This window comes from Schistocerca piceifrons, chromosome 8 (genome assembly GCF_021461385.2).
Source record: "Schistocerca piceifrons isolate TAMUIC-IGC-003096 chromosome 8, iqSchPice1.1, whole genome shotgun sequence".
NCBI lineage: Eukaryota > Metazoa > Arthropoda > Insecta > Orthoptera > Acrididae > Schistocerca > Schistocerca piceifrons.
In genome coordinates, this window is record NC_060145.1 from 70,336,228 (window position 1) to 70,480,406 (window position 144,179).

A 144,179-nucleotide genomic window follows, 5' to 3' on the forward strand; every position below is an offset into this window, starting at 1 on the left:
CCATTCCAATCATGTGTGTCAGTTTGTACCTCTCTATCTACATTATTCCGTGATTTCCTCAGTTTTCAAATTTGTACTGACTTTTTGATCACCCGGTATATGACAGCATTCGATCGATGTACAGGCTACATTTTAGACGTGAAGAACACGAAACAGTGGAAGTGGAGGAAACAAGTACAAGGTCTGCTCTGCCGAGAGCGAGAGGAAGATAGTGAGAGACAGAGAGAGAGAGAGACAGAGAGAGAGAAACACACACACAGAGAGAGAGAGAGAGAGAGAGAGAGTGGAAACAGAGACTAAGGGCTGCCGGTGAATAAAGAGATCAGTGCGTCACGGCGCGGTCGAGATGGACGTGGGAATACGGTGTTGTCCAGCTCTGCAAGCAGTGACAGTCGTTTCCCCCTTCCCCTCGCGACGGCGAGGGAGTATTTTCCCGCCCCTCCTTGATGGCGGCCGCGAAATCTGAAGGCAGCGACAGCCGCCGACCTGCCTGGGAAGAGGATGCGGCCCTCCATATACATTTCCCCAGATTGTAACGAAACGCGCCCGCATCTCAGGAGACGTAATCCTATAATCTGGCGCGGCCCGCCGTCGTACGTATGTACACGGGTACGCAAGCCGGGCGAGGCTGTCCGTCGGTGCTTCCCTCCGCACGGTGATGGAATAGGGTGATACGCACTCGTTATAAAAGTCTACTTCTGCATTACCAGTCCGCGCGCGGCGCATCCATCTCGCCGGCATCAGCATCAGCGGGCGAACAACACAAAAGGTTTTTTTTCTCCTTTTCTTTTGCTCTTTTCTGTATGGGAATACACACCGCTGGCGGACGCAGACTTATGCCCTCAATTCCGCGGCGGCTGCTCTCCGCCCCCGGCTTCGCCGTGTCCCGCGGCACAGGCTGGAGAAATGCTCGGGGCGTGATCGCGACCACCAAGTGCAGCCGGCGGCGGCCGCCTTTGTGTTATCATGTGTGACGTCGCGCCGCGCTCTGTTTTATCACCTCCGCCGTCGCACCTTCTGACGCCATTTTCACAGAATGTCTCGTTGCCATCGTAGGACATGCAAAGTGACGCGACAAGCGGCGAACAGCTTGTGCAGCAAGCCCTCCAGCATTACGACACTGAAAATGGGAAGTTAGTATCGTAACAACTCAGATCTATGACTGTGATTCGATGATGTTGTGAAGAAACTGCCTGTCAGATTAATTTTATGAAATATATTTACGGAAAAAAAGCACAACACCAAAATATAATTAAGGTAGAGTAATGAAATAATAAATATCAAGAACATCAATATCAAAATAATGAACATCAAGACCTTTGATGGAAACCCAGTTCTAAACAAAGAAGGGAAAGCAGAAAGGTGGAAGGAGTATATACAGTGTCTATACAAGGGCGATACACTTGAGGACAATATTATGGAAATGGAAGAGCATGTAGATGAAGATGAAATGGGAGATATGATATTGCGTGAAGAGTTTGACAGAGCACTGAAAGACCTGAGTCGAAACAAGGCCCCCGGAGTAGACAACATTCCATTGGAACTACTGACAGGCTTGGGAGAGCCAGTCCTGACATCGTCAGCCTGGGGAAAATCTATTGTGTTATGAGCAGTCACAAAACTCTACCATCTGGTGAGCAAGATGTATCAGACAGGCGAAATACCCTCAGATTTCAAGAAGAATATAATAATTCCAATCCCAAAGAAAGCAGGTGTTGAGAAATGTGAAAATTACCGAACTATCAGTTCAATAAGTCACAGCTGCAAAATACTAACGCGAATTCTTTACAGACGAATGGAAAAACTGATAGAAGCTGACCTCGGGGAAGATCAGTTTGGATTCCGTAGAAAGATTGGAACACGAAAGGCAATACTGACCCTACGACTTATCTTAGAAGAAAGATTAAGGAAAGGCAAACCTACGTTTCTAGCATTTGTAGAGTTAGAGAAAGCTTTTGACAATGTTGATTGGAATACTCTCTTTAAAATTCTGAAGGTGTTAGGGGTAAAATACAGGGAGCGAAAGGCTATTTACAATTCGTACAGAAAGCAGATGGCAGTTATAAGAGTCGAGGACATGAAAGGGAACCAGTGGTTGGGAAGGGAGTGAGACAGGCTTGTAGCCTCTCCCTGATGCTATTCAATGTGCATATTGAGCAAGCAGTAAAGGAAACAAAAGAAAAGTTCGGAGTAGTTATGAAAATCCATGGAGAAGAAACAAAAACTTTGACGTTCGCCGATGACACTGTAATTCTGTCAGAGACAGTAAAGGACTTGGAAGAGCAGTTGAACGGAATGGACGGTGTCTTGAAAGGAGGGTATAAGATGAACATCAACAAAAGCAAAACAAGGATAATGGAATGTAGCCGAATTAAGTCCGATGATGCTGAGGAATTAGATTAGGAAGTTAGACACTTAAAGTAGTAAAGGAGTTTTGCTATTTGAGGAGCAAAATAACTGATGATGGTCGAAGTACAGAAGATATAAAATGTAGACTGGCAATGGCAAGGAAAGCGTTTCTGAAGAAGAAAAATTTGTTAACATCCAGTATAGATTTAAATGTCAGGAAGTCGTTTCTGAAAATATTTGTATGGAGTGTAGCCATGTATGGAAGTGAAACATGGACGATAAATAGTTCGGACAAGAAGAGAATAGAAGCTTTCAAAATGTGGTTCTACAGAAGAATGCTGAGGATTAGACAGGTAGATCACATAACTAATGAGGAGGTATTGAATAGAATTGGAGAGAAGAGGAGTTTGTGACACGACTGGAAGAAGGGGTCGGTTGGTAGGACATGTTCTGAGGCAGCGTGGAGGGTAAAAAATCGTACAGGGACACCAAGAGATGAATACACTAAGCAGATACAGAAGAATGTAGGCTGCAGTAGGTACTGGGAGATGAAGAAGCTTGCACAGGGTAGAGTAGCATGGAGAGCTGCTTCAAACCAGTTTCAGGACGGAAGACTACAACAACAACTACAACAACAACAACAACAACAACAACAACAACAGCAACAACTTACGGAAAAAATCACAACATCAAAACAAAATGAAGGTAGAGTAATGAAATTTCTAAAATGCATTTTTTCTAGGTAAAATATCTGAATGATTAACACTGCTAGACCACAAATTAATGTAAGGGCGAGATAAGCCATTGCAAATGTGAAATGCTGGTACACAAATAATCGTGATAACCGCCAAGATGTTGGATGCAAGCATACAAACGTGCATTTATTGTGTTGTCCACGTGCCGGAAGTCATTTTGTGGGGCGGAGTTCCTTGCCTGTTGTACCTGGTGGGTCAATACAGCGACGATTACCGCTGTTCGTGGATGATGCTGGAGTTGCCGATCGATTATGTCCGCTATGTGCTCGGTGGGAGACGCATCTGGCGATTGAGCAGTAAAGGCAGTATCTCGATATTATGTAGAGCATGTTCGATTACAACAGCAGCGGTAAGTGGACGAGTGTTATCCTGTTGGAAAACACCCGTGGAATGCTGTTTATGATTGGCAGCACAACAGTCTGAATCACCAAATTGACGTACAGTCAGGGCGCGTGGGTTAACCACGAGACTGCTCCTGCTGCCATACGAAATCACATACCAGGGCATAGCTACAGGTGTAGCTCCAGAGTGTCTAACAAATAGGCAGGTTGGTAGTAGGCCGTCAACTGACGTAACCCACACGGCCATCTCTTGCACCGAGGCAGAACGAGCTTCCAACACACGGCCATCACTGGCACAGAGGTAGAACGAGTTTATCAGAAAAAACAACAGACCTCGACCGTGCCCAACATTGAGGTCTCGCTTGAGCTAATGAAGTCGCAGATGATGGTGGTATGGGAACATGGCGTGCACGCTCACAGGTGTATGGCTCGGGCTCGTCCTTGAAGTAACTGATCTGTAACCGCTCACCATGCCACTGTGGTACCAACTGCTGCTGAAATTGTTGCTGCAGATGCAGTACGATGCGCCAGAGTCACACGCTGAACACGATATTCTTCGCTGGCGGTAGTGCCTCATGGCCGTCCGGAGCCCGGTCTTTTTGCGACAATACATTCTTGAGACCACCGCTGCCAGCAATCATGTACAGTGGCTACATTCCTAACACGTTGTTCTGCAACATCGCAGATAGATCATCCAGCTTCTCGTAGCCCTATTATACGACTTCGTTAAAACTCAGTGAAGAGACACAAGCTGCGACATCGTCGCGAAAAAAACAGTGACCCGTATGTGTAATAAGTTTCCTTTAATTTACGTCTATGGTCACAAACTTTTTGTTAACAGATTACCGGTTACGGTCTTCAATGACCATCATCAGATCTGTTTCATAAAAACAAAGTCCTAATGTACTGCAGCCATAAATGGCATCAGCAAATGTTAAATGCGGAATCAGCACCAACGTTTATATGTACAGGGCTATTATAAATGATTGAAGTGATTTCCTAAATTCACTGTAGCTCCATTCATTGACATATGGTCACGACACGCTACAGATATGTAGAAAAACTCATAAAGTTTTGTTCGGCTGAAGCCGCACTTCAGGTTTCTGCCGCCAGAGCGCTCGAGAGCGCAGTGAGACAAAATGGCGACAGGAGCCGAGAAAGCGTATGTCGTGCTTGAAACGCACTCACATCAGTCAGTCATAACAGTGCAACGACCTTCAGGACGAAGTTCAACAAAGATCCACCAACTGCTAACTCCATTCGGCGATGGTATGCGCAGTTTAAAGCTTCTGGATGCCTCTGTAAGGGGAAATCGACGGGTCGGCCTGCAGTGAGCGAAGAAACGGTTGAACGCTTATGGGCAAGTTTCACGCGTAGCCCGCGGAAGTCGACGAATAAAGCAAGCAGGGAGCTAAACGTACCACAGCCGACGGTTTGGAAAATCTTACGGAAATGGCTAAAGCAGAAGCCTTACCGTTTACAATTGCTACAAGCCCTGACACCCGATGACAAAGTCAAACGCTTTGAATTTTCGGCGCGGTTACAACAGCTCATGGAAGAGGATGCGTTCAGTGCGAAACTTGTTTTCAGTGATGAAGCAACATTTTTTTCTTAATGGTGAAGTTAACAGACACAATGTGCGAATCTGGGCGGTAGAGAATCCTCACGCATTCGTGCAGCAAATTCGCAATTCATCAAAAGTTAACGTGTTTTGTGCAATCTCACGGTTTAAAGTTTACGGCCCCTTTTTCTTCTGCGAAAAAAACGTTACAGGACACGTGTATCTGGACATGCTGGAAAATTGGCTCATGCCACAACTGGAGACCGACAGCGCCGACTTCATCTTTCAACACGATGGTGCTTCACCGCACTTCCATCATGATGTTCGGCATTTCTTAAACAGAAGATTGGAAAACCGATGGATCGGTCGTGGTGGAGATCATGATCAGCAATTCATGTCATGGCCTCCACGCTCTCCCGAGATAGCCCCATGCGATTTCTTTTTGTGGGGTTATGTGAAAGATTTAGTGTCTAAACCTCCTCTACCAAGAAACGTGCCAGAACTGCGAGCTCGCATCAACGATGCTTTCGAACTCATTGATGGGGACATGCTGCGCCGAGAGTGGGAGGAACTTGATTATCGGCTTGATGTCTGCCGAATCACTAAAGGGGCACGTATCGAATATTTGTGAATGCCTAAAAAAACTTTTTGAGTTTTTGTATGTGTGTGCAAAGCATTGTGAAAATATCTCAAATAATAATGTAATTGTAGAGCTGTGAAATCGCTTCAATCATTTGTAATAACCCTGTATTTGACGATGCTATTGCTGATTCCGCATTTAACATTTGACGATGCCACTATGGGTACAGTATATTAGGACTTTCTTTTTATGAAACAGATCTGATGATGGTCATGAAAGACCGAAACCGGTGATCTGTTAACAAAAACTTTGTGACCATAGACGAAGGAAACTTATTAGTGACGTGAGTTTGTCTTCTTAAAGCCATTTTTGAGTAACGTCAGCTCACCAAGTCCTGTCTCACAGGTAACTAACGATCACGACCTTTACAGCGTGTATTTAAAGCAAACGTGATTTGCCTCCTCATAGCGGCTCCACCAGCGTCACTCCTATGCGACTGGCGCGAAATTTGACTAGACATAATTTTGCAGATGTAGAAACACATCTACCAACTTTCGTTTATGTCGCATAACTCCTTCTTGGTGTTGCGACTTCTTTTCCCTCTGTTGTATGACACTAGAGTCGGTGTTATACAAGGGCGCAGCATTACAGCCAATCTTTTTAACGTTTATTTTCGTGGTTTAATCTGGAAATGGAAGGAGATGCTTAATGGGGTAATGAAGATTAACACAAATTTCCGCACGAATCGCTTTTTATACGCTAGCGGATAATGAAGATGGCCTAGAATACACATGATCTACAAAGCAGTATACGTCTATTAGTTAACATTTGTGAAAACTAGAGGAGAACTTCGTTTCCTATTCACGCCTCTAGCCAGCCCTGCAGTTTTAATATTTTTTCTCATTCCGTTTTAGATTACACCATCCATTCAATTTTTGCGTGCTGTGGTCTATAGCGAAATTATCAAATTACTCCGGAAAACGAAAGATTTACGAAATATGAAACTATGTTTCAAGGTAAAGCATGGTCATATATATATATATATATATATATATATATATATATATATATATATATAAGAACAAATATTCTATTGGAATTTGACAGTGCTAAATAAGTAAAAAAAACATGATTTTATAATAGAGAGAGCATCCCAGAGTGACCCAGAGAGCATCCCAGAGTGCCCCAGAGAGCTAAAACACGAAGAAGAATCGCTTCTCGGCTTTTGACAAGATCAATGTGTAGTAGTATGTATTAAATAATAAAATATAAAATATTGCCATTACTGTATTTAACTCTCACCACTACATAACAATAATCAGTAAGTGGAATCAAACCGAAATATAATCAAAAACCATTTACAAGCTAAAAAGGTTCTAAAATAGAAGCTATTGTAGACTATTACAAATTTCCATGTTTAAGACTGGTAAAATTGTTAAGACATCAAAGAAACTCATACCATTAGCAAATACAACAAGCAGCATTGCAGAAGATCTTTTCTTTTCATTGTACAAGATGGAGTGGATGACTGACGAAGCATGGCTTAACCGTCCACAAGATACATAATAGGTTTTAAAATTGAATCGAACTTTACTCTGTATAAAATTCTGTACCTGGAGAGCTAACAGTATTTCCAGATAGCTTTAATAAGTTATACCGTACTTAAAAGTGTGTACCCAAGAATGTTTACAAATACTTCACAAAACACAACCTCATGTTTCACAAAAAGGAAAAAAATGAAAGAAACACCTTATTGTGGCCTCTAGTGTGCATCTTTCGTCATCTAATTCTGAAATCATTCACTGGATTGAAATACTGAACAGTAAACACCATGAACCTCCATGTACGTTATCCTAGGTACAGCCCTCTCCCTTACTACACAGCAATCAGCAGTAAGTGAAATGAAATTTGAGTCTTATCAAAATCCATTTACAAGTTAAGTAAATGTCGAAACACGAGATACCGTAAACTAACACAACTTTCCGTTTTTAGGATGTAAAATTGTTAAGATATTAAAGAAACTCAGTTAATTTGCAAATATCACATTTTGCATGGTAGAAGACCTTCTTCCGTGTCATGGTACAAACAGGATGCATGATCGACGAAGTATGGCTTAACCGTCCACAAGTTACATAATAAGTTTCAAAACTACATCGAATTTTACTCACGATTAAATTCTGTACTTGAAGAGTTAACAACATCTTCCACATAGCTTTAATAAGTTATAACACATAACTAATGAGGAGGTATTGAATAGCATTGGGGAGAAGAGAAGTTTGTGGCACAGCTTGACTAGAAGAAGGGATCGGTTGGTGGGACATGTTTTGAGGCATCAAGGGATCACAAATTTAGCATTGGAGGGCAGCGTGGAGGGTAAAAATCGTAGAGGGAGACCAAGAGATGAGTACACTAAGCAGATTCAGAAGGATGTAGGTTGCAGTAGGTACTGGGAGATGAAGAAGCTTGCACAGGATAAAGTAGCATGGAGCCCTGCATCAAACCAGTCTCAGGACTGAAGACGACAATAACAACAACAACACATTTAAAAGTGTAGACTTGAAAATATTTACAAATACTCCACAAAATACAGCCTCACGTTTCACAAAAAAGAAAAAAAAACACCTTATTGCGGCCTCTAGTGTCACCTTTTTTATCTGGTTCTAAAATCATACAGTGAACTGAAACACTGAGCAAGAAAAATCATGTGTTTCCCTGCACACAGTCCTAGGTACCTAGGTACAACCCCCTCCCCTACCACTTGAGGATATCAAAAAAGAAGACAAAATCTGGGTCTTTTAAAGGCAAACTACCTGTTCGGACAAAAATTACAACTGACAACGGAAAAGATTAAATAATTTACCTGTTTAGGTTGCGACGTCACATATAAGTACGACGAAGACACTCAGAAGAATTTAGCAAAGTTTGGGCGTATATAAGGAACAATAAAAAGATCTGTCAAAAATAAGACGAGGAAAGAAAAAAGATTGAAACTCTGTAAGGCAATGGAAGTGTAAATGCTTCTTCACGGAAGTGAATCATGAGCCATGAAAGTTGCATACGACGAACAGAGATAATATTTCCAGGAGCAGTGAGAGGATGCACAAAGATTAAGGTATTTAGAAATTCATAAGTTAGGGATGAACTGAATCTACTTAGTATCCTCAATAAAACACATGGAAACGGAAAAACTGGAACGAACGTCTCTAAAGAATGAATGCAGAGAGATTACTTCTCTATTTAAGAAGACATAAGCCAGTTGGCTGAAGAAGACAAGGAAGGCTGTGGTACCCCAAACAGGCAAAACATAAGATCAACGACCTGAAAAGAAGAAGAAGATGATGATGATAATATACAGTCGTGTTGAGTTCTACACTTGTTTCAAATTTTATTCATTTTCTGATCTAACGCACACGCACATATTTTTATGAGCTGTTTCAATAACGCCAAACGCCTTTCTTCAAGTCAGTATGCAGCAAGACAAAGATGCACACAGGCTTGAACATGGTCGATACGGTTGAAATTATTGTCCTCCAGGCAGACAGAGCACGAGGAAAATAATGTGACACCGTTGTAGAAACGCATTCTCGTTGTGAGCACTGGGCGTTTGCAACCCATTGTTCCAAAGTGGCGACCGCCTTTGTATTCGTATACTGCCACGTGTCAACCTGAACACTTTTGGGAGTCTTCATTGTTGTTATCTGATTAGTATGAGGTGGCAGCGAGAGGTGGGGTGAAAGACACCTAGGCTCCCCTGCATGACTGGCGTGATGTGAGGGCAGTGCTGGAGTGGTACGCGTGTGTATAGGCAGGCTGAGCAGAGAGAGGAGAGAGGAGAGAGAGGAGATGGATATCGCTTTCTTGTCCGGCAGTCTGTTTGGAACACATATGGCAATTACTTTGCGATAACTTTTAATCTATCTTCCCAATGAGCTAGAGAACTGATATTTTAAAAATTGCTCAGAACCGGATGACAAAACAATATTAACTCACTTTCTTGGCTGGTGTGTGGCGGTGGGTGGTTTGTTAACCACTGTCATTTGTCGATGAGCTAGAGACATGAAACTATGACTATAGCTCAGAACAGGATGACAATGCAATGTTAACTAGTTTTCTTGTCTGGCAGTATGTGTACCACTACCATATCCCCCTTTGCCTCTTTCAGTCGTAAATCGTACACTGGAAGAACGATTTCTGGTAAGCCTCTATGTCAGCTAGAATATTTAATTTTTGTTCAAATGTTCTAATGTGTGTGAATTCCTAAGCGACCAAACTACTGAGGTCATCGGTACCTAGACTTATCCACTACTTAAACTAACTTACGCTAAGGCCAACACGCACACACCCATGCCCGGGGGAGGACACAAACCTCCGGCGGGAGGGGCAGCGCAGTCGGTGACATGGAACCTCAAACCGTGCGGCCACACCGCACCGCTTAATTTTTGTCTTTGCGACCTTCCGGCGACATATATGTAAAAAGAAGCAATATATCGATTTAGTCATGCGAAGACAAACAGAAGTAAATGTGAAATTTACCACGTGTCTCTTTTCTAATCTCATAAAAACGTTTGAAATAGCATGAAAAATTTAAAACATACCATCACTGCGCGATAGCGATGGAAATGTTACCGGTGATGGTGCCACTAAAGCGGTGATACTAAATACAGTTTTCCGTAATTCCTTCACGAAAGAAGACGAAGTAAATATTCCAGAAATCGAAACCAGAAAAGCTGTTAGTATGAGTGACATAAAAGTAGATATCTTAGGTGTTGAGAAACAACTCACACCTCTTAAGAAAGACAAGTCTTCTAGTCCAGATGGTATACCAATCAGGTTCCTTTCAGAGTATGCAGACACAATAACGCCTTTTTGACTGCTACGGTCGCAGGTTCGAATCCTGCCTCGGGCATGGATGTGTGTGATGTCCTTAGGTTAGTTAGGTTTAAGTAGTTCTAAGTTCTCGGGGACTGATGACCACAGATATTAAGTCCCATAGTGCTCAGAGCCATTTGAAACATTTTTGAATAACGCCTTTCGTAGCAATCATATACAACCGCTCACTTGACGAAAGGTCTATTCATAAAGGCTGGAAAGTAACACAGGTCACACCAATATTCAAGAAAGGAAATAGGAGTAACCCGCTGAATTACAGACCCATATCACTGACCTCAAGTTGCAGTAGGATTTTCGAGTATATACTGTACGCGAACATTATGAATCACCTTGAAGAAAATGACTTACTGATACATAACCAACACGGATTCAGAAAATATCGTTATTGTGCAACACAGCTAGCTCCTTATTCCCACGAAGTAATGAGTGCTGCCGACAAGGGATCTCACAAGGGGAGGCCGCCAATTGTGAAATTCAGATTCGATTCATACTGCGCACAATAACAGCTCATGCCCAGAGGTGTAATGTGGCAAAGCACCAAGATGCACTTCTCAGCCGTTGTCGAGAAAATAGACAGTTAAAAGAAACCGTTGCGGTGAAATACTCTCTACGATTAATAATTTCCTACAACGTCGTGGCGCAGCCTTAAGCGGTCGGGTTCGTAATCCGAAGGTCGCCGGATCGAATCTCGCGCCATCCAACTTTTTTTATTATTTGTTTTTTGTAATACAAATGTACACACACCCACACACACACACACACACACACACACACACACACACACAAAAAGGCTGTCCTGGTAACCCGACACGACATGAACAAGGTGACGCATTCGTATACGGCACAATATTCAATCACGATGTCTGGACGAGTCTTGCCACTTGTTTTCGTATGCCTCCAAGAGTCCACAGGTACGTTTGGACCCAGAGCACAGAAGACAGTCGACGAGTACGCCAAGAAGTATACCAACGTTGTTATTACATCCTCCAAATCCGGTAAACTAACAACGGGTTTGTTCATGGACTTCTTGCGTAATGCTTTGCAACCATACGTACAAAAGAAAGTATTTCTCCTTCTGATCGACTCTTGGGGTGGGCAAACGAACCCAGCATTATACGATGAGATGTTCCAGGACGATAAGAAGTTACCAACGTGCACTATAAAAGTCATTCCTCCAAAGTGCACTCCTCTCGTCCAACCGTGTGACGTGTATTTTTACCGGCAGGTAAAAAATTTGATCAAGCGCCTTCAAAATTGTGCTTTTTTAATCGAGTGAAACCGTGACATCAACTCCAGAGACGATTGTATAAAAATCCAATCCATCGTCCACCACCAATTGTCTTCTCCGATTTTTGCCGATATGATACGATACGAGTGGTATGCATCAAACCCGACGAACGATGGAACAATTTTTCGGAATGTCAATCAGGTGTGTTTCCCAACAGATAATTTAAAAAACAATTGTTCTTGTAAAAACCCATTGTTTATCAGATGTGCTCGATGACGTGCTGTTTTCTGCTTTCCATGTTTCTACGATAACTATCACTCTGGTTGGTGCGATACTCCAGCTACTTCTGGTCACTAATTGTTAATTATGTGCGAGTGTATACCGAAATTTTCAATAAATTGTATCCACTTGAATATTATTTGTGGTATTGTGTTTTATTTCAAGTATTATTTTTCCACGACAAACGACTTTCAAAAACTTATTATATGCATAATTGTTGCAACTGATGGCCGGGAATGTGTGTGTGTACACATATTTGAATTACAAAAAAATAATAAAAAAATTTGCATGCTGTGAGATTCGATCCGGCCACCTTCGGATTACAAACCCGAGCGCTTACCGCTGCGCCACGATGCTGTTGGAAATTATTAATCGTAGAGAGTATTTCACCGCAACGGTTTCTTTTATCTTTTAACTGTCTATTTTCTCGACAACGGCTGAGAAGTGCATCTTGGTGCTTTGCCACATTACACCTCTGGCCATGAGCTGTTATTATGCGCAGTATGAATCGAATCTGAATTTCACAATTGGCGGCTTCCCCTTGTCAGATCGATTCCATATTCGTAGATTTCCAGAAGGTTTTTGATACCGTTCCTCACAAACGACTGTTAATCAAATTGCGTGCACTTGTAGTATCGTCTCAGTTGTGTGACTGGATTCGTGATTTCCTCTCAGAGAGGTCACAGTTCGTAGTTATAGATGGTAAATCATCGAGTAGAACAGAAGTGATACCTGGTGTTACGCGAGGTAGTGTCATAGGCCTCCTGCTGTTACTGATTCATGTAAATGATCTGGGTGATAATCTGAGCAGCCCCCTTCGATTGTTTGCAGATGACGCTGTGATTTACCGTCTAGTAAAATCACCTGACTATCAATTCCAATTACAAGATGATCTAGAGAGAATTTCTGTATAGTGCTAAAAGTGGCAATTGGCACTAAACAAAGAAAAGTGAGAGGACATCCACATGGGTACCAAAAGAAACCCAATAAATTTTGGGTATACGATAAATCGCACAAATCTAACGGCTGTCAATTCGACTAAATACCTAGGAATTACGATTACGAGCAACTTCAATTGGACAGACCACATAGATAATATTATGGGAAAGGAGAAACAAAAACAGCGCTTTGTTGGCGGAACACTTAGAAGATGCGACAAACCCACTAAGGAGACAGCCTACATTACACTTGTCAGTCCTCTGCTGGAATATTGCTGCGCGGTGTGGGATCCTTATCATGTAGGATTGACGGAGGTTCAAAATGGTTCAAATGGCTCTGAGCACTATGGGACTTAACATCTGAGGTCATCAGTGCCCTAGAACTTAGAACTACTTAAACCTAACTAACCTAAGGACAAAACACACACATCCATGACCGAGGCAGGATTAGAACCTGCGACCGTAGCAGTCGATTGACGGAGGGCATCGAAAAAGTGCAAAGAAGGGCAGCTCGTTTCGTGTTATCACGCAATAGGGGTGAGAGTGTCACTGATATGATACACGAGTTAGGGTGGTAGTCTCTGAAACAAAGGAGGTTTTCTTTGCGGCGAGATCTGCTTAAAAAATTTCAATTACCAACTTTCTCTTCCGAATGCGAAAATATTTTGTTGACACCCACCTACGTAGGGAGAAATGATCATGATCATAAAATAAGAGAAATCAGAGCACGAACGGAAGGATTTAGGTGTTCGGAAGGAATTAGGTGTTCCTTGTTCCCACGCGCCATTCCAGAGTGGAGGTAGAGAAGTAGTATGAAAATGGTTCGATGATCCCTCTGTCAGGCACTTAAGTGTGAATTGCAGAGTAGCCATGTAGATGTAGATGTGAAGTAAAAAGCAGAAAATAACCATTTAAATAAAAATTTATTTTTTAATACGCCACTTTTTAAATCGGATAAAAAAGTACAAAATTAAATCTCCGAGCCACCTACAGATTCGTAACCCATACAGACAGTCATCAAAATTTGTAATTGAGAACTTTTAATATAAAAATACTTAAAAAATATTGATTCAAAACCAAAAACGTGGGGTACGCGCAATATGTAACTGATGCATGAATAGTTCATCGCCATACCAATATCAGATGCCTGTTCCCCATGTTTCTCATTTTAAATCTCACAAGTGTACTTAAGCTATGTTCAGGAATTTCTATATAGGGCTGGGAAGCCATATGGGCTATGAGAAGTTATTTCACACATTTTCGTTCGATTTGAAATGCGGTGTATCAACAGTTCAGTTTTATTTAAATCATTATTTGATTATTACATATCTTTCTGGCAGCCCGTTTTACTTTGGTTGATCCATTACGTATGCGACTATTTATTTTCCAGTATTCTGGTCAGAAATTACTGACTTTGAACGCCTACATACGTCGAAAAATGGTCATACTGTCAATACGACAGTTCTATATTGTTGGATATATGTTTGTTCATTGACTTCAGCTGTCGAGCTGCACCTCCCCTACCCTGTGGTGGTCGTTCACAACGGGGCTGCCAACCGTCATCGACTATCACAATTATTTCCATGATTTTTTTTTTTAGTCCTTGGTGATAGCAGGGGACGGTGGCATGGAGCAGGCGATTCTGGAGGCACGTGGAAGACAGCAAAAATTATTGTTTATTTCCCACTTGTGTCAGTTTCGGCGGTTCGCAATTGTCAAGCGCTAGCTGAAGTGTATGACCATTTTACATAAGTCTTATGGTTGCCCGCCATATGCTAGCGGCTGGACAGCTTTGGTCACCTGTTCCCAAGCATATCAACTGCAACTTCACAGTGACATAGTATCCAAAAGTGGACAGTAGCGGAAAATAAACAGTAATTACAACCGACAGTGGAACTGTTGTCATTTCAGTCATTTAAGAGACCTGAAACTGGTAGTGTAAAATTATAAATGTGGTCGTATCAAGAAGTAAATGATTTTTCTTCTTTTCTGTGGTGATCGACAACAAACTGATTGGCAGCAGTTAAGTTGGCAGCAGATTTCCACCCTTTATCCTTTTCTGGCCTACTTTTCGATTCTCCGCAGGTCTTTCATCCCAAATGTTACACAATTTGGTCATGCTGCTTTAGAGCTCTTTCTGTTAACATGCCCCTTTGATAGAGCGAGTGTCTCATTAAATTAGATGGCCAATTAGTTGCATTAAGTTTTTATTGCAGTAAACTATTCATTTCAACTGATCAGGTGACCGGCTATAAAAAGTTATTGTAATTTATAAGCCGTGTGGTGCTGAAGTACCGTAAAATAAACAAAGAAACCAAAGTATTACAGTGAGGTCAGCCAGTGACGAGTGCAGCGGCTTGCTTGTAGACTTACAATAAACCTATTATGAATATTGCTAAATAATTGACTCTGCTCCATACGTTTTGTCCAAACGATCAGAAACTATTTTGAAACGAAAAGCTCATGTTGCCAGTATGTAAAATATAAGTAAGCGTGGTGGAACCTGATGACAACTGTTTTCATAGCTCGGCTTTATTGGCGCGTGAAAATTTAATTGCAAATGTTTCAGTTTCAGCACTCATTCCCAGTGATAACTGAATCAACCGTTGCAAATAACACGTTAATAAACTCGATGAAATGCCTTTTTCTAAGTTTAATATACTCTCAAGTAAGAGAAACGAATCGAATCATAATATGGGAAAAAATGGTTTAAAATGTATTATACTTTTTTTGTTCGTTATCATCACTATGTCGAACAATTTATAATAAAGTATGATATTTTTCTTGTAACAACTTATTCCATTTTACGACTGCATAACACTGCATACTTTCCAAAACATCTACAGAATTCAAATAAAAATAATTGTAACATTAGACCTAGTATTTTCTTTACTTCCCCAACTTATTATTTTTTTTCTGGAAATGTTCTCGTGTGGTTTTGTACAGTAGTCTAAAATTGTTCCCAGAGAGAAAGGAGTCCAAAATATGGATAAGCTCTGTGACTGAAAATATATCATAAGTATAACAAAGACATAAAGAAAAAGTAGCGAAGTAACTTTTCAGTAAAGCTCCAGAAAGATGAAATAATAGAAAAATAAACGTGGGAACAATAAATTTAGTGACAAAAATTTAGTTTACCGAGTATCGGACCAGGTTTGCGACTGGATTCAAGATTTCGTTGCACAGAGAATTCAGCACGTCGCTCTTAACGGAACAAAATCGACAGATGTAAAGCGCGGTATCTCAAGGAATTGTGATATGAGCGTTACTGTTCACAATGTATATAAATGACCTAGCAGAATACGTCGGAAGTCTTTAAGATTGTTGGCAGATGATAGGGTTGCATATAACGAAGTGTTATGCCAAAAAACAGTATAGACTTGCCTCCCGCGGACTGGTGAAAGTGCAGGCTCTGGCAGTTGACCGGAAAAGTAAATAAATGTAACAACTGCGAATACATTAGAAAATAAATCGACAGCCGTACAATAGCAATCTTCGTCCTCAATTATTTGCTGGATGCATTCCCATCTCTGTGCTCCTGTACAGCTTTTACCGCCTACACTTCCCTCTAGTACTGTGGGAGTTATTCTGTAATTTCTTAACAGATGTCCTGTCATCCTGTCCCTTTTTTTGTCCTGTACATTTCCTGTGAGTATGGACGTCCTAGCCGGCCGAAGTGGCCGTGCGGTTAAAGGCGCTGCAGTCTGAAACCGCAAGACCGCTACGGTCGCAGGTTCGAATCCTGCCTCGGGCATGGATGTTTGTGATGTCCTTAGGTTAGTTAGGTTTAACTAGTTCTAAGTTCTAGGGGACTAATGACCTTAGCAGTTGAGTCCCATAGTGCTCAAAGCCATTTTTGGACGTCCTATCATTAGTCATTCAAGGTATCCTGTTTTTTTTCTGAATATGCGTATACTTCAGCTGATCGACGGCAGAGAGAAGTACAAAAATGTTCAGGACAATTCAGGAATACAGGAATAGAAGTCCCTTAGAAATGAAATGGAGAGGAAGTGCAGAAAAGCTATGGCGAAATGGCGGTACGAAAAATGTGAAGAAATCGAGAAAGAACTGACTTAGTATATAGAAAATTGAAAACAACCGTACGTGAAATCATGAGCAAAGGCGGTAACATTAGGAGTGGAATGGTAATTCCGCTGTTAAATGCAGAGGAAAGTGCGAACAGGTAAAAAGAGAGCATTGAGGGTCTCAATGAGCGGGACGACTTGTCTGATGACGTGGTAGAAGAGGAAACAGGAGTTGACAGAGAAGAGCTAAGGGACCTAATATCAGAATCAGAATTTAAAAAAAGCTTTCTAAGATTAAGATCGAATGAACCAGAATGTACAGATAAAATTACATAAGTAATTCTATAACCGTTGGAGCAACTAGCAACAAAACTAATGTCCATTTTGTGTACAGAAAGAATGAGACTGGCGATATACCATCAGACTTTCGTACAAACATTATCCACACAGTTCCAATCGCACAATCAGCTTAACAGCTCATGCATCAAAGTTGCTGACAAGAATAATACACAGAAAAAAGCAAGAGAAAGATGAGGAACTGTTAGATGAGTATCAGTTTGGCTTTACGAAAGGTAAAGGCACCTGAGACGCAATTTTACGTCGCGTTCGTTAACAGAAGTAAGGCTGAAGAAAAATCAAGATACATTCATCGGTTTTGTCGCATCGATAAAGCGTTCGACAATGTAAATTGGTGCAAGATGTTCGAAATTCTGAGAATGTAGTGGTCAGCTATAGGGAGAGACGTGTAATATACAATACGTACAAGAACCAAGAGGGAACATAAAAGGGGGAGACGAAGAACAAAGTGTTGAGATTAAAAAGTTTGTAAGACAGGAATGCGGTATGTCGTCCCCATATATACATGAAAGAAGCAATGACAGAAATAGAAGACGTGTCAAGAGTGGGATTACAATTCAAGGTGAATGGATGTGAGATAAGCATCGCTTATCCTATTGCTATCCCCAGTAAAAGTGAAGAAGGGTTACCGGATCTGTTGAATGGAATGGAGAGAATGAACAGTCTAATGAGTACAGATTGCGGACTGAGACATTATCAATTGTCCCCGCTGATATTTATCAACCCCTGTAAGCAGCTAATGGTCTGCATTTCACTTTAATTTCATAAATCGATGAAAGATGAAAGTAATGGAACAACTTTAAACTTAGCTGTGTGCAGCAACTGTGAAGATATTTTTTATAGTAAAGACAGCCCACTGGTTGTAATGGATTTTATAGTCTAAACCATGGTCAATTCGACTATAAAATCCATTGCAACCAGTGGGCTGTCTTTACTAAAAAAAAAGTAATGGAAAGTAGAATAGAGAACAGCGAGAAACTTAACGTCAGAATCAGCTATCACAAGTTTGGCGAAGTTAAGGAATTCTGCAATTTAAGATGCAAAATAACCCATGGCGGACGGTGCAAGGAGGACATAAGAAGCGGACTAGCACAGGCAAATATATTATTTCTGGCGAAGAGAAGTCTGCTAGTATCAAATATAGGCGTTAATTTCTGAGAACGCACGTTTGGAGCACAACATAGCGTGGTAGTGAAACTTGTTCTGTAGGGAAACCGGAAGTGAGGACAATCGAAGCATTTGAGATGTCGTGCTACATAAAAATGCTGAAAATTAGGTGGGGAACCAGGAGATTCTCAGCAGAATCGGCATGATTAGCATTTGAACCATGTCGGCCAGCAGGTTCAAGGTCAACATCGGTATCAGAAAATGGTTAAAATAGTTGTAAGCACTATGGGACTTATTATCTGAGGTCATCAGTCCCCTAGACTTAGAACTACTTAAACCTAACTAACCTAAGGAGATCACATATCCATGCCCGAGGCAGGATTCGAACCTGCGACCGTAGAAACAGCGCGCTTCCGGACTGAAGATCCTAGAACCGCTCGGTCACAGCGGCCGGCAACATCGACATCGCCGCACATCACCTCCTGGTAAAATGTGCCTGCGGATCTGGTTGTCTCTGTAAACCGAAGTTAATGGATCAATGTGACTTGGGCAGATATTAGGTTGCCTCGCAGACGTATGAGCGAACCGTACCGTCAAATCAGTGAGTTTGAAAGAGGGCGCATATTGGCATGGGAGAGTGTGATGCATCCACCCGGGAAATTGGTGCTCTTCTGGGACGAAGTATTTCGACAGTGCAACGGGTGTGTGCAGAATGATTCACGGAATTCCGTAGAACACAGCGAGATGGGTCAGGTCACACCACCCAGACCATCCCCTAGAAGATCAACATGACATCCAAACAGCAGTGCAGGACAAATCTGCGACCTCCTCGCCTCTGGCGCAAAAGCAGAACATTGTAACACATAGTACGCTAACAGGGATGGCAATCCGTAGCCGTTTATTACGTGTAGGGTTACGAGCGTGTTATCCACTTCTCCGCCTACCTTTGATGAATGTGAAGAAAAATGCTAGACAGGAGTGACGTATGGAACGACATAACTGGGGACAGGAATGGCAACAGATGAATCCAGCATCTTTTTGTTTGAAAACGATGACCGCATTTTGGTCCGCCGCATACAGGGGGAGCGACATCACATTGACTGCATTTGCACAAGACGTACAGCACCATCCCGAGGCCTTATGGTGTTGGGTGCTGTTGGATACAACCACAAATCACAGTTGATGGACCAGGCCACTGTGACCAGTGGGACCTATGTGAAAGACATCCTGCAACCCGTAGCCATACGTTCTCTGCACAACACCCCAGACGCTATTTTCAGCAAGAAAATGCATGACCAAAAGTTGCTACACGAACACATGCCTTCTTCGTGTCACAGGATGTCTGCGTTTTGCTCTGGTCGTACAGATTAGCAGACTTATCGCCAATCGAAAATTTATGGAATATGATGAAACGACGGATGCTGCATTGTGACCCAATGCCAACCGCCACATATGAACCATGCAATCAGATGAATGCAGCATTGATGGCTACAGAACAGGACGTCATTCGCGCTTTATACGCATCGATACCATCACGCATGGAACAGGTTATCAGGGTCCATGGTGGACCCTGTGCCTGCTAGCCAACAGAACACATGGTGAACCGAGGTGACTGAAATGCTAATCATTTCTACAAGAGGTACTAATGGATACTAATGTAGATACTATTGTATATGAACATGAGTGTATTTCTTCTGTTACCTATGGTTTTCTCGCAGTTGCCTTCTTTGGGTCTATGTTTTTCTTTCTAACTTCTGTGATTGCCCTTTTTACAGATTTTAATAGGCAGAACGCCTTATCTTAAAACATTTCTCTAAATTAGGCTGAAGGCCCAAACACTCTCACGCCCTAAGGGTAAAACAACTTTAACTTAAAGCCAACAGGGGTGGCCGAGCGGTTCTAGGTACTACATTCTGGAACCGCGCGACCCCTATGGTCGCAGGTTCGAATCCTCCCTCGGGCATGGATATGTGTGATGTCCTTAGGCTAGTTAGGTTTAAGTAGTTCTAAGTTCTAGGGGACTGATGACCACAGAAGTTAAGTCCCATAGTGCTCAGAGCCATTTGAACCATTTTTTTGAACTTTAACTTAAAATCGGCTAAAGGCCATTAACTTAAGGCTCTAATCAGGAATTTTAATTTTAAAAAGCACAAGGCATCATCCTAAAATTTCTTTAAATCAGGCTGAGGGCCCAACCAGTCTCACGCTTTAAGGGCAACATAACTTTAATTTAAACTCGGGTAGAAGCCATACATAAAGAAACAACAAGGACAAATGAGAAGAGGCAGCACATCAAACGGCGCTCAGAAGGGTCGGCCTTGAATCCAAACACTAACGCTCGCTTAGGTGAGACAGGCAGTCGGCCGAACAATTCTCAATCCGACGGCAACCAAACCCACAGACTGTCAACGGACCAAGCGACAGAATAACTTCAACTCGACCCGACCGGAGCACAACAGCGAGTTCAACGGATCAACGCAGAAGGTACGGGCGCCCACAACCAATTACACATTCAGCTGTCAAACTACACGCCGTGCTGGACAACCACAACACGACGAGGAAAATACACTGCCTGAATTTAAGTCAACGGCCAAGGCAGGTAACCGGAACGTTAACAGCCACAAGGCAGAATATTCCGCTGGTGCACTTCAATTCAAAAATAAACAAGTTAAGTTAAACTCCACAGGAGGGCAGCTGGATTTTCACCAGCTTGAAAGCACACGTTGTTTGCTCGTGGGAATGTCCCAACAGCCCACAACGAAATTCAAACGACACAATTTGAACAGTTGGGGCTGGCTGGTAGATTAAGTAAAGGCTCAATTTTCGTGTCCAGAATCAGTGTGCCACGGACCTCTCACACTCCGACTGTGCGTGGACGCCGCCAGCGGCCCTGGCCAGACACGCGCCACAGACTTCCTCGCTGCTCCACGCCAACCGACCAACTGCCCGCACATGGCACAGCCGTAAAACTATAAGCGCGAGGCCAAAGATAGTACAAGGGTGCGAATGTCGATACACGCTGCTGCTGCGACTCGCGGCGAGAGAGGATAGCACAATCGTGATAGCTGCGGGAGACTAACACAGAATAGACCAAGGTTTAATGCAAAGTATAACACGGGCCAGTCACAGCTCAACTACTTTTGCAGATCACTGATATTTCTTTAACATCCACGTATATCTCCACATTTGTATCTAAAGCAGATTGTATGCATGTATGTCTGTGATCTTCTCCCCAACCCCTGGATGAATTTCAACCCAATTTTGTACAGAAATTGTTGGCGTCTAGACTGTCATCTCTGTGGAGTTTATGACATACTGGCTACAAAGTCAGTGAAAAACCAGGCAGAACCGCATTTTTTCCAGTCCCTGGTACATGGGCATCTAGGCTGCCCTGCACAACATACAGATTATATGGAAATATTATTGGCCTCCTTTAATGCCCTACTTTGCAGTGCAGCGTACACATCACAAGCAAGAAACGGTTTTCCAGCCCCAAACGTGTATGCTGCCTTGTAAGATTAAGATAAAGGAGTTGTGTCAGGGTAGCATCAGCCTGCTTAATCAGCCTGACCTACAGGAGTTACATGTATGGTTGGGCATGGCTGAGTGGGCAGATGGATAATTAGAAAGGTGGACAGAGAATAACAGGAGGACGAGATGGACAGGGCCAGGGTGGAAGGGTTTGACAGAGAGACAGGAAGTGTGGACAGGAGGAGAAGGGGAGAGGGGGCGAGGAGGCATGATGTGTGGGTAGCATTGGCATGCATTTCAGGGGCTACGCCTGCAGATGTGCTGGCTGAGCAAAGAGAGGAAGGATAGAGCAGATGGGTAGTGACTGAGGGGGAGAATGAACTGGGCAGAGAAATGAGAGAGTTGGTCAAGAGAGTGGGATAGAGGGGATGAACAGAGAGATAAGTGAGGTGGGGACAGACAGAGATAAGGAGAGGAAGAGATATGCAGGAAGTGGAGGAGATGCAGGGGGTGGATGGGGTAGTGGGCAGGTGGAAAAGGAATAGGGCAGGAGGATGTGGACGCACGGAGGGGAGGAAGATGTGGATAAAGGGATGGGGGAAGGAGCAGATGAGATGGACAAAGAGAGGACGAGATGGACCTAAAGAGTTGGGAGGATGAGTTGGGAAGAGAAGTGTGAGGCACGAAGAAATGAACTGAGAGATTGAGGAGCAGGAGATGCCTGCAGTCCCTCCATCTCTTCTTTTTTAAGATGATCATGTCGTTTTGGTTTTTGTATATTATCGATGTGCACATCAGAGAGAGAGCAAGTTTCGTTACTGTTAAACAATCTTTTGTCTTGTCGAGCAACTGCTGGATGGTCACTGGTGCATGTGATCGTGCAGCAATGCGATTCCCACAGTGTATCCAACGCGTACTCTATGGGATTTCGCCGAATATCCTCTGGTTTCCAGAGCTCCTCCACCTGCACTGTACTATGTGGCCGCGCATTAGTATCCATAACAATGGATACATCTAAATGACGCACGAGTGGAGGTAAAGTTTCACATTATCGTTGACCAGTGAGTTTACCTTGCGCTTGATTTGGAGATCAGTACACCTGTGGAACATTATATATCCCGACACCATAGCTACTGGATCACCAAAACGGCCATGTTTGACAGCGTTCATGGGTGCATCGCGTCATGTGAGGGTATGTCCACAGTGTCAGACATGACCATTATGATGGTATAGGTTTTATGGAGAGTGGAGGCATAACATTACATGAGTGTACTGACTCCAAATCTTTGAACACTGGTCAAAGTCACCGTGATGCTGTACTCCTTCCCCACACGCGCCTTTTCAAGAACCTCTTGTGTTCTGTTGAGACAGTTGCTCCTCACGTTGCCCCAACACTTTCAAACGGTGTACAGGCGCTATATACCTCTTTTGTGAGTAACTGGCCCAGCCGTCCCACAACCATGACTGAAGCCATTGTGTGGCACCCGATGATGGAGCTACAGATCTTCGAAGCTAGTCGCGCAATAAAAGCTATGTCGTTCAGAACTGAAGCTGATTTTCAAACTATTCAGTTTAGTGTAATAGATATGAAGGGGGCACTAGGTGAAACTGGTTGTTCTACTACCTACGCTTACGCAGGTAAAAGAAGCCGCCGTAATAACTTAACAACTGTTAACAGTGAAGAAAAATGCTTTACTCTGAAGTTTCTGCAGATGAATTGACACGTTCTTAGAGTTAATATTCGGTGAGTAACTGAATGGATGGAAAGAGATATGACAGTCGACTCTTGTTATTTTACATGGGAACTTGTTATGTTTTGTTAAAAACAGTTGTGACGAATTTGGTACTACAGTTGTTTCTCAGCTATTGACATATTACAACGATAAATGGAATAAAATATATCTGCATTTTTTTTTACTTTTTTAAAGTTCGCTGCATTCTGCACCTCAGTGGAGTTTACATGACTCTCAGTGTGAATAGTCATATGAGTAACGTTTACCAAACACATTGAATTGTGGTCACAGACCGAACATGACTTAGAAGTTTAGTTGAATGAAATGGATAGTGTCTTCCAAAAAAATTGTAAGATGAACATCAGCAGAATAAAAAGTGTGTAAATCCTTCCGCATAATTCTAGAGAATGGAGATCAAAAATTAATATGTGGCTTTTGCTTTTTAGGCATCAAAGTAACTTCTAGTGGTAGAAGTAAAGTAAACGTAACCTACAGATTGCATTAGTTAGAATAAGACTCTGTGAAAAAGAGTGATTTTTTTAACGTCGGATATAAACTAAAATGTTATGAAGTTTTTCATGAAAACATTTGTTTCGACTTTAGCCTTATACGGAAGTAAAATGTGAACGATAAATGACACGAACAAAAAGTGAATAGAGGCTTTGGAAATATGGTGTCAGAAGTGGACCAACGCGTTATTGACTATCACACCTAGTGATGCTATCTCTTTTAAATAAATCATCCATTTTTTCCGAAATTTTAATAAGTTGTTTGTCTGTACATTACATCAAATCTACCGATTCCCTTCCCATTCGGATTTTTCCTTCGTGGTGGATCGTTTTTTTTTCTTTTTCCTTTGTTTCTCGTCTTATAGTATACTTAGATGTAACAAAAGCTACCCACTGCTACGTTCTTGCGAAGATTTTTCGAGATAAAGCAATTCAAAACTTTACAAGTCCTTGAATACCATACGAGAGCAACAGATGTCGAGTACCACTATGATTATCATGATTGCTAATGTTTCTTTACAAAAAAATGTTTTGTTGTAACAATACCAGCGTTTTTTGGAAGATTATTAGAAACGTGACTTGAGTAAAGTACTAACAACGTCTTCTAATCTGTCGTATTAGCCGGTTTTTTGAACCCTGCTGCTCGATGGCTGGCGCTCCTTTGTGATATCCAATAACTCTCTACGTCATAAATGCTTGAGAAGAGCACCGTCCTTATATCTAAATATGTATAACTACCGTGCTGAAAGTTGTACGTCTTGTTAGTCTCATGTGTCAAGGTGAGCCGCTGTCGGAGATTTCAACGCCAGGTAGAGAGACGAACTCAGAAAACCATCGCATAATTTTCATTACATTCGAGGGTGGATGGGGGGGAGAGAAGGATGTAAAGTATGACTTTCATCAGCGTTATCAGTATTCAACGTTGGGCGTGGATTCAAAGAAAGAGGTTGTGGTTCGCAACAATTAGAATATGATTTGCCGCTCATACTATACGACGTATAGTCTACATCTATCATGTAGATTTGGATAGGCTTTTGTAACATATTATTGCATCGTTCGCTCGTACACTCGTCAGTGTTCTCAGACGTAATATGTGACGGTACTATCCCATCGTGATGCACTCTGGATTCAAAACTCCCTCTACTGCTGTCAGCGCAGGATCCGCGCCCTGTGCGTATAAAGTCATGGAGCGCCGCAAAGGCAGGGGGCTTTACGGAGCCGGCTGTGGTAACCTACAGTCATATAAAAGCAACGTTATTTTGGCCTCACACATAGCATCTGAAGACTGAAGGAGCTGCTATTGACTTTCGTTAGCGTTCGATGTAGGTCACTCGGCATTGGATTCCTTAACTTCCTATCGTAACTCGTGTATTACGAAATTTTCAAGGCAATGGCTAAATGAAGATTTATAGAAACACGTCACTCGTCGTACGATTTGTTATAATTAAAAGTCACTTAATGACTTATCGATTGTTAAAGCATTCATTATGTTGAAGATACCGTACAAAGGCCGAAATTTCGCTAGTTCATCGTGGTGTAATGTTTACAAGCTGGGAGTTACAAAGCACTGAGGGAGCCAAGGTGCTGGTTCACGCTCTGTAAGATTTTTTTCCCATCCCTTCTCTAAACGGTTCTGGGACTCCCTTATCAATTTAATAGAAGTATGTTTTCTAATATTCAATGTTACATACATGTACGAGCTCTCTCTCTCTCTCAGAAGTGAGCTGTCATTGTCATTAACTAACAAATTAAGCATGAAACACGCAAATGCGAATAAATATTCAAAAATGTTTGTCGTCTGGTAAAACAAACTACCACTCAGAAAAAAGCACAGAAAAGACTGACGCAATTGCAATCGATATACTGGTAACTTAATTTCAGCCAACTGTAAAGCATGAAACACAATTTACAAACTATTTGTTTTAGACTTTGTAACGCCGGAAATGCATATCATCCTATTTCCATCTATTGTACTGTAAATTTTTTCCCTATTTTGTTACCTGAAGATATGACATTTCTGTGTCTTTATATATTGTAATTGTTTTACAATTTGTATATATATATATATATATATATATATATATATATATATATATATATATATTTATATTTATTTATTTATTTATTTATTTATGCATTTATGTGAATGTATAATTGGTTTGTTTTGTAAATATTATTTGTATTTTTACTCTCGGTCTGGCCTAGGGAAAACTATGCTATCGAACGATTACATCGATAGGTCGTGTGGAGAACCAGAGTGTTTAGGATCTTGGGTAGTGTTAACTCTGCCGCGTGGAGCGCGGGCAGAGCGGAGTCTGGTGGAAGTAGGGCGGTGGAGCAGGTGTGTTGTGTGACGCTCCCGCGAGTTGCCGCACTTTCGGGGTTTGGCAGCATGTAATTGCGCTCGACTTGCTGTGATAGTTTCTAGCACGGTGTCGCGTACGGGAAACATTAGCTGGCACACATCAAGAGCCCGTTTCGCCTGGTGACCGTGTCGAGAAGAAGGAGCACCAACATCCAGCTTCTGCAACAGCTACAGCCGACAATAAGTTATTGTCGCCATCTCCTCTATCGACGAATTCAAACCTTCAATCAACTAACAAGGAAGACTGAAAGCACGTAAAGTTTTAGAACTGTATGGCAGACCTCAGCTTTTCAAACTGTTCCATTTGCATCACTAAAATACAGCAACTTAGCATGAACCTTTGTTGCTCATTGCCCCAATTGCATTACCAAGCAGGGTCCCTTCCTTTCCCGAAATGAACCGGAGTGCCGTTGAAATTCAAACGCCAGCATTAAAGCAATATCATTCCATTTCACTGCTTTAATTTCAAAGTTCAGTTAAAGCATTCAACCTGGCTACAATATTTAGATTACACAAGCACAAATTAAGAGTGCGAGTTTTGTTACCATATTTTAGCTTACCTGTGACTGCAGCTCAGCTTGGTACGTACTAAATTTTAATATTGTTAATTGTTCAAAATCATTTAATTCAAGTTCAAAGTTAAATCTCTTATTTCTAAATTGCGTAGATTCAAATGGCTTTTGAAATGATTGTTGAAGTAGCCCAAGACTAACCTTATTTCATTCAATTTTGAAGTGCTTCAGAAGCAAAGTTCACAATAAATTTCAATCACAAAATTAACTTTTAATTTTCCGGTTTTATTAATTGTTTTGCTAAATTACGTCAGAGAGTAGCGAAATTTATTACTTCTGACAAACATTCAGTTTTCACACAACAAGTGTCAACCTTCAGTTGCCACGCTTTTAGTGCTAATTATATGTGAATTAACCTTTCTTTTTCAGTTATTATAGTAGTTGTCCATAGGACTGGCGACCGTAATTTTCCCCAAATCTCATATATCTAACTAACCCCAGTTAGTTGTTAACGTAACAACCGCACATTTAGTTTCTTCATTAACGTTACCCTTTTCAAAATTAATTTCCACCAGTTGCATCTGCATTTTTCCTTTCATTCTGATGTAATCCTTTCCTGCCTCTTTACCGACAGATTAAACTTCGGTGACGATTGCTTTTCCCAAATATACATTAGGTACACGCGGTTTAATTTTCACTGTCATTAAGGTCGATAGTGTGGAGGAGGTTACAATTGCTTCTTTTCCAAACAAACGTCTTTAATTGAAGTACATCTTTAACCAACAAAATTACGCCTCTGGTCATTTTTAACAACAGATTGTAGCAATACCAACACTTTTCCGAGATATCCTCCATATGTTGTTGTCATGAAACAGCATTTATTCACTAGATAGAATGCAAATGAAGTGCTGCTTTAACTAGTCTACTAGAATGGCTACCCACCATTTCTGACTACAGAACAACTCCTGAAACTAGTTTTACAGTTTCTAAAAAAAAGTATCCACTTTCAGGGGTTGATGAAGGTGCCTTAGGAAATATTATTAGTACAATTTTTTTCAGAAAATTTAGGAGTTAATTCTTACCTATACATTATCTACAGCCCAACCAACATGAATGCAGGACTTAAAACACTGATAAAATACGTGATTTCCGGGTTACAGTACATCACTGTAAAGAAAAGGCGTAACATCCAGTTGTCTCTACTTGAGGTGAATGTCACTGCTTTGAATGTTATAAACCCCTCATGTCTTGTGAACCGAACGATCACGTAAGCAGGTACACAGCTGTTTTATTCTTCGATAAAGCGTCTGACGGCCGCACGGAGTATTGTGAACAAAAGTTTACTTCGCCGGCTGGCGGCCATCGATGGATGCGGCACGTGAAAGTCTCCTTTTGGTTCGGAAGGCAACCAGTAGGGATCGACTGGAGTGACAACAGTGCCACGTGCCGAGCCGCCGCGAGTTGGACCAATGGCTCGACTTACCGCCTACAGACCGTTCGGTGTCGGTACCAATCGGTTCAAGTTTGTGCGAAGGAGGACTTTGTCAACGAGAGAGCTCTTGTGTGTAGTAGGTCCCGATGTTTTCCTTTGTTTGTGATGATGGTTATTTCGGTGACAATCGGCGACTTGGAATTTGTATAAATTCTTTTAACTCACCGTGAGGTAGGGCTCACAAAATTTATGCAACTGTGTTCAATTCGCTGCTTGCCATTGTGCATAAGATTTATTCAAATGTATGTTATTTCTGTAAACTGTTCATTGCGCTATTGCTAACGGGAATAACGCTGATGTTAGTTATTGTATATTTTCGGACACTTGTCTTTGACTGCTAATAATTATTACGGTGTGAAAAGGATTTGACGGTTTTTTGTATTTTGTGCTGGTGGTTCTAGTGGCCACGCGCGTGAGCGTGATGTTTGATTGTTCTAAGTGAATGACTTGAGCTTGTTTTTAAGGTAGTTCAGGGAGTGACGATTTTTTTTTTTCAAAGTAAATCTGTTATACTTGAGATAGTTGTTCAAGCTGAAGGTTGAGAAGCGAGAATAATTCGAAGGTGTATTTGGTAAAGTCGTCCCCGTGTTTTAAATGTGGGTTGACTGCACCTTATATTCCCTTAAATGATTTATTTGATTTTGAATGGGAAATGGGAATACACCGCTTGGGGCGTGGCACTGTCAACTGCATTTCTAAATTTCAGTAAATGCTTTTTTTTCTCAGTTTGTTCACACTTCTCAACCTAGCGCCAACACTCCAAACCATAGGTCCGCTACATAATTTTACTTTTCACTGAATGCATTTAAATAGCAATTTCTGTTCTTCATCTGCAAGTATAGTAAACTCCTTGTAGATGGAAAGCTTTTTTAATATATTTCCTAATAGAAGCTCCAGTAATTAACTTCTTTCAACAGCCAGTCCCATATATTTAGAAAAATATCTGGAGATCACTTTTTTCTAAGTCGAAAGGAATGTATCGGAGAATCAAGAACACTTAATGTGAGTAAGGCACCTATGACAAGGACAGGAAGAAATTGGATACGTCTGCATTTCAGTACAGTCCACGACAATTGATGAAAATGAGCCACATCCAGAGTAATGGTGACGCAGAGAATATAAAGAAACCTGATCTTGTTTTGCACGAACGCTGCTAATTAAAAAAGATGGTGTCTAAAGTTGTGAAAAAGTGTCGTAAGACACCAGGAAGAGTGGTTCTTTTCATAACAGGTAACTCATTTATAACGTCCGTGTAGCTGCAGAGTGATACCATCACACGAAATATTCTAGCTACGATATACATGTTCACCATTATCTCATGAGCCTAAGAGAAATCCAGGAAAAATGGGAAATGCTAAAGCGTACCATATGCAAGCGATCGAGTCGGACTTTACGCTTCTCACAGCTGAGGGCGTACAGAGAACATGTATGTCCCAGGTTAAATTTGCTCAACTGATCGATTGCGTGGATCGTAGCTTCAGACGAATTCATATAACTGCCGTGCGGCTGTAAATAAAAGAAAATTATTAATCGTCGTCATCCTCAAACTAGCCATTGCCACTTGCCTCTGCTGTTGCGATCTATATTGTCATTGAGGTGACTTGTTCCTAGGTCACTCAAAAGTGCACGCCTAAATACTGTACACAACAATGAGAGGTAGCAGGCAACTTAGATACTGCCTTTTCATCGGGTACGGTATCTGCGAATCTATTCCGTATTGGACTGAAGCCGCGCGATTTGTAATGAACCTCTGGGTGTTACTAAAGGCGGGACATGGTTCTTAATAGGGTGTGTGATCACTACGAGTGACACTGGATGCTCTGCAACGTGCTCCCACGCTGGCCGCGAGACAGGTAAGCAGTTCTTGAGATTGGACTGGCCACTCGTCCACCAGCATGGCTAACAACTGCTGGACGATCGTTGGTGCGTGCTTTGCTGCTTACATCTCTCCAGTGCATCCCACACGTGCTCAGTTGGATTTAAGTTGCGGGATTCGGAAGGCCGGTCCATTCGCCGAATATCCTCTCATTCCAAGACCATCTCCAACTGCAGAGTTCGCGCATTGTCATACACAAACATAAAATCAGGGTCGATTTCAAGCACATGAGGAAGGAACACAGAGTCACTTTATCGTTGACCAGTGAGTGTATCGTGTTCAAAGATTTGTAGCTCAATACGTCCATGCAACATTATGCATATGCGCACAATAAAACCTGTATCACCAAAATGATCACGTTCAACAGTGACGGAGACATCCTCATGTGGCGAGAAGAGGGAGCCATGGTAATGCACCCACGAAATCTGTCGAACCGTTTGGGTGATCCAGTTATTACTGTGCTGGCGTATGGGAGTATCAATACAGGCCAACGATAGGTTCGCTGTAAACGCGCCGCCAACGCCCTCTCGCATGCCAGTATTTAGGATCGCCGCTGCCGATCGGAGGGCCAGTTAGTTATTTCAGTTAGATCCAGCCTGTTACGCCAGTTAGTTCGAGTATGTACGCCGTGGAGTCCCTATGTGTCACTGAGATGCAGCCGCAGTGTTAGCCTCTAGCACAGAGACAGACAGCACATAGCGAACAAAATGGTGTTCGTAGCGGACTTCGTACTTCAACAGCAGTGTACTAACAGACAGCTTGTACCACAGCACATGGCAGCTTAAGTAAAGTAGCTCTTTTTTTATGAATATAGAACCCAGTTACTAATTGTGTGCAGTTTGTTTATAGAACGAGGATACCCACCACCAACCAACATCCTCTCCTTGCTTCCCATGGTACAGACAACGAGACGACGTAAAGGCGGCTAGCGAGGATTCGTTATGGTATGGGAGGCATGAAGTTCTGCCGGTGATCTGACATAAAAATCTTTGAAAAAAGTAAACTCAGGAGTCAACGTTATTTTGACACTGCACCTCCACACGTTTGATTATTTGGTGTGCGTTCGGCAGTAACTTCACTTTTAATATTACAAAAAGTGACTACAGCCAACAGCGAAGTTGCAGGAGCCTTTAAAAAGAGAGGATTTTCGGCGACTGGACGGGCCTGCCCTTTCCCTCGATAAAAGTCTTATCGAGCATCTATGGGATGCACTGGGGGGGGGGGGGCGTACTGCTGCGCGTTCACGTGCACTACTGATAGTACAGCAGTTGTCAACTGAGCTGGTGGAGGAATGGAACGCTGCACCACAAGGATTCCTTATCAACCTTATGGCCAGCGTGGGACCCCGCTTCAGAGAGCATATTGCCGTCCAATTTGGTCCCGGTCGCCTACGGTGGACTGGAGGCCGAGCGCTGACCTCTCCAGTTGTCAGGATGCTAGGTAATGACTGTGGACGCGTCAGAAACACCAAAGAAACATTATTAATTCATAACACCTTTATTCCTGCCGAGTACAATGTGGCCTGCGTAACACAAACTGGCTGAGCTTGGTGATATCAACGACCTTCCCCGAGTCCTCGCTGACTCGTAGCGATGACACCAGCTCCGGGCCGTACCAGTCCTGCTAGCGCAGCACCGCGTGCTGTGACGTAGCGTGGAATGCCCTTACTTCGGCCGTGCGTGGCTGGTGGCGCCCGGCTGGCCGGCCGGCTCGGCGGCAGACAGCAAGCCGCTCCACGTAGGAGGCTTCGGGTTGGAGTCCCGGCGCTGTCGGCACGAGAGGCGTTCTTGTAGTCCGGAGTGTACTCTATCCCACCCCGTCTTCTTCCCTGCCCCTCCTGGTGGCTCGTCAGCGGTGGACGGGCGGAACGGGCTGCAGTCCCCCAGCGTCGTCGGCTCACCCGGTTGTGACGGTGGATGCACAGGGCCTAGGCCCCGCACGATCTCGACGACGGCTCACTGATGTGGTCAGCATTGGCGGCGAGCGAGTCTGCCGCGATGTCTGCTAATCCCGGGTTGATGATTGACAGCGGCAGCAGAGAGGACCAGAGCTGGTACTGTCCCCTCACGTCTGCTGCTGGATGGGCCGCCCTTACTGCAATATCCCCGTAATAAAGATTAAAATGTCGATCACTGAGCTGAGCGCTACGCAGCGACCCAGTACACATCTAACGGCAAGTCTAACTGCGAGTGCCTTGTTGCTATCAAATCTGGCGTATTTAAAGGAAGCACGAGCGACATCCTGACGTCATGCTCGTTTGTAATGAACGCATTCATTCCACTTATACTGGTGATTCATCTGTCGTACTCGCCCCTTAGGTATTCTTGCGACAGAGTTACGTGTTGTTATGGCAGACTTACGCGAAGTTGTGAAATGCAGTACAGCTGACGCTATACCTCTGTCTTACACTCTACGAAAGTCTCCGTCTAACACAAACACACGTGTTAAGCAATTATATCTCGCCTGTTGTGTGTAACCAGGCCATTGCCCCTGCGTAACGACACATTCTGATACATGCGCAATCCTCTTAACTCTTGGATAACCTACTGCCTCTGGCTCTCGGCATAGGCAACGAAACTTTGACAATATTCCACATTTCCAACTATTTACTATTCCGCGACACTACACATCCTACTAAGAATTATGTTCCATCTTTTGTAACGCTCAGAGGGCGGTGAGTTAGTGTAATTATCTTATTTGTACAAAATTTCAATTTATGTAAGTTTCATTGCTTACTTCTTTCAGTTACCTACTGTACTAAACTGTAGCAATTCTTTCTATGCACGGTCCAAGACTCATTAAGTTATGTTACTTGGCACTAAAACATAATGCGAAAGTTAATTTCGTCTTCACGTTTACCAGTCCAGGATACAATGGATGGTAGAAGTCATGGGACAGTAATATGCACATATCATATGGCAGTAGTATCGATTCGAGTGTGGCGTAGAGTGCACGAAGCCATGGATCCGAGGCACAGTGCAAGCTGGTGATAGGTTCACAATGATGTAGGCTCCCTATTGGGTCCCAGTTGAGTACAGCTACTTGGAGACCATTTGCAGCCATTCGTGGAATTCAAGTTCCCAAACAACGATGAATTTTTTGTAGATGACAATGCACCACGACACTGGAGCTCAGTTGTTGGCGATTGGTTTGAAGAACATCGTGGACAGTTCGAGAGAATAGTTGGCCACGCATATCGGTCGACAGGAATCCCATGTGACATAATAGAGAGGTCAGTTCATACACAAATTCCTGAAACGGAAATACTTTCGCAAATACAAACGGCTGAAGAGGCAGCGTGGCTTAATATTACTGGAGGGACTTCCAACGACTTCTACATCTACATCTACAGTTATACTCCGCAAGCCACCCAACGGTGTGTGGCGGAGGGCACTTTACGTGCCACTGTCATTACCACCCTTTTCTGTTCCAGTCGCGTATGGTTCGCGGGAAGAACGACTGTCTGAAAGCCTCCGTGCGCGCTCGAATCTCTCTAATTTTACATTCGTGATCTCCTCGGGAGGTATAAGTAGGGGGAAGCAATATATTCGATACCTCATCCAGAAACGCACCCTCTCGAAACCTGGACAGCAAGCTACACCGCGATGCAGAGCGCCTCTCTTGCAGAGTCTGCCACTTGAATTTGCTAAACATCTCCGTAACGCTATAACGGTTACCAAATAGCCCTGTGACGAAAAACGCCGCTCTTCTTTGGATCTTCTCTATCTCCTCCGTCAACCCGATCTGGTACGGATCCCACACTGATGAGCAATACTCAAGTATAGGTCGAACGTATTTTGTAAGCCACCTCCTTTGTTGATGGACTACATTTCCTGAGGACTCTCCCAATGAATCTCAACCTGGTACCCACCTTACCAACAATTAATTTTATATGATCATTCCACTTCAACTCGTTCCGCACGCATACTCCCAGATATTTTACAGAAGTAACTGCTACCAGTGTTTGTTCCGCTATCATATAATCATACAATAAAGGATCCTACTTTCTATGTATTCGCAATGCATTACATTTGTCTATGTTAAGGGTCAGTTGCCACTCCCTGCACCAAGTGCCTATCCACTGCAGATCTTCCTGCATTTCGCTACAATTTTCTAATGCTGCAACTTCTCTGTATACTACAGCATCAACCGCGAAAAGCCGCATGGAACTTCCGACACTATCTACTAGGTCATTTATATATATTGTGAAAAGCAATGGTCCCATAACACTCCCCTGTGGCACGCCAGAGATTACTTTAACGTCTGTAGACGTCTCTCCATTGATAACAACATGCTGTGTTCTGTTTGCTAAAACCTCGTCAATCCAGCCACACAGCTGGTCTGATATTACGTAGACTCTTACTTTATCAGGCCACAGTGCGGAACTGTATCGAACGCCTTCCGGAAGTCAAGGAAAATAGCATCTACCTGGGAGTCTGTAACTAATATTTTCTGGGTCTCATGATCAAATAAAGCGAGTTGGGTCTCACACGATCGCTGTTTCCGGAATCCATGTTGATTCCTACAAAGTAGATTCTGGGTTTCCAAAAACGACATGATACTCGAGCAAAAAACATGTTATAAAGTTCTACAACAGAGCGACGTCAGAGATAAAGGTCTATAGTTTTGCGCATCTTCTCGACGACCCTTCTTGAAGACTGGGACTACCTGTGCTCTTTTCCAATCATTTGGAACCTTCCGTTTGAAACGTCCCATATTTTGTTAGCGCAACGCAATCTGACTTTCAAAATTCCCTACAAAAGAATGGCCCTGACTAACATTAAACTATACCTTTCACAAATCACTTACCTCACAAAAATCTTCGCTGCTCAAGCTACTGCAATACAGCGAGCGCCACTACTGCCAGCTAAATAAAAGATTCAAACTATGGAAGGCACTAACTACTGATAGGGATAGTTAGCAAATGAAAGATATTAATAGAGAACAAACAATGTATTTACCTTGATATCATCATATATAAATATAGCAGTTCATGACAAATTTCAAAACTCCGCCATCTCTCTCCCCACATCCACCACTGCTGGCGGCTCACCTCCAACTGCGCAACGCTACGCGCTGTTCACATCCAGCTGCCGCTGCCCAACACTACAATGGCGAGTATTACAACAATGCAAAGCAGCCACAGACTGCACACAGCACAGCCAGTGATTTTCATACAGAGGTGGCGTTACCAATAAAAAAACCTAAACAGCCTACTTACATAGCCCCCATGCTCCCCACAAAAAATTTTACAAATTGGATTGGGCAGTGGCCAATACAGATTTGAAAAAAATTTTTCATAATTACAATAACAAAGAAATCAAATGCACACACTTATTGATACAATGTTGGTCAAAAGCTAAAATTGTCTCACAGTCCATAAAGACAGTCCTAATCGTACATAACAGGAGAATAGCAGTGTTTTTCTCAAAGTCTGAGCAGTAAAAGAAAATGCACACGGAAGTAGTGGATTTCCATGCAGTCTTGAAGAAGTAGTGTTGTCCTTCCAATGGAAAGACAGTGCTGACTCTCGACATGCAGACAGGTAATGGGCCACAACAGAGCAAACCCACAGCAGAGTCAGTCAAAGTTTGGAAGAATATTGGTAGGTAGGTCATCACAGAGTAGACCCACTGTAGTCCTTGTAGAGATTACGGTATTGGTGGGCCATCAGAGGCGCAGACCCACTGTAGTCCTTGTAGAAATAATGGTATTGGTGGGCCATCAAAGATGCAGACCCATTGTAGTCCTTGTAGAAATAATGGTATTGGTGCGCCACCGAAGGTGCAGACCCACTGTAGTCCATGTAGAGACGGCCAGCAGCCATCTGTTGCGACTGTGCAGGTGCACAATCACCATTGAAGAGTCTTGCGGATAATATAGCAAGTCCATAACCACCACTTGTGCACTCACAAAGTTTTTGGAATTGTCCTTAGAACCAACAATGCTGTTATCCAGTCCCTTGCTGAATCATTAACACACATGCAAACACTATCAGTCCCTACTTCTCACATATTGTCCATATACTATGACCAACGGAAATGTGTGCAGTGAAATGAATGCTTACAAGTTACTTAGTTTGATAAACTGGTGTCAATTACAATTTTATAACATGAGAATACAATAACAAAGGTACAGAATACATCATTAAAGAACATAACAATACAGATAACATTTGTAGTAAAACAGGCTTTACAGAAGAATAGAAATAGACATATACATCAGTGTTACAGGAATTATGACATGAGTACATACATAGTAGATCAGAATAACTTTCGAAACATCAACTTCACACATGAGCATTAACACAAAACAATAAATAATGTCTAAACATCTTTACAAAGTAAATAACACATTATTAATGCCAATTGTATTTGAGGATAACAGTATTCCTCATCATAGTGAATGTAACTTAGTATTAGAAGAGAAAAAAGTTCTATGAAACAGTACACAGAGACAGGAAGAAAACAAATACACAAGGGTACACAAACACATAGGGGGATAACACAATGGAAAGGACAGGGTTCGTTTTCAGTGTAACTTTTGGTACTGCAGTATTTTGCGAACAAAACCTTTTTTGTTCTTGGAGATCTCCCTTCGTTCATCATTATTCCCAAAAAGTCCTATCTGTACCTCTTTTCTGTATTCTAACCATATTTCTTTCAAAAGAAATATGGCTCATTGTACAATACTCATTTAGGCCCAAATCGTTTTCATATAACTTTAAAAGTATTCTTTCCCTATTCTCCATAGTTAGGTTCTTATATAGTCTACCCTCTCTTAAGCTAACTTAAATCTACTAAGCTCAGATATTAAACTAAGGGACGAAGCAATGCCGCAGCACAAAACAATAAACACAAACAGCAATGACAAAAAAATGGAAATTTGCAAAGCAAGCTACAGTGAATCTAAATTACCAAGCAATGCAACATTACAACTAATATGAGCCAATGTGCAGCAACGAGAAAAATAAATGAGTAGTAAAACTGGCTTAGCAGAGTAACACAAAGTCAAATTCAGTAACACTACGCCTGGCAAACAGCAGTAACTTATACCTAAACATGACATAGCTCAAGCAGAAAAAATATTACAGTAAAAACAACAATGCAGATAAGGGAAATGTATATTCACATCTTAATATCTATGTAATTAAAGTGGTGCACCACAACAACTTATTGTAAAAGAAATATTACCCTGTACTTGAAAAGAATATTATGTATGCAGCTACTGTTACTAGTCCCTTCTTATTGTTCTTTCCTTTCCAAGTGCTCCTTTTTTGAAGAATGTGGATCACAAAATTATTATTTAACAGATCTGTTGACAGAAAGTGTTCACATTAGCAAATGCATTTAATTTTATTTTATGACACCAATGCTGCAACACAGCTGGAAAACAGATGTCAAATGAAATAAGCAATTATGCAAACCAAATCATAAAAATATCATTCAATAGTCATGTGGCATTTCGTAAGTCAGTAGCTCTCAACTCTCGTAGAAAGACACTTGTCATAATCAGGTGTACAGATGTACGAATATTTCCCATCAATTCATAAGCATTTCAGTAATTAGCACAAAGTACGAGTAACCATATGTTTTCAGGTAATGAGCGTGTAATATTTGCGATGCTTTCTACAAAGGAACGTCAATAGCCAGGATAATGGCCTCCCTTTTTTTTCTACCTGTGCCGCTGAAAGGCTAATGGCTTTTTTTCGGGCGGCTGTCGCCCAGGTGGGTGCCCGCGACGCATTACGTGCAGGTGGTCACTTAACTTTCTTACGGAAATATTTACGACAGCAGTTTCCGCTACAGTGACAGTCTCACATAAAAATATTTCACAGGTCAAGAATTAGCGTTGCAAATCTGTAGAAACAAAATCCTATAAATATAAGTGTCCAAAAAAAATTTTCGCTGGCATTGTGATACATTCACGCATTTACACACATTTCATAACTCTTAAAGTACGATTCTTGGTTTCCAACATCCTGTTTCACAAGTCAAGAGTCCCTACCCACTATTCATTACTCCTTACCTTATTACACATATACGTATCCATCGACACTCGTCAATATTTCGTCATTATAAATATGAAGCATAATCAAATAACTCATATAGCCTCAGCCTATTAATCATAAACATACCTCAGCAGCATAATACACATCGTCGTCGTAAAAATAACATCATAACACCTCAGTCAAATCTCAAAATAGTCGTAGCTTCCTCCAATAATTAAAAAAATTCTCTGCTCATGTCAAAAGTGTCATCTGCCTCAAACGTACTTCAAAAATCATGAATCCATACCAAATACATCATTCAAAGCTCTCATAGTCTCACAATGGTTCTGAAAAAATATGAACAGTTCACAAAGTACAGACAAAATACCATTTCTTAAGTGTGAAGTTACCCAACTGTGTAATTACGTAAACATCTGTCACTGACGTAGTAAAAAAAATGTTTATCTCTCAGTTACATCATCAGATAGCTGTGTAATTTGTGTGTTAGAGAAATATGGTACCGATGTGTAAAGTTGTATAAGCAAATACCATATTAGCTAGGGTTCCTTGTGGTTGCCACACACATGGTACACAAAGTAAGCGTGTACCCCCCTGAGGATTATGATGCTATGTTTTACTCGGTCTTGTGTGGCTTGAGACCAATATGCTGAGAGGAAGGCATGGTAAAACTCTCCTTCACTGTGGCAATCGTGAATTACCGATCGCATTCTTACAGCTGGTTCATTCTCCAAGTAGCCACACATAAATTCTAATCTGTGTTCTAACGACCAGTTGGGAGGAAAACAATGAAAGAATTGATGGAGCCATGCTTGTGGGTGAATGTCGTTGCCAGAATTCTTAAATGTTTTGAATTTACGTGTAGTAATGAACAGCTTATAATCAAAATCATCATGTCGGCGAGTTGCATGTCGGTCATTGTTACGTCGTTTCGGCGGTTCCATCTCAAAATTCGGTGTACCTTGCCAATTTCTTTCATAACTTCCGAAATGCCCTGTGTTATTATTTTGTGGCTGTTCCGTATTTCTGTGTCCCTCTTCCCGTATTGGGGCGCGAGTATCCTCTGAAATACGTAATTCTTGTATTACCTGTGTCAGCTGATCTTGTACTTCCCGGATTTTTCTTTTGTACTGTGTATTTATTTGATTTTGATTCTGTTTGAATTTTCTAATTTGTTCATACTCTTCTGTGTCAGCGAAGGCTACAGGTCTTGTGTCATTCAGATCATCGTCTACCTTTGTAGATAAGTTAGTGACCTGATCCGAAAGTTCGGCTACTTTCTCCGATAGTGAACACATTTCCTCAGTGTGTTTTTCTGAACCAAGTTTCAGAGTGTCCATTTGTGTTGAAATCGAATCTACTGTGTCCTTTAAGCTTTCCTGAGTTTTTGCAAGTTGCGTAACCGAATCGATAGATGCAAATGAGTCAATTTTAGCCCACAAGGTCTCATGATTTTCATGAAGAATGGTTTGCAGTTCTTTTATGGCTGCTTCGTGATTCTGTAATGCATTTTCATGCCGCGAAAAAATAGGTTGAAAATGCCCACAAATTTGTGTTTTTACGTCATTACAGACTTTTTGACATTTTGATTCAATGTTATGTAACTCAGTAGTTAAATCTTCACGTGTTTGTTCAAGAGTTTGTTCCAATGAGTCTAACTTTTTAAGATTTTGTTCCATTGTGTCTAACTTTTGAAGCTTTTGCTGTGTTTGTCTCTGATTTTGTTCCATTTGTTGCATTAATTGCAATAATAATGTATTAGTGTCTGGAATCTGTTTCTCTACGCTTTTCGGCAGTGCATTTGCACCGGCAACATTCACATTTTGACAAGCAGAAAATGTGTCTTGACTTATTTGAGAAAACGGTGATGACCCAAAACCTGAATCTACAGTATTTGCGAAATTGTGTCCTGTCATTTCGGATTCCTGAGGCGAGCTGTTGCCGACCGATCGATCGATAATGCTTCCCTGTTCACTACCTGTTTCACTGTCTACACCATTGTTTGCAGCCCGCTCCATTTCCCTATGCACAATTACCAGATTACTACTTTGAACATCAGTTAATTCATTACTCGGTGGCGCTAACACACTGCTTTCATTTTCACTGTCATTTCTCAGTTTACTTTGGAGCCTAGTATTACGTTTTTCACACGCCATTATTGTCACAGTATTTCACACGACAACACAGAAAAACACAATTTGAAGATCAAAAATAAGAGAACACATTAACATAGCACTGAAAATAATATCTAGTTAATTGCAGCTGCGAAATACTTGGTGCAAATCTACATGCATGCGACAACTGTTTCACTGTACAGCAATGAAAGACTGCAACTACAAAGTAGATTTTCTCTACAATTACGCGCTAGCAATAAACAATAGCTACACTAATTACACAAACTACAAGAAAAAAATCAGAAGATTCCAGTGAGGTATCCTCGGCTAAGGATCGCCATATGAAACGTCCCCTTTGAACAATTCTACATGACTGTGCTTAAACTGACACACAATATTTTGTTAGCGCAACGCAATCTGACTTTCAAAATTCCCTACAAAAGAATGGCCCTGACTAACATTAAACTATACCTTTCACAAATCACTTACCTCACAAAAATCTTCGCTGCTCAAGCTACCGCAATACAGCGAGCGCCACTACTGCCAGCTAAATAAAAGATTCAAACTATGGAAGGCACTAACTACTGATAGGGATAGTTAGCAAATGAAAGATATTAATAGAGAACAAACAATGTATTTACCTTGATATCATCATATATAAATATAGCAGTTCATGACAAATTTCAAAACTCCGCCATCTCTCTCCCCACATCCAGCACTGCTGGCGGCTCACCTCCAACTGCGCAACGCTACGCGCTGTTCACATCCAGCTGCCGCTGCCCAACACTACAATGGCGAGTATTACAACAATGCAAAGCAGCCACAGACTGCACACAGCACAGCCAGTGATTTTCATACAGAGGTGGCGTTACCAATAAAAAAAACCTAAACAGCCTACTTACACGTTCCTCTAGAGACTTGCGGTACAGGGCTGTTAGATTGGGTGCAAGTTCTTTCGCGTACTCTGTGTAGAATCGAATTGGTATCCCGTCAGGTCCAGTGGACTTTCCTCTGTTGAGTGATTCCAGTTGCTTTTCTATTCCTTGGACACTTATTTCGATGTCAGCCATTTGTTCGTTTGTGCGAGGATTTAGAGAAGGAACTGCAGTGCTGTCTTCCTCTGTAAACAGCTTTGGAAAAAGGTGTTTAGTATTTCAGCTTTACGCGTTTCATCCTCTGTTTCAATGCCATCATCATCCCGGAGTGTCTGCATATGCTGTTTCGAGCCACTTACTGATTTAACGTAAGACCAGAACTTCCTAGGATTTTCTGTCAAGTCGGTACATAGAATTTTACGTTCGAATTCACTGAACGCTTCACGCATAGCCCTCCTTACGCTAACTTTAACATCGTTTAGGTTCTGTTTGTCTGAGAGGTTTTGGCTGCGTTTAAACTTAGAGTGAAGCTCTCTTTGCTTTCGCAGTAGTTTCCTAAATTTGTTGTTGAACCACGGTGGGTTTTTCCCGTCCCTCACAGTTTTACTCGGCACGTACCTATCTAAAATGTATTTTACAATTGCCTTAAACTTTTTCCATAAACACTCGACATTGTCAGTGTCGGAACAGAAATTTTCGTTTTGATCTGTTAGGTAGTCTGAAATCTGCCTTCTATTACTCATGCTAAACAGATAAACCTTCCTCCCTTTTTTTATATTCCTATTAACTTCGATAATCAGGGATGCTGCAACGGCCTTATGATCACTGATTCCCTGTTCTGCACTTACAGAGTCGAAAAGTTCGGGTCTGTTTGTTACCAGTAGGTCCAGGATGTTATCTCCACGAGTCGGTTCTCTGTTTAATTGCTCGGGGTAATTTTCGGATAGTGCACTCAGTATAATGTCACTCGATGCTCTGTCCCTACCACCCGTCCTAAACATCTGAGTGTCCCAGTCTATATCTGGTAAGTTGAAATCTCCACCTAAGACTATAATATGCTGAGAAAATTTATGTGAAATGTATTCCAAATTTTCTCTCAGTTGTTCTGCCACTAATGCTGCTGAGTCGGGAGGTCGGTAAAAGGAGCCAATTATTAACCTAGCTCGGTTGTTGAGTGTAACCTCCACTCATAATATTTCACAGGAACTATCCACTTCTACTTCACTACAGAATAAACTAATACTAATAGCGACAAACACGCCACCACCAGTTGCATGCAATCTATTCCTTCTAAACACCACCTGTGCCTTTTTAAAAATTTCGGCTGATTTTATCTCTGGCCTCAGCCAGCTTTCTGTACCTATAACGATTTCAGCTTCGGTGCTTTCTATCAGCGCTTGAAGTTCCGGTACTTTACCAATGCAGCTTCGACAGTTTACAATTACAATATCGATTGCTGCTTGGTCCCCGCGTGTCCTGACTTTGCCCCGCACCCTTTGAGCCTGTTGCCCTTTCTGTACTTGCCCGAGGCCATCTAAACTAAAAAACCGCCCAGTCCACGCCACACAAACCCTGCTACCCGTGTAGCCGCTTGCTGTGTGTAGTGGACTCCTGACCTATCCAGCGGAACCCGAAACCCCACCACCCTATGGCGCAAGTCGAGGAATCTGCAGCCCACACGGTCGCAGAACCGTCTCAACCTCTGATTCAGACCCTCCACTCGGCTCTGTACCAAAGGTCCGCAGTCAGTCCTGTCGACGATGCTGCAGATGGTGAGCTCTGCTTTCATCCCGCTAGCGAGACTGGCAGTCTTCACCAAATCAGATAGCCGCTGGAAGCCAGAGAGGATTTTATCCGATCCATAGCGACACACATCATTGGTGCCGACATGAGCGACCACCTGCAGATGGGTGCACACTGTACCCTTCGTGGCATCTGGAAGGACCCTTTCCACATCTGGAATCACTCCCCCCGGTATGCACATGGAGTGCACATTGGTTTTCTTCCCCTCTCTTGCTGCCATATCCCTAAGGGGCCCCATTACGCGCCTGACGTTGGAGCTCCCAACTACCAGCAAGCCCACCCTCTGCGACTGCCCGGATCTTGCAGACTGAGGGGCAACCTCTGGAAAAGGACAAGCAGCCATCTCCGGCCGAAGATCAGTATCAGCCGGAGACAGAGCCTGAAACCGGTTCGTCAGACAAACTGGAGAGGCCTTTCGTTCAGCCCTCCGGAATGTCTTTCGCCCCCTGCCACACCTCGAGACGACCTCCCACTCTACCACTGAGGAAGGATCAGCCTCAATGTGGGCAGTATCCCGGGCAGCCACAGTCGTAGTCCGATCGGGGGATGCGTGGGATGAGCTGGCCGTCCCCGACAAACCCCCATCCGGACCCCCACAGTGATGCCCATTGGCAACAGCCTCAAGCTGTGTGACCGAAGCCAACATTGCCTGAAGCTGGAAGCGAAGGGATGCCAACTCAGCCTGCATCCGAACACAGCAGTTGCAGTCCCTATCCATGCTAAAAACTGTTGTGCAAAGAACGTCTGACTTGCTAAGTCCAGGACACAACCCAAGTTGCTGCACTAGGCCGAGCAACAGCAGGACCAACATGGCGTTAGGAGGTATCCCGTAGCTTTTGTCGCCTCAGTATGTATCTGGTCGGTAAAATATTTGATTATCCTTAAGACAGGGATCCCAACCTACATCTAGATCCCAGACAGACGACGTACGTTGGGTAGCCTGGATTAAGGAACATCAAATATTTGATGCTCCTTAACAGTTGCATACCAATTGTGGGGCGGGGGGAGGGGGGGTCAGTAACTGACCCCAACGAAGTTTTTAGGCTAAAAGTCCTGTCGTGTTCAGTAGTTTATTTAATAAATACATGATATTTATCGTAATTATAATTGCTACAATCGACAATAAGAACAGCTTTTGGTTTACACTCATTGTTGAGTTAGAGCAATTGTTATACCTGAAAGTGTAGCAGGTCAACAATCACCACTCGCAGTCAACCGGTAAACAGTGTGTCGAGTGGAGGGTAATACCTTTGTGGCATTTGACATAATGTACAAGAAGATGAAATTGACAGATGACGAAATTAGAAATTTGCTTGAGACTTCAGACAATGAATTTAGTGTTTAACTACCCGAAAGCTCATGCAGTGAATCTGAAGATGTAGTCATGGAAATTCCAGATCAAGTAGTTTCTGACAGCAGCGAGTTGGATGAAAATGAACAGGGTAAGTATTGATTTTTATTACTTTTTGCAGATATTTTGGAGTATATTAGGATGTGTGTCTCGGTAGAGTGCTTAGTTTGCTAGTGATGATTCTGTTTTCATATTTTTATAGATATTCAGCCAACAAGAAGACGACCGAGGCCGAAAGCACAAATTGATCAACTTGAAAAAGACATGGTGGCTCCGTCAAGTATTATATGGAAGAGAAGCCCTTACGTAAATCAAAGGAGAAGGTCTGGTGCTAACGTAATGAGAACTCCGAAAGGAACTAAGCCAGGGATAAAACCTGATACACCAGGTAAAGCTTTTCTCATGTACTTCAATGATAACATCCTGGATAACATTTTGATGTGTACCAATCAAAAGCTTGGAAATCTTAGGGAATCATCTGAAGATATTTTCATAAAAAATTCGAAAGCATTTTAAAGGGAAGAAATTATGTCAGCAATTGGAATTCTATTCAACTGTGGAGTCCATAGAGAGAACAAAGACAGTTTACGTGGTATATTTAGTAAAGAAAACTTTCTGATGTACCGAGCTTCATTTTCGGAGCATAGACTGAGGCTCTTACAGAAGTGCTTGCGTTTTGATGATGCTCTAACTCGAGCAGCTAGAAAACAGACCGACAAATTTGTTCCTATCAGGGATATATGGAACATGATAGTTAGTAAATTTCCTGAGTTTTGTAATTCTAGTGAGACAGTCACAGTGGATGAAGAACTTGTGACCTTCCATGGGCGATGCCCATTCAGGCTATATATTCCAACAAAACCAGAAAAATATGAAATAGAGGTGAACTTGTTGTATGATTCAGATACGAAATAGTGCTTCGCTGCGGGTCCCTAGGCTGGAAAGCACGCTAATGAGAAGAACCATAACAGTGACCCTGAAATAGTTAGAAGAGTGATTGAAATGTCTAACTAGAAACAACCTGGAAGAAATGTTACCATGGACAGAAAGTTCACTACCGTTCCACTCGCATCTGATCTTTTGAAAGAGAAAATAACTACAGTTGGTACTATTCGAAGTGACAAACGCGATGTTCCTAAAGAACTCCGTCCTGTTTCTCTAAAAAAAGCTTCACCGGGAACAATACGATTTGCCTTTAGTGATGATGCCACTTTAGTCAGTTACATGCCTAAGAAAGGAAAGGTTGTTACAGTATTACCAACCCAACATCATGATATGAATGTGACGGAAGAGAAGCCAGGCATCATCCTATTCTACAATTGTACAAAGTCAGGAGTGGATACATTCGATAAGTGTGTAAGAACGTACAGCTGCAGTCGAGCAACGCGTCGATGGTCAATGGTGGTGTTTTTCAACTTGATTGACATTGCAGCATACAATTCATATGTTGTATTTCAAGATACACATAAGGAATGGACAAAGAATTACCCGACAAAGAGTTCTGGAAGAAAGAAGTACCTGAAAGATCTTACTCGTGAATTTTGTGACCACAACATGAAACGATGCGCTCAAAATGCTGTAGGCCTCCACTAAAAATACACTACAGCGTTATCAACTTTTGGGTATGAGTGTAATCAAAATCAAGGTGCTGTGAGCAGAGTAAACAACGTCACGGAGCCGCGACGGAAAGTAACACGTGCAGCTGTGCATTATCTTCCAAAGAAAGGACGCTATTACTTATGCGCCAGAAGCAAATAAGATAAGTACATGAAGGCTTGCACTTCCTGCAGGAAGTATATCTGCCCTGCACACACCAAGAAAGAAGAAGTAGTTCGTACTGCAAAGTGTTCTGAATGTGAATCTGAGTAATCCTTGTAATTGTGAAATTAATACAAATAAATGTAAAAAAAAACTATTTATTTTTTGCTAAAATGTCCCATAAACCCTTTCCCATTAATAATAATCAGTATTTCAATCTTCTAATCTACCAAAATTATGGAAATACATAAGTAATGTGATTTATCCTAGATAGAGAATGTGTGATGGTTTTGGGGTCAGTCGTTGACCCCTCCCATTGGCGTTGGCCAGTGCAACGTACAGCATTGGTATGCAACTGTTAAGACCTACGTCTCCATCCTGGATGGATGATGTAGGTTGGGTCGCCTGTCTTAAGGAGCATCATATATTTTCCTGATCACTTTCCGTTCGATCACCATGTAGATGTAGGAGGGAGGGAGCAGTACAATGTACGCTCCCTTGACTCGTTGTACAGTGTTGGGTGGGGTGCAACTGCAGGTGTAGGAGGAGAGGGCTTCGGTGGCTGCCGGCAGTTCCTCTGCACAGTATCTGGTGAGGCGCCACACACTGGCGGAGACGAGGCCACTGCAGCGAGCCTAGGCGGTCCGGTCGAGCGCGGACGGCAGATGCTTTATGCTAGCCGCGCCAGATAAATCAAACCGCAGCCACAGCACCCGCATAAATCTCAGAGACATTCCTTTCCCCCCGGCTTACCGCCGCCGTTCGCCGCTGATTGAAAGCTATATGTTATAAATAGTAAATGGACGCTATCCTTCAAATACCTTTGTTCGATCTTTGAGAGTAAATCAACCGCCTTCGGGATGAGGAACAACAAGAGAAAAAAATGAGACAACGGATACGGGGGATAACTTTTGGTTTATGTTTTGTAAATTTCGTCCGGAGCGCATAACGGAATCGGAGTCCAAGTGTAGTCTTTAAGTGGCGGACGAATGCGACATTAAATTTCGAGAGGCAGTCGAATTTGGCGCGGAAGGGTACGACAACGATATGTTGGCAGTTCAGTGAACTGTAAGCCTACAGTGTTGCAATTCTAGCTGCTACATGCACCATCTGCTGCAAAGATATGTGGCGTCTACAAGAAAGTGTCACATTTTCAGAATACGGGAGGCACTATTGGCAAAAACTGGAAGAATCATTCTTATAATGATATGTCCGGAAATAGTACGTTTTGACATATCTCAGCCAATCTGTTTTTTAATTCTTATTTGTCTATTATGTAGAAGTTGATACTGTAGGAAGTGCTCCAGTGGTTACCATACATCCTGATTAGCGTTGTGCCCTACCAAGTGTATTGTTCGGTATTTTTGGTACAATATATAAATGACATGGTAAATGATAGAATTGCCAGTAATATTGGTAGCATTCTGTCAGTGATAAAGAAAGAAACACAATGGGTGTGTAAGAGAGAAACTGGGGGCTGACGACTTCTCTTTCTTTTTTTGCTTGTTCTGCAAGTAATTAGAATTGCACATCATTCAGTGTTAGTCAGTTAGTCCATTGTGTATTTTATTTCCTTTCGGAATATAAAATGCATTTTATAAGTAATAAAAATTAGATGATCGCATAATTACATATAATTATTGTTTTCATTTTGTACTCTATAGAAAGTTTCCTTTATTATTGATAAATGAGAAAGACGTTCGTGAACAACAGAAACGTATTTTATTTAAGTTAACGAAGTACTGAAGCGATTTTTGATATTTTTTGTTTTGAAGTTTTTTATTTTGTCTTTTTGTTGATGAAACTGTGTTTTATAGCATTAAATCACAAATGTGTCTTGTTTATTTTTACTGCAACAACTATCGATTTTGCATTCCACATCAACAATTTTCGAATGAAATCTGAGTTAAGCCGTGACAGTTTCAGTTGTACTGTAAATACTGATTACTTTCAAGCAACAGACAGAACGATAAATATGTACAGCAAAAATGTTTCTTAGGTTAACCAGTCCTTTATACAACCTCACTCAGTTTCTAAACAGTTCACTCCTCCCGGCTGTTAGGGGAATCTAGTAAGACACCAGTTACATATGTGAAGAAAATTATCCTTAGGAGGTAACACCCAATAGCTACGCAACACACCGAACAAACAGGTAACGCACGTACAACCTTAATTCGCCAACGCTACTAGGAAAAGTACTGCAGTCTACAGTTACCTATGTTAGTCTATGTACCCTACGGTAGTTTGAACAACTCTAATCCTAACACCTCCTTCATCATTTCTTCGCAGTGAAACGTGCATTCTTTCAAATACACTTGGTTCCATTCAGAATGTGTCACATGAACTGGTAATATTATCCTGCAACTTTTAATGTATACAGACCAAAGCGCCGAGTTAAAATCTCTACTAAAACCGGGAATCGAACCCGGGACATCCGCTATTCGTCACTCAGTTTGTAACCCGTTCACTAAGCCACCTTGCCACAGCGGTTCACATAGCTACATGGATTACCCTGGCATGTCTCCCTTCTGCATCCAAATTCTCACTGCCACCCCAGTCTATTTTAAATTCCCCCTTACACACGAACATAAAATCATATCTGCATGAGACCAGTAAGGTCTCTGTAGTTGTTTCCAGAATGAGATTTTCACTCTGTAGTGGAGTGTGCGCTGACATGAAACTTCCTGGCAGATTAAAACTGTGTGCCGCACAGAGACTCGAACTCGGGACCTTTGCTTTTCGCGGGTAAGTGCTCTACCAACTTTTTTTCCATTTTGTTCGTAATTGATCGTTGTTTTTGGTCGTTGCGGACGTCACATGACATCCGGTCAGGTTCGTATGTTGATCCTTCCACTCAGTTTTTTTATTACAGAGGCCAACCAGCTCTCTGACCGAACACGCTGAGCTACCGTGCTGGCAACAACTGAGCTACCCAAGCACGACTCACGCCCCGTCTCTGTAGTTGTTTCGCTTCATTTCTATCCTGTAACGATTGCATCTTATTAATGGTATGGGTAGGCACCAAGCCCTTTAAATGCCCCCACAGCCACAAATACAACGGATTGAGGTCCTGTGAAAGGGAAGGCCACGCTCACGGACGTTCGCGACCAGTCCATAGTTCATGCAACGTTGCAGGGTGGTACCGTCGCTCAGTCCGTAGAAAATGAAACGAAGAACTTACGACGATCCACAGGATGTGTATAATAGTGTGTCCCAGAACCTGTCAGTTTATGAATAATAGCTCTTGACTACTTTTTCATGTTCGCCTCTTCTGACTTACTGTTTGACTTCATTTTCACATTTTTACATACAAGTCTCCTTACAGTAAAATAGTGGAGGTTGGGTTGTTGTGGGGGAGGAGACCAGACAGCGAGGTTATCGGTCTCATCTGATTAGGGAAGGATGGAGAAGGAAGTTTGCCGTGCCCTTTCAAACGAACCATCCCGGCATTTGCCTGGAGCGATTTAGGGAAACCACGGGAAACCTAAATCAGGATGGCCGGACACGGGATTGAACCGTCGTCCTCCCGAATGGGAGTCCAGTGTGCTAACCACTGCGCCACCTCGCTCGGTGGAAAATAGTGATTTTAATCTTACAGTCGTTGTTGACAACATATTCGGGGCTATTCTGCCACAATTTATCTTATTACCTGCAAGTCTACAGATTTTCTCAGCCTGCACTTTACTGATGCTTGTTCATAAAACATACAACATTGGTTTCAGGATACAAGTTCGATCATGCATGTTGTGCGAATGGAATGTGCATTCCGATATCGATTACGTATGTTGTATGAGTAACCAACATCAGTAAAGTGTAATTTGAGGACATCTACAATCTTTCACATACTGAAAATAATAGTTACACGGACTGCCTTACTCTTTGTGGTAGACATTGCCAGCATGTCCCGAATCATGAAAAACTTTTAATTAATCCGATGTCGCAGGCCATCTATATTTCTCTCTGCAGTTATGGATACCAAAGATTGTCTGAGAACACACTTTCGATCACAGTATTAATTTTCGATGGCCGGTTTGATCCAGTGTTGATCATCTACAGATCTACAGTACCTCTATGCTACACTCACAAGGGGAGACCGCCAATTGTGAAATTCAGATTCGCATAATAAAAGCTCATGGCCAGAGGTGTAATGTGGCAAAGCACCAAGATGCACTTCTCAGCCGTTGTCGAGAAAACCGACAGTTAAAAGAAACCATTATCATCATCATCATCATTTAAGACTGATTATGCCTTTCAGCGTTAATTCTGGAGCATAGCCCCCCTTACACAGTTCCTCCATGATCCCCTATTCAGTGCTAACATTGGGGCCTCTTCTGATGTTAAGCCTATTACTTCAAAATCATTCTTAACCGAATCCAGGTACCTTCTCCTCGGTCTGCCCCGACTCCTCCTACCCTCTACTGCTGAATCCATGAGTCTCTTGGGTAACCTTGCTTCTCCCATGCGTGTAACATGACCCCACCATCTAAGCCTGTTCGCCCTGACTGCTACATCCATACAGTTCATTCCCAGTTTTTCTTTGATTTCCTCATTGTGGACACCCTCCTGCCATTGTTCCCATCTACTAGTACCTGCAATCATCCTAGCTGCTTTCATACCCGTAACCTCAACCTTGTTGATAAGGTAACCTGAATCCATCCAGCTTTCGCTCCCATGCAACAAAGTTGGTCGAAAGATTGAACGGTGCACAGATAACTTAGACTTGGTACTGACTTCCCTCTTGTAGAAGAGAGTAGATCGTAGCTGAGCGCTCAACCGTTGCGGTGAAATACTCTCGACGATTAATAATTTTCTACAGCGTCGTGGCGCAACGGTAAGCGCTCGGGTTTGTAATCCGAAGGTCGCCGGGTCGAATCTCACGCCCGGCAATCAGTTGCAACAATTATGCATATAATAAGTTGTTGAAAGTCGTTTGTCGTGGAAAAACTGGCGACTTCGAACATCATTATATTTTCCGCAAATAAAGTTGTATTTCACAAATGTTATTAATTGTCTTCATAATGTTTACCACGTATAGTTAACGGAAGACGTAGAAACGATATTCCGAAACGAATACGTATAGCGTAAGTCAAACGTTCGAATTAGAATAGAGACCCCACGAACACAAATTTTCTGTGGCAGGTATGAAATATAAACTCCGTTACTCGCTCGTTGCACTTGATGGACAGATGTTGAATGGACCGAAACGAGCCGCCGCATAACAGCGTAGTTGCCTGCTAACTTCGAAAGAAGGTAGATGCGGTCCCTAGCACAACTTATAACATTGTCGAAAATCAGTGCGGACGTGAGAGTTTTGGTACACCCTGTTAAACAAACGGAAAAATGGAGGCGGTACAATTGGAGAACGATCCGCCTTCACCAACATGCATAAGCAATTTACTAATAGTTTATATATATATTTGAATTGCAAAAAACTAATAATGAAAAAAAGTTGCATGGCGCGGGATTCGATGCGGCGACCTTCGGATTACGAACCCGAGCGCTTACCGATGCACCACGACGCTGTAGAAAATTATTAATCGTAGAGAGTATTTCACCGCAACGGTTTCTTTTAACTGTCGATTTTCTCAACAACGGCTGAGAAGTGCATCTTGGTGCTTTGCCACATTACACCTCTGGCCATGAGGTTTTATTATTCGCAGTATGAATCGAATCTGAATTTCACAATTGGCGGCCTCCCCTTGTCAGTAAACATATCGGTCAATAAACCAAATGAACAAACTATACTTATCTGGGCGGCTTGTAAGAAGCATATCCATCTGTTCGTATTTGGAGTACATGAAATATACTAACGGGACACAAATCGCAGCGCCAAGAAGCAGTTGTGTGACATAAACGAAAGTTGATACGCGTGCTTTTACATCCGAAAGACGATATCTAGTCACATTTTGCGCCAGACACCTAAGAGTGGCGCTAGTAGCGCCTCTATGAGGATGTAAATCACGTTTTCTTTAAATACTAGATGTAATGATTGCGAGCGTTAGTCGCATTTGAGAACGGACGTGGTGATCTGATATTAGTCAAGAATGTCTTTAAGGCGACAAACACTTCACTGAGTTTGGTCGAGTTCGTGTAGTAAGATTACGAGACGTAATAAGATTACTAGAAGCTGAATGTTCCTTCTGCGATACTTCAGAAAGACTTGGCGGGAATGTAGCCGCTGTATACGAGTGCTAGCAGCGTTGGTCACAAGAAAGTACGGTCACAAAAAGACCGGACCCCCGGACGGCTAGGTCGAACTACCGAGAGGAAAGACCATCTTGATCACTGTACGGTTCTGGAGTATCATAGTAACCTGCAGCAGGCATTTGAGAAGCAGTTGACACCAAGGTGACACAACGAACTGTTACAAATCGGTTGCGTCAAGGACAGCTCCCGGACACAAGCTCTGTAGCGTGCATTCCACTGACCCCACTGACCCGCCATTTGCTACTTCAGTTGTGTCAAGCGACAGCTCATGAGAGGACAGGGTGGAGGTCTGTATGTTCTCTGATAAAAGCAGGTTCTGCTTCGGGGCCAGTGTTTGTTAGAAGGACACCAGTTGACGGCTTACAGACAACCTGTCTTAGGGCGAGACGCGCTGGACATATACCTGCAGTTGTGGTCTGGGGTGTGATTTCTTATGACAGCAGGGACACTCTCGTGGTTATCTCACGCACCCTAACCGCAAATTTATACGTCAATCTGACGATTCGGACTGTTGTGCTGCCAATCATAAACAGCATTCCAGGGGGCGTTTTCCAACAGGACAACACTTGTCGACATACTACTGCTGTTGTAACTGAACATGATGTACATAGTGTCGAGATGTTGCCTTTTCCTGTTCGATAACCAGATGCGTCTCCAACCGAAGACATAGCGGACATTTTCGAGCGACAACTCCAGCATCATCTAAGAGCAGCAGCAAGCGTCCCTGTATTGACCGGCCAAGTGCAACAGCCATGAATCTCCATCCCACAAACGTAGGGCACCTGTACAACGCAATATATGGCCGTTCTAATGCTTGCATTCAGCTTCTGGCGGTTAGCCCTGTTCGTAATGTACCAGCATTTCAAATTTTCAGCAGTTTACATTAACCTGTGATATTGCAGTGTTAATCGGTTAAATACAGGGTGAAAAGTATTTAAACCGACAAACTCTGGGAGATTGTAAGGGACATATAAACAAATATTTTTCCCTAATGTCATTTTTTCCTGTGAGGATTATTTAAACTGGTAGAGGCCGTGTTACGATCTTCAGTTGTTAGAGGCCGTATTACGATCTTCAGGTTTTAGAGGGCGTATTACGCTCTTCAGTTGTAAGCAACTGCTGTCCACCAGTGTAGTAGTGCATTGTCTCTGTTTACTAATGGAGAGATACACCTAGAGTGAGTACATTCATATGGTTGGTGCGTACTACGTAGCGTACCACAACGGACGAGCTAACATTTTCCCATAATGTCACTGACCACCTCGTCTCAGAGTGAGATAAATGTGTAAACAGTTACGGCGGTTACTTTTGAAATAATAAATACTTCACCTACGGTTTACCAGTGTGCCCTTTTCATTCTGCTGTCCCTTATACATGAACTTTAGACCTAAGAAATGATTTGTAACACAGTCTGAGTGTGATTTAACAGGAAAGGAATGTGAATGTACTGAAGGATAGTTATTGAAAGTCAGCTACAACATGCTTTGCGCAACGATACGAAAGGTGGTAGCCAATCCATTTTTCATATAACTTTGTCGTTATAATGTATTCTCTGCCTGTATTTTGTCATATTTGTCCATGGCACACAGGATGATCACGCTGGGAACCGAAGATGAGTGTATTTTATTTTCATTTATTTTACATTTGATTTTGAGCACTTCGTGCAGCCACCAGTCCTAAGGCGCTTCAGTCTGGAACCGCGTGACCACTACGGTCGCAGGTTCGAATCCTGCCTCGGGCATGGATGTGTGTGACGTTCTTAGGTTAGTTAGGTTTAAGTAGTTCTAAGTTCTAGGGGACTGATGACCTCATCAGTTAAGTCCCATAGTGCTCAGAGCCATTTGAACCAACAACCCGTCCTAAACATGGGTGATTGCCGAATAAAATGTATGTAGGCGTAATCGCAAACGCACGCTAATCGGTGAATTCAGGTGGACATTCTTGGTGTGGCTTTGCGGCAGAGGACTGCAAACAACAGATGAATTCAATTTTCAATACTAGCTTGCTCCGACAGTCAGTTAGCGTGTCGGGTCGTTATCCGGGCGCGATTTCGTAACAGGCGCGAGTGCGTTTGGCTCTCTTGGAGCAATGAGCGAGGGCCGCGTTCGTTCAAATTTCACTCGTCAACCGATGGAAAATATTTGAGAACTAGTAAACAGGTGACGCCTCTTCTCTCTTCTGACTGGAGGAAATGTACCACCAAAGAATTCGTCTTATTGATTGGCTCTATAGATGTAGCAGTCAGGGCGAACAGGCTGAGATGGCGGGGTCATGTTACACGCATGGGAGAAGCAAGGTTACCCAAGAGACTCATGGATTCAGCAGTAGAGGGTAGGAGGAGTCGGGGCAGACCGAGGAGAAGGTACCTGGATTCGGTTAAGGATGATTTTGAAGTAATAGGTTTAACATCAAAAGAGGCACCAATGTAAGCACTGAATAGGGGATCATGGAGGAACTGTATAAGGAGGGCTATGCTCCAGACTGAACGCTGAAAAGCATAATCAGTCTTAAATGATGATGATGATGATGATGATGATTGGCTCGTTCATACACTCCATGCTCTTTGGTACGTGTGCCTGGTGGCTGGGCAGGTTGGATTTTGGGCAGAAGTTACAGTGTCATGGAAGAGTCGTGTGGCATACGAATCGCTTTGCTGGTCAGTATTATGTGTCACTTCTGTGCGCACTTAAGAGCTGATTTTGGGTGGGAATTAGTTCACAGTTTTGTAGTACGGAACACTGCATAACGTCAAAGCCATTTGTTACAATTACAATGGGGTTCCTGTGAGTGATACTTTTGCTACCATTCATATGGGGCAGAACTTGCTCTTTACCTCTATTCACTTCATGTATCATGTATCTAATTACGTTTCATGTTTTCTTTTCGCTACGATGCACAATCCAGCTTTGACGATTCAACATTTGCGAAAAAGCGTAGAATATTATCTTCCGTAATTCTGCGAACGTCTGAGACTTTGCTCATGAGCGTATGTGCGTTCATGCTACATCCCCTGACTCTGCCAGTCCAAACTAACTACTAATGATTCATGTACGACGGGCATTCAATAAGTAATGCATTGTAAATAGGCTGTTTAGGTTTTTATGTTGGTAAAGCCACGTAGCGCTCTGTATGAAAATCACTGATGTGCTGTCTGCAGTCTGTGGCTGGCCGGAATTGTTGAAATATTCGCTATTGTAGTGGTGTGCAGTTGGATGTGAACAGCGCATAGCGTTGCGCAGTTGGAGGTGAGCCGCCAGCAGTGGTGGATGTGGGGAGAGAGATGGCAGACTTTTAAGAGCGGGCGATCTGGACGTGTGTCCGCCAGAAAGAGTAAATTTGTAAATATTATGACTTTCGAGCACTATTAAGGTAAATACATTGTTTGTTCTCTGTCAAAATCTTTCATTTGCTAACTATGCCAATCAGTAGTTAGTGCCTTCAGTAGTTAGAATTTTTTATTCAGCTGGCAGTATTGGCGCACGCTGTATTTGAGTAACGAATATTTTTGTGAGGTGAGTGATTCATGAAAGGTGTAGGTTATTGTTAGTCAGGGCCATTCTTTTGTGGGATTTTTGAATGTCAGATTGCGTTGCGCTAAAAATATTGTATGTCAGTTTAAGCACAGTCATTTATAATTTTTCTAAGGAGACGTTCCATAGCATCATATTTTTTTCTGAAATCAGGGTAATGTTATTGAGGATTCCGAAACACCATATTATTCCTCACTCTTTCGGTTACAAAACACTATTTGTCATCATAATCTCCGTTAAATTTTGTGGCCTTACACCACCTTACTGAAAGGACCTGCATGCCCACATGGTACCACTCTACTGACGTCGGAGATAAAGTCTTGTTGCGTCAATAATCTCCCCACCATACACGTAACGCTTCCAGTGGAGAGATCCTTCCTTGTTCATGGGGAGTGTCCTCACGTTCCAATGTTGCTTGAGTCACAGCTGTGTGCGACCTGCCGACACACAAGATATCGGACAGGTCTATGCGACCTTGTTGTTTCATGCCAGACGTCTCGCCCCACAGCTCACCGTGCTTTTGTTCACTGTCAGGTCTCCGTAGTCATTCTCCAAGTGTCTTTGAATATCTGAAATGCTCTGACTTCTCGCCAAAAGAAACTCAGTGACAGCTCTCTGCTTGCTCATCCGTTAGAGACGGAAAGCTTCATATAGCGCCTCCACCTAACGGAACTTCGTGGAAATACAGGGTGATTCAAAAAGAATACCACAACTTTAGGAATTTAAAACTCTGCAACGACAAAAGGCAGAGCTAAGCACGATCTGTCGGCGAATTAAGGGAGCTATAAAGTTTCATTTAGTTGTACATTTGTTCGCCATTTCAGCCAATAAAGTTTTTGGTCCCTTTTTCTTCGAAGGTGCTACTGTAACTGGACTACAGTATCTGGAGATGTTAGAGAATTGGCTGTTCCCTCAGCTCGAACAAGAAGCACAACAATTCATATTTCAGCAGGATGGAGCGCCACCACATTGGCACTTATCTGTCCGTAACTACCTGAACGTCAACTATCCGAGGCGATGGATCGGCCGCCAGGCAGCCCGTGACAGAGCACTTCATCACTGGCCTCCAAGAAGCCCTGATCTTACCCCCTGCGATTTTTTCTTATGGGAGTATGTTAAGGATATGGTGTTTCGGCCACCTCTCCCAGCCACCATTGATGATTTGAAACGAGAAATAACAGCAGCTATCCAAACTGTTACGCCTGATATGCTACAGAGAGTGTGGAACGAGTTGGAGTATCGGGTTGATATTGCTCGTGTGTCTGGAGGGGGCCATATTGAACATCTCTGAACTTGTTTTTCAGTGAAAAAAAACCTTTTTAAATACTCTTTGTAATGATGTATAGCAGAAGGTTATATTATGTTTCTTTCATTAAATACACATTTTTAAAGTTGTGGTATTCTTTTCGAATCACCCTGTATATTGTTCAATCGAGAATATTCCACGATGTACCACAGCAAATTCCACACTTTTTCAACCGAATCTAGCCGAAGAAAAAACATGTGTTGCATTAGTTATTGAACGCCGCTCGTAGTTTTCTCTAATGGAGAAATAGTGTTAGGACTTTTATACATGTTTCAAGTTTAATGCAGTTCTACAGTACCCCGCAATCTGTAGATAAATGTCCTTTGAGTGTCAATATAGTTCGTAAGTTTTTCCCCAGTGTGCATTCGTAGACGGCATCATTTTTTCATGTGATCACTGACTTTATGTACGCTGGAAGAGCCGGCGATGTGGCCGAGCGGTTCTAGGCGCTTCAGTCTGGAACCGCGCGACCGCTACGGTCGCAGGTTCGAATCCTGCCTCGGGCATGAATGTGCGTGATGTCCTTAGGTAAGTTAGGTTTAAGTAGATCTAAGTTCTAGGGGACTGATGACCTCAGCAGTTAAGTCCCATAGTGCTCAGAGCCATTTGAACCATTTTTTTTACGCTGGAAGAGAGAATTACTAGGCAGCATTTATCTCTGATCTGTCGGTCTGCTCCAGTAGTTAGATTTTTTTTTCGGGGGGGGGGAGGGGTGGAAGGGTGGACAAGAGCTAGATCTTAAGCCAGTTAACATTTGGGGGACTTCAGATGATTTGACATTCGGGGCAAGGTAGAGAATATTACGCACTGTTTTTATGTATACATTAGTGGTGTCAGTTCTCTTGAACATGTTTGAAAGAACGGGCACCACACTTACAAATATATGCGACCTGACGGAAATCAATGATCATTCAGTGTAGATGCACTCTTCGCCCTACCTCTTGAGGGAATCAGCGAGAAGCGGAGAGCAATGGGGGCAATGGACAGGGGAAGCTACAAGTGTATTGTGCGACAAGTTGGAAATTTGGGTTGGCCGAGAAGTACTTAATGCATCTGCTCACGTAAAGAGGAAAATCCGAATTTGAGTCATGGTCAAGCATAAAGTTGTACCCGTCGCCACAGAATTTATTTCAATGACCGATTGTGGCTTATGATGGAATTTCAGTGTCCTCATGTTAAGAATAGTATTTTTTCCATAGGAACCTCACGACTACGGAAAGTCCCCGTTATACGGTACAAGATCATCCCTCCAAAGAATTAAAAACCATATTTAGACGTTTTGAGTAGCCAAGAAACAGTGCGCCTCCCCACTGATCAGATACACCGTAAAGTCTCGGAAGTGACCACCCAGAAGGCGAGGTCATTGGTACAGGTGAGTTTCCGTGAGCTGCGAGGACGCCTTATGGTCGTCCCATGAGGTGGTTACCAAAGACAACGCACCGAGTACTGTCTCAGCAAATCACAGAACAGAGTTCATTAGAACTGTGATGTTTCAGTTCCGTTACTTCTGCGAGCCACTTTGAGTACCAGCCCTGCGACTCCGGCGCGGTCGCAGCTGATGAAGGGGCGCTCCACGGCCTCCTTCGACGGAGCTGCTTCCAGTGGCGGCCTCAGTTCCTGTCTAGCGATCAACAGGGAAACATCTGACGAACAATCCGTGCTGGGTGGACACAGTCTGTTGCTTGTCTCGACCTGGCCATAATGGGACACGGCAAAAGATTTTCCTGGTGGTGAATCATTTAGAGGTGTGGTCGATCCGTCTGGCTTTCAATTATATGGGTTTTCTGGCTCACCAAATATCTGTTGCGGGCCAAGATGCACTGATTTGCGGAAGTCTGATTAACTTCGTTTTCTCCAAAGTAGAAGTCAATTTTTCTGGTACAAACCTTTCCTATCCAGTTCTTTCGAGAACGATTTAATTATCCCTTACGTTTTTTCCTGGTTCTTGTACTGTGTATTGTGTAATTCGTAGGCCCCATATAAACTAAAGTGTTTCCTCACATTTCAGTTGATTATGATTTGAAGCTGGATTTGTGTAACTGTCAACGTCTATCTGAAATCGTGAGAGGTTTGGATGCTGATATACTTTAAAAAAAAAAAAAAAAAAAAAAAAAAAAAAAAAAAAAAAAAAAAAAAAAAAAAAAACCACGATCTCAGTGCTATTTCTTTTAATTCTACTGTGCAAATTGTGAGTTTAAATCCTTGTAAATTTCTCAAGAAACCACGTAAGTGTTGTTGTCTAGTGTCTGCTTTAAATTATTGTCCACTGGGGTTGTTATACATTGTGGTAATAAAACTGCAAAGTTTACTGGGGTTTCTTCTCTTGACTGGCATTGGTTTTAAATGCATTCTACTGGACTGAAATATAAAAAAAAAAAATTCTTAAATATTTTTGCACACATATCTCAATCAGGCACCACCATTCCCATCTACCATCACAAGAAAAACATACCAACAATAAAAACAATAGCTCGGACAAACACATGATAAAAGTATCAAGCGACTGGCAGGAATAATGTATAGAAGAATGGAAAAGAAAGTTTCGGGTATATCAGTTGAAGAGCAGTTTAGCTTTGCGAAAAGTAAAGGCTCCAGCGAGACAGTTATGACTTTGCGCCTGATAATGGAAGCAAGACTGCTACAAATCAAGATACTCTCATCGGGTTTGTCCATATAGAAAAAGCGTTCGACAGTGCGTAAAAATGGAAAATGGTCGAAATTGAGAGAAAAATGGAAGTAAGCTGTAGGGAAAGAAGGATAAAGTACAATATTTACAAGAAGCAAGAAAGAACGTTAAGACTGGAAGAGCGAGAATGAAGTGCTAGAATTAAAAAGGATGTAAGTCAGGGATTCAGTCTTTCACCACTGCCATTCAGCCTATACATCGAAGAAGAAATTACGGAAATAAAAGAAAGGTTCAAAAGTGGAATTAAAATTCAAGGTGAAAGGATATCAATGATAAGATCCACTGACGACATTGTTATCGTCAGTGAATGTGAAGAAGAATTGCACGATCTGTTTAAAGTAATCCACAGTCTAATGAGTAGAGAATATGGACTGAGAACAAGCCAGGAGGAGACAAAGGTAATCAGATGCAGCAGGAATGAGAATAGCGAGAAGCCTAACATCAAAATTTGTGATCCGAAGTAGACGAATTTAAGTAAGTCTGCTACCTTGAAAGCAAGATAACCAATGACGGACGAAACAAGAACATGAAAGGCAAACTAGCACAGGCAAAGAGGGCATTACTGGTCAAAAGAAGTCTACCGGTGTCAAACATTCGCCTTCATTTTGGAAAGAAATTTCTGGGCGTGTACGTATAGAGCACAGCGTTTTATAGTAGTGAATCATGGACACCAGAGAAATCGGAACAGAAGAGAATCAAAATGTTTCAGATGCGTGCTAGAGAAGAATGTTGAAAACCGGATTGGCTGGTGAGATAACGAATTAGGAGGTTTTCCGCTGAATCGGAGAAGAAAAACACTGACAAGAAGAAGGGACAAGATCACAACACATATTTTAAGGCATCAGGGGTTAACCTCCACGGTACCAGATGGAGCCGGCCGGTGTGGCCGTGCGGTTCTAGGCGCTTCAGCCTGGAACCGCGTGACCGCTACGGCCGCAGGTTCAAATCCTGTCTCGGGCATGGATGTGTGTGATGTCCTTAGGTTAATTAGGTTTAAGTAGTTCTAAGTTCTAGGGAACTGATGACCACAGATGTTAAGTCCCACAGTGCTCAGAGCCATTCGAACGAATTTTTTGTACCAGATGGAGTTGTAGAGGGCAAAAAATGTAGGGGAAGACAGAGACTACATTACAACTAGCAAATAACAAGAGGACGTAGGATGCAAGTGCTACTCTTATAAGAAGAGGTTCTTACAGGAGATGAATTCCTAGCGGGCCTCGTCAAACTGATCAGAAGACTGATGACTCAAAAAATAATTTTTTTTAAACTAATGTTTAGCCGAGAGAAATAGTAACTGAAGACAGAGGCAAGTGTAACTGAGACAAGAAAACCAGATATTACTCTAAGAAAATATTGAAAAGTAATAACAAAAGTACCTCGTAAGTGGCGCTGACCTAGCACAATGTGCTACGTGTCCTGGGTTCTCACTCACTTCCCTAGGAGACGTGCGAACTTCTCACTTAGGCTTGGCGGTCTGAAAAAAAAAAAATGGTAAGCCATCTTGGTGGTCGGTAGTGGCGTTTAAATTCATTTCTATCCGCAAAACTTGAGACACATTGGTGTTTGTGCTAGTATTATGAAATGTTTGTAAACAGAAAAGTTTATTTTTCTAGGTTGTTTGGTTTGCGTGCGTCCATGTATTCTCTTTAGGTTGTACTGAAATTCGTATGAGTTTGGCAGTCATAAAATTTGTGGTACGTGGTACAATTTCTTTTTAGAAATTCTAGATTTGTTGTATGCCTCACTTTTTTAAATCTAAGTTATGAATAAGTTTATCTTTATTTTTATTGTTTGTGGAGAAATTAAAATGGCGATTTTGAGCAAAATCAAATTTGCAATTTGTTATTGCGCTTTACCAATGAACGATAATTAGGCAGTCATTTTTCACAGAGTTGTGGAACGTAAGTACATGTGATAAAGTTCTGTTTGTTGTAGACATGGAAAAAATTTTGTTACTGTATTTCTTCTGAATTTTCCTGTAAGGTTGTTCAATGTGGCTAACGTCTAACCACTATTGTGAACTATCAGCTGAAGTCTGTTGAGTTCGGTCGCAGGTTCGAATCCTGCCTCGGGCATGGATGTGTGTGATGTCCTTCGGTTAGTTAGGTTTAAGTAGTTCTAAGTTCTAGGGGACTGATTACCACAGAAGTTAAGTCCCATAGTGCTCAGAGCCATTTGAACCAATCTGTTGAGTTCTTGTAGTTTATCTGCAGTCGTCAGGAGAGAGATGGATGGCATTCAGTGGTGAGATGCTAATTACACATGAAAGCACCAGGAAAACATAATTGACAGTAACTCATTTATTGGGCAGTAGCTGGCAGTTGTGGCCGAGCAGTTCTAGGCGGTTCAGTCTGGAACTGCGCGACCGCTACGGTCGCAGGTTCGAATCCTACTTTGGGCATGGATGTGTGTGATGTCCTTAGGTTAGTTAGATTTAAGTAGTTCTAAGTTCTAGGGGGCTGATGACCTCAGATAGTGCTCAGAGCCATTTGAACCATTCTGAACCATTGGGCAGTAAGAAGGGGTTGTCTTCCAAAGTGCCTTAACAAATCAAGGCCAGGAGCGGAAACCCAGCTGGCACTCATATTACAATATCACGAGCACAGCGAAGAATGGGGTGGAAGCTGCTACGCCACGAGCAGCCGTCGACCACAGAATCTGGATGCCTCCAGCTCTGCTTATTGATCTCCAAAGTGCTCCTATGGGGGTCGAAGATTTGCACTCACGAGTCTAACTCCAGGTCCACCTGAACTACTCGCTGGCTCGCAGGGATCGGCTCTCAGCCCCAGTTTAGTAAACAGCAACCAGAAGCATCGGTGTCTGTCACAGGAATGGGATGAGCAGCAGTGACGCCCACCCACTGAAAGGTGGGCCACGCAGGTCAAGCCTCCAGCAGACCTACGGGGTGTTGGCCTCTGTGTACCATCAGTGCGGCATCTGAAGTTGGCAGTGCAGCAGCTGCATCCCAGTAATAGTTCCATAGATGATCAGAGACAGCTAAGCATACCAAGGGCTGACTTGCATAGTCTCCCTCCCTCTCCCCGGATAGCAGCAGTTGCCACAAAAACTGAGATTATGCACTGAGCAGTTGGCAATCAGCATGGAGCAATCAGTCATTTGTTTTCTCTCGCTGTCAACTCTCCTAGTGACTTCAGACTTTCCCAGCATCACCTTTCACACGGTCTTTTCTGCTGGCTTTACAACTGAATAGTTATTGTTGTGTTAAACCTAGCCTTATTTACGAAACACTGCTTTGCCTATAGTATGACGATATCTCTCGGCTTCCATGACGTCATTACGGTTTGCTTGCAGACCTGGGAACACAGTCTGTCCAAAATTTACATTGATTACTTCGATAGTTTTCCAAAAATATCATAAAATTGGCTTATATTATAGGATGACTGAAGAGAATGGACCCTTAACTATCGTTAAAGTTTAGTTTCAGTAAAATTAATTCTCAAGTGTCGATGGGTGAATTGTATTAGGCTTTCAGACTGCATATCTTTAGTTACCTTAACGGCTACGGGTCATGGAAAGGTCATACAGACTAGCGAAGTCACCAATAAAAGTTCGCGATATTCTGAGGAAATACAAAGTAGGATCGTTGCAAGTGGCCTTCGACCTCTGCTGCCTCCGCTCCGTCTGTACGGAAGGTCGATTTAGAAGGCAGGCAGCATGCTGACGTGAAGTTGAATGCCACGAGAAATCCTTCTTACGAGGGAACCTCCCCATCGCACCCCCCTCAGATTTAGTTATAATATGGCACAGTGGATATGCCTTGAAAAACTGAACACAGATCAATCGAGAAAACAGGAAGAAGTTGTGTGGAACTATGAAAAAAATAAGCAAAATATACAAACTGAGTAGTCCATGCGCAAGATAGGCAACATCAAGGAGAGTGTGACCTTAGGAGCGCCGTGGTCCCGTGGTTAGCGTGAGCAGCTGCGGAACGAGAGGTCTTTGGTTCAAGTCTTCCCTCGAGTGAAAAGTTGAATTTATTATTTTCAGACAATTATTATATGTCCGTCCGTCCGTCCGATGCGAGATAACTGCGCCGTTGTATGGTGGTGCTGCACCTAAACAAACATCGAAACACACGACGTCAGTCGACTACAGCTCACGGAAGAGAGGGTATTCCTGCTGACGAGGCTCCTCGGCTGGCAGTTGACTGTTCGCTACTTTGGACGAGAGTGCATTAAATACGTGAGATGTATTCCGTGGGTAATATGAATCCAGCAAATATAGCTCGCGACTTCAATAACAAGGTCAATGAATATTTTCCGAACTGTAAGTTTGCGGTGCGGTCGCAAAACACAGACACTAAACTTATTACAGTGAACAGAGACGTCAATGAACGAACGGACAGATCATAACTTTGCGAAAATAAAGAAAGTAAACTTTTCACTCAAGGGAAGACTTGAGCCAAGGACCCCTCGTTCCGCAGCTGCTCACGCTAACCACGGGACCACGGCGCTCCTGCGCTCGCACTCTCCTTGATGTTGCCTATCTTGCGCATGGACTACTCGGTTTGTATATTTTGCTTTTTTTTTTCATAGTTCCACACAACTTCTTCCTGTTTTCTCGATTGATCTGTGTTCAGTTTTTCAAGGCCTATCCACTGTGCCAACTTATAACTAAATCTGAGGGGGGTGCGATGGGGAGGTTCCCTTATAAGAAGGATTTCTCGTGGCATTCAACTTCACATCAGCATGCTGCCTGCCTTCTAAATCGACCTTCCGTACAGACGGAGAGGAGGCAACAGAAGTCGACGGTCATTTGCAACGATCCTAATTTGCATTTCCTCAAAGTATTGGTAACTTCGCTAGTTCGTGTGACCTTTCCATGACCTATAGCCGTTAAGGTAACGAAAGTTATGCACTCTGAAAGGCTAATAAAATTCACACATCGACACTTGAGAATTAATTTTGCTGAAACTATATTTTAACGAAAGTTAAGGTTCCATTCTCTTCAGCCAGCCTATAACACAAGCGATTTTTGCTATATTTTTTGAAAACCGTCGAAGTAATCAATGTAAAGTTTGGATAGAATTTTCTGATTCTTTTTTGAAAGAAAGTCAGTGGTCATTAAGCCTCCCATCTGATGTATTAAAGTTGCGATACCGAAGACGAGGTGCGTTCGTGATGGAAGTGTTGCAAACTGCAAATCTTATCCGAAATGAATAACAAACAATTTTCTTAATCTATAGGATATAGCAAACGGAGTAATAGCATAGTTTTTTTTTTTTTTAATTCGACGAAATAATAAAATGGTGGACATTAGAAACGAAGATGCAGTTTTGTTAGGAGGTTTCGGTCACGATAACCGAAGAATAAATTAAAATAAAAAACCGCATATTACTCCTTGCCGACATACCCGAGGACAAATTCAGCCAAATTTCAAAAAGATATCTTTATCAGTGTGCTCGCGTTCCATCCCGTCAACTTGAGACACAATGTATTTATGAATTTCATTGCGAATTTTCTGACGTATGATTTATCGCTTTTTTTGTACATGCCCAATTTTCCACCAAAGTTTTTTTTCAGTGTCATGGAACTGTATACTTTTTTCTGTAGCACTAGAAATAGCTCTCATTGAGGACTTCATCGATACAACACGTATGGCACTTCATCAGACAGTGACAAGGCGACAGCGCCGCGAAACGCTATCCGCCGACTGAAGAGTAGGTTCCACAGACGTGCCGGTGTTCCAAGTGTGAGCAGACACGTTACTCCGTGTGTTTACATGTGCGCTTGGAGCTTACCGAGCTGTGCTCTGCTGCTGCAGTGATCAGGTAGCTTATTCATGAAGCTATTCGAGCTTTGACCGTACGAAAGGAAGTCGAGAAAGAGAAAACGGTTTTCGTTAGAGACGAATGTCCCCAAACAGTTAGAGAAATGATTTGGTTTTGTGATGGAACATGTCCTAATCGTGCCATGTCCTCAAGATCTGTCCTCGAAAAACAGTATGAAAACAGTCGCTGAGAGAATTAAATAAACAACAACTTCGGTCTGACAGTTTGTGGTGTGGTCTTTTCAAGAACTGCGTCATTGGTCCCTGTTTCATTGGTGGCATTCTAAACAGTCACAGGTACTACAGCTCTTAATAGATACACTGTCAAATACATTCCACAGGAAAAAAGGCAATACGTATGGTATCAATGTGACGCATACCGTGCCTATTCTGCGCAGACTGTCATGGAGCCTCTTAACAGGACGCTTGGAGACCGTTGGATCGGTCGTTCGGAGAAAAAAAAAAGGGTCTGCATGCTGAACTTAGCTCACATTGGATCTTCGTCTGTGGGAAAAATTGAAACAAGAGATCCCGACGAAATACATACGACTCTCAGCTACATAAAATGCCTAATACCAAGGGCCTGTAGTACGACAATTTTAGCTGAAGATCCACGCACAATATTGTCTGTCTGGCATCACTATATGTCACCTGTCAGTGTTCTAGTTAGACGTTTCAAGCTCTTGATGTGACAGACAGTAAAAACCGCAATTGAGTCATGTTAACTGAATCTTCAGTCGATTATTGCTAGAATAACATTATAATAAATGAAAAGCTCTAGTGTACCGTAGAACAAAAGCAAACTAGCATTTTTCATTTATTGTAATTGAGTTCTGTCATTGCTCACATATGATACAATATGGAAGGCGTTTGTAGTACGTCTCCTCCCGGCGTCAGGATGGTAGTTTGTGGGGCAGTATTCCGATTACTGTTACTACTCATATTATGTCATCTTCTAAGGACCTTTCGGCACAACAGCAATAGGATACATGGTGTAACTCAATTTCCTTTATACGTTGATGACAGGTCCCTTACACCAAAACAAGAAAAAAGTCTAGTAAACAGGGGCTCTAAAATGCGTACCTCAAGAGCGATATGCACTTGTTCATCTTTGCTATTATAAAACATCTCTTCTTCTTCAAAGCTCTTTGCTTTTTGTGTTAAGGGAGGAGGTAACAAGGCCGAAAATAAGAAAAAAATTCCAGTAAACATGTGCTATGAGCAGTTGATTAATAGATGTGTTCCAAGGTAGTGACGATGAACAAGTGCTTTTAGAAACTTCCTAACAGATTAAAACTGTGTGCCGGACCGTGGCTCGAACTGGGGAACTTTGCCTTTCGCGGTCAAGTGCTCCACCGGTAGAGCACTTGCCCGTGAAAGGCAAAGGTCCTGAGTTCGACTCTTGGCCCGGCACACAGTTTTAATCTGCCAGCAAGTTTCATATCAGCGCACACTCCGCTGCAGAGTGAAAATCTCATTCTGAAAGTGCTTTTAGCTATTGAGGTGTGCATTTTAGAGCCCATGTGTACTGGATATGTTTTTTGTTTCGGTCCATGTTACCCCGTCCCAAAATACAAATGTTGCCTTTCTTGCGCATGGACTACTCGGTTTGTATATTTTGCTTATTTTTTTCATAGTTCCACACAACTTCTTCCTGTTTTCTCGATTGATCTGTGTTCAGTTTTTCAAGGCCTATCCACTGTGCCAACTTATAACTAAATCTGAGGGGGGTGCGATGGGGAGGTTCCCTTGTTAGTCTACCGCAGCAGCAGCATCTTCCAAGATGCGCCACGTCGATTCGGTCCCCGGCGCTGTCTTGGGCTGAGGACGTAAGACAGACGGCAGAGCCTTTGTTTCACACCCCTGGTATTCCACTGCGCGCCTCCGCCCCCGCGCTGCCGCTGCTATCGGCTGGCTCAGATTACGCATCAGCGGCGCTCCGTATCCCGTTCCTTCTCGCTTCGGCCCTCCCAGACGCGGTATGGCCCTCCGGTATGCCGACTGTCATTTGTCCGCTAGCCGCTGCCGCCACCGCAGGAGCGCACAGCCTGATGAATACCGCGCTGCGCGTATGGAAATCTTTGGATACAAATGAGAGCAAATTACGTTATCGGGCCGTCCAGAGAGCGAGGCTCGGCCGGTGGCCTGCCGTATAACCCCCTCCCCCCTCCACCTCCCCCCCCCCCCCCCCCCCCCACCGTTCTATTCTCGCGCTTTCTGAGGTGCGGCTCCCATTTCCACATACGGCTGACTTGCACATTCCTTCAGAGCCCATACACAGCGGATGGCGCGAGCGAGGTCCAATGATGATATTTGTCTCCGATTCGCGGGGACAGTCTTTGTCAAACAATTGTCTTCCGATACTGCCCGCGCACAGTAGGAGCGCCGAGGGCCACAATGGGGGGATGAATAAGCGAGGGTGGTAAATTATGGAGCAGGACGGGGGTCGGATGGCCCGGTTGAATTGGTTCTCGCAGGTAGGAGGTCCACTTTGTTTTATGCGACAGCGCGACAGGGAAGGGTAGGGGGACTGCGCCGGGCCGCCGTACGTCGTATAGACAAGGGGCCCCCGTTAACATCTGAATTGGCTGATGTCATATATATACATGGCCCTCCACTGTGGGAAAACGCCCGCCTAGGAATCCACAGACTGAGAGACAAAGACGTACGGATACAGAGAGAACTGAATTACGTATAATGCGATCTTCGCTATCACCTACATTGCTGCAGAATGAAACAATAAACCATCTTTCATTTCTTCTTTCGTATTATGTGTTGTAAACACGCACAGAGTAATTTCCTAAAGACGAAATAGGAAAGCAGCACCTAGTGATCACCATTTTACTACAGTTAAAGGTATAAATCGGGGCGTTGGAAAACGGGCAGTGTGGTATGAAATTATATTTATTTCATGTTTCGTGACCTTTGCAATTGGGAAATGCACTTAGAGTAATAATTTTAACCACAGGTTATTCTTGTTTCTGGACGTGAGTGATAGAAGAGAACGCAATGTCTACTGTGAAATTATATGTGGGGTCTCAGAAGTACGTTAGGTCCAGTGAAAAGTCTTTTAGGAGTGGCCGTGCGGTTCTAGGCTCTTCAATCTGGAACCGCGCGGCCGCTACTGTCGCAGGTTCGAATCCTGCCTCGGGCATGGATGTGTGTGATGTCCTTAGGTTAGTTAGGTTTAAGTAGTTCTAAGTTCTAGGGGACTGATGACCACAGCAATTGAGTCCCATAGTGCTCAGAGCCATTTGAACCATTTGTCCTTAGATTAGTTAGGTTTAAGTAGTTCTAAGTCTATGGGACTGATGAGCTCAGATGTTAAGTCCTATAGTGCTCAGAGCCAATTTAACCACTTGAGCTACACAGTATATGACCATCCGTAAAAATTAGTAGCAATAATGGACGACGACAATTACTGTTAAATTTAGATTCTGTAAGTAGGCTGTTTATGTTTTCTTATTGGTAACGCCACGTACCGCTCTATATGAAAAATCACTGGCTGTGCTGTGTGCAGTCTGTGGGTAGTTTGCATTGTTGTCTGCCATTGTAGTGTTGGGCAGCGGCAGCTGGATGTGAACAGCGCGTAGCGTTGCGCAGTTGGAGGTGAGCCGCCAGCAGTGATGGATGTGGGGAGAGAGATGGCGGAGTTTTGAAATTTGTAAGACTGTCGTGAACTGCTATATATAATATGACTATTAAGGTAAATACAGTGTTTGTTCTCTATTAAAATCTTTCATCTGCTAACTATGCCTATCAGTAGTCAGTGCCTTTCTTAGTTTGAATCTTTTATTTAGCTGGCAGTAGTGGCGCTCGCTGTATTGCAGTAGTTCGAGTAACGAGGATTTTTGTGAGGTAAGTGATTTGTGAAACGTATAGGTTAATATTAGACAGAGCCATTCTTTTGTAGGGATTATTGAAAGTCAGATTGCGTTGCGCTAAAAAGTATTGTGTGTCAGTTAAAGCACAGTCTTGTATAATTCTTCAAAAAGGGGACGTTTCAATTCTGTCAACACCTACACTTATATCCTGTCCCTGAATCAGCTAACAAGTTGACGTTGAGTTGTGCGCTATTGAACTGCCCGTGTTTATTGCAAGTGTAAAGTGACATCGTAGGGAACGAGGTTACTATTGTCCAGGGGCAAAAAGTTACATTGTCTGAGTAGAACTATTGAAAAACATAGCTACCGAATATAGCACTTCAGCGGAATGGAATGGGACAACCGTAAAAGAAACTGAGGACTCCGATTTTAAACTGATGATTTCTTCCGAAATTATCGCCGTTTCTTCGCCTGCAGTCCTCGACGATAGTGATGATGGTTTACCTGACAAAGTTGACGCTCATACTGAAGACACTTACTTAAGGACTCAAGAATGCATTTGGACAAAATAATGGTTTATCTGAAACGCCAGGCAGATATAACTTCGATCGAAATAATGCTGGTGAAGCACCTGAGCGATCGTGTAGAACATAAATAGGGTACGAATCTGGCTCAAAAGAAACCTATTTATTTCAGCGTATAAAACACAGTGTTATGTTTCAGTATCTAATCAAAATCTATGTGGAAGTCATGTACAATTCGTGTGCGTTCATGGCATTTAAACCGTATCATTTCAATTTTTTGTACATTTCAAGGTATCACAGTATGGAACGTTAAACACTTGCCGTTTTACAGACTATCCGTTCGTTGCATTTGACGATGAAAATAAATTACGATGTGCCATACATAATTTGCTCGTGATGGACAAAGAATACAGTAGGGAAATCTCAACTAATTAAACGAATGTGAGGGAACTACACTGAGTGGAGCTGATCAGATCAAAAATTGTTATTAATATGATAATAGCTGTACAAGTTCACAGTGTTCACTGTTTACGTAACGAAATAAGTTACTAACGTAATGGAAATATGAACAACACGGTTCATCAATTTCGGCTTAACTACACCGAATTCACGGTGATTTATAATGCTCTCCTCGACAATATAAAAGGCGGGACATGATTCTTAATAGGGTGTGTGACCACCATATACAGCAGCGCATTTTCTGCTGACGTGCACCCGTGCTGGTCACGGAGTTGGCAAGGAGTTCTTGTGGTACGGCGTTCCACTCTTCCACAAGTGAGGTTGACAGATGGTTCTAATGGCTCTAAGCACTATGGGACCTACCACCTGAGGTCATCAGTCCCCTACACCTAAAAGTACTTAAACCTAACTAACCTAAAGACATCACACACATCCATGCCCGAGGCAGGATTCGAGCCTGCGACCGTAGAAGCAGCGCGGTTCCGGACTGAAGCGCATAGAACCGCTCGACCACCAAGGTTGACAACTGCGACATTGTTATTGGTGCTTGTGGGCGGGCTGCAGTACGCCTCCCCAACGCATATCAATCGTCCTCGAAGGCATTTAAGTCTGGGGAACGGTAGATTAGTTCGTTCGCAAAACATCCTCTGGTTCCAAGAGCTCTTCCACTTGGGCAATTCGATGTGATCGCACATTGTTACCTGTGAAAACGAAGTCAGTCGCGAATGCACATGCGGAAGGAGTACAGTCTAACAATAACATTCACCAGTGAATGTGACCCGTCCAAAGACTTCGCTGTCAGTATGCCCATGCGGTATTATGTGTCCTCATACCGTAACATCTGGTCCATCAAAACGATCATATTCAACACTATTCCTGAGTGCTGTACTTACCCCCACATGCTGAGAAGTGGCAACACATAATGCACGTAGATGAATATTAATGTGGAACATCAACACTGTTTATCGTTAATATGTATTGCTATTATTATTCTCGAGAACACACGTAGGTGAACAGTTAAGATGTCACAGAGTCTTTGACCAAAATTTGGCCACTTCCAGTCCACTTTCTGTCGCTTAGTGGAGGTCTTCGGCAATACATTAGGCGAGACTTAGTTGACGCTAGAGCATGTGCTGGTCAGTCTGGATTTCTCCACAATGACACATTATTTTGTTTTCTGAACTGTATCCCCATCTTTCCAGATTAAACCTTGATCTACCCACTCCTGATCTCAGCCTATCCAAAGACTTCCAGGTCATCCATTTGTCGTCGTATCCTGGAGACAGAGTTTCAGAAACACTTTTCCATCAAGACGGAAGAGAAGTCTTACCCCTCCAAATTCTCACCCTGGCATCTTTAGCAGTGATAGTACGCGCCTTTGGTGTTCTACGAAAACTCCTCACTGACTTCAGTCACTGAGAATGCTGTTTATGCCCACTCAGGGGATGGGGTTGTTCTTGTTCCACTTTCTTTCGTTCCCTATAGGCCGCAATTTCTCTTCGAATGGGAGGGGGTGCTATTCCTGCACTATGGTAAATCCACTCTAAAGGAGTCGATTTCAAACACCTGTTATAATTCTGCAGGTGACGTTGACGTCTACCTGTTTGACATGTGATGAATTATACCAAATTTATCCCACTGTGAGACAAGGCGCCCAATGCCATCTTGAAAAGATGTTTACGATTGTCTGCGGAACCTTGGTTGTAACCAGATTTGCTCCTTTTCGTCCGGACATTCAGACACTATCCATAGCATTTACCGAGGAAAATGATATCGAAAATATGTGTTAATGAACTACTTATTTCCATGCCTTCGTCCGTTCGTTTGCTCGCCGATAAGGAGGGAAGAAGGCTCAGCTAAGAAAAATCATGGGATCCCAAATATCTTGATTATAAGTAACGAAACTTAAAATGAGAGATAGCGACCGAAATAGGTAAAATAATCAATGCATCTGAGGACGTAAGATTGTTGCACGAAGAAAATTATCGCGTTTTTCTTTGATTACGCAAGACATGTTGCAACCTGTACTTTAAAGATTTCGAATAACAGTTAATACTGAATGGTTTACGTCCATTTATTTGCTGCAGGTCATGGATAAAATAAGGAAAAAACTAAAGCGTTGCAGAATTCTTCGTCGTGATAATGTCAGCTCCCACACAGCATGTCTTGTTGACAGCGTTCCCCTGATTTATACCCTTAACGACGTAGTTTTGTTCCCTCATAAAAAAAAACCATGGGTAGCATAAAGAACAAGAGAGGCTGTTGAGTTCTTTCAACCAATACTTTAGAGGGGTCAACGTCAAGCAGAAAAATATGTTTCCAGAATATTTTGGAAAGCGTACAAAAGCATATGGTGTGAACCCGAACTCTACCGATAAAAATTAGGGGGTTGTTATGGAATATTTTCTGACTATTTTGAATTTATATATTCACTCAAGTCATGAGCATACACTTATTCTATAAAATTACAATTTCAGGTAAGGAAATAGGAGTTTATACATATACACACATACAACACTGAAATCAGTCTTTGTCCAGGAACGCACACTAAAGTACGTTCTTGTGCTTCCCCCTTGCACGAATCAGGGAAAAATAAAATTATAGCACAAATGTTTCGCTGTCTGTAATTCCCCATATTCACAAAGTATCCATATTCTACTAGTTTGTCCTTAGATTTGCCAAAGCCCGTTCTTAACCTGTTCACCGATACCCGTGTGATACAGTCCAAGTTGGGTGCAGTAGGTAAGCATTCCGCTATCTTTACGGCAGCTTGGAAGTGAACTAGTTTAGCTGCCCACAGTTTTTTGCGGCTTTCTTCTCTGATGTATTTACTGCAAACCTGAACTACAAAAAGCTCTTCCTAGACTTAAAGCTAGGTATATCAATGCAGTGGGTGTGACAAATTTTTTTGACCGTCTCCTTTACGGCATTTGCTGCTGCTTTCCAGAGTATGTCGGAGCGGTGTTTGTCACGTAGTAACGTTTATCAACAGGAGTTGGTTGCAGACATCCAGTAATTAGCCTTGCAGTTTCATTGAGGGCTGCTACTCCTTTCGTGTGAGCGGACTCGCACCACACTGGGCAGGCATACACACACCAGCCGAGAAACAGAGTGCCACAAAAGAAGTATGGGCCAAATGATTTTATGCATCCCATCTATAATGAGCAGTCAAAGGAAAGCAAGACAGATGGAAAAAAGTAGGAAAATTGTTTATTATTTCAAAAGTCATCGCCATAACTATTAACACATGTATCCCACTGTGAGCGAAGGTGGTCAGTGCCTTCTTGGAAAAAAGTTTGCGATTGCCTACGGAACCGTGATTGTACCCAGATGTGGAGCTCTTCGTGCGAAGCAGATTGACGGCCACGAATGTATTTCTTCGGGGCTCCAAAAATTTGGAAATCGCATGGGGAAAGATAGGAACTGTATCGAGGATGTGTAAGGATTTACCAGCGAAACTTCTGCCAAGGTTGTTTCGACTACACTACAAAAGTTTGGCTGGAAAACCCTTACACATCTTCCATATAGCCTCAGTCTCTCCCCATGCGATTTCCACATTTTGGCAGCTCTGACAAAAACATTTGTGGTCGTCGATTTGCTTCGGACGAAGAGATGCACGCTTATGTACAATCACGGCTGCGTAAGTAAACGGAAACACTTTTCCATGAAGGCAGAGACCACCTGCATTCACAGTGGGATTCATGTATTAACAGTTACACCGATTGCTTTTGAAATACTAATTCACTTACTTTTTCCCTTACTGTTTCGCTTTCATTTGACAGCCCCTAATAATACCCCCAACAAATTTCCGGATGATATTATTTCCCTCCGACACCTTATGTTTAGTATTGAGGCACAGTCGCCGATAAGTGAGTGAACTGTGTACCACCAAGCATCTGGATCTAAAACACTGCTCCAGCTTAATGGCTTCCCGAAACACTTCCAGTTTCCTTCCTGCCTTTCTGTTTTGTAGGTATAAAGCGCAGATCTGAGTTTTGCGTGCTTTTATTTTCAGGTGGTTCTAGTTATAGTAATCAGAAAACATTCCCAGAGCTCTTGTTACGTCTCTTCTCCTTCTTCAGAATCGTGTATCTGTACTGTCAAAGCAATGTCGTCAGCATATAAGAAACGTTCGCGTCCTGGCTGGTCATTTGTGTAAATGTTGGAGGCAATAAACTCTCTGGAAGTACGCCATTTCTTCGGTTCCTCGAAAGGCTGTGTCTTCCTTGGAATTCGACACAGAATCTTCGATTGTGCAGTAGAGTGACTTTTCTTTTACTGAAACCTGGTAGAGTTTTGCACAGAGCATAGTTTGATCATCGCTACCACTTGTATCAACAATCATAAAATACGGATTTATACGTGGAAGATACCTGGAGACACCAGAAGATTTCAGATTGATTGTATAATGGTAAGCCAGAAATTTAGGAATCAAGACTTTAAACTGTAACACATTTCCAAGGCCAGATGTGATCTCTGACCACAATTTATTGATTATGAACCAAGTAGAAATCCTTGGATAACAAAAGCAATACTGAATTTAACTGATGAAAGAAGAAAATATAAAAATACTGCAAGGGAAACGAGCGAACGGGAAAACAAACGTTTAAAAAATGAGATTTACAGGATATTAAAAATGACTAAACAGCATTGGATAAAGGACAAATGTATCGACTTATAAGCATATTTCACTAGGGAAGAGAGAGATACGACCTACAGGAAAATTAAAGAGCCCTTTGGAGAAAACAGACGCAGCGATGTGAATATCAACAGCTCATATGAAAAACCAATCCTAAGCAAAGAAGGGAAAGCGCAAAGGTGGAAGGAGTATATAGAGGGTCTATACAAGGGAGATGTCCTTGAAGGCAATACTATAGAAAGGCAAGTGCCGTAGATGAAGATGAGGTAGGAGATTTGATACTACGAGAAGAATTTGACAGGGCTTAGAAAGATCTAAGTTGAAACACGGCCGCGGGAGTAGATGATTTCCGTCAGAACTACTGATAGCCTTGGGAGAGCGAGCCATGACAAAACTCTTCCATTTGGTGTATAAGATATGTAAGTCAAGCGAAATACCCTCATATTTCAAGAAGAATGTAGTAATTCTAAATCCAAAGAAAGCATTATCGGACTATCAGTTTCATTCGTCATGGCTGCTAAATGCTAACACGTATTCTTTACAGAAGAATGGAAAAACTGGTAGAAGCTGATGTCGGGAAAGATCAGTTTGGATTCCGGATAAATGTAGGAACAAGCGTGGCAATACTAATTATACGACTTACCTTAGAAAATAGGTTAAGGAAAGGCAAACCTACGTTGATAGCATTTGTAGATTTGGATAGGGCTTTTGATAATGTTGACTGCAATACTTCTTTGAAATTCTGAAGTTAGCACGGGTAAAATACAGGGAGAGATAGGCTGTTTATACAGAATCCAGAGGCCAGTTATGAGACTTGAAGCGCATGAAAGGACAGCAGTGATTGAGAAGAGAGTGAGACGGGGTTTGTATCTATTACCGATGTTACTGAATCTGTACACTTAACAAGCAGTGAAAAAAAATAAACAAAGAAAAATTTGTAGTAGGAATTAAAGTTGGGAGAAAAGAAATAAATACTTTCAGGTTTTCCGATGACATTGCAGTTCTGTCAGAGACAGCAAAGGACTTGGAAGAGGAGTTGAACGGATTGAACAGTGCCTTGAAAGGGGGATGGAAGATGAACACGAATTAAAGCAAAGCAAGAGCAATGGAAAGTAGTTGAATTAAACCAAGGTTGAGAAACGAAATACTTAAATTAGTAGATGGATTTTGCTGTCTGGGTAGCACAATAACTCATGATGGCCGAAGTAGAGAGGATATAAGATGTAGACTGGCAATGGCAAGAAAAGTATTTCTGAAGAAGAGAAATTTCTTAACATTGAATATGGATTTAAGCGTCAGGGAGAATTTTTTTAACGTATTTATATATAGTATAGCCATGTACGGAAGTGAAACATGGACGACAAACAATTTAAAAAAGAAGAGATAGAAGTTTCTGAAATGTGGTGCTACTGAAGAATGTTGAAGGTAAGCTGGGTAGGTCATGTATCCAGTAAGGAGGTATAAACAGAACTGGGGAGATAAGAAATTTATGGCACAGTTTGACCAAAAGAAGGGATCGATTGAAAGGACAGATTCTGAGGCATCAGTCGATCTCCAGTTTGGTACTGAAAGGGAGTGTGGGGGGTAAAAGCCGTAGAGAGAGACCAAGGCATAAATACGGTAAGCAGATTTAGAAGGATGTAGGTTGCAGTAATTACTTGGAGATGAAGAGCTGCATCAGACCAGTCCCAGGACTGAAGACCACAACAACAACAGTCTTGGGTTAAAACGTAGAACTTGTGAAACATTATGGGGTGTTGGACTCTATCATAATCCAATGAAAGATCGATAAATGCCACACCATTTGTCTTTCCTCTTTTCGAACCCATTATCTATGTGCTGCATTAGATGAGATATTTGTGCTGTGTAGTTACTTTGTGTTCTGAAACCCGTCTGTTCAGATGTAACTAAGCTATCAGCCTTCTGATACAAGTGACCCTTGGTCTCTGGTGGCTCGTTACAAAGCAATTGGTATTCGTTTCATTTCTTACTCCCATTCTCTTTGTACAGGGTGACAGTTATTGAAACATTAGTTACAAACTACGGCGTACACACTTTATTCAACATGTAAACGTCACTGCATAAACTCGGATTTAAGTTATGACACGTTCGATATGCCTGAAACCATTGACGATGATTGGCGCAGATGAATAGCGAAATTCTGCATGACCCGTTGAAGTGTAGGAACATCGACGCTGTCGATGACCTCATGAATGGCTGTTTTTAGCTCAGCAATGGTTATGAGGATGTTGCTGTACACTTTTTCTTTAATGTAGCCCCATAAAAATGAGTGGCGTGTGTTCAGATTTAGAGAATATGGCGGCCAATCGAAGCTCATGTCAGTGGCCTCTAGGTTCACCAGAGCTTGAATGCGGTGCCCAAAGTACTTCTCCAGGACACCAAAGACTCTCCAGCTTCGATGGGATCGAGCTCCGTCCTGCATGAACCACATATTTCCGAAATCAGGGTCACTTTTGATAATGCGGACGTAATCATCTTCCAAAACCATCACGTACCGTTTGGTAGTCACCGTGCCACAAAGGAATGTCGCACCGATTATTCCCTGACTGGATATTGCACACCACATAGTCATCCGTTGAGGATGAAGAGACTTCTCGATGGCGAAACGCGGATTCCTGGTCCCACAGATGCCCCAGTTTTGCTTATTCACGAACCGTTCCGAAAGAAAATGGGCTTCGTCGTCGCATGCGCATAATAATTCCCATGATGCCCATCGACCAACCGCGTAGTCTGATCGTCCTAACGGAAACCATTCAGAAGTTATAACGATTTTATTTCATATAGTTCAATAATAGGCAGACTGATTTGATGCAGCTCTCCATGACACTCTACCCTGTGCAAGCTCTTTCATCTCCCAATACCTACTGCAACCTACATCCTTCTGAATCTGCTTTGTGTATTCATCTCTTGGTCTCCCTCTACAATTTTTACGCTCCACGCTGCCCTCCAATACTAAACTGGTGATCCCTTAATGCCTCAGAACATGTCCTACTGCCGGCCGGGTAGGCCGAGTGGTTCTAGGCGCTACAGTCTGGAACCATGGCCGCCACGGTCGCAGGATCGAATCCTGCCTCGGGCATGGATGTGTGTGATGTCCTTAGGTTAGTTAGGTTTAAGTAGTTCTAAGTTCTAGGGGACTGATGACCTCGGATGTTAAGTCCCATAGTGCTCAGAGCCATTTGAACCATGTCCTACTAACCGATCCCTTCTTCTAGTCAAGCTGTGCCACAAATTTCTCTTCTCCCCAATTCTATTCAATACCTCCTCATTAGATATGTGATCTACCTATCTAATATGCAGCATTCTTCTGTAGCACATTTCTAAAGCTTCTATTCTCTTCTTGTTCAAACTATTTATCGTCCATGTTTCACTTCCATACATGGCTACACTCCATACAAATACTTCCAGAAACGACTTCCTAAATCTATACTCGATGTTAACAAATTTCTTTTCTTCATAAACGCTATCCTTGCCATTGCCAGTCTACATTTTATATCCTCTCTACTCGACCGTCATCAGCTATTTTGCTCCCCAAATAGCAAAACTCATTTACTACTTTAAGCGTCTCATTTCCTAATCTAATTCCCTCAGTGTCACCCGACTTAATTCGACTACATTCCGTTATTCTCGTTGTGTTTTTGTTGATGTTCATCTTATATCCTCCTTTCAAGACACTGTATCCATATTACAATGAAAATATCTGCACAACAGCGTAAATGTCAACTGTATGCGCTATGCGTCTTGTTTGGAGACAGCCTTTTTCCACTCACTAACGATACTTGCTGTTGACAACGGTAAGGACATTAGTCTTCAGCCCATCTCTTATTCAGTACCTTTCGACTGCTTCACCGAGGGAGGTGGCGCAAAAGTTAGCGCACTGGACCGTCATTCGAGAGGTCAACGGTTCGAGCCCCCGTCCGGCCACCAGTATTTACGTTTTCCGCTATTTCCCTAAGTCGCTCCAGGCGAATGCTGTGATGGTTCCTTTCAAAGAGTACAGCCGATTTCCTTCCTCATCCTCGAAAACATTCTGAGCTTATGTTCATCTCTAATGACCTTAAGGGGATGTTAAATCCTAATCTTCCTTTTTTTTCGACTATCTCTGGTTTGCTTTTACAACAGTGTCAATAGTGCTGGATACAAGTTAGTAGTGGATAGGTTTACTGAGGAAGAGTCGGCCAGTATACATCTTGACTGTGGGCTCACTGAATGCCATGGAGGAGCTGCACAATGATGCTACACTGAACCGCTCCAGCAGCGACGGAAACCGTATCACAGTGCCTTCTGCATCTGTCAGAAGGGATTTGCTTTAGTCTATGCTCTCTGTTGTACGTACTGGTAATAGTTTAATAGTTTATTACGGGCTTTTTCGCCGGTGTGAAGGTATTTTCACAGACAGAAAGGTAGCCGGGGTATAAACCGTTTACGTGAGGAGTTCAGAATCAAAGTTACACGTGTCGTCCTACGATAAGACAATCGCGCAACAAGAATGGCACTTTGTCAGGAGAGAGTACGTGCTCCAGGTTTCCTGCAGACACAGTTCTGTTGCGGTACGGAAAACAGTTGCATCGAAGAGTGCGACTGAAATGGATGCGGCAACTGGAAACCTACTCCAAAGCTGAAGTACGCGGGACACCCCGATTTTCGTGACCAAAAGGGTTATTCACCGCGAAATTCTGGCGGTATACAATTTGTAGTGTCGTGCCGTATCGAAATGGTGACAACAACTTCACAAAGGCAGCGGAGGCCTGTTTGATACTGATCCGGAAGTCCTCGACTTGCTCCGTGCGATTTCTATCTTTTAGGGAAGCGGAAGGTACATATTGGGGGAAGAGATTATCCGAAGAAACAACGTTCACATGGCTGTTCTCGATTCCCTCCGTCACTAAGCAGCGGCTTCCTATCGTTGAGAAAATGAACGATTGGCAGAAAGTTCTGGTCCTTGCGTAGAGTAAAAGTTACCCGACTGGCGATAACAGTGTGCTCCTGGCTTTTCACCGCGCGGGATAGCCGAGCGGTCCGAGGCGTCTTGTTGCAGTCCGTACGGCTCCCCCGTCGGAGCTTCGAGTCCTTCCTCGGGCTTGGGTGTATGTGTTGTCCTTAGGGTAAGTTAGATAAAGTAGTGAGTAAGCTCAGTGACCGATGACCTCAGCAGTTTGGTCCCATAGGACCTTACCACAGATTTCCAATTTTTTTCCTGACTTTTCGAAGTTCATTCCTACGTTATTACTCTGCAACGATCCATTGACGACAACGAGCCTCTCATACAAAAATACTCAGAAAAAATCCTAGCACAAGTTTCGAAACTTTGTTGGTGGCGTCCATGTTCACCCTGCATACATTTTACGCGAATATTCTGAGAAACAATAAAACATTTTGCACCGGAAAATGTTTTTGCTTTTCCTATTCATTGTATCAGTCCGAGACACAGGTTTATCGCATACTATAGTTTAATATATCAGTTTTTGCTTTCCCATAATCTGATAATATATATCTTCATTGCGTGATTACAGGGCTCCTGAAGGATATACCATACCGAGGAAAATCGTCAAAATATCATTCGCGTACCATATTATATCGTAACACACAACTTAAGAATGAGAACGCATTCTATAAATCGCGGCTTTTATTCTAAATTCCTGCCAACAACGTGTCGATACCATCACATTCTAAAATCATAAAATCTGTGTAAATCTATAATTTATTTATTTTTTAACAGTAAAATCTCCACGTTTGGTCCTAGAAAAAGTAAATAATGATCTTGCTGTCGAGAGGCTAGTATAAAATTAACATGCCTCCTAATGAAGACTGGAACGGAAAAAATGAAGCAGATCATTCTTGGTATTTCGCATCAGTTCAATTAAATATTCTCTGGACGTTCTTAGCTAGGTGTAAGAAAAAATACGGTAAAAATGTCTGTTTTTGCCCAAAAAGACACTAGCCTAGCTTTAGGTTACTAAAAGTTTTGTTAAGATATAGTCTTGTAAGGATTCAGTATTCTAGCGTGTTTCGCACCTGCTGAAGTCTTTGATGCTAACATGTTTAGTAACAGACTTGGAAAACAAAAGATAGTTCGCGTCTGACTGCAGATCTGAGGAAAAATTGTTTCGCATGTTATTTAGTGGCGTACGATATTCGTAACGAATATGTAATTTCGGAGTGTTTGTACGAGGAAGACAAGATATATGTTAATAAATACTACTTGATTTCCACCAACATTGGATGTAATAAGCTATCAGTTGAAATCCTCTCAGCATAAATGCAGCTTTCGAGACCAGTGAAAGTCACCAAGCCATAGAAAGAATAAAATCCCTATAGTCATCTGCAGGAAAAATCTTTACGGTCTGTAAAATAAACTCATAGCTTAGCCCGTCGCTCCCCGAACGCCAATTTGTTTTGAAATCTGTGTAGCTACAACTGCATCGAACTGAACGACAAAGACATTCGTTACTGAATCTGTTCGTCAAATTCCATTTTAGGATGTCTGCAGTACACTGAGTGGTTCCTGGGTTATACGGATTACGTCGGCCGTTTGGATTATCGAAAATCCGGACAATTAATAAATCATAATCATTATCTTCTTTAGTTCCAGTGTTTAGGTTAACTGTCTGTTCCGTTTTCAAATGTGATTTTTGAGCGCTTCTTATTTTAAGCCTACCAAGGTTTCTCCCTCCTCCCAGAGTGTACCTCAATGATTGTTCCGTCAGTCTTCCTTCTGGCATTCGGCTTACTTGGATTTCCACCTGTTTCTACTCTTGTGGGCAAATCTTAAGGGCGAAAGTAAGTCTCCCGTGGTTTATCACTACCAAGTAACATAGCTCGACGAACTTGGACTATACTTAGTGCTACAGTGTAGAACAGTACAATACATGACTTCCTCATGAATCTAGAAATTGTTTCCTTGAGATACACTAAAATATGAGGTGCATGTAGCACATTGTGGATGATAATCATATTTACCTTTCCTTAGAGTAAACTTAGCACCATTCACCATTACATTCAGTTTCTGATTTCTGATTACGTGTCTTTTTCGGTACAGGCACTTCGTTGGTGCTGTATGACGAGAAATACGTTTGTAAAAATGCTTCACTGAATGTAAAAGGCACAATAACACAAACCTACTGTTTTGGTCTCCTTTTGACTCACGACCAAGGGCAAGTAAGTTCAATGCAAAGGCGATGAGTAAGGGTTTGCAATTCTTATTTCTTATCAGAGTAAACAGTGAATTTTTAATATCAGTTATAAATTTAAACATTCGGGTAGGGAACTCATAGCTCTGTGTGAAATTTTACCTATTTTTCTGTAATCGGGATCTTTACGCCTCCACAAAAAATTTAATTGGGAGACGAGTACTAACAGGAAAACTGGGATGCCTGTGAACCCGGTCGATAAGTGTCAAGTACCTTTCTTCTGAAACCTCTATAGCTGTGTAAAATAAATTAGAGCTTGCAAAGGGTCCGTAGGCCCTTTAACTTTGCACTGGGCAGGTCGATAGGGCGAACAATCGATTGTGACGTGTTGCGAGAGCGAGTGTCGAGATGCGCCAGAGTGGTTGGCGGGAATGGTGTGTGTGTGGAGGCCATTATTAGAATACAGGGTTTTTAACCGAGAAGGGTGTCACCATAGCCGTGGTTAGACCCCTAAATAATAAATAAATACCGGGAAAGTGATGAAGTACCTTTATAAAAGTCATCAGTGACGTTACTAGTGCCGATATTTAGTTTCGCGTCTACCGCGCCGGCCTGATCTTGGATTGCAGTGTTGTATGCTGTGATGGATTGGCGTGTGACGATAATGGCAAATGAAGAAAGCCTGTGCTGAGATTAGCCGTAATTAGATATGTATGACGAAGGCAGTGGCTGTCTCCTTTTTGTGTTTTGAGAAGAATATAAGTTCGTAATTAGTAAAACTGTGTAGGTGGTCCTTATTACCATACATTCAGTATTATAGTATTGAACAGGACGAACTGGAAAGTAACAACTTCCGTAGCAGTCAATTCCGATTACCAGCCCCATTACGTTCACATTCACGGCCATGTTAATAATAAATATTGGGCTGATTCGATCAGACCAGGTCGGGATAAAAACGGAGGTGTCACAAGCTACAATGAGGTTTCACGACCACATGCACATGGAGATCTGTCCCAAGCAGCGTCCACGAAGTTGCTGGAGTTCCTTTTGTATTTGTCGCAAAAAAAAAAAAAAAAAAGACTGTACACCTTGTCGACGTGAGGTCGTTACAGAATGGGAGTAAAAGCCACCTTCCATTTTAAATGAATCATCTTGACTTATATCTTACCTGTGTGAAGGAAACCACGGGAATAGATAATTTGTATGGCCTGACAGACTATCAAATCTGTCTTAAGTGCAGTAACTACTTTGCCTCCTTACTCGATCAATTAGTTTTTGGATGCAGTGAAAAGATACAGAACAGAATACCTACCGATGTAGATTCAAATATTAATTACAGATTAATACTTTGTTTTACTGTGTCTTCGAACGCAAGTTGTCATCATCCGATATATAACAATAAAATATTCGATTTTTAGCAATTTTATGGTGCTTTAGGCATGTTCCAATGATTAATTATATGAAAAAAGAGTAAATTTGTCGGATTTTAGCTATTTTGTTGGATTTAGCAAAAAGTTTTTGTCACACAGTATACATGGTAGAATTCTTCTATAATAATAGGCCAAGCGGTTCTAGGCGCTTCAGTCCGGAACCGCGCTGCTACTATGTGTCGTAGGTTCGAATCCTGCCTCGGGCATGGATGTGTGTGATGTCCTTAGGTTAGTTAGGTTTAAGTAGTTCTAGGGGACTGATGACCTCAGATGTTAAGTCCCATAGTGCTCAGAGCCATTTGAACCCTTTTTCCTATAAGGATAGAAGCTGAAGTGATGAATTGAAATTTGAAACTATGCCAGGACTTGCACCCAGGTCTCCTACTTACCGGCAGATGTACTATCCACTATACCACAAGTGGCGTAGTGGATAGCACATCTGCCATGCAGGCAGCAAACCCGGGTTAAGTCCTGGTCTTGGCACATATTTTAATTATTTACTCCAGTTCCTATCCTTATCGAAGATAAGCTTGAGATTCAATACGTTTCCAGGAAAATGCAATTACATTAGATCAACAGAGTGTACTGTTAACACGAGAACAACTTACAGCTCCAAAAACAAAGTTTTTCTGTATTCATGATACAGCTTCAGTTGAGGGAGAATACGAATTTCCACCCTAGCTCTTTTGAAGGCTGTGTTCATAACCCTTGATTGTCCAACGCGTTAATGAGTCGAGAAGTTTGTTTACCGCCAGAGGGGCTTGCAGAATTTGCTCTACCAGCGTGTGCATGCATGTATGTCTGTGTGTGTGTGTGTGTGTGTGTGTGTGTGTGTGTGTGTGTGCAATCATTTTGCAAATGAAGGGCCGCCGCACTTAGGTCAGAGCAGAGGCCGTCTTCCTAAGTAGCGCCTTGGGCGAAGACAGGCTGCGTAGGTAAAAACATCTTAACAGATTATACACACGCCTGCCGCGTGTTAGTTTGGGCTTAGGGCATTCTAATGAGCTGAAGATTACGGCAAGTTTGTTGTTGATGGACTTAAAACCGGCTGTTGTCTTAGCAGCTCATCCGGCCCTTCCGAAGACGCCGGCGCTCGCTGGCGGCAATGCGCCCTTTGCTCCACGCCCCGCCCTGCAGCCGAAGCCGCCGCTGCCGTAATCCGCGGAGACCAGCACGACCTTGCCGTCTCTATCCGCCGCAGTCTCTGGAGGCACTGAAGGCATCGTAGCACAAAACAGCGAAGTGATCACGGAATATAAATTCAAGAAAAATCGCTCAAAAGAGGAAAGCCATCTGCACAGCTTCAAATATCTGTCTGATTCCATATATATTGGGCGTAAGAACTTGTCCCACACCCAGCAGCACAAAATTTGGAAATCTGTGGTAAGCTCTTGTGGGACCAAACTGCTGAGGTCATCGGTCCCTAAGCTTACGCACTTCATCTACATCTACATCTACATCCATACTCCGCAAGCCACCTTACGGTGTGTGGCGGAGGGTACCTTGAGTACCTCTATCGGTTCTCCCTTCTATTCCAGTCTCGTGTTGTTCGTGGAAAGAAGGATTGTCGGTATGCTTCTGTGTGGGCTCTAATCTCTCTGATTTTATCCTCATGGTCTTTTCGCGAGATATACGTAGGAGGGAGCAATATACTGCTTGACTCTTCGGTGAAGGTATGTTCTCGAAACTTCAAGAAAAGCCCGTACCGAGCTATTGAGCGTCTCTCCTGCAGTCTTCCACTGGAGTTTATCTATCATCTCCGTAACGCTTCGCGATTACTAAATGATCCTGTAACGAAGCGCGTTGCTCTCCGTTGGATCTTCTCTATCTCTTCTATCAACCCTATCCGGTACGGATCCCACACTGCTGAGCAGTATTCAAGCAGTGGACGATCAAGCGTACTGTAACCTACTTCCTTTGTTTTCGGATTGCATTTCCTTAGGATTCTTCCAATGAATCTGTCTGGCATCTGATTTACCAACGATCAACTTTATATGAGCATTCCATTTTAAATTACTCCTAATGCATACTCCCAGATAATTTATGGAATTAACTGCTTCCAGTTGCTGACCTGCTATATTGTAGCTAAATGATAAGGGATCTTTATTTCTATGTATTCGCAGCACATTACACTTCTCTACATTGAAATTTTATTGCCATTCCCTGCACCATGCGTCAATTCGCTGCAGATCCTCCTGCATTTCAGTACACTTTTCCATTGTTATAACCTCTCGATATACCACAGCATCATCCGCAAAAAGCCTCAGTGAAATTCCGATGTCATCCACAAGGTCATTTATGTATATTGTGAATAGCAACGGTCCCACGACACTCCCCTGCGGCACACCTGAAATCACTCTTACTTCGGAAGACTTCTCTCCATTGAGAATGACATGCTGCGTTCTGTTATCTAGGAACTCTTCAATCCAATCACACAATTGATCTGATAGTCCATATACTCTTACTTTGTTCATTAAACGACTGTGGGGAACTGTATCGAACGCCTTGCGGAAGTCAAGAAACACGGCATCTACTTAATCTAACTTAAACCAACTTAAGCTAAGGACAAACACACACACCCATGCCCGAGGGAGGACTCGAACCTCCGAACGCGAGGAGCCGCACGGACCGTGACAAAGCTCCTCGACCGCACGGCTACCCCGCGCGGCCCTAGGAGCGGAAACAACGCTTTTGTTCGCTGGTACAATGAAGGATACGAAGCGACTAGTAAACAAAGCACCGGTCTTTCCCAGCTTCACGAAGGGTCTTCGAGGTGATGCAGATAATTATTGACCCTTACCACTGATGTCGATCTGTTGTAGAATAATGGAACATGTCCCGCGGTCACGCTTCGTAACGTTTCTTTAGTACGAAAATATCCTCTATAAAAGTCAAGAAGAATTCCGTAAGCAGACATCTCGCGAAATGCAGCTCGCTGTGGTCGTCAACGACAGTCATAGCGCCACAGACAAGGCGCCCAGGTGAGTACTGTGTTCCTTGACTTCCGGAAGATATCCGCTTCAGTTCGTCATTGTTGCTTAGTGAACAAAATACGCGCTTACCAACCAGATTTGCGGATCGATTCAGGAGATTCTAAGGAGTAGAACTCAATACCATAGTCTCAACGGTACGGAATCTGCAGATGTAGAGGTAGTTGCTGGGGTATTGTAACGGAGTGTTAATATACACGCTGAGACAAAGAAAAAACGACGCACCATGAACGAGTTATGCAGTTGGTCACGAGCTGATATTCATACAGGTATTGATGAATGGATGAATGTGTGACGCTGCAGCGAAGTTTCACAGCGCATCTGTCAAAGATGGTAAGTGGGGGATATGTTGATATCACGGCATGAAACCTTCACGAATCTCACTCCGCATAATCAGATGGACAGTAACTATGCCTCTGACAGGGTCGTGAGCTATATAAGCAGATGTCAGTATTTGAGAGAGGATGTGTAGTTGAGCTCAAAGAGCCGGCCGGTTGGAGTAATTGGCGATTCGCTCGACATTTGAATAGGAGCGAGCCGACTAGTTGGCAGGAATGGATAAATCATGGCCGAACACAGCGTCAAGAAGGAAGCGGTCGACGAACAGAGACGGCAGAATGTGAGGACCGAGCAACAGTCAGAGTGTCACTCAGAACCATGGATTCATCATTATCATCGATCCGACGTGCAACTGGTACTTCAGTAACCGCAAGAACCATTAACAGGAGGCTCACAGATAGGGGGCTGAACTCGCGGCGCCTCTAGCACGGACCACCATTGACCTCCGTACACCAACAATCCCGTTTGCAGTCGTGTCGGGTACATTAGGCCTGGAATCTCACTGACTGCAATAAAACTTCCTTCATTTATGAGTCACGCCCCGAACTGAGCTCCGATGACCAGAGACGATATGTCCGGAGATGCCCCGGACATAGATGGGATAGCAAACTGACTGCCGCACGCCACATGGCCTGACAGCCTGGAGTGATGATCTGTGTTGTCATTTCAGTTCATAGCAGGATACTTTGGTTGTCGTCAGTGACATCCTTACAGCACAGAGATACGTCGACGATATTCTAAGCCCTGTTTCGTCGTCCTTCATGGCAAGTCGTCCCGAGCTTACATTTTAGCAAGATAATGAATGTCCGCACACAGCTAGTGTGTCCATACCTTGGCCAACCAGATAGCAGGATCTCTCCCGCTGAGAAAGTTTGGAGAATTATGGGCTGGGCCCTCCAACTAGCTCGGAATTTTGAGAACCCAACGCACCATTGGGACAGAATTTGGTATGATGTCCCTTTGGAGGACTTTCAACAACTCTGTCAATCAATGCCAAGCCTAATAACTGCATAATTTACAGACGCGCAACGACGCGTTATTGACTTGCTCAAAAAAAATGGCTCTGAGCACTATGGGACTCTCAACTGCTGTGGTCATCAGTCCTCTAGAACTTAGAACTACTTAAACCTAACTAACCTAAGGACGAAACAGACACCCATGCCCGAGGCAGGATTCGAACCTGCGACCGTAGCAGCAACGCGGCTCCGGACTGGAGCGCCTAGAACCGCACGGCCACCACGGCCGGCTGACTTGCTCAGTTTGGGAGCTCTTTCTCTTGAATAAATGATCCAATTTTTCTGAAATCATAATCATTTATTTCTCTGTACATGTACATCACATCTACTGACTTTCGTCCCAGGCGGATAATTCCTCTGTGGTGCGTCAGTTTTTTGTGTGTTTTAGAGTGTGTATTCCACTTTACGTTAAATATATGTATGTCAGGTTCGTTTTATCTGCCTAGATAAGAAAGGACTGTCTTTTAGATTTTAATAAATTTTCTTCGTCATATGAGAATAGCCTTTCGCTGCGCTAAAGCAGTGACACATTGGCTTGATAAAAATCACTTGACCATGGATATCATTTGACAGTCCTGCTGCGCCGGCCGGTGTGGCCGAGCGGTTCTAGGCGCTTCAGTCTGGAACCGCACGACCTCTACGGTCGCAGGTTCGAATCCTGCCACCGGCCTGGATGTGTGTGATGTCCTTAGGTTAGTTAGGTTTAAGCAGTTCTAAGTTCTAGGGGACTGATGACCTCAGATGTTAAGTCCCATAGTGCTCTTAGTCATTTGAACCATTTGAACAATCCTGCTGCATAACATCAAAATATATCACTTCCAATAACTTTCTTCATAGGTACTGTTCATTAACTGATAAGAAGCTGTCATAACAACAATTCGTAAGAGTTACTATGTTCACTTACCCGTCGAAGGTCTCTTTAATCTTAAATGTTGATCAGCAAGCCCCAGAGATTTCAGTGCAAGGGTACAGTTCGTGTAGCGATATCGACTACTTATATCACCAGCAAGATCACATTGTAAGTCAAGCAATCAAATACAACTATTTCTCTCACTGTTCATAGTTTGTTACTTTAGAGAAAGTTACTGCTTTCCAGTGATGTAATATTCTGGCAATTTTCACTACTAGGAAAATCCTTCACTATACACCTCGTCGAGCAGTAACTTGCTAAACTTATCTTGTCCATCAAAACATTCAACTTTCGTTGCATCAGTCACCATCAGATCCAAACAGACGAGCTCTGTTTTCGAAAAGTATCAGTCAGTGACCTTTTAGAATTTTCTTGTAAGAAATCCAACTCTAGTAAGTTTCTTTGGCACAGTTACTACGTTGATAACATACAATGGTCCTACAAGTTCAAGGCCATATTCCTCTCTAACAGCAATTTTTTTACAAAGCGCAGAGGAAATGCTGACATTGGTGTCGCGATGTTCTTGCTGCCGCGGACTGTCACTTCTCATGCTCTCCTCCGTGCAGCATTAAGCAAACAGAAAACAACAAGATTTTAGTGCACAAATCGCACACGTGAATTTACATATTTAAAACATAGAAAAGGCGCGTTCAGTTAGTAATACTGAAAACTGGTTTTCGTTAGCGAAGTAAAAGATTCACGCAATGGACACCAAGTGAAAAGATATTCCTTATGTATCAGATCTAGACTGCAATAATAAAATGGGAAGGAGCTGTTAATTAGAACACAGGGAGAAGATGTGGTCTAATTACACTCGATTTATTCATCTGAAACATGACAAGACACAAAAATTATTACACAAACACCACACAAACATTTTTATTTAACAAATGCCATACTAACATGTGATCTATGGTGGACAAAGTGATCTGCTGGGGATCGACACACGTCGCTAACCAGAACACTAACCACTCTATCTGACTTCATACACGTGAACCCAGGTTATGGAACCAAACTGCTCCACCACCAAGCATCTATATTCTACCATACAAAAAAAAAAAAAAAGAAAAATATGGTTCGAAAGAACAGGGTGCTGAGAAATATATATTATAGCCATACGTCGCAGCAGCGAAAACTTTACCCTCCTGCTGGTCAAGGCGGCACACCAAGATGCGTCCGGCGACTGAAGTCATGGACGGCGGCAATCTGTTATTAAATGCGCATTCCCGAAAAATGCAAGCACGCGGTCTCACGTTTGGTTAATTCAGAATGCAGGTACTTCCCTATGAGCCTCTGAAACCTTAATGGATTCCAATGTGCAGGTGGACCCGTTTGCTGGTCTGCCAAACCAATTTGACTCCGTGCCACGACTGTGCGTGTCGGAATATGTCAAATGTTTAGACGGCCGACTCAAGACAAATAAGTACACCCACGCGTCACTCATTGTGACTGTGATGATATAAGCAGTAACTCTGATGGTTCAGAAGGTGACTGGCACAGGCTGTAAGTTGCACACTAGCAAAGAACACAAGTCTCACCGCTTAGGTAGAGACCTGTAGTTCTTTACTAATGAAGCGCCAGTACAAGAGACTTGTACAAGATAGATGCTTCTTCCTTTCTAACCATTTCCTCCTCAGCTTGGCCGAAGTGGCCGTGCGGTTAAAGGTGCTGCAGTCTGGAACCGCAAGACCGCTACGGTCGCAGGTTCGAATCCTGCCTCGGGCATGGATGTTTGTGATGTCCTTAGGTTAGTTAGGTTTAACTAGTTCTAAGATCTAGGGGACTAATGACCTCAGCAATTGAGTCCCATAGTGCTCAGAGCCAACCTCCTCAGCTTGGTTCCAAAAGCACATTTCTCTTTTTTGACTTCGCCCAGTTTCGTAGAAGCCAATCACAAGCAGGAGCCCAGCATTCTAAGCTCAGAGAATGATCTTTGCACTGCAAACCGATTTGACCAATCAGAGACTTTAAAGTTAATTGGCAGAAAACGGAAAAGAGATTCAGTTTCACGGCCTCTTTCCCACGCGTTTGCCATGTCTTTTGCTAACAAAATATAGGGTGGAAGCACAGCTCTCCATAAACAGCTTGTTATCTCACCTGTTACGTCTATTTTAAAGTTTCCAAAGAACGGCCATAAGCTCGCCAAAAGTTCTGTGATTTCACAAACACGTTTTGAAACAGAGTCTGGACGTGTTGACGCCAGTTTTCCTGTCCCACGGAAATTCGTAGAACGTTTACATTTCTTTTGGAGGCTTGCTCCCTAACAAGGGCCCATCCTCTGCTTTATTCCCAGCCTACAACGCGCTGTTTGCGACTTCACGGCGCTGGCCCTTATACCTGGACGTCTGCCTCCCATCCGGCGCCAACTTCATGTGTTTTGCACAATGCGATCACGGCATGAGGCTGTCTGGAAATGACTCCTCACTGTTCCCCAGAAAAACGCTCTTTGTCGGCCCACCAATGCCGTGCTTTTACTGCAGTCATTTAAGTCGGCACCCTATTCCTTTGAACGCAGGTAAAGCTTACCGTATTTCCTTCCCTAGAGCACTCAAACAAGATCATTAACTACTGCCCATCATTTCATCATAATGTATGAAGTCAAATCGCAGTAAAGATCAAATTCCCTCTGAACATGAAGTGGCATAACACCGAATCAGAAATGAGAGTGCGTGCTATCTCTCAATATCACACCTTTTTTTCTGAAATCAGGTGGTTTTATTGAGGATTACAATGTACGATACTATTCCCCACTCTTTTGGCTACAAAACCCTATTTTAAACCCCACTGGGCGATGTATGAGCCAACATCTTGCAGCATCAATAATCTCCACACCACCCAGAGTGCATCCTTCATTGAGCCAAACAGAAGGATGTCAAGAAGGTGCGAGATCCAGGCCTGTGAGGTGATGAGGAAGAACAGTCCAGTGAAGTTTCGTGAGCTGCTCTCGGGTGCGCAGACGTCTGTGAAACTTAGCGTTATTGTGGAGAAGGAGAAGTTCGTTTGCATTTGTGTGGCGACGAACGTGCTAAAGTTATTTCTTCAATTTCCTGGGGATAGTAGAATACACGTCCAAGCCTTTCCATGACGGAGGATACAAATAGAATAACCCCTCTGGAGTCCCAGAAGACAGTCGTCATGACTTTACTGGATGAGAGTGCGACTTGGAACTTTTCCTTTGGAGGAGAATTGGTATAGCGCCAGTTGATGAATTGTCATTCTGTTTCCCGTTCGAAGACATCAACCCGTGTTTATTAGCTTGGTGGCGATGGTCAGTAAAAATTGTCATGATCAGCCTCGCAACGCGCAAGCAACTACGCGCAGATGGTCCTTCGTTGCTCTTTATCGTCTTCTGTAAGGCTGCGAGGAACCCATCGGACACACACCTCTGAGCCGGCCTGTGTGGCCGAGCGGGACTACGTGCTTCAGTCTGGAACCACACGACCGCTACGGTCGCAGGTTCGAATCCTGCCTTGGGCATGGATGTGTGTGATGTCCTTAGGTTGGTTAGGTTTAAGTAGTTCTAAGTTCTAGGGGACTGATGACCTAAAATGTTAAGTCCCATAGTGCTCAGAGCCCTTTGAACACCCTCTGAGTACACCAACTGGAGCACGAGTGTGTCAGCAGTGCCAACAAAGACGTCCATTTGCGCAGAAAGTGTTTGATCGTGATCCGTCGATTACTTCGAATGAGAGTATCCGCTGTAAGTAGGCTGTTTAACATCATCAAGTTGTAAGTAGGCTGTTTAGTTTTTGTGTTGGTAATGTCACGTAGCGCCCTGTATGAAAATCACTGGCTGTGCTGTGTGCAGTCTGTGGCTGGGTGGCATTGTTGGAATATTCGCTATTGTAGTGTTGGGCAGTTGGATGTGAACAGCACGTAGCGTTGCGCAGTTGGAGGTGAGCCGCCAACAGTGGTGGATATGGGGAGAGAGATGGCAGAATTTTGAGAGCGGTCGATTTCCACCAGAAAGAGTTAATTTGTACTGTATATCATGAACTGATATATATATATATATATATATATATATATATATATATATATGATGACTTTTGAATATTATTAAGGCAAATACATTGTTTGTTCTCTATCAAAATCTTTCATTAGCTAACTATGCCTATCAGTAGTTAGTGCCTTCAGTAGTTAGAATCTTTTATTTAGCTGGCAGTATTGGCGCTCGCTGTATTGCAGTAGTTCGAGTTAAGAAGATTTTTGTGAGGTAAGTGATTCATGAAAGGTATAGGTTATTGTTAGTCAGGGCCATTGTTTTGTAGGGATCATTGAAAGTCAGATTGCGTTGCGCTAAAAATATTGCGTGTCAGTTTAGTGTTGATCAGAATAAGTAAAGAGATAAATGTCTGAGTACGTTCAGTTCTGCTCAGCTGTTTGAAAATCAAACGACGTAAGAGGTTTATCAGCACTGTAATTCATAAATTTTTCTAAGGGGGCGTTTCATACCGCACGTTCTAACATTGCACGAATTACAGCTGTGTGCGGCCCGCATTCACGCGGGAGATTGGACAAGTTTGCACAACGTACTATCTCCTGGCGTATTTTTCCTTGCGAATGCACTTGAAAAAAAGGACTTAATATTTTTCTGTAATTTGTGAAAACCGCTGATATTCTTTCAGTGAAGTGCATCGAGTGAAAAGGAGAAAGACAGTAAGCATGATTTATTATCTGTGTAGTCTATGCGTGAAGAAGACAATATGTACTGTGTTAATTTTCATTTGTGTGGAAACCATCTTTTGCTTATAGAAGAATTGTGTCCTTTTCTGCAGTTATTAAAAGTTTTATTCGTTACGATCTCACGCTATTGTCCGCCACTATGGTGGGTACAACTTGTTTTTGGTAATTACATCTCTTCTAGCCCAGATATTATGGGGAATACTTACTCATTTTATACATTTATGAAAGTAGTAAAGCATCTCCGTCATTATTTTCATTTTATGATGCAAATTTTGCGTTACTGGGCCACAGGTATCAAATACGTCATTTTTCACATCGGCGTCATCACAGATAAAGCTATAACTAAATATGCCTCATGCAGTTAAAATTAACAAACCAAGGTGCTACTAAAATGTATACCTATATATGAACCCAAAAGTTTCAACCCCTGTGACTAAATGATGTCATGTAAACGCAGGCTTCCGCGGCCGTTGTCACAGTCAATAAAATTCTTCTGGGTTTGAAGCCACATTGCCAACTTCAAAATTCGAGGTTTCGGCGACTATTCCAAGACGCCTTCCCCAGGGTGTACAGCGAATCTGGACTGGTGTATGTAGGTGCTACTGGGCGTCCAATAAGCACAAGATTATCCGAACACGAGAGATATATCCGTCTCGAACAATACAACAAATCAGCGGTGGCAGAACACCAGGAGTAGTGCAGGATGAAGATCGAATTCCGAGAGCCCCGCGTACGGGTGAAACAGCCGTTTAGTTTGAGTAGGAAGATAGAGAAATACCCAAGCGTCCCGACAACATGATCAGAGAAGACGGGTACCGTCTTCCTGCGTCTCGGCTGGCAGGAATGGCAGCTTTGCGGAGGACAGCTTTCGCAAACCAACAGGGGCGCGGTAGGTAACAGGGGCGGAGGGTACACAGAGAGCTGACGCGTCCTAGTCGATACTAGGCAGTTTGAAAACAGCGCTACGATGCAGTCGCCGCTCAGTTTCCTACTCGCCGATTTCCACCAATGTCAAGCACTAAAGGAAATTCCAATGGAAAACGCCTCTTTCCGCCAATAACAACACGCGATGCAAAGACCAATAAAAGAACACCTAATACCCTTCCTCCTCACCCTCATATCCAATGACAGGACTCCTCCATAGTATAGAAGTAACCAAACTAGTGCTCATTCAGCAATTAGCATTACACCCAGAGGAAGGCGTCTTGCAATAGTCTCCGAAACGTCGGAATTTCGTAGTTGATACTGCGGCCTCAAACCCAGAAGAATTTCATTGACTAAACGGCCGTCCGCAGTGGCCGAGCGGTGCTAGGCGTTTCAATATGGAACCGCACGACCGCTACGGTCGCAGGTTCGAATCCTGCCTCGGGCATGGATGTGTGTGGTGTCCCTAGGTTAGTTGGGTTTAAGAAGTTCTAAGTTCTAGGGGACTAATGACCTCAGATGTTAAGTCCCATAGTGCTCAGAGCCATTTGAACTAAACAAGATCATGTTCCTATGTTGTTTTTGCTTTGGTGAGCAATAACTTACCTGCACGATAATGTAACTTCAGTGAAAGGAGATAATTATAATCAGTCATTTAGCACACCGAAGTGTTGGGTGTAATATATGTGTGTTAACATTTTTACAGTTTAAATGATTGCAAGAAGATCTGTGATAAAAACATTTAGCATTATCTGTTTAAAAGACAGTTTCAAACAACACGTTATAGTTTCGCTACGCACAGATCATTCATTCACATTTACACACACACAAACAATGTTTATACATAATAACATTTCAGCAACCTTTTTGTAATAATGACAAACGCATTTCCCAGTCACTCACTGTGCTTATTTTAACTGCCAGGTCACCGTAGACATTATTCTGCAAGCGCTTAATGAACATCTGCGATACTCTGGTCTACCGCCAAAACAAACTAATTGACAGCTCTCTGGTTGGGAAGCACCTCCGTTATAGACGCCATTTTGAAGGCTACGTATAGCTCCGCCATCTATCGGAACTTCATGAAACCGTAGGAACTGAAGCGAGAATATTCTACGATGCCCACAACAAATTCCGCAGTTTTTTCATCCGAAACTGTCCAAGAAAAAATGTGTTGCAGTACTCATTGAATGCCCCTCGTACTATTACGGCTTATCTGGCCGCTGTGACCGAGCTGTTCTAGGTGCTTCAGTCTGGAACCCCGGTGCTGCTACAGTCGCAGGTTCGACTCCTGCCTCGGGCATGGATGTGTCTGATGTCCTTAGGTTAGTTAGGTTTAAGTAGTTCTAAGTCTAGGGGGACTGATGACCTCAGATGTTAAGTCCCATAGGGCTTAGAGCCATTTGAACCATTACGGCTTACCTGATGTCATTCGAGTGGAAAATAAGGACGGTACTGCTCACACATTTGGAACATTAAAGATTGTTGCAGCCAAAGATTGCACTTATGTGAACTGAATTTCGCCCGCTGTCTACCCGAAAAACACCAACTTATGTAATCATATATTTTTCTACTATATTGCATTAGTACAATAACTAATATCTCGTTATTTGCTATTCTTGGAAATGTTGCGACTTTACTGCCCAACAGCGTACTTAGTATTAACCCTCACATCCTTTACTGTTAAGCTGTGCCGCCTCAGGACCTCATTGCTCGCTTAGTACGACTGACAAACAAATGACATGTGTTCGATTGCGACTTACAGCTAACGATTTTCATTTGGAGGGAGAAGTGAAATCGGGTGCAGAGAAACTCTTGAAGATAACTAAGAAGCCACTTCAAGAAGACGCAACCATGGCAGCTTTAAAAGGCAAAACTGTGGTGATGCTGTAGGCCGAGGAGGACACACTTGCTAGGAGAGACAGCGTGGCGATGTGGCCCTCGTACAGTTTAGATTAGTTAAACATCAGCAACACGGATGATGTAGTACTTCCAATGGGGAGGAAACTATTGCAGTGGGTAGTATTCGGCGACTGTATGAAATTTATGTGTATTTGTGGCAGTATAGTGAGTATTTGATATCTACGAACATATCGTGTCGCTGATGGAGGCCGGCCATAACAAGGAGAAAATAGTGTGGAGTTGCTCTGTAGATGATATCAAAACGTTTTTGTACATGTGTGAAGGTGAACCTTTCTCTACCGGTGGCAGAAGTGCTTTGTATTCGTGCTCCAAGCGTAACAGTTGAATGTGAACGTGACTACATTCGTTGACAGATGAAGCAAAACAGTCGTCTTTTAAAATGTCTTTCCGTCTGAGACGTTACTCGCGATGATTACATCACTGGACCCTCGGGGAGGGAGGAACCTTGATATAAGCGATAAGAACCCGTAAGCTACAAGAACGGCAGTAAAAGTCGCCGTTGGGATATCTCCATTTCTGCTTGTGACGAAGCGTTCCTGGAAGACCCCCAAATTTCCTACAGGTCAAGATCCGGGAGCGAGTGCCGCTGGAATGTGTGGAGGAGCTCACGCGTCTAACAATATGTGAGGGTTGGGCGCTTACCACCCGCTGGTAATCTGAAGATTCTTCCTTCTCGTGAAACTTAGCTGATCTTCTTTTACTTCTCACGTTTGCTGACATGGCCGACGTTGGAGACGAGCGATCGTGTATCTCCTTTAATAAATGCGTATATTAATTTAAACTCCTGGAAGTCATGATCTTAACTTGGTCACAGCCTCTTAAATCACATCATAGACTCTCTCTTTCATCTATAAACCGCTGCCCCACGACGCTGATATACAAATGGTATGTGATAGCATGTAGATAATTTACTAGCTGTTTTTCATTTTTTGGTAATAGCCACTACATTGACTCTAATACGTGAAGCAGTGTCGTATGTATCGAACTTGGATGAGATGTTAACCACACAACAAGTCCTAAGTGATTAAACCTCCATTCCTCAATAACTTATGCTCCCGTCAGCCCACAGCATAGAAGATATCTCCTAGAGACAGTAAATAATAACGTCCAGATTGCTGCCGGAGTGGTTTAATGATGTAGTTATTGTGATGGATCCATTTCAGCTAGATTGCCATCTTCAGATCATTTGAGAAAGTTACACAACATTATTTATTTTATTAAAGTGTTGGTTAATCGTATTTTCTCATGTATAAATTTGGCACATACATCCACATATCGTCAGTGGTCGCTGTCGGTCTCTACTCTATTATCCGTTCAACGTGGTGTAGGATTATACTACAAGGAGTTTTCTGGTTTGCTCCTGTTATTCATGGCCCTTTCTTACCCTTACTACAATTTCTAGTTTTATAGTCAGATCTGACATACTGATAGTTGTAACAGTTGACCAAAGATGCTATCAGCTTACAGCTGCTATGGTGTGATGTTATCATTTCGGGATGTATGCAGGATCTTTGTAGTCGATGAGTCTGTGGGTAGTTATTTGTGTCAATACGTTAACTTTGGTTAGGAAGTCAGTAACATTTTGCATGAAATCTTCATGTTTCAAACCGGCCTTACGACATTTTATTGTGTGTGTCTCTGTCTCTTAAAGCGCACTCACAGTTAAATCTCTAGGTACTATGTATAAAACTTTTTTCATTGCTAAATATTATAACCACAAAGCAGAGCTAATGCACCAAAGCAGAGCTAATGCACCCGAGCAACTGAAACCGTATAGCATCTTTGGGCTACTGTCACAACTGCCAGTCTGTCAAACTTGATGATAAAAGTCAAATTACGAAAACGGGCTATTAGCAACAGATGCAAATTACAAAACAGCTTATGGCATAAGGATCCTAAATATACAACATGTCAGTATACAATACAGAGTGACAGCGACCACTGACGATATATGGACGTAAGAACCAAATTTGTGTATGAGAATATATGATTAACCAGCATTATAATAAAATAAAAAATGCCGATGGTCTGAAGATGGCAATCTAGGCGAAGTAGAACCATATACGCCATTAAACTACTATAGCAGCAGTCTGGATTTTGTTCGCTAAACTTTCATTCCATTCGAAAATGATGTCCATCATCAACGTCAGAAGGAGGTGTGATCATCACGAACGATAATACTCACATAAGTTGTGGCATGGAAGCAAACGACCACCAAATGTCCCCTGGAGCAGCTTCCTGCAATGTCTGAAACACACGTTGTATCACTTCATCAGGACTGGTGACTGGACGCTGGTCTTCAAACCGCTTTCCAGAGGTGATACGTGAGTTTCAGATCCGAGGACGATGGATACTCTTCAAACCGTTTGTTGTGTGAACTAAAGTGTGGGGCTTCGCATTTTGCTGCCGTACAAGCCGTTTCGTGCCCTGGTCATGAACCACTGGGACTTACACTGGGGAGTACTTAAGCTTTCTGAAACAATTATCAAAAGATATGAAGTTCCAGTATAATGGAGGATCGGACCAGCCACTTAGATACGAAATTTTTTTTTTCCAATATCCGTCACAGTTGTGATAATAGTCTTTCCTTTGTGGCGAATAGTTTCGGACCATAACGTCCATATTCAAACGATAAAATCTTTATGTGCCGTGAGCGGATCCCTCCCGAAAATTATTTTGCATTTTCTGGTCTTTTTGCCCCTCTGGTGGAGTCGGTGGCTGTATAGATTGTCTTTGCCAGAGGGTAACTTGTCGCGTGAATGTGATCCGTTATGTGGCGCGTGCGGATCAGCGAAGAGGGTTTGGGTTAGCAGCAGCACGAGGAAGGGGACGAGCTGGGCCGGTGCTGGGAACAGGTCCGTGTTTGTGTCGGAAAACGTCTTACTGGGCCTGGAGTGATTTCGCCATCTCATGGTGGTCGAGCGGCGTTTCTTTGAAGAACCATCTTTTCTGGGTTCAAGTGTTCGCTTGTGCTACTGTACTGGTGTCCGTTCGCGCGTTGACAGTGAACGGTGTACGCATTCGGGTCCTGTATCCGTTGTCCGGAAGAGATTCTCGGGGAAAGCAAAACTGGAAGGTTTGTACAGTCTTCACTACGATGACGCTGTTCTCTGGTTGCATTAATGGACGAGTACTGGTTCGCAACATGCGAAACTGAATAGTTCCGCTGTTCAATAGCGGCTAATCTGGTTATTTTATCAGTTCATGTTGTATACGTTGTCACTGAGTTTGCCATTGTGGGCGCCATTTGCGTTGGGTGTATGCGTGGGGTCGGTAGTAACTGATTTATGTTTCAGGTTTTATCATGCCATTTTAATGATGTATCATGTATTGCCAAGTAGTGTAGGCAGGACTGAAGCGTGAAATAAAATATGATTGCAAGCTTAAGATCTGGAAACCCACTGAGGTATCGGTGGATGAATTCTAATGATACATCAATCTTTCAGTTAAGCAGTCACCTTTTGTAATTGAACAGTTCGCGTCTCCTGATTTGGCGTTAATCGTATGGCGCTCTGCGCCTAAGCGTGTTTTGAAATTGTATGATGCTTCCGCAAAATACTTGCAGAAATCGTAAATTGTGCCTGGAGTCAAACTGGCGAGTAAAACTTGTGAAGAGGTGTCCCACTGTAAATGCCATTGTGTACTTTTAAATTCTATTGCTAAATTGATTTTATCTACAGATTGTTTGAACTGATATCAGTTTATCACTATCAATTTAAGCGTTTACTAAATGCATTTTAAGATAGGTTTGGAGATTTAAATTTCAGTGTCAAATAGTTACTTAGTTTCAGCTGAAGCTTTTAAATAATATCGTTGTAATTGTCTCTAGCTTCAATTTGACATCATTGTATCACCACTATTCGATATCAGTATTGGATCAGCGTTAATATTTAATCAAGGGTATTGTAATGGTTAATATTTAAGAAAAGGTGGCTGGGCAAAATGTGCTTTTCGTAAATGTCGAGTACAAGTTTCTTGTTGATAAATTTGTTTGAAAACCACGTCTGTAACAATGTTAGCCCGGAACCTTACCGCTTCTTACAAATCCAACCACACCACTTCTTCAGGCTACGGTTTGAAAATGGGATTGATTGTCCGAAAGTAGTCGCCATAAAGACATGACTATCATCCCATATTGGAAAAAAATTACCAAAAGACTCCTGTTGTCGTATCCAGTTCTCCACCACATTATTCTAGGATTTGGAGATCTATGGCTCTCGATTATTGTCGGAACCTATGAGTATCACCTTGGCGTCCACCGACACGTTGCTGTCGTCTGATCGCCTCATACATAGAAGCGAGACTATGGTCTCTCAGGCTATCTCTGCGTGCCCCATTAATGGTGTACACCCTTTTGTTCTGCAAAGCTGTTTCCATTTTGTGCACAACACTGAGACGGCCGACTCAGTCATCTTCTCCAGGTGATGCGACCTGTGCTGATACACTATGTGATCGAAAGTATCCGGACACCTGCCTGAAAAGACTTATAAGTTCGTCGCGCTCTCGATCGGTAATATTGGAATTCGGTATGGTGTTGTCCCACCCTTAGCCTTGGTAACAGTTTCCACTCTCGCACACATACGTTCAATCATGTGCTGGAAGGTTTCTTGGCAAAAGCAGCCCATTCTTCACAGAGTTCTGCACTGAGGTGACGTATCAATGTCGGTCGGTGAGGCCTGGGCACGACGTCGGCGTTCCAAAATATCCCAAAGGTGTTCTGTAAGATACAGGTCAGGACTCTGCGTGGGCCAGTCCATTACTGCGTGGGCCACTCCGCCACAGGCCGTGCGTTATAAACAGATGCTCGACCGTCTTGAAGGATGCAGTCGCTATCCACGAATTGCTCTTCAACATTCGGAAACAAGAAAGTGCTTAAAACATCAATGTAGGCCCGTGCCGTGATAGTGCCACGCAAAACAACCATGGGTGCAAGCCCCTCAGTGAAAAAACGACCACACCGTAACACCAACTCCTCCTTATTTTACTGTTGGCACTACACACGCTGGCAGATGTCGTTCACAGGGCATTCGCCATACCCACACCCTGCCATCGGATCGCCACATTGTGCACCGTGACTCGTCACTCCACACACTGTTTCTCCACTGTTCAATCGTCCAATGTTTACGCTCCTTTGGCGTCGTTTGGCATTTACCGGCGTGATGCGTGGCTTACGAGAAGCCATTCGACTATGAAATCCAAGTTTTCTCACCTCCACCCTAACTGTCAAAATACTTGCAGTGGATCCCGATGCAGTTTGGAATTCCTGTGTGATGGTCTGGATAGATGTCTGCCTATAACACAATACGACCCTCGTCAACAGCCGGTGGGCTCTGTTAGTCGACAGATGAAGTCGGGCTGCACGCTTTTGTGTTGTACGTGTCCCTTCACGTTTCCACTTCACTATCACATCGGAAACATTGGACCTAGGGACGTTTAGTAGTGTGGAAATATCGCGTGCAGACGTATGACACAAGTGACACCCAATCACCTGACCACGTTAAAAGTCCGTGAGTTCCTTGGAGCGCCCCATTCTGCTCTCTCACGATTTCTAATGACTACTGAGGTTTCTGATATGGAGTATCTGGCAGTAGAGGGCAGCTCAATGCACCTAATATCAAAAACGTATTTTTCTGGGGGTATTCGGATACTTCTGATCACATAATGTATGTGTACTCGCTGCCTTAACTGCAACGAGACGGTCAACTTCCGTTGGTCTCACGCCGCTAGTTGTAGCCGATTTCGACTCCAGGTGCGCACTACGCTGTGAGAAAGATCGGTAGAATCCTACGGAAACATTGCACCCTATGTTTTACCTAGTGTCAACAAGTACAAGAATTCTTCTTTGTTCTGTCATAGACTGTATACGTCTCTGAGATCTGGAGTGTCGATATTAAATAAATTAGTAGTGTGGAGGAGGGAACCAAACAGCGAGATCATCGGTCCCATCCGATTAGGGAAGGACGGGGAAGGCAATCGGCCGTGCCCTTTCCAAGGAATATCCCGGTATTTGCCTGAAGTGATTTAGGGGAATAACGGACAACTTAAATCAGGATGGTCGGACGCGGTTTTCAACCACCGTCCTCCCGAATGGGAGTTCAGGGTACTAACCAGTGCGCACTCCGCTTGATGTCCACTCCATCCAACGGTTGTAAGAATCTCTTACTGTAGATCAAAAGGGCTACCTCAGTTTGATGTTTGCTCTTCAAGCACTTTCATTACTCTCCTGGAATATGGTTTCACTTCCTTTATTGCATCTTCAAGAAACATGATACGTAACGGTGGTGCCAACCCGCGGCCCTGGCTTTTACCTGTCTAATACTAATTTTCCTGACCTTACACATTAAATAAAACCCCCGACTCCAAGTAACTAACTTTCCCTATAAATTCGATGAGCAGCGTGATCTTGCTGCTCTTGAGCCAACTCCGTACCGTAGCGCTGTTTTTAAGGAAGCTAATGTCGCTGGTAGCAATATCTCTTTACTGACCTGCGTTATCTCTATACGTGTGTTACCTCGTTAAGTGGTCCTAGGTTTGAGAGTCTTCGTAATCGCGTGCGTTCTTAAATGTATTGATAACCTTTGGTCGGTAGCGTCCATACTAGTATGGAATTAAATGTATGTTCATGAGAGGAACGTGCAGCTAGCACACCAATAAATAACTTTCCTGACCGTTACATCTAGAATGCTTTCAGTTAGAAAGATTTCAGCGTCACTTCCAGGTTTATATGTGATCCGTAACACACCAATTGAACTATTGTCGCCCATGATGTTATTGCTACTACCAAAAAGGTCACATTTCGGTTCACAGTAACTCAATAATTCATCACGTCAACAACCGTAGTCCATCACCAGTGTGAAGTTCTGTTATTCAAAGAGCACTAACAATTATTGTTAAAAATAATATGAAAAGTGAAAAATCCAAAATAAATCTCTCTATATTTGACCTCAGGTGCATGAAAAGACCAGTACTCATTAAATGTATACTACCAATAATAACTTACTACTAAATAAATTTCATGAAAAATCGCATGCATGTTCCTTGTCCGCCCCTATAGCTGAGTGGTCAGCGAGACGGATTGCCGTTCTACGGGCCCGGGTTCGATAACGACTGGGTCGGGGATTTTCTCCGCTCAGGGATTGGGTGTTGTGTTGTCTTCATCGCCATTTCATCCCCATCAAGTGCGCAGGTCGCCCAATGTGGCGTCGAATGTAATAAGACCTGCATCAAGGCTGCCGGACCTGCCCCGCAAGGGGCCTCCCGGCCAATGACGCCAAACGCTCGTTTCCATTTCAATACTGATCTAAGAAATAAAAGGTAATCATTTATTTTCTAGGAGCAAAAAATGATTAATCCAGAGATGAATAGTTCGGAAATATGCCGAGAATGGATAAGCTACAACCCTCCCCTACAACCCACATCACCCGGGGAGAAACAGCCTGGAAAGAAGTAAAGAAGTGGGCTCTTAAGATGGAACAGGCCGTATGACCTAACAGTTGGAGATGATGACGGTGATATGCGCCACCGTGATGGCTGGCTCTGAGCACTATTGGACTTAACATCTGTGGTCATCAGTCCCCTAGAACGTAGAACTACGTAAGCCTAACTAACCTAAGGACATCACACACATCCATGCCCGAGGCAGGATTTGAACCTGCGACCGTAGCAGTCGCGCGGTTCCGGACTGAGCGCCTAGAACCGCTAGACCACCGCGGCCGGCGCCACCGTGATACTGAATTATATTTCAGCACTAACAAAAATCAACATCTAGCGTAATTCCCCCATCCCATCATTGTCCTGAAAATAATCCTAATTTGTGTGGACGGCTGCATTTGTCTACACTCTGGACGGCGACGTGGCGTTCGTCGCTAATCAATCTCAGTCGCGCTTTTTAAGCCGAGTTAATATTGGTACAGTACAGAACACTGGCTAATTCGCCAGAAGACACCTTTCGCCAACCCCCTTTCAGTGTTTTTCCTGTTATCTTCTGTGGAGTTCATTCAGTTGAAATTAGGAAAACAGGGATCTGCGCCAGAGCTCTTTTTGGGCTTCCCCCCAACTGTACAACATGTATGCAGAATATGTCATTAGGGATGCTCATGATGATTGGACTAAAAGCATCTCAGTTGGCGGTAGAACTATTACCACTCTCAGATTTTCTAATAACACCGTCCTTTTGCCGTACCGAGCAAGATGGCGCAGTAGGTAGTACACTGGACTCGCATTCGGGAGGACGACGGTTCAAACTCGCGTCCGGTCGTCCTGATATTCGTTTCCAGTGACTGCCCTAAGCCGCTTCAGGCAAATGTCGGGATGATACCTGTGAAAGGGCACGGCCAATTTCCTTCGCTAATCCGAGCTTCTTCTTCGTCTCTAATGACCTTGCTCACTGAGGTCTTTTTTTTTTTTTTTAAAAAAAAAAAAAAAAAGGAGATGCGATATTTTGGCCGCAGCATAACCATTAGGCTCTTTATTAATGGTTGGAATTAGTGGCTTGACGAGAAATCAAATGTTTTTTAATAAATTTTTGAATTTGACTTTTAAGTCAAAAGGCTTAAATTTATCTTCGGGACGAGAAGTCTATGGGACGTGAGACGGGGCGGTAAATAAAGAAGTGCGGTTGCAGCGTTCACAAGCGAATGTGCATATACAAATGTTGGTTAAAAAATGTTACTGCAAATTTTGGCTCTCATGTAAGTCTCAGGGGATGATTTCCACACTTGGTGCATTAGTACACTGTTCCACACCCGCGCATTTGTTATAGTTTTTGAACTAATTATTCACTCAGACATGCGTACAGTTTATGCTAGGGAACATAAATTAGGCGATTATTATAGCAGAGTCAGTTTCTCACGACACAGTTTAATCACTATATATTGGCGTTGTCATTTTCTTTCACACAATGAAATTGGCACTGGTGAGACGGTTTACAGTTTTACTTTAATTATAATTTGACTCCGAGCCCCCAATAGCAGTAATGTGGGCTGCTATAAACGAAAATTACTCACTCAATTCGAATAGAACCACGAGTCCCTCTGTCCTCTTTGTTCTAACAGTTTTCGCGCGAAATCACAGTTCGCCACATGTTCACTTACGACGATGTATACCTCGTAAATTGTACTCACACAGATAATCGTAGCACTTCCAGTTCACCGTATATATGCTTGCACACATGCACTATTAAACAATACTCTTTGTCGAAATAAATCGGCGCGAAAAAGAATTCTCAAACTACCACATGGGCCACCTACCCTCCAAAACGACTGACCAACGATTGACCCATGGCCAAGATGGCCGCTCGCTTATTTAGGCTCCGATGTCCACCCCCTGGTTATGGAAGTACCAATCTCACCAGTTACGGTTACAAATTTTCATACATAGATCCCTCGACAGAAATAAGTACACCATCGGAACCGCGCTAACAAGTACATCTCATTAACTATCTTACATTAACTTCTAGGGTTATTCTATCACCCGTAAATAAAGTTTTAGTTTTTGCAAAATTTCGCCACTGAGCGCAAATTTGTTTGTTTACATCTGTGCTGCAAAGTTTCAACATAGAACTGCATATAGCACAGTTATTAGACGTAATCTATAGCGATCTACACATTGCGCTGCTCAAAATCTTCATATCTAAAATAATTAATTAACTATGGGCGATTACAGTTAATAACAATTTGCAAACAATGAAAACTATTGCAAGTTAAGTGTATAGTGTAACTTAACTAGTTTAAAATAAGTGTGATGCCACCCAAAATGTTATATAGTGCCGTTCCTTACGTCATGAATTTTCTATTGAATTTTATTAACAATGTTCGTTCAAACTTTGTTTATTGCTCTTTACGGGCTTAATTATTTATGAATCTTAACATATGACTACGGCACTCGATGCGCTATAACGAAATGTTTTTAATGAGTGCTCGCTCATCCATTTAAATTGCTGTTTACTATTTTTATTAATCTTTCAGTATTCGTGATATTAACCGATTTTGAGGTTACTATAAATTTCGCGTCTCTAGACTTGAAATAAAGACCAATCTTTCAGAAGGTGCATATTGCTGACCACAATCCACTGCCGCATCGCTCTTCATCGTAAGTACATAGTTTTCGCGTAATGCGCAAAAAACCAAACAATGCCCCAAGCTGCGGACCACGTGGCCGCCCGACCGCTGCAAATCTCGCCCGGACGCACCACGCGCTTCCGCGAATCGCGCACCATGTCGCGCGCTCGCTCTCCACAAAACAATCCTTGCATACTAGACCTATTCATCTAGGAACGGGTGTTTGCACAGTCACAGACGTTAAACACCAATCTCCTCCTCCTCCTTTCAGCCAGAGGCGAAGATGAACTTTCTGTGCTATTACCTAAGATAAAAGACATTTGTCTATTATACAGGGCTATTACAAATGATTGAAGCGATATCATAAATTCACTGTAGCTCCATTCATTGACATATGGTCACGACACACTACAGATACGTAGAAAAACTCATAAAGTTTTGTTCGGCTGAAGCCGCACTTCAGGTTTCTGCCGCCAGAGCGCTCGAGAGCGCAGTGAGACAAAATGGCGACGGGAGCCGAGAAAGCGTATGTCGTGCTTGAAATGCACTCACATCAGTCAGTCATAACAGTGCAACGACACTTCAAGACGAAGTTCAACAAAGATCCACCAACTGCTAACTCGATTCGGCGATGGTATGCGCAGTTTACAATTGCTACAAGCCCTGAAACCCGGTGACAAAGTCAAACGCTTTGAATTTTCGGTGCGGTTGCAACAGCTCATGGAAGAGGATGCGTTCAGTGCGAAACTTGTTTTCAGTGATGAAACAACATTTTTTCTCAATGGTGAAGTGAACAGACACAATGTGCGAATCTGGATGGTAGAGAATCCTCACGCATTCGTGCAGCAAATTCGCGATTCACCAAAAGTTAACGTGTTTTGTGCAATCTCACGGTTTAAAGTTTACGGCCCCTTTTTCTTGTGCGAAAAAAACGTTACAGGACACGTTTATCTGGACATGCTGGAAAATTGGCTCATGCCACAACTGGAGGCCGACAGCGCCGACTTCATCTTTCAACAGGATGGTGCTCCATCGCACTTCCATCATGATGTTCGGCATTTCTTAAACAGGAGATTGGAAAACCGATGGATCGGTCGTGGTGGAGATCATGATCAGCAATTCATGTCATGGCCTCCACGCTCTCCCGACTTAACCCCATGCGATTTCTTTCTGTGGGATTATGTGAAAGAGTCAGTGTTTAAACCTCCTCTACCAAGAAGCGTGCCAGAAGTGCGAGCTCGCATCAACGATGCTTTCGAACTCATTAATGGGGACATGCTGCGCCCAGTGTGGGAGGAACTTGATTATCGGCTTGATGTCTCCCGAATCACTAAAGGGGCACATATCGAACATTTGTGGATGCCTAAAAAAACTTTTTGAGTTTTTGTATGTGGGTGCAAAGCATTGTGAAAATATCTCAAATAATAAAGTTATTGTAGAGCTGTGAAATCGCTTCAATCATTTGTAATAACCCTGTATGTATTGCCGTGCGCTCTTTCACCTATCTTGGGTCAACCATCAGTGAAACGGGATGCTATGAAGATGAGATTAGAGACGGATCAATCAAGCTAGGGAGGGTGGCCATTATGAATCTCACCAAGATCTGGCAGAGCAGAGCAATGACAAACATTAGAAGGGTCCGGCTTGTTGAAACACTAGTATCCGTCTTCTTTTACGGATGCAAGACATGGAACCTTAGAGCAAGAGAAAAACTGCGCATCTATGCATTTGTGCTTTACTCCTGGCGCAGATACTGTGCTTAAAGTGGACTGTGTCCATTATTCAGCATCTCAGTACGTTAGTAGGCTGTTTAGGTTTTTATGTTGGTAACGCAACGTAGTGGTCTGTATCAAAATCACTGACTGTGCTGTCTGCAGTCTGTGGCTGGTTTGCATTGTTGGAATATTGGCCGACTGCTGTGGCCACGTGGTTCTAGGCGCTGCAGTCCGGAACAGCGCTGCTGCTACGTTCGCAGCTTCGAATCTTGCCTCGGGCATGGATGTGTGTGATGTCCTTAGGTTAGTTAGGTTTAAGTAGTTAAGGACTGATGACCTCAGATGTTAAGTCCTATAGTGCTCCGAGCCATTTGAACCAATTTGAAATATTGTAGTGTTGGGCAGTTGAGTGTCAACAGCGCATAGCGTTGCGCAGTTGGAGGTGAGCCGCCAGCAGTGGTGGATGTGGGGAGAGAGATGGCAGAATTTTAAGAGCGAACGATCTGGACGTGTGTCCGCCGGAAAAAGTAAATTTGTAATACTGGATATCATGAACTGATATATATATATATATATATATATATATATATATATATATATATATATATATATGTGATATATATATATATATATATATATATATATATAAGATAAATACATTGTTTGTTCTCCATCAAAATCTTTCATTTGCCAACTATGCCTATCAGTAGTTAGTGCCTTCAGTAGTTAGAATCTTTTATCTTTTATTTAGCTGGCAGTAATGGCGCTCGCTGTATTGCAGTATTTCGAGTAACGAATATTTTTGTGAGGTAAGTGATTTGTGAAAGGTATAGGTTAATGTTAGTCAGGGCCATTCTTTTGTAGGGATTATTGAAAGTCAGATTGCGTTGCGCTAAAAATATTGTGTGTCAGTTTAGTGTTGATCAGAATAAGTAAAGAGAGGAATGTCTGAATACGTTCAGTTCTGCTCAGCTGTTTGAAAATCAAATAACGTAAGAGGTTTATCAGCAAAGTAGTTCATAAAATTTTCTATGGGGATGTTTCAAGTATCTCTACGAACCTTTCTTTCCACCCCATCCAAAAAATTCTCTAGTTCTTTGGCCACATTATGAGAAGTGATGGAGAAAACGTAGGGAATATTGTCACGGAAGTGAAGATCGAGGGCAGGAGAACCCGCCGCAGTGTCCCTGCGGTTCTAGGCGCTACAGTCTGGAGCCGAGCGAGCGGTACGGTCGCAGGTTCGAACCCTATCTCGGGCATGGATGTGTGTGGTGTCCTTAGATTTGTTAGGTTTAATTATTTCTAAGTTCTAGGCGACTGATGACCTGAGAAGATAATTCGCATAGTGCTCAGAGCCATTTGAACCATTTTTTTGAGCGCAGGAGACCGAGGAGAAGAGCAGAGAACAAGTTGATGGACGAAGACAAGGAGATTGTGTACCTCTTCGGTATATTCTAAGAGAAGCTCGTAGCCGTCCAGGATGGGGACTCTTGGTTCACGGGTCATGACGCTTAGCAATCAGAGCGATGACTTGTGACGATGATGAAGGAACATGTGTGGTTAATAGGCTTTAGGAACACTCCAACAGAAGTTGCAGTACAAGGAAACGATCCAGCTACCAGGTATGCATTGTTTTTGCCTGTTTTATTGAAGCTATTCAGAGAGTCCGATCAGGAGGTGTGGTTATGGGTGGAAGTGGGGGCCCCCGCTGGACCACGCCCCCGGAGGAGGCGGCGGACGGCCAGGTGTGTCGGTGAAAGCGAATCCCCGTCCGCCGCTGATGGATGCGCGGGGCGCGGCTGTTCGGCCGGCGATGCCGGGATAAGCGGCGGCCGGTGAGGCGGCCATCCGTCAGGCAGTGTACGGTGCGCGCGGCTACCGGGCACCGGCGATCGCCGATAGCAGCTGGACGCTGCGGCGCTCCGACGCCCCGGTGGCCCGCACACCTAGCCCAGGCCTCGGCGGCGCTGCCACGCGCCGATCTGTCACTGTCCCTCGCGCTGGGAAAGGCTCGACGCTGACTTGCTTGTATGTAGGCCTCTCTTCAGCGTAAGAGGCCACGATTACCACATTAGCGTTGGACGCCTAAAGCGGGTGAAATTGCGTAGTGATTCAGAGCTAATACACAACTGGCTATTAAAATTGCTACACCAAGAAGAAATGCAGATGATAAGCGGGTATTCATTGGACAAATATACTATACTAGAACTGACATGCGATTACATTGTAACGCAATTTCGGTGCATAGATCCTGAGAAATCAGTATCCAGAACAACCACCTCTGGCCGTAATAACGGCCTTGATACGCCTGGGCATTGAGTCAAATAGAGCTTGGATGGCGTGTACAGGTACAGCTGCCCATGCAGCTTCGACACGATACCAAAGTTCATCAAGAGTAGTGATTGGCGTAATGCGACGAGCCAGTTGCTCGGCCACCATTGTACAGACGTTTTCAGTTGGTGAGAGATCTGGAGAATGTGCTGGCCAGGGCAGCAGTCGAACATTTTCTGTATCCAGAACGGCCCGTACAGGACCTGTGCATTATCATGCTGAAATGTAGGGTTTTGCAGGGATCGAATGAAGGGTAGAGCCACGGGTCGTAACACATCTGAAATGTAACGTCCACTGTTCAAAGTGCCGTGAATGCGAACAAGAGGTGACCGAGACGTGTAACCAATGGCACCCCATACTATCACGCCGGGTGATACGCCAGTATGGCGATGACGAATACACGCTACCAATGTGCGTTCACCGCGATGACGCCAAACACGCATGCGACCATCATGATGCTGTAAACAGAACCAGGATTCATCCGAAAAAATGACGTTTTGCCATTCGTGCACCCAGGTTCGTCGTTGAGTACACCATCGCAGGCGCTCCTGTCTGTGATGCAGCGTCAAGGGTAACCGCAGCCACGGTCCCCGAGCTGATAGTCCATGATGCTGCAAACGTCGTCGAACTGTTCGTGCAGATGGTTGTTGTCTTGCAAACGTCCCCATCTGTTGACTCAGGGATCGAGACGTGGCTGCACGATCCGTTACAGCCATGGTGATAAGATGCCCGTCATCTCGACTGCTAGTGATTCGAGGCCGTTGGGATCCAGCACGGCGTTCCGTATTACCCTCCTGAACCCACCGATTCCATATTCTGCTAACAGTCATTGGATCTCGACCATCGCGAGCAGCAATGTCGCGATACGATAAACCGCAATCGCGATAGGCTACATTCCGACCTTTATCAAAGTCGGAAACGTGATGGTACGCATTTCTCAGCCTTATACGAGGCATCACAACAACTGCTGTCTGTGTATGAGAAATCGGTTGGAAACTTTCCTCATGTCTGCACGTTGTAGGTGTCGCCACCGGCGCCAACCTAGTGTGAATGCTCTGAGAAGCTAATCATTTGCATATCACAGAATCTTCTTCCTGTCGGTTAAACTTCGCGTCTGTAGCACGTCATCTTCGTGGTGTAGCAATTTTAATGGCTAGTAGTGTAATACGAAGCGAAGTTAAGTGAAATGGGACGACTACGTAAATTCAGTACTAAGGAAAACAAATGAAAGATCTGTTCTTAGGGCAACTGTAAAGAAAATCGCGTGCAAAACGTTAGTGGGACTGATCTGCCGGCAGGAGAGTAGAAGCACATCTCAGCACACATAATTTGCTATTAGAATCGCAGTTTAGCTTCACGAAGGGGGTATCCAAAGAAAATTCGTTGTATTCCTTTGGACATTAGGCGCTACGAGAGCTGAAAGTTTGGGGACAGTAGATATTTTCTTTGCTTTACCGAAGACATTGGATTGCGTGGGACTATGCAATACTTCCTCATAAGTTAGAACCTTGTGGAATTTGGAGAAAGTTTAACAGCGGCTTTCTTGATATCTGGAAGACAGGAAGCAGAAGATTGCCAACAAATGTCAACAAACAGGGAAAACTTCGAATCTAATAGGGACATATAAATTGGGGTTGCAATAGGTTTCTGTTGTGGGTCCGTCGGTCTTGATGTTACCCATAAACAATAAAAATGACAGAGAACTGAAAATAAGTCACTCTTTGAAGGTGATGCAAATGTTATATTGAAAGAAACGGAATGTAATACAATGATGTATTCGATATGGAAATCAGTAACATCACTAAGTGACTTTCAGACAACATGTTAATGCTTAATTCCAACAAAACTCAGTGCATACAGCTTCTGGTACGCATCTGTTGTGAAAGCGAAATTTTACTGTTCCAAATTAGTCAGTGGAGTCATCCACTTTAATTCTTAGGGCTGAGAGTAGATGGAAGGCTTTTTTGGAAGTATTACGGTCAAGATCCTGTGCAGAAATGGAACGCTACTGTCTTGGCTATAGGAAAGATCTCCTTTGTCTCCAACACTGAAGCACAGAAGCCTATGTACCTTGTTTACTTTCACTCTATTATCTCGAATGGTGTTATTATTTTGAGGCAAATCTGTGCATTCACCAAGATTATCCTTAGCTCAGAAATGGGGAGTCAGACTGATTTGCCATATCAGTTCGAGAACTTCATGTAGACCGCTGTTCAGGTATCTTTGAGTTCTAACTCTGGCGTCCTTATAGGTATATTTCATGATGGAACTGGTTTTTGGAAATGTAAATTCATTCAGATGAAACTAAAACATTCATTCAGTGAACACTAAATGGAAAAACAATGCGTACTTGGACATCATTTCATTAAGCACCATGCAGAACGGTGTGTACTATTCAGCAGGTTTCATTTTCAAGAGGCTTCCAGCACAACTGAAAGCATTCAGTGACTATCCTCTTGCGATACACGCCTTCTAATCTGTACACGAATTCCTCGCAGCAACGAGAATTTTCTGTATAATACGTTGTTTATTCGTATACACGACTTTTATCATTTTTTTCGTTTACAGATTTTCTAATCATTCTTCTATAAACAAGATACGGACTCGTTCCGTGACCAGTTAGCTGTGGACCGCATGATCGCACGAAAGGAGATAAATAAATAAAATTAAAAAAATTAGACTATTATTTCTACATCAGTAGAGCTTACCAAGCAGGTATGCATACTAACTGGAAGGAGTTCACAGACGCACCATTTGCGTCGTAACAAGTTGGTACAGCCCAAACGAAATAGTAATAGTAATTATGAAGAATGATGATGTAGCTCTCGCTGTTTACTGTTGGGTAAATTTAGAGTACATCTATTCGAAAAGTACTGCACAACCATTATGTCATGGTATGAGACGTTCCGGGGGAGGTGGGGGGGAGGGGGATGGTTTCATCACTGGGGGACGAACCGCACAATAACCCTGGGTTCGGTGTGGGACTGCGAGGGGGTGGGTGGACTGCAGTGGCCTATGGTGAGGTTTAATACATACATACATATCATCATGGTAATAGCCCCCACAACCTGTTTGACAAGTTTGTTTAACTATCAGATTTTGATGTCCTTAAGTTTTCCTGACAACGGCCGCGTATGTCTCGGTGACTGTATAATGGCTGAAGAATTTCACCTCACGTTGAGGCACTGTTTGAGCACTGGATGGTTCAAATGGTTCTGAGCACTATGGGACTCAACTGCTTTGGTCATAAGTCCCCTAGAACTTAGAACTACTTAAACCTAACTAACCTAAGGATATCACACACATCCATGCCCGAGGCAGGATTCGAACCTGCGACCGTAGCGGTCGTGCGGTTCCAGACTGTAGCGCCTTTAACCGCTCGGCCACTCTGGCGGGCTTTGAGCACTGGACAATAGCCTAAGTATCGAAATCACAATCGCGTATTAAAAATAAAATATTACAGTCAATAATGGAAAGCTAGTGTCCTTAAAAAAAATGCACTGCACGTTTGTACCATGGGCGAACACCAGAAGTTACTTTTCAATTTATATATGGTTTCATTCACAGTTATTTTTAAATGCTCATTTTTTCCTTCGTGTCCTGAGTCTTCTGAGAGGTTAGATGACAATCACTACGGATTCCTCGCCTGTGCCAATCTCTTCATCTCAGAATAGCACTTACACCCAACGTCCTTTCTTGTTTGTTATATATATTCAAGTTCTTTTCTCATACAGTTTGACCCTCTTCGGCCCCATTGAGTAACTTCAGTCGTAATCTGATGTACTGGTGCTATATGTCCTATCAACCTGCACTCTATTTTTGTTAGCGTTTTCCCATATATACTTTTGCTCTGTGTAGAAGCTCTGCATTTCTTACCTCTTCACTCACCTTATTTTTCAGCATCCTTCTGTAACGCCACATCACATTCGATTTTCATCTTTTCACGTTTCACCACAGTTGATGATTTAGACCGGAACTGTTTTGTTAGTACCATCGCCTTTTTGGACCCAAACTCATCATCATTTAACACACCCACAGCTGTATTTTTCGTTGTCTCCTATATTTCTCTAGTTAAAAATCTAGCTATTTTATTGCCAGTTTTCAAATCTATCTAATCCCCCCTCCCCCCGCTCCGATATTTTCGAAATAAAGAGGATGAGATTCTTTGCAGTAATATGAATAATCATTTTGTTACCACTTCCCTCAATGACTTTGAGAGTTCCGAATGAATATTATCTGTTTCTTCTGCTTTGTTTGAACACAAGTCTTCTGTACCTCTATCAATGTATGATAATTACCGGATCTTGTACGTTGTTCACATCGGCAAGCATTTCACCTTCGGTTATTAGATGATTCCCCCCTCTCTTAGGGGGTTTAGCAACCGAATGCCGCCAGCCGGGTGGTCGTGCGGTTCTAGGCGCTGCAGTCCGGAACCGCGAGACTGCTACGGTCGCAGGTTCGAATCCTGCCTCGGGCATGGATGTGTGTGATGTCCTTAGGTTAGTTAGGTTTAAGTAGTTCTAAGTTCTAGGGGACTAATGACCTAAGATGTTAAGTCCCATAGTGCTCAGAGCCATTTGAACCATTTGAACCAACCGAATGCCTTTTTGTTTTCTCAATTTTAGCATCTTTACTTTTAATTTCTTAGAATGTTGTTTTGACTTTTCTGTCTGCTTAATTTGTCGTTTCATATAACTATTTTTTTTGTTTCCTTTTCACATTTTTCACGGATTCATTTCGCTTTAGGGTTCTTGCACTTTCTGTAGATTTCTTTCTAAAATGGCTTAAACCGCTGTAGTCCCTCCTATTTCCTAAACTCTTAGTACAAGGTACAGTCATACTATTTTAGTTCCATGAATACGTGTTGCCCATTCTTTCCGACATGTCCGAGAGAACAGACACCACATGTGATCTTCAGCGGTGATTCATATTACGTAAACTGAAGATGTAAGAACAGAAAGGAAAGGAAATTACCATTTCATGCTAGTTTCAGTCTATATGGATCATCTTCTGGCACTGGACATAAAATCGTTTCAGTATTTTTCTTACTTAAGTATCAAGCATACGGTAGTTGCTCTAATAGTATCTTAAACAAGCAAACCCGACTATCATACACCGACGGAAAAGATCTTAACGCCAAAGAACAATTAATGTAAAACAATGAAATTTTGGAAATAAATTTATCTAGGTAACATATTTAAGTGATTAACATTGCAAGAGAACAGGTGAATGTAAGTCATTGCAAGTGCCATTGCAGATGTGAAATACTGGCACATTAATAATAATTTACAAAATGTTTTTCAAAATTTCCTTAAGTGATATACAATGGTGAACGTACAAATTACGTTTATGAATGTTGCAAACGACTATATAGACTTTTTGTTACAGAGTAGACTTGTCTTATATGGTAAGATAATAATTGAGGAATACGTAATCGTACTGAATAGTACACTGAAGAGCCAAAGAAAATGGTACACCTGCCTAATACCTTGTAGGGCCGCAACACATGTCATGGACTCGACTAACGTCCGAAGTAGTGCTGGAGGGAACTGATTCCATGGATCCTTCTGAACAGCACGTTGAAAGGCATCCCACATATGCTCAATAATGTTCATGTCTGGGGAGTTTGGTAGCCAGTGGAGGTGTTTAAACTCAGAAGAGTGTTCCTGGAGCCACTCTGCAGCAATTCTGGACGTGTGGGGTGTCGCACTGCCATGCTGGAATTTCCCACGTCCGCCGGAATGCTCAATAGACATGAATGGACACAGATGATCAGACACGATGCCTACGTACGTGTCACCTGTCAAAGTCGTATCTAGGTGTATCAAACCCCGCACCATTATAGAGCTTCCACCACTTGAACAGTCACGAGGTTGTCTCCACACCCGTACACGTCCATCCGCTCGATACAATCTGAAACGAGACCCTTCCGAGCAGGCAACATGTGTCCAGTCATCAACAGTCCAATGTCAGTGTCGACGGGCCCAGGGGCAGCATTAAGCTTTGTGACGTGCAGCCTTAAGTGTACACGAGTGGGCCTTCGCCTCCGAAACCCCATATCGATGATCTTTCGTTGAATGGTTCGCACGCTGACACTTTTTGATGGCCCAGCATTGAAATCTGCAGTAATTTGAGCAAGGGTTGCACTTCTGTCACGTTCAACAACAGTCTTCAGTCGTCATTGATCCAGTTCTTGCAGAATCTTTTTCCGGTCGCAGCGATGTCGGAGATTTGATGTTTTACCGGATTCCTTACATTCATAGTACACTCGTGAAATGTTCGTACGGGAAAATCCCCACTTCATCGCTACCTTGGAGATGCTGTGTCTCACCGCTCATGCGCCGACTATAACAGGACGTTCAGACTCACTTGAATCTTGATAACATGCCATTGCAGCAGCAGTAGCCGATCTAACAAGTGCGCCAGACACTTGGTGTCTTATACAGGTGTCTCCAACCGCAGCGCCGTATCCTGCCTATTTACATCTCTGTGTGTTTGAATACGCATGTCTATACCAGTTTCTTTGGCGCTTCAGTGTAGATCCGCACCTTAACGTAACGTGAAATATTCGATCTCTGCTACCACTGCGCCTTCTCATGTACTTATGTATCACTAATAGTGTTTACACTGGACTCCGTCAGTTGCAAAGTAGTGATGAATGAGAGCACTTGTAATCGGTGAAATAATATGTGTGTACATACCTCTCTTTTTTTTATAGGTGACATGCTGGCATCTACTATCGCTCACTATACAAACATGGACGTACATTGTACAGCCCACTTACTGTGCTGATGGAGAAGATTATGCAATGGTGTAAGCTATTCCATCTATTGCAAATATTGGATATAATGTTGCTGTTATGTTAGTTGCTATATCTTAGCATTTTCAGTCCCATCTTTTGTAGATACGAAGATGACAATAGAACTGCCGAAACAAGTCATCTATACGAATAAGTGATTTTAGCGACCCTGGAGATTGAAACTTTATTCACTGCTCATGTTGTTGTTGTTGTGGTCTTCAGTTCTGAGACTGGTTTGATGCAGCTCTCCATGCTACTCCATCCTGTGCAAGCTTCTTCATCTCCCAGTACCTACTGCAACCTACATCCTTCCGAATCTGCTTGGTGTATTCATCTCTTGGTTTCCCCCTACGATTTTTACCCACCACGCTGCCCTCCAGTACTAAATTGGTGATCCCCTGATGGCTCAGAACATGTCCTACCAACCGATGCCTTCATCTAGTCAGGTTGTGCCACAAACGCCTCTTCTCGCCAATTATATTCAATACCTCCTCATTAGTTATGTGATCTACCCATCTAATCTTCAGCATTCTTCTGTAGCTCCACATTTCGAAAGCTTCTATTCTCTTCTTGTCCAAACTATTTATCGTCCACGTTTCACTTCCATACATGGCTACACTTCATACAAATACTTTCAGAAACGACTTCCTGACACTTAAATCTATACTCGATGTTAACAAATTTCTCTTCCTCAGAAACGCCTTCCTTGCCATTGCCAGTCTACATTTTATATCTTCTGTACTTCGACCATCATCAGTTATTTTGCTCCCCAAATAGCAAAACTCCTTTACTACTTTAAGTGTCTCATTTCCTAATCTAATTTTCTCAGCATCACCCGTCTTAATTCGACTACATTCCATTATCCTCGTTTTGCTTTTGTTGATGTTCATCTTATACCCTCCTTTCAAGACACTGTCAATTCCGTTCAACTGCTCTTCCAAGTCCTTTGCTGTCTCTGACAGAATTATAATGTCACCGGCGAACCTCAAAGTTTTTATTTCTTCTCCACGGATTTTAATACCTACTCCAATTTTTTTTATTTTTGTTTCCTTTCTGCTTACTCAGTATACAGAATGAATAGCATCGGGCAGAGGCTACAACCCTGTCTCACTCCCTTCCCAACCACTGCTTCCCTTTCATGTCCATCGACCCTTGTAACTGCCATCTGCTTTCTGTGAAAATTGTAAATAGCCTTTCGCTCCCTGTATCTTACCCCTGCCACCTTCAGAATTTGAAAGAGAGTATTCCAGTAACATTGTCAAAAGCTTTCTCCAAGTCTACAAATGCTAGAAACGTAGGTTTGCCATTCCTTAATCTTTCTTCTAAGATAAGTCGTAGGGTCAGTATTACCTCACGTGTCCCAAAATTTCTGCGGAATCCAAACTGATCTTCCCCGAGGTCGGTTTCTACCAGTTTTCCCATTCGTCTGTAAAGAATTCACGTTAGTATTTTGCAGCTGTGACTTATTAAACTGATAGTTCGGTAATTTTCACATCTGTCAACACCTACTTTCTTTAGGATTGGAATTATTATATTCTTCTTGAAGTCTGAGGGAATTTCGCCTGTCTCATACATCTTGCTCACCGGATGGTAGAGTTTTGTCACTGCTCATAATACAATAGATTTCCCCCAGGCTGACGATGTCAGAACTGTACATTAATAACACGTGGAACCGGCTGAATTTTGAATGCAAGCACGTAAACGTGCATTGTGTTGTACACCTAACTGACATAAAAACCAGAGACACTGTATGTGGGATACTCACGACAGTGCTGCTGCTGTAGTATGAAATCGAACCCCAGCCCATAACTCCAGGTGTCGGTCCAATGTGTCTAGCGCACAGACACGTTGGTTGGATGCCCTCAACTGGATTTCTAACCAATACATGGCCTTCACTGTCACCGTGGCAGAACCAGCTTTCATCAGAAAAAGCACACACCTCCACCCAACCCTCCTGTGAGCTCTCGCTTGGCACAACTGAAGTTGCAAGTGGCGGTGGTTTGAGGTTAGTGGAACGCTTGTTACAGGGATACTGGCTCGGACCTGTGTTTGAAGTAACTGATTTGTAACTGTCTGTTCTGTCACTGTGGTGAGAACTCCTGCTCGAATTGCTGATGCAGGTGCAGTACTGGATGCTAGAGACACAAACACGATGGTGTTCCCTCTACGTAGTGCCATGTATCCGTCCGGAGCCCGGACTTTTATGCGACCGTGCATTCTCGTGAACACCGCTGCCAGAAGTCATGTACCGTGGCTGTATTCCTCATAAGACCTTCTGAAATATCGCAGAGACACCATCCAGATTCTCGAAGCCCTATACACGACCACATGCAAACTCAATTAACTGATGAAATTGTCAATACTGTCTTTCAGAAAATTACTAAGTGGTTCCTTGTAAACGGACTCTCACTGAATTTTGATAAGACACAGTACATACAGTTCCGTACAGTGAATGGTATGACGCCATTAATAAATATAGACCTTAATCAGAAGCATATAGCTAAGGTAGAATATTCCAAATTTTTAGGTATGTCCATTGATGAGAGATTAAATTGGAAGAAACACATTGATGATCTGCTGAAACGTTTGAGTTCAGCTACTTATGCAATAAGGGTCATTGCAAATTTTGGTGATAAACATCTTAGTAAATTAGCTTACTACGCATATTTTCACTCATTGCTTTCATATGGCATCATATTTTGGGGTAATTCATCACTGAGGAATAAAGTATTTATTGCACAGAAGCGTGTAATCAGAATAATAGCTGGAGTCCACCCAAGATCATCCTGCAGACATTTATTTAAGGATCTAAGGATATTCACAGTAGCTTCTCAGTATATATACTCTCTTATGAAATTTGTTATTAACAACCAAACCCAATTCAAAAGTAATAGCAGTGTGCATAACTACAATACTAGGAGAAAGGACGATCTTCACTATTCAAGATTAAATCTAACTTTGGCACAGAAAGGGGTGAATTATACTGGCACTAAAGTCTTTGGTCACTTACCAAATAGTATCAAAAGTCTGACAGATAACCAACAAGTATTTAAGAAGAAATTAAAAGAATTTCTGAATGACAACTCCTTCTACTCCATAGAGGAATTTTTAGATATAAATTAAGAAAAAAAATATTAAAAAAATAAAAAAAATAAAAAGATAAAAATAAAAAAACACAAAAAAAGTAGTTATATTAACTTAAGTATGTTGTTAAATTAACCTAATTATGTCATGTATTGGAAAATTCGACTCGTTCCACATCATTACGAAATATCGTATTCATGATCCATGGAACTAGTATTAATCTAATCTAATCTAATCTAATCAGTGAGCTGTTGATAATGGCACCTGTGTCGCCTTAAAGATATTCTCGACTGACATCAACTCACCACTTCCAATCTCAAATGTAAGTAACACTCACGACCGTTACAGCGTGTGTTTAAAGCAAACCTGACTTGCTCCCCTCATAAAGACGTTACGAGTGCCACTCTTACTCGTATATGACTGCTGCGAAATTTGAATAGACATCGTCTTCCAGATGTAGAAACACGCCTACCAACTTTCGTTTATGTAGCAGAACTCCCTCTTGTTGTTGCGATTTTTTCCCCCCTCAGTGTATCATGTTATGAGTATATTAACACTAAGACATCAGAAGCGAAGTGTTATAACGTATTTTTGACCGGTACCAGTACCAGTTCGGTCCGTACAGACCGAAATAATGTTATGTCCTGGAAAAGGCGACCGGATAGCGGGGAGCAGAACCCAAAAAGTGGGAAGTAAATGATAAAATTGCAACTGGCCAATACAAACAAGAATATCATAATTTATTGTTCAGCTATTGCCGACTGTCTAGCAATACTATTTGTAGATACAACAATGGCAACAGAAAATCAACATTTTGAAAAGAGTTGCAGATGAATAGGTCAAGATTGTAGTCAGAAACAAAACTTATCAGATATATAAAAGAGACTGATTTCATGAACAGAGACTACAGAAAAATTAAAACAATCAATAAATTTAAATTTCTTGGGGAGAAAATAAACGAGATCAGCGGTGAAGGTGAAGCTAATAGTTTCAGGGTAGTGAAGATAGAAATGGATTTTGCGTTGGATAAAAACGTGCACTGTGAAAAATCTATATCTTCTCAAGCTAAGTTTAAGCACAATTTTATAATAATAAAACCGCAAGTCTTACACGCAACCACACGCGTGGATTTGGTTAACACAGAAGAAACAGATAACATGGAGCAGAAAAAAAGGACAATAATTAGTAAAATATTGGTGCCATTAAAACACAACGGTGAATAGAGGGACGACAGTACTGAAGATGTACGCAAGAAAAATTGAACAACGAAATTTAAAGATGAGATTTTGTTTTACGGTCATCTAGTTCGGATGTAAGAAAGAGAATGTTTGAATATGTCAACCAAAAATAAATGTCTCCCTGGTGCAGGTGGATTCAAGAAGTCGTAAGTGATTTGAAATAGATGATAATGGGAGAATACAAAATTTTAAAGAGAGACAAGGTTCCGAAAGAAATTTTGAGATTCCAATCTCCAAAGAAAATGAAAACAAAAAACTAGAACATGCTGGTAAGATATTCGGAAACAACGGCACCCTGATCTACTGAAGAAACACTGGAAAAATCAAAATAACACGTAGTTATTTAAAGGGGTACATATGTAAAATTGATCAAAATGTTAACGTCTGTTTTGCCATCAGATAGTTGTGCAGCATGTTAGAAATACTGTTCCTAATTTTCAGAGTTAGATTCGTGCCACAAATGACGTAAAGGCCATCTTGTTTCAACCTATGCGCAGTGCCACGTCCTTTTTATGTACCACTCTATCCTTGTTTGCGATATTCTATTATTTCCTGCCACCAGAGACGACAACTGAAGAGTTATAATAACCAGTGAGTTCACTTACGATGCGATTAATTACGACTTATTAACGAAATGCACATATCTTGAAACAAAAAAGCTGAACGAAAACTAAAATATCCACATTTAGAAGAGACGCCCAAAGATAACCGTTTGATCATCTGCTACTGTTAAAATTTCCCCATATGTTGCTTCGATGGTGTTCAGTGATTGAATTATGGTAACACTGGAAGAATCAGAACCCTTAGAGGATTAAGATCTGATGCAGGTTGCTTCACTGAAAACGTATTGAAAGAGATTCCTGATATGCGTGTTCCTAGTTCTGAGTAAAGGATATTGCCAAAAGAGAACGCCAGAAGATCAGACTAGAATAAATCAGCTATATACGGAGCAGAAGGACCAAATTATGATTATGGCCAAAATTAAGGTACTTGTTTCTGGCATAAATGGTAATAAAATCTTTTTGCTTTGTGTTTCACAACTTTCATTTTTCCATTGCAGATGAAAATGTGAAATTTGGTACAGACTTTATAAATACCATATCACAGCTTCCTGTGGTACAAAATTTTTGAAAGTATGTTATGTCATACTTATTTAAATATTTGTGAAAAAATGCTATGCATCCTACACATAAATTTAAAAAGTTGTGAAGTGTGTTCTAAGACTGATATTAAAAACCTGACACACGGATTTGTTTATCTGAATACTAAGAATAACTTACCGTATTTTGAAAGTGATAACCACAACAACCTTTCAGAAAACGTTCCTCGCGTGATAGTAAGTGTTCTAAAACAATCCAGCATCGTCCTGTTCAAATTATTTGACAAAGAAAATCGAAAAAAAGCCAAAAAATAGTCAATAACATAATCATAACATGTGCAATATTTGGCTCAATTATCACTCAAGCAGTAAAAGTTATATTGGCTTATATGTACTCGTGTATTATCTCATATATCCTCGTTGTCAGTAGGAGATGGATAACGATAAGGTAAGGGTGTATACTGCAGCGTATCTACACAAATATGTCTTTAATCTAATGTATTACAGCCTTGGAACATCAATTTCCAAAAACATTTAGAGCAGAAACTTTGCTGGCTCATAAATCTACAGGGTGACAATTACCGAAATACACGAAAAGAGACGTAAATTAGTTACAAACTACGGCGTGCATACACTTTATTCAACATGTAAACGTCACTACAGATAGTCGGTTTTAGGTTACGACACGTTCGATATACCTGTCATCATTGGCCATGATATGGCGCAGATGAATAGCGAAATTCTTCACGGCCCGCTGAAGTGTCGGAACATCGATACTGTCGATGACCTCCGGAATTGTTTTCAGCTCAACAGTGGTTCTCGGGGTTTCTGCTGTACACCTTGTTTTCAATATGGCCGCACAAAAAGGAATCGCATTTTTCAGATGGTGGCCAATCGAGGCCCATGGCAGTGACCTCTGGGTACCCCAGAGCGGAAATGCTGTCCTCAAAGTGCTACTCCAGGACATCAAACACTCTCTAGCTTCGATGGGGTCGAGCTCCGTCTTGCATGAACTACATCTTATCGAGATGAGGGTCTCTTTGGATAATGGGGATGAAATCGTCTTCCAAAACCTTCACGTATCGTTCGTTAATCACCGTGCCATCAAAGAATGTCGCACCGATTATTCCGTCACTGGACACTGCACACCACACAGTCACCCGTTCAGGGTGAAGAGATTTATCGATCGCGAAATGCCGGTTCTCAGTCCCCCAAATAAGCCAATTTTGCTTATTGACGAACCCATCCAAATGAAAGTGGGCTTCGTCGCTGAACCACGCCACACAGCGCATACCGATTTCCATCATGCCCCGCGGCCAACCGTGTAGTCTGAACGTCCTAATGTAAATGGTTCAAAAGTTATGACAATTTTATTTTATACTGTTCAATAATTGTCACCCTGTATCATCAATTTCCGGGTTAAATACACTCCTGGAAATGGAAAAAAGAACACATTGACACCGGTGTGTCAGTCCCACCATACTTGCTCCGGACACTGCGAGAGGGCTGTACAAGCAATGATCACATGCACGGCACAGCGGACACACCAGGAACCGCGGTGTTGGCCGTCGAATGGCGCTAGCTGCGCAGCATTTGTGCACCGCCGCCGTCAGTGTCAGCCAGTTTGCCGTGGCATACGGAGCTCCATCGCAGTCTTTAACACTGGTAGCATGCCGCGACAGCGTGGGCGTGAACCGTATGTGCAGTTGACGGACTTTGAGCGAGGGCGTATAGTGGGCATGCGGGAGGCCGGGTGGACGTACCGCCGAATTGCTCAACACGTGGGGCGTGAGGTCTCCACAGTACATCGATGTTGTCGCCAGTGGTCGGCGGAAGGTGCACGTGCCCGTCGACCTGGGACCGGACCGCAGCGACGCACGGATGCACGCCAAGACCGTAGGATCCTACGCAGTGCCGTAGGGGACCGCACCGCCACTTCCCAGCAAATTAGGGACACTGTTGCTCCTGGGGTATCGGCGAGGACCATTCGCAACCGTCTCCATGAAACTGGGCTACGGTCCCGCACACCGTTAGGCCGTCTTCCGCTCACGCCCCAGCATCGTGCAGCCCGCCTCCAGTGGTGTCCCGACAGGCGTGAATGGAGGGACGAATGGAGACGTGTCGTCTTCAGCGATGAGAGTCGCTTCTGCCTTGGTGCCAATGATGGTCGTATGCGTGTTTGGCGCCGTGCAGGTGAGCGCCACAATCAGGACTGCATACGACCGATGCACACAGGGCCAACACCCGGCATCATGGTGTGGGGAGCGATCTCCTACACTGGCCGTACACCGCTGGTGATCGTCGAGGGGACACTGAATAGTGCACGGTACATCCAAACCGTCATCGAACCCATCGTTCTACCATTCCTAGACCGGCAAGGGAACTTGCTGTTCCAACAGGACAATGCACGTCCGCATGTATCCCGTGCCACCCAACGTGCTCTAGAAGGTGTAAGTCAACTACCCTGGCCAGCAAGATCTCCGGATCTGTCCCCCATTGAGCATGTTTGGGACTGGATGAAGCGTCGTCTCACGCAGTCTGCACGTCCAGCACGAACGCTGGTCCCACTGAGGCGCCAGGTGGAAATGGCATGGCAAGCCGTTCCACAGGACTACATCCAGCATCTCTACGATCGTCTCCATGGGAGAATAGCAGCCTGCATTGCTGCGAAAGGTGGATATACACTGTACTAGTGCCGACATTGTGCATGCTCTGTTGCCTGTGTCTATGTGCCTGTGGTTCTGTCAGTGTGATCATGTGATGTATCTGACCCCAGGAATGTGTCAATAAAGTTTCCCCTTCTTGGGACAATGAATTCACGGTGTTCTTATTTCAATTTCCGGGTTAAATATAAATCGCTTATCGATGGTGTTTTACCTGTAGGCTAGGTATTCCTGTTGGGAAAGACCAAAGTCCTCGCGGAGACCCCGGGTTCCCAGCACGGTGGCGATGCGCCATGGGTCGCCTCTTGCGCCGCAGCCGCCGCTGTCGGCCGGAGTTATGGAGTGTTTAGCGTCTGCGCCGAGATCGCGCCCCATCGCTCACCTCTGGAGCCGCACCGGCCATTAATACGGGGCCACTCCGGGGGGCCGCTACCGGATTAATACGCGGCATGTGGGGGGGCACTCTACCTGATCACCCGCCGCTTCACCCTATCTTCCCTGCCCAGCCCCTTTCATACTCCGTCGCTGTTTATCTTACACATTGTTTCTATTGCAAAAAGAATGAGCTACGGAGATACCCATATCTGTCTTTTTTTTTTAAGCCCATGCTACAATCGAGCACGACGCCATTGTACAGCGTGGGCACGGCCCAACCGACTTTCCCCTCTCGTCTATGGGCGTGGCCCTTTAAAAGAGAAGCAGCGATTTCGAAATTAATAATTGCGGCCAATAAGAGGTACACAGTGGGGTGGGCGCAGAGTGGCAGATTAATGCGCCCATCCTGTCGCGGTCGCCATCTGGGCGCGGGGTTGCGTGCGTTCTCTTGTGCCGCGCTGGCGGGCTCACGTGCGTCGGCAGCAGTTATATATTGGGCTCATTAGAATAACCTCTGTCATTCGAGGAACACCGATGCTTTGTTACGTGCATGCTGAGACAATAGCGTCTTGTAGAGCAGTTACGGGTATTGTGGTGGCAGCGCATTTGTTCGGTATAGGGTGCGGCGCGCCGCGTGGAAGGGACCACCGTGTAGCGTGAGCAACGGCTGCATCAATCACGAGGGTCTCTGCCTTCCTAGCCAGCTCCCTGCGAATTGGGGCGTGTGCACTGGGGTGTGGCTAATCCGTAAGGACCACCCCCTCCACATATCATGTAAAAAAGTAGTGTAGTCTCCTAAATTCTGCGTGATTAAATCTACATCTACACTATCTGATCAAAAGTGTCTGGACACTTATCACTTTTAAGTGAACATTAATGTGCTATCTGTCGGTCCTTCGCCTTTGTGAGAGCGGTTCTAGGCGCTTCAGTCGGGAACCGCGCGACCGCTACGGTCGCAAGTTCGAATCATGCTTCGGATGTGGATGTGTGTGATGTCCTTAGGTTAGTTAGGTTTAAGTAGTTCTAAGTTCTAGAGGACTGATGACCTCAGATGTTAAGCCCCATGGTGCTCAGAGCCATTTGAACCATTCGCCTTTGAGACAGCTGGTGATCTGCAGTAACACTTTGAATGACATATCTGAATGTTTCCTCAAGAGCCGATACCAGCGAAGACTATGGTATTGGACACTGCCATCTGGGGCGAAGCTGACATTCTAACTCATCCCAAATATGTTCAGTTGGGTTCAGGCCTCTCCATTTGAAGAATGATATTTTCTACAGACGATTGCCTCACATGTGTTACCTTATGAAGAGTCCATTGTCATGCTGGTACAAAAATGGTTCAAATGCCTCTGAGCACTATGGGACTCAACTGCTGAGGTCATTAGTCCCCTAGAACTTAGAACTAGTTAAACCTAACTAACCTAAGGACATCACAAACATCCATGCCCGAGGCAGGATTCGAACCTGCGACCGTAGCGGTCTTGCGGTTCCAGACTGCAGCGCCTTTAACCGCACGGCCACTTCGGCCGGCTATGCTGGTACAGTCATCGTCTTTGAACTGTTATTCTACCGCACACAGTATACAACTGCAGTGAAGTATGTCCATATCCTTCCTCATGTAGAATTTTCTGAGGCGCAGTAAGGGATCGCACCATAACAACGAGAAACTTCCCGTTATCGTAACTCCATCACCTCCATACTTCCCAGTTGGTGCTATACGTGATGGGAGGTAATGTACTACATGCATTTGCCAAAGCTAAAAGCTTCCATCTGATTGCCACAGAGTATAGCTTAGTTCATCTCTCCAGATCCTCGTTCCTAGACAACCACAGTCCATTGTCATCGCTCTTCACTTTACACCACCTCAAGAGTCGCTTAGAATTGACTGCAACGTTGTGTGGCCTACGAGGAGCTGCTCGATCACTATACTCATCCTTTTTAACTCGCTGCCCCCTATCACAGTGCTAGTCAGCTTGCTGGTAGCATTCGGGAACTCGCAGGTGATTCGTTGATTTCATGTGATTTTTTACAAACAGACTAGTTTGGTTTTGAATGTTCCTTTGCGTTTCGATTTCACATTCACATCACAAACTGTCGATTTGGGCAGCTTTGGAATGTTAGAAATGTCCCTCGTGGATTTGTTACTAAGGTGAAATCGAATGACTGGGCCACTTTTGGAGTCACTGTGTTATCCTGACAAACCCATTTCGCTGTTACAGCTTCTCTACTGACAGCACAATACTCCTCACCTACTTTTACGTCGGCAGGTCCGTCTTTTGTGACAGCTAGTGGCTAATTTCGCTTTACATACGGGTGTCCACATAGGTTTGATTAAACTATGGCTCAATGCAACCTACAACCAATGTCAGTTTTTCATTGATTTGAGATACGTTACTTAATCAGTTAAGTAAGTTGCCTAGCTTTATATATTAGAGTAACCGAAGTCTAACTGTAACGACAGAATATTTCGTCCGCGAAACCAATATCATGTTATCAACGAGTCAGTACTCATGCAAAAATAATCAGTGTACACATTCGTGAAGAATATTCCATACTTTCGCTGTTGGAACAGGTACTGCCGTTGAGATCAATATGTTTAGTGACACCTGCAGTGGCCAGAAAAAGAATAATAATTTCCAAGTCTTCCTCTTGAATATATAAGGAAATGAACTGCAATAGTAAGTTGAGGGTTATTAATCCATTTCCTTGAACCTGGTCACGCCTACATGGAGACAGACACCATTCAAGCAGCTGACGAAAAAGCAAAAGAGAATTCAACTGTAAAATTTGATACTCCTAGGGATTAGTTAACAGGAAACCACCGTTATCTACAGTCGGACATGACCAGAGCGATAAATGTTTTATCTTTCTTTAGTAATGAGTGGTTCACACAGTGATGTTTCCATATGGAGAACGCTTCTGAATATTGTAACATACAGCATTATCTGATTGAATTTCTCTTTGTACTAACATACCAGGATAAGAGTGAAATGTAGAGCGTTCATGGATTGTAATTATATAAGTACCTGATTTTATTGTATTGCCTAAAGCAAGGCACATTTCGTAATTTAAAACATGTCATCGAAACAACCAACTTCTAATAGTTACATAAACTAATTCAATTCAAAAACAACCAAAGTCGGAACATTCCAATTAAAAAAATTGCTAGAGAACTTTTAGATATCAAGAATAACAGCATTTACAACCATATTTATTAGGGCCCAATAAGAGACGGCAGAATAAAGTATTAACAGCATTAATGACATTCAAATGTTTTTCTAAAATTCAGCGCTCAATTCCTACAAATAAGATTTTTTGACACTGGATATCCTTGCAAAAAGCCACAAAGTGTATATACTAATATGTACTTCACACTAACATGCTTGGCAGAGGAATCATAGAACCAATTTCAAACGATTCATTAGGTGGAAGTAAAAAAGAATATTTTCGCATTCGTAGGAGAAAGATGACGACTTGAATGTTATGAAAAGATGTCGCCGCAACGAATAACGTCTTTGCTTTAATGATTACCATCCCAACTCACATATCGTGGCGGTGACATTCTCATCACTGTATCACTGTTTAGTGGTAATACAAACGGTCCTGCCGTTCCTGAACTTTTTCGATGTTCTCCGTATATCCTATATAGTATGAATCCCATACTGCACAGCAACACTCCAGAAGAGGAACAACAAACATAGTGTAGGCAGTTTTCTTACTAGATTTGTTGAATTTTCCGTCATGCAAACAAAACGCAGGCTTTGCTTCACCTTCCCCACAAAATGTTTCAAATAATCGTTCTAAATTGTAATGCATAGGTATTTAGTTGAATCAAAAACCTTTAAATTTATGTGATTTATCGTGTAGCCGAAATTTAAAGCATTTTTTGCAATAGTCATGCGGAGGGCTGCACACTTTTTATTCTCTGGGTTACTTGTCTCTTTTTAATCGAACAGATGGCAAAATCATTTTGCAGTTGGTTTTTATCTTTTGAATTTACTAGACAGGGAACGGCAGTGTCATCTGCAAATTATCTAAGAAGGCTGCTCGGATTTATATTATGTGATCAAAAGTGTCCGGACACCTGGCTGAAAATGACTTACAACTTCGTGGCGCCCTCCATCGGTAATGCTGGAATTCAGTATGGTCTCGGCTCGCGCTTAGCCTTGATGAGAGCTTCTACTCTCGCTGGCATACGTTCAGCCAGGTGCTGGAAGGATTCTTGGGAATTGCAGCCCTTTCTTCACGGAGTGCAGCTATGAGGAGAGGTGTCGATGTCGGTCGGTGAGGCCTGGCACGAAATCGGCGTTCCAAAACATAAGGTGTTCTATAGGATTCCGGTCAGGACTTTGTGCAGGCCACTCCATTAAAGGGATGTTATTGTCATGTAACCTATAATCCAGAGGCCGTGCATTATGAACAGGAGCTCGATCGTGTTGAAAGATGCAGTCGCCATCCCCAAATTGCTCTTCAACAGTGGGAAGTAAGAAGGTACGTAAAACATCAATGTAGGCTTGTGCTGTGATAGTGCCACCCAAACCAACAAGGGGTCCAAGCCCCTCCATCAAAAACACGACCACACCGTAACACCACCTCCTCCGAATTTTACTGTTGGCACTACACGCTGGCAGATGACGTTCACCGGGCATTCGCCATATCCACACCCTGCCATCGGATCGCCACATTGTGTACCGTGATTCGTCACTCCACACAACGTATTTCCACTGTTCAATCGCCCAATGTTTGCGCTTCTTAGACCAAGCGAGACGTCGTTTGGCATTTACCGGCGTGATGTGTGGCTTATGAGCAACAGCATCACCGTGAAATCCAAGTTTTCTCACCTCCCGCCTAACTGTCATAGTACTTGCAGTGGATCCTGATGCAGTTTGGAATTCCTGTGTGATGGTCTGGATAGATGTCTGCCTATAACACAATACGACCCTCTTCAACTATCGGCGGTCTCTGCCAGTCAACAGACGAGGTCGGCCTGTACGCTTTTGTGCTTCACGTGTCCCTTCACGTTTCCACATCTCCATCATATCGGAAACAGTGACCTAGGGATGTTTAGGAGTGTGGAAATCTCGCGTACAGACGTATGACACAAGTGACACGCAATCACCTGACCACGTTCCAAGTCCGTGAGTTCCGCGGAGCGCCCCATTCAGCTCTCTCACGATGTCTAATGACTACTGAGGTCTCTGATATGGAGTACCTGGCAGTAGGTGGCACCAAAATTCAGCTGATATGAAAAACGTATGTTTTACGGGGTGTCCGGATACTTTTGATCACATAGTGTACATCGTATACGTAGATAAGAAACTGGGAACTTCTAACGTATCACTTCTATTTCACTAATGACTTCCCGTCAGTTACTATCTACTGTGAGCTTTCTGAGACGCCATCAAGGATTCAATAGCACTTATGATACGACACTTCATATTCACAGTTTAATTAGAAGCTTCTTGCGAAGGACAGTGTTCGAAGGCTTTTGGAAGTCTGGAAATAAGAAGTCAGCTTGAGATCCCCAGTCTTTAATGATATTGACTTTCCCAAAGCATCTAATGGAACCTAATACTGATGACTGTTGAGTAACTTATTTCGTAGTTTACGAGGAATATGGCAAAAGCACATGCCTATAACTTTCGTCTCGCGCAACAGCGACTGACAGGATTTTCCAGCTCAGTAAGTTGCTGTCCAGCATCTCCGTCTTTATATTCCTTTCTCCATCTTAGGTTTCTCATCTTTCAAAGCTTGGTCCTTACACTGCCCACTGTGAAGTACTTTTGGGATTATCTGTCATGCTTAAACATCAGATTCAAAATGTTCAAATGTGTGTGAAATCTTATCAGACTTAACTGTTAAGGTCATCAGTCCATAAGCTTACACAGTACTTTACCTAAATTATCCTAAGTACAAACACACACACCCATGCCCGAGGGAGGACTCAAACCTCCGCTGGGACCAGCCGCACAGTCCATGACTGCAGCGCCTTAGATAAACATCACACTGTGGATAAAGTCCATGAGCGGGCGAGTCCTACGTAACGGATCATTTTAGTTAAAGTATTTACCTTACACTGTAACACTGTTGTCACGATACAGAACATACACTTCTGACAGTAGCGCATATTTTTATCGTTACATTCTGAGTCGTTAATAACAAGTACCCTAATTACACTTGCATTTATAGATATCGGTAAATAGATACAAAACTTGTTTCTCGATTTCTTTTGAATTCAAGCCGTTAATAATCCCAGGCACTTCATCACATCTGAGACATGGGATTACAAAAATCTACATTATGAACTAAGCTCTACAGTGTAGGAAATCTGTACATACCATGAATAATTAATAATTACAGGGAGATGCTCACGCTCTGAATAGGCTACAAGAGGGTTACTGACTCTGTGTCTTGTCTAGGAAGAGACCTATTAGTTTCATTTGCATTGACTGTATGAATCTGGAAGGGATGGGAAAGGTAAATTGAAGCGATAGATATGCTGTTAATACTTGTGCTCTCACAAAAAACGGTTGAATTCTGAGATCCAGTAAGAAAGTAATGAACTAAAAACATTTTCATATTGAATTTTATATACAGGGTGTTACAAAAAGGTACGGCCAAACTTTCAGGAAACATTCCTCACACACAAAGAAAGAAAATATGTTATGTGGACATATGTCCGGAAACGCTTAATTTCCATGTTAGAGCTCATTTTATTACTTCTCTTCAAATCACATTAATCATGGAATGGAAACACACAGCAACAGAACGTACCAGCGTGACTTTAAATACTTTGTTACAGGGAATGTCCAAAATGTCCTCCGTTAGCGACGATGCACCCACCCTCCGTCGCATGGAATCCCTGATGCGCTGATGCAGCCCTGGAGAATGGCGTATTGTATCACAGCCGTCCACAATACGAGCACGAAGAGTCTCTACATTTGGTACCGGGGTTGCGTAGACAAGAGCTTTCAAATGCTTTCAAATGCCCCCATAAATGAAAGTCAAGAGGGTTGAGGTCAGGAGAGCGTGGATGCCATGGAATTGGTCCGCCTCTACCAATACATCGGTCACCGAATCTGTTGTTGAGAAGCGTACGAACACTTCCACTGAAATGCGCAGGAGCTCCATCGTGCATGAACCACATGTTGTGTCGTACTTTTAAAGCCACATGTTCTAGCAGCACAGACAGAGTATCTCGTATGAAATCATGATAACGTGCTCCATTGAGCGCAGGTGGAACAAACTAAAATGAGCTCTAACATGGAAATTAAGCGTTTCCGGACACATGTTCACATAACATCTTTTCTTTGTTCGTGTGTGAGGAATGAAAGTTTGGCCGTACCTTTTTGTAACACCCTATATATATATATATATATATATATATATATATATATATATATATATATATATATATATATATGTGTGTGTGTGTGTGTGTGTGTCCAGAGACACATCGTTTCCTTGCGAGACCATTTATTCAATCATATTTTGTTACAGAGACTGCGGTCTAATACGCGCTGTACCATGCAGCCAAAGTTCAGTATCTGCTGAAAATAGTTTCGATGTGCCTCAACGTATGTGTGTACGCACCGTGGCATGTTCTGTCCCACACGCTCCGTCGGCCATGCTGCATCCGAACATTGTCAAAGGTAGCATGAATACAAACCTCCAGTGTGTCCACATCTGGAACGGCTCTGCACACACGATACTTTTGAGATGGCCCCATAACCAGAAACCGCACCGGATGAGATTCGGTGAAAGACCAGGCTATGCAACTGGACTCCGTCGTCCGATCTATCGGGCAGGGAAGACACGACCGAGATGTGTCCGCCGTTAACGGCGAAGTGGGCTGGAGCACCATCATGTAGCAGCCACATAACCCTTAGAATCATCAATGGCACTTCTTCCTGCAGTGGAGGCAAAGTCACCCACAAGAAACGCCGGTAGTTCCGGCCTGTTAGGCGACGTGGAAGGAAGACTGGTCCCAAAATAGGTCGCCAGTTGTCCCGGCCCACACATTCCGGCTGCACAAATGCTAATGATTCTCTGTCACTATAACATGGGGGTTCTGTATACTGTCTCACAGACGACTGTTATGAAAGTTGAAGACGTCACTTCGCGTAAAGGTAGCCTGATCTGTGAGTGGGATGGGTGACACAAATCCCGGTACCGTGCCTGCCTGGTGAAGAAACCAGTGGCAAAACTGCTCTCGAAGTAGAAATCCTGTCGCTAATAAGCCCTGCACACCCTGAAACTGATAAGTGTATTAACAATTGTCATGGAGAATGTTCCACACTGTCGTCTGGCTTGCCCTCTACTGGCGGGCCAACTGTCTGGTACTGACACGGCGGTCGCCTTCCGCAGTGTTAATCATATTTTCCCATAGGTCTGGTGTCCGAACATTTCGGGTATGTCCTTCATGATTTCCTGCTTCCTGAATCGATCCTGTCTCAGACAAACAGCGAAACACTGTTGCAAACATTGAATGCAGTGGTTGTTGTCCTCGGGGATAAGTCTCCTAGTACAACCTTGCTGTCAGCCAGCCTTTGCCATTTGCATTTCAGCAAGGTCTCAATTCGAATACAGAGCCATTGTGTACAACGCTGTATCAATCCATTACAAGGTGAGGCAGCAAGAGAAGTGAATCGGACACAACATTACTAATTACTAAGGTATGAGAGGGCGCTGGGGCATGATGTATGAGGAACAGTACCACACTCTCGGAGGAAACCATGCATAATGTAACCTCAGCTGCATGGTACAGCGCGCATTATATGGTAGTCACTATAGCAATGTACAGGGTGAGTCACTATCTGTTGCCACCAAGAATAACTCTGAAAGTATGATAGGAGCTGAAAAGTTTGTGGGACAAAAGTTGCATGGGACAACGGGGACAATAATGTGAAGTTGGTTCTTTGTTGCTAGGGGGGGGGGGGGGGGTTGCTTCAGAGATATGAAGGTCAATTTTTTTTTAATGGGATACTATAGTTTGGCACTTATTTTCTGATAGCGGCTATCGAGACGAATCCAATGATGTGTACCAGTAAGATCTTTGAAAGTCAACGAAGGTCAAAAAGGTGGCATGAACGCCCATTTACAGAAGGTGTTCGAAGTGATGACCATTGGTATCAGTGCAGTGCTGCAATCCTCTTGTCATGGATTGAGTGGTATTCCTTATCACATCGGCATTGCCACTGCCAAGTAAACACCATTCGACCGTACAGCACTAATGGAAATGGTAAGACTAGTATCGTCGAATCAAGCGAATGTAAATGATGTATCCCTTCGAAGCACAAGTCGATATGCTTCTCATTTACGGAGAATGCCATCGAAATTCAGTGAGAGCTACAGACTTAAACGCTGATATCCTCAACGTACTCACCCTACACGTCGTACATTTAAACATGTGTATGATAAGTTGAGAACAATTGGATCTTTAACGCATGGGAAGCATATCCAGAAAAGGAAAGTTACTAACGAGGAAACGGAAATTCGTATTCTTTAAAAAAAAAATGGTTCAAATGGTTCTGAGCACTATGGGACTTAACATCTGTGGTCATCAGTCCCCTAGAACTTAGAACTACTTAAACCTAACTAACCTAAGGCCATCACACACATCCATGCCCGAGGCAGGATTCGAACCTGCGACCGTAGCGGTCACGCGGTTCCAGACTGAAGCGCCTAGAACCGCACGGCCACACCGGCCGGCCCGTATTCTTTCCTCCGTGGTTCGGAATCCCTGTGTTAGTTCGCGTCAGATCGCAAGGGAATCTGGCATGAGCCAGAGTAGTGTTCTTCGTGTTCTGCATCGCCATAAACATCATACTTACCATATTAGTCTCCACCAAGAAATTTGCCGGCCGGAGTGGCCGTGCGGTTCTAGGCGCTGCAGTCTGGAAACGCGCGTCCGCTACGGTCGCAGGTTCGAATCCTGCCTCGGGCATGGATGTGTGTAATGTCCTTAGGTTAGTTAGGTTTAATTAGTTCTAAGTTCTAGGCGACTGGTGACCTCAGAAGTTAAGTCGCATAGTGCTCAGAGCCACTTGAACCATTTTTGAGCCAAGAAATAACTGGTACGGATTGTATGCGACGCATTGAATTCTGCCGGTGGTCTCAACTTCAGATTTAGAGGGATGACACATTTATTAATTTGATTTTATTTGCTGACGATGCTACATTCACGAACCATGAAAATTTTAATTTGCATAACATGCATTATTGGGCAACTGAAAATCCATTTTGGCTGCGTCAAGTTGCACATCAAAAACTGTGGTCGGTGAATGTATGATGTGGGATTCTGGATGACAGAATTATAGGCCCCTATTCATCGAAGGAAATCTTAATGGTAGGGAGTACACCACATTCCTGCAAGGAACATTAGGTCTGTCATTGGAAGAAATACCTTTAGGAACAAGGAACAGAATGTGGTATCAACACGATGGGTGTCCGGCACATTTTTCGCTGATGGCTAGAAATGAGTTGCAGAGACAATTCCCAAATCGTTGGATTGGACGCCGAGGAGATATGCCGTGGCCGGCTCGTTCGACGGACTTGACGCCTCTGGAGTTTTTCTTGTGGAGATTCGTAAAAGATATTGTTTATAAGGACGTTCCAACTACACCTGAAGATATGCGAGAGAGAATTGTCAGAGCGTGTGTTTCGATAAGTGTCGATGTGATAAGCAATACCACTCAACCCATGATAAGAAGATTGTAGCACTGCATTGATACAAATGGTCATCACTTCGAATACCTTCTGTAAATGGATTTTCATGCCACCTTTTTGACCTTCATTGACTTTCCAAGTTCTTACTGTTAGACGTCTTTGGATTCGGGTAGTTAGACAATTTTACTGCTAACAGACATACAAAGGTGGGTAAAGAAGGTTGAAAACCCCTTTTCTAACCAATCGACTTTCCTTCATTTGATGAACTGGTTATACCCTTAGCTTGTATAAGCTCCCGTAATACATAATGGCCGTTTCACGTGATTCACGGTCACATATCGAAATAATACATCTTTATTAAACTTTTAATTAAAGAGTTTTAAAATACATTCAAATCTGAAAAGCCGATACTATACCCTATTTGTATCCTTCCTTTCACATATTGTTTCATGTTATTATTGCTGAATAAATGAGTACCTCAGCAACTGCAGCAGAGAATTCACAACGCCGGCCGCGGTGGTCTAGCGGTTCTAGGCGCGCAGTCCGGAACCGCGAGACTGCTACGGTCGCAGGTTCGAATCCTGCCTCGGGCATGGATGTGTGTGATGTCCTTAGGTTAGTTAGGTTTAATTAGTTCTAAGTTCTAGGCGACTGACGACCTCAGAAGTTAAGCCGCATAGTGCTCAGAGCCATTTTTAAACTTATTCCCAAAGGAATGATAGCAATCGAAAGTTAATTAAGTACACCGGAAACCTCACTAGGAACATGCATTTTGTAACCAGGGCAGCCACCCCCTGGATATATCATTTTGAAATTAAGGCGGCTTCAGCTGTGAGCTCTTCATTTATAGGCACAATGTTTTCACAGCGTCTTAGCTACATCATCAGGTGCAGACTATACGAGGTAATATACAAAAAGGCAAGAAAAGCTAACTGAAATGAAAAGCTGTACGTGATGAACATGCAAACATAATCAAGTCATGTTCCTATTGACAAAAGAGAAACAGACAACACATCGTCCATATCAGCAGTTTTTCTCTAAGTAGCGGACATGAAACACAAAAAAGCAAAAAATGACATTGAACGCTCCTGTGATATGCTCCCGTGATATCTATAAATGACGAAAGATAAAAAGAAGAAATTTCTAATTAAAAAATCTTTCAGACAGGTAAAATGTTAATAAATTTCACTCACTATGACAACAGTATCTGCTGAGCTAACGGGTCCCCATGTACCAAAAAAATGTTAAAAATCGACCGTATACGAGCATCTATGGGGTAATGTAAAATTAAGCAGCCCACGGTTCCTCATTTACCTAAAACAGATAGTAAAACGTACTAGTAAAAACCCCAGTTACCCAGTCTTAAACTGTCGTCCCCTAAAAACGCGAAATACAAAACTATTTTTAAGCGTAGCACGAAAATGAGATGAGGTGAAACAAGGCTTAGTATCGTGTCATACCAAAAAAGCTCAGTCGACAGAAAGCATCGGATTACGAAACCAGATGGCAAATGGCTGCACCACAAGCGCGCGCACAGGATGTGTACTAATAGGGGGCGTGTCCAGACGGAACTGACGAAATGCCATATAGCGACATGCAGAGAACGTTCGTGCACATGCGCATTCGCTGATAACTAGACATGTAAACCAATGGCTGGTCTGTTGAAAAAACTGGGTAGTACCTTACAATATGTTACAACTGACGTAAATTTGTTCAAAATGGCTCTGAGCGCTATGGAACTTTACATCTGAGGTCATCAGCCACTTGAACTTAAGAACTACTTAAACCTAACTAACCTAAGGACGTCACACACATCCATGCCCGAGGCAGGATTCGAATCTGCGACCGTAGCTGTCGCACGGTTCCAGACGGAAGAGCCTGGAACCGCTTGTCCACAGCGGCCGACGACGTAAATTTGTAGAAACTTTTGTTATTTGGGCCAATGTGTCCATGGAAAAGCAGCACGTGAGTGATTGTAAAATAGTTCAGCGTAGTAGGTATTAGAACTTCTAAACAAAGATATACAACAATAATTTTTTCCATTAATTTGTACATTTTGTACCGTACGATGTAGCCAAAATTCAGCTCAACGCGAACTTTTCTATAAATAAAGCGCTTGCCGCTGAAGCGGTCTTATCTTCAAAGTGAAACAAAAAAATTACTAGAACAGATAACTGGTCACACTGATATTCACTGTTGTTTTGATTCAAGATCGCGTGAGCGGTCCTGTTGCTCCATAGTTCACTCTGCAGCGGCGGTACAGGTGCTGTCACTAGCGGTAGAGTATATTTTGTACCTTACGATGTAGTCAAAATGCAGCTAAACCATGCGGCTTTTCGAGGATGATGCTGTAGTATACTGAGAAGTTGCAGCATTAGAAAATTGCAGTGAAATGCAGGAAGATCTGCAGCGGATAGGCACTTGGTGCAGGGAGTGGCAACTGACCCTTAACATAGACAAATGTAATGTATTGCGAATACATAGAAAGAAGGATCCTTTATTGTATGGTTATATGATAGCGGAACAAATACTGGTTGGAGTTACTTCTGTAAAATATCTGGGAGTGTGCGTGCGGAACGATTTGAAGTGGAATGATCATATAAAAGTAATTGTTGGTAAGGCGGCTACCAGGTTGAGATTCATTGGGAGAGTCCTTAGAAAATGTAGTCCATCAACAAAGGAGGTGGCTTACAAAAACTCGTTCGACCTATACTTGAGTATTGCTCATCAGTGTGAGATCTGTACCAGGTCGGGTTGAAGGAGGAGATAGAGAAGATCCAAAGAAGAGCGGCACGTTTCGTCACAGGGTTATTTGGTAAGCGTGATAGCGTTACGGATATGTTTAGCAAACTCAAGTGGCAGACTCTGCAAGAGAGGCGCTCTGCATCGCGGTGTAACTTGCTGTCCAGGTTTCGAGAGAGTGCGTTTCTGGATGAGGTATCGACTATATTGCTTCCCCCTACCTATACCTCCCGAGGAGATCACAAATGCAAAATTAGAGAGATTCGAGCGCGCACGGAGGCTTTCCGGCAGTCGTTCTTCCCGCGAACCATACGCGAGTGGAGCAGGAAAGGGAGGTAATGACAGTGACACGTAAAGTGCCCTCCGCCACATACTGTTGGGTGGCTTGCGGAGTATAAATGTAGATGTAGATGTAGAATGTAGAAACTTGTCACGTCCGATGCAGTACGCTGTCCGATACTACGTAACCTTCCCCCTCCGCACATTCGACCGCTGATACCGTGTTGGTGGCTCTTCGGCTTTAAGCACTCCACTGTCCCAGATACCGAGGCAAGGTCATGGAGTACACGCAGCCGTATGCACGAGAGCATCGTTTTCCGCCTGAGGCGGTACACTAGAGTGGATTGCAGTGCGGCTACAAAGAGCCGGTGGCTAGCTACCCTTTACGGGACGCGGCTGCTTGCTCGTCAGTCATCGGGTATCGGGCCGGCGAGTTGGTCGGCATTTGCATATCGGCAGCGGCCGGCGCGCAGGTAGCACACACAGCGGCAGCCGCGCTGGCCGGAGATGGAGCGATACGCCGCTGCCGCGAGCTGCAGGCTTCGCCCCTGCGTGACTAACAAGAGTCTCCCATCCCACCTGCTGCGGCCGCATTTAGTGAGCTACTTGTTCAAGTGATTTCCCTGTGCGATTTTCTTGCGAGTACCGGGAAACTCAAAGCAAAGTAAACTATTTAGGGGGCAATCGGTATAGTCCTCTTACACTGTTTGAAGATGTTGCGTCGTCTACCCTCTAGTACAGTGGTTCCCAATCTTTCTTAGACCATTACTCCTGAGTGCAGTCAGACATTAGCTAGTAGCCCCCCCCCCCCCCGGTCTGTTCACCCCACTCTCCTATATAATAACCAAAAGCAGAAATTCCCGGGTTCGATTCCCGGCGGGGTCAGGGATTTTCTCTGCCTCGTGATGACTGGGTGTTGTGTGATGTCCTTAGGTTAGTTAGGTTTAAGTAGTTCTAAGTTCTAGGGGACTGATGACCTCAGATGTTAAGTCCCATAGTGCTCAGAGCCATTTGAACCATTTTGAGCCATTGCAGAAAGAAAAACTTTTCTTCGAACACTTTCACTTTTTAAAGGATGAAAGATGAATAGCATTTAGTTTGTGTGTGTGTGTGTGTGTGTGTGTGTGTGTGTGTGTGTATCTGTGCGTGTGTGTGTGTGTGTGTGTGTGTGTGTGTGTCCTTGTGTATGGGAGAAGGGGTGGGGGGTGTTAGAATGAATAGCGGAGGAGTTCGTGGTGAATCGCAAGTGCTATCCACAAGTCCTTTTCAGATAACAAAGCTAACTATAGCGTTGGCACAAGAGCCAACACCGTGTTACGAGAGGAGGCCGAAATGCACGCCGATTTAGTTCACGCAGGCTGGCGTGAGGAGGAAAGAACTATACTGACGTGAGGTCTGGAACATGACAAGGAACTAGAATTCAGAAAGCGGACGTACTTAGTTTGATACTTAACTGTAATCGATTAATGATGAACCTCGCTCTTGACGGTACATGATTCACAATATCAATATCAATAATAACTGAATATTTCGCCTTGCTAGGTCGTAGCAAATGACGTAGCTGAAGGCTATGCTAAACTGTCGTCTCTGCAAATGAGAGCGTATGTAGCCAGTGAACCATCGCTAGCAAAGTCGGCTGTACAACTGGGGCGAGTACTAGGGAGTCTCTATACACTAGACCTGCTGTGTGGCGGCGCTCGGTCTGCAATCACTGATAGTGGCGACACGCGGGTCCGACGTATACTAACGGACCGCGGCCGATTTAAAGGCTACACCTAGCAAGTGTGGTGTCTGGCGGTGACACCACCCTAACTATCCATAGTGAGGGTAGGAACTTGTTACAAACATACTTCCACTGCATTAGACCTCTCCATTGCGGCACTTGCTTGACTTGCATCCTGAATTCCCATCTAAAATCGTAGTCATGTGTGCACTATTCTTACTATTCGTAAATAACATGATTGCTGCACTCCTTACTTCTGAACTTGCAAAAAATTGGAAGACTTCACGCTGCTAATGCTTCGTGTCTGACTGCAGCCACTAGTAGTAATAACATTAATAATAAGAGGAAGACGGTGTACAGCAAAGAGTAGCTCTTATGTAGTTACTGCTGTATCGTGCTGTCAATTAACTCACTTATCTGTTTCGAAGCGAGTAATTAAGCAATTGCCGGCCGGGGTGGCCGAACGGTTCTAGGCGTTACAGTCTGGAACCGAGCGACCGTTACGGTCGCAGGTTTGAATCCTTCCTGGGGCGTGGATATTTGTGATGTCCTTAGGTTACTTAGGTTTAAGTAGTTCTAAGTTCTAGGGGACTGATGACCTCTGAAGTTAAGTCCCATAGTGCTCAGAACCATTTGAGCCATTTGAATTAAGCAATTTATGGACTACCGCAGGTACTATCTACAACTTGGAGAAGACATTTCTTGAGATATTTAGCATTTGTTACGAATATGTCTCACTTTTATCATCAGCGAAATCCGGGTCAAAGCAAAACACATGTGTGTGGTGGGTGGACTGTGTGAGGAACCTAGAACCTCAACGCATTAATGCTACTAATTGAGAAAAATTAGGTACTGATAACTTATGTAATCGATATCAGAGTCTTAAACATTTTAATAATAGTAATTATCTTTTGAAAATAATTTAGTTTTGTGACTGAAACAGAATCGAATAGTTTAGTGCTTATCCCTTAGAAAATTTCTTTTTCCTCCACAGCGGGTTGGGAACCATTCGTCTAGTACATTCATTAAAATATCAAAACATTGCGAAATTAGGCGTGATATATGTACGGTGCAAAAAACATTTTTGACTCTACGAATGTAAGTACAATAAAAGACCTAGTCCCCGTGCGGTGAAAATCTGCGAGCCAGCCGGGAATCGAAAGTGGGATATCGGCTAGGGTGGCCGTGTAGTTACCGAAGCGGACATGCGAAAAGTTGCAATTGACTGTAAGCAATAAATGGTGTGATATCATCCAAGTGAATACTAAAGTAATGCGTCAAATTTCTTTAACACGATATATCTCACAAATTTAAGGCTGTCAGTTCAACCAAATACCTAGGGGTTACGATCACGAACAACTTAAATGGACTAATCACACCGAAGTGTTGTGAGAAAGGCAAACTAAAGTCCACTTCTTATAAGTAGAACACACGGAAGATGCAACAGGTCTACTGAAGAGACTGCGTACACTACGCTTGTCCGTTCCGTTCTCAGTTGGATGAGTGCTGCGCGATCTTTTCCAGATAGGACTCTCGCAGGACACCGAAAAATTTTAAAGAATGGCAGCTGTCGCGAAATAGGGGAGAAAGCGTTACGGGTACGACACGCAAGCCGGGGTGGTAACTTTTAAAAAAATATGTTTTTTATTGCCACGGGATATTTTAACGAAATTTCAGTCAGAAACTTGCTCCTTCGCAAACGGAAAAAAAAATTTTTTTGAAGCCCATTCACATCGGGAGAAATGACCATCGTGATAAAATAAATCAGAGCTCTCACCAAAAGATTTAAGTGTTCTGTCTTCACGCTCACTGTTCGAGAGTGGAACGGTAGTGAAACGCCGCGCGGGATTAGCCGAGCGGTTTGGGGCGCTGCAGTCATGGACTGTGCGGCTGATCCCGGCGGAGGTTCGAGTCCTCCCTCGGGCATGGGTGTGTGTGTTTGTCCTTAGGATAATTTAGGTTAAGTAGTGTGTAAACTTAGGGCCTGATTACCTTAGCAGTTAGGTCCCATAAGATTTCACACACATTTGAACTTTTTTTTTTTTTGTGGAATAATCTGAAGGTATTTCCATAAACTGTCTTCAAGTAACTAAGTATGATCAAACCAAGGCGTAGTGTCTAGCGCATCTGCCTGGTGAACAGGACATCCGGGTTCGATTCCTGGCCTTGGTACAAATCTTCATTCATCGTTTCAGTTTGCATGTATAAATTAAGTGTGAATTGCAGAGTAGTCATGTAGACGCAGAACTGTACATGTAATATGGGGGTTGCGTTACGTTTTGCGACTATATAAAGTCTGATTTGCAGCATCCGTGTTTCCCTTTCTACAAAAAGTCAGTACCAAATTAACAGATACATGGGCAGACACAAACAGCTGGATTCATAAACACACTGAGCGGAACAGCCGCAGCCTCAGCCTCCAGTCTCAACCTCAAAAATAAAATTAAAATTTTTGCATTCCAAACGATCGTAACAAACAAAGTGCACGAGTTGAATGTGGATAAGCAGAGTGATTTTGTCAAATGGAGAAAATCTGTAGGAAGCTCTCCTGAGAAGTTAAAGAGCAACAAACATCATATGGATATATATCGACGAGGTGGCGCAGTAGTTAGCGTGGGATCTTACCCACTGGTCTCGTGTAGGGTGCCAATGACCATCTTCAGATTGTAAAGGCGGCATACACTGAACACAGGTTCATGCGTTTGACAACGCATGAACCTGAGTTCAGTGTATGCCGCCTTTAGAATCTGAAGATGGTCACTGTATGGCTGAAACCGGTTATGACTGTGTC